The 137,437-nt window shown below is 40.8% G+C and overlaps 2 protein-coding genes and 1 non-coding gene across 4 annotated transcripts; 1 reads left to right on the top strand and 2 right to left on the bottom strand.

Moving 5' to 3' along the window:
- Positions 1-2,796: 2,796 nt before the first annotated feature.
- Positions 2,797-3,802, top strand: LOC116837192 (olfactory receptor 10A4-like). Its single transcript, XM_032801415.1, is given in 2 exon segments — positions 2,797-3,153; positions 3,155-3,802. Coding segments are annotated over 2 exon segments (1,005 nt in total).
- A 20,009-nt stretch (positions 3,803-23,811) lies between these two features.
- On the bottom strand, positions 23,812-130,073 carry MARK1 (microtubule affinity regulating kinase 1). 2 transcript variants are annotated; one of them, XM_032801401.2, is made up of 18 exons: positions 129,961-130,073; positions 83,492-83,695; positions 82,751-82,804; positions 71,435-71,483; positions 70,230-70,295; positions 68,931-69,001; positions 66,687-66,743; positions 60,819-61,055; positions 60,622-60,741; positions 53,977-54,076; positions 53,428-53,540; positions 50,992-51,166; positions 49,189-49,382; positions 42,337-42,437; positions 34,309-34,470; positions 33,376-33,627; positions 27,401-27,445; positions 23,812-24,269 (listed from the first exon to the last, which is right to left on the bottom strand). In XM_032801401.2, the coding sequence occupies exons 1-18, from the start codon at positions 130,009-130,011 to the stop codon at positions 23,915-23,917; spliced, it is 2,406 nt and encodes an 801-aa protein (XP_032657292.1). In that variant the 5' UTR covers positions 130,012-130,073; the 3' UTR covers positions 23,812-23,914. The 2 variants fall into 2 exon arrangements, with proteins under 2 accessions (XP_032657292.1, XP_032657295.1); XM_032801404.2 differs by lacking the exon at positions 27,401-27,445 and having other exon boundaries at positions 51,013-51,166.
- On the bottom strand, positions 48,853-49,039 carry LOC116837201 (U2 spliceosomal RNA). The gene has a single exon (XR_004376643.1). It is a non-coding gene; the product is annotated as a U2 spliceosomal RNA (small nuclear RNA).
- Positions 130,074-137,437: the final 7,364 nt, after the last annotated feature.

Raw genomic sequence — 137,437 nt, 5'->3', positions numbered from 1 at the left:
CAGTGGAGGATCTTTGTCTTATCACCTTGCTATAAAGAATTTTTATGAGAAGAAAGTCCTACGATGTACAAAGAGACAATTTCCACAGATGTTTTTTCTAGGTTATTTGTTGGACAAGGTTTCTAATAAAGGCATGACACGAAATGACAAATTGAAATAAAATGAGCGATAAGAAATATTGTAATTTTCATACCCTTAGCACCTTCAAGTGTAAAGCAGTAAAACCTTTTTATACCCATGAAGCTGTTAAGATTTACACCAGAAAAGGACAACTGGCTAGCCTTATTTTGTAGTTGAGAGAAACAAATATTTGGATGCTGTGATGATTAAAGCAGGAATATTTAAATTGTTCTATATGTAGGGAAGATATAACATTTAATAGTACCATGAAAGGCCAAAATCCCCCATTTTTTCAGCATTTATCATGCTTCTCATTCTTCAAAAGGACTTCAGTCATGTTGGCTCAGCAGCACCCTTTACTCATGTGAGTAGTCCTCACTTATGTTGAATTGGAACTAAGTTGGATATTTTGCTATTGTAAAGAAATCCTGTGATTAAGATTCAATGAGCTCAGAATTTGCTCTCATTTGAGATTTATTTGATAAATGTGTCTGTAGAAAGAAGAAGAAAGAAGAAAGCTTGATCCCCTTTTGATATTCATGTATACAGAAAAGAAAAGTTTTTGAAGAGGAAGAACAGAAACCCCTGTGCTTCGAAACTGATATGCTCCATTGCTGGTATAAACTGATGTAGCTCCTTTAGAGTAAATTTATCAACCCCGTCTGTTGTAAATCAGTTAATTTTTCACTGGTGTCAAGTGGACATTGTGATGGGTGTCCCCCCTCTCCAGGGGCCACCTGAGGTAATGGATAACACTTCATCACTGTCACCAGCCTGGTCCTTTACATGTCCTGCTGAGCCAGGCCTCAACCTCCTCCAGGACACACTCAGGTTGGGCCCACCCAGCTGTGGAATGAACAGACACTGAGTTAGAACTGCATGGGAAGCTTCAGCTAAGGGAATTGCTCATCACCAAGTGCGCCCCCAAAAACTGAAAGAAAACACAGAGAACTGTAAGCATAAGCTCATAGAAATTCACCATCCTCCTCAATGCAGAGGAGATAGCACAACTTTGCTCCCCAGTTATGAATTCCACAAACTAGAAACATCAGAATCAAGTTTATTAACTACAAAAGATTTTAAGTGATTATGAGGGATAGCAAAAGATAAAGCAGATTATTAAGGACTATTTAGAAAAGCTTGCATGCACAGTCCATGAGTCCAATCTAATGCATCTGAGGGTGCTGAGAGGAATGGCTGATGTGATTGCAGACAATTGGCCATTATCTTTGAAAACTTGTGGAGATCGGGGGAGGTCCCAGATGATTGAAAATATATGTGTCCATCTTTAACAAATGGGAAGAAGGAGAATCTGGGAAATACAGACTGGTCAGCCTCACCTCAGCCCTGCAAAATATCATGAAGCAGCTCTAAGGAATCCATTTGAACACTTGGAGGAGAGAAAAGGTGGATCAGGAACAAATCAACTACTTGAAGGGGGTTCCAAGTGATTGACTAGGCTTTCTCAGTGGTGCAGATGACAGAACAGGAGTAATGGCCAAGTTGCAGTGGGGGAGTCTAGCTGGATATTTAGGAAACACTATTTCACTAGGATTGGTGGTGAAGCACAGGAATGGTACCTAGGGAGGTGGTGGAATCTCCATCCTTGATTTTCAAGGCTCAACTTGACAAAGCCCTGGCTGAGATGATCTAGTTGGTGTTGGTCTCTTTTGAGCAGGGGTTGGACTGGATGACTTCCTGAGGTCTCTTCTAATCTTCTATATTCTATGATTAGCCAGCAAATAAAAAAAACACAATATAAGCTTAATATATAAAGAAATGGTTTTACAAGTAGTAATTTCTCACCCTAAATGTTGATTTAGGCAGATTGCAGAGGTTCTTGAAAGCAAGCTGCTCTTGCTTGCAGCTTAAAACTCCAGGTACTTCTTTCACAGGTCAGACACCTTCTCAGCGTCAGCTCAGTCCTTATCTGCCACTTTTTCTTTGTTCCTTAGATGTTTCCAGCAGTCATCCTGGGTGGGGATTCAGTGAAGAATGAACCCCGATTATCTCACTCCTTCCCCTTAAATAAGATTTACATATGGCAGGATCCTTTGTCTTTCAGTGTGATTCCCATACCCCTCAATGGAAAAATACTGGTGTTTTATCATGGAAACCAGTACCATTTAACTTGAGCACATGACCCTGTAGTGTGAAAGCAGCCATAAATTAGAGGCTAGTATCTTCAAAGACCTATTGTTCTTCCTAATGGCCCATTGACTTGTTCCCAGCTAGCCAGCCAGACTGATTGTATTCTTTCTGATGGGCATTCCCCAAATGCAAACATTTTTGTAGTACAGATGTATAGTCACCATTGCTTACTTTAGATAAAACAATGATTCATGCATACTAATAAGCTAATCATATTCAGTAAATCATACCTTTCTAATGATACCCCATATAACCTATTTTAAATAAAATATATTAGGATTATGACACAATCATATCATACTATTACTATGAAAAATATGGGGAGCAGCATCACAGTCATATCAATGCAGCGACACCAGTTTACATTCAATGATGGTTGGGCCCAGTTACATATAGAACTGCAGCAGGTTTTTGTCTGAAGCATCCCAACACATAGGAAACCAGTATGAATTGTATGATTCATATGCACATGTATGGTATTCTTCAGATTCAGCTCCAGCGTCTCTCTCTTTGTCACTCCTGCAGATGACATATTCTGAGAGAGATCCTGATGAGAACCAGACCATTTCTGATGTGTTCATCCTGGTGGGGTTTTCATACCTTACCAGACTCCAAATCCTTCTGTTTCTGGTGTTTCTGGCCACCTACTTGGTCACCCTGGTGGGGAACCTGATCATTATCCTCCTTATAAAGCTAAACCCCTCACTCCACACCCCCATGTATTTCTTCCTGCTGAATCTGTCCTTCTTGGAAGTCTGCTACACCAGCAGTGTGGTCCCTCAGCTGCTGGTTCACCTCCTGGTGGAGCAAAAGACCATTACCGTTGTGGGCTGCGCTGCCCACATGTATGTTTTCACCATCCTGGGCCTCCTAGCAGCTAGGAGCAGAATGCTGCCTCCTAGCAGTCATGGTGTATGACCGCTACATAGCCATATGTAAACCCTTGCACTACAGAACCATCATGAGCGGTCGGGTGTGTGCGCAGCTCGCGGCTGCTTCATGGACCATCGGTATCTCAGTGGAAGTAGCTCAGACCACGTGGATCTTCAGTCTGCCCTTCTGTGGCTCCAACCATATCCACCACTTCTTCTGCGACATCCCACCGGTGGTAAAGATGGCATGCACCAACACATCCAAAAATGAAATTGTGGTCTTGGCTGTGTCAGTGCTGTTCATCATGAGCCCTTTCCTGATGATAATCGTGTCTTACATCTACATTATCTCCACCATCCTTAGGCTGCCATCAGCAGAGGGAAGGCGTAAAGCCTTCTCTACCTGCTCCTCCCACCTCATGGTGGTGACTTTGTTCTATGGAACGGCCCTTTTCACCTACCTGAGGCCCAAGTCTATCTCCACCCCAGAGAGTGATCAAATGATTTCCCTCATGTACACAGTTGTGACCCCAGTGTTGAACCCCATAATATACACACTGAGGAACAAAGAGGTGAAGGGAGCCTTTAGAAAAACAATAGAAAAGAGTATCTTTTCACACAACTGGAGAAATCAGAGAAGGAAAGGTAGAGTTAGTTAAAACAGGGCGAATGAGGGAAATTCATAAATATTTTGTTGAATTTCTTCCGATAACTTTCACTTTTTTTAATTGGAATTTTGACATTTGAAAAACTTTGACCTGTTCTAAATCTGTTTGCAAAATGGGAAGAGAAACTTTTTTTAAAATGAAATAAATAAATAAATAAATAAACTTTTGTCAAACTTTTGATAGTCAGAACCTTTTGACCAGATATACAGATAATTGAAAAATCAAATGAGAATCTTTAGTCGAAGGAAAAAAAAAACAAAAACAAAACCTTAATATAAGAAACATTTCATAATATGTTCACCTTAGTTTGTTGAAATTTAACAGTTTTCACCACGATTTTAATACCTGAATAATTCCAACCAGCTCTACAGAAAAGTCCATTTAGTCTTCCCCATTTCCTGCTCTGGCTGCCCAGTGCAGCATTTTAGGTTTTGGGCTGGGTTGGGGTTCCCTCTGGCCTAATTTTAAATAACATTCCTCAGCACTTATGCAGGCTTCCTATGTAAGACACAGATAGATTTTTCAATGCCTAACCTGATCAGGTCACACAACAACTCTGGGAGATGGCTCTTGACTTCCATGGCATTTTTTACTAGCAGATCAGATTATAAGATTATGGTGTATATCATAGATTCATCGATTTTAAGGTAATAAGGGACCATTTTGATCATCTAGTGTGATATCAGCAATTTCCAGGGAAGTCCAACATTGCCAGTTTAGCCTGGAGCTGGAGCACACTCTGCGGGGTTGGATAGGAGCTCTTAGCCCACAACTCTAAGAAGCATCTATTGAGCATGTGGAAATCGAGATTCTTCCAAATTCTCATAACTTGGCCAAGTCTGGGTGCTGTTTCATGGAACCAGCAAAAGGTGCATCCCTGACACCAGGGTGCCCCCCCCATATTTCATTTTCTGCTTCAGTGCCTACCAGAGCTAGAGTGTCCGAAAAAAAGAATTTTTCCCCTTTGTTAACACAGGGGAACCAATATATTTTCCCATAATCTCTTTCTTGGAAATGACTGAATCTTTTTTTTTTTTTGCAGAACTCTTAAGAAAATTTCCTACTAAGGCAGACACCCAACCATGAAAAAATTCAGCCCAAATGGTTAAAGTTTTAGGAAGTTATACGGAATTAAAAACAGGGTCTTGTCATGCACAGTATTGGGTAACCTCATTTATAGGGTTTTCTCCCATCGGCATTTATAATATATCTTGTCTGTAGTCTATCTAGATTCATAGAATCTAAGGCCAGAAAGAACCACAGTGTTAATCTAGTCTGACCTCCAGTATAACAAAAGCCATAGAACTTCCCCAAAATAATTTCTAGAGCATAACTTTTAGAAAAAAAACATAAGAGTCTTGATTGGATTCACCACATACCTCAGTAATTTTTTCCAAGGGTTAATTAAAAATATACAATTTATTTCTAGCTTCAACTTCCAGCTATTTGGTAGACATGCCCAAATATCTTCAAGTAATATCATCTTCCCTATGTCTTCCATATTTATTTTTTTTGTTCTGTGTTTAATTGAGCTATATATCATAAACTGCCCAGAGAACTATTTCATTCTGTTAAGTTTGCTATAAATTTCCCTGTATGGTTATGGCGCAATAATGTAGAAGAAAGAAAGAAAGAAAGAAAGAAAGAAAGAAAGAAAGAAAGAAAGAAAGAAAGAAAGAAATGTATGTTTGTTTGTTTGTAACTGACAATAAAATAATTCAAGTATTTCTCTCTGTAAGGAAAAAAATTTATCACCCAAAGGCAGTTGAAATATTCTGTAAATAAAAAGTAAATTTATCAAGTACAATTATTTATTGTTTGTCTCTTCAGGACAAAAACAAACTATTTGGTGGTCTAGAAAACAAATTAGCAACATAAGCAAGTAGGATAGCATTTAAGACCAGAAGGGACCATCAAATCATCTAGTCCGACCTCCAGTATATCACTAGCCACTACCACCACCCAGCACCCTCACACCCATCCAGCAACTTAAATTAAACCAAATTATTTTTCCTTTCCTTTGAACCTGAAGATAGAGAGCCTGAGGTTCTAAGAAACTTGTTCAAGTAATATATAGTTTTAAGGATCAAAATGAATATTTTCAAAGCCAGCTAAGGGATTTGAACAATCAAATGGAAACTCAGTGCGCAGGTTGCACCTTGTTGGATTTTCAAAGCACCTAACCAGATCTAGGACCAGATTTTGAAAGGTTTTTAGTGAGGTGGGATTTAGTCACCTGAATGATTATGAAAAATCCCATTAATTGCCTATCTGCATTTTAAATGCCTAAGGGCCCTAATTTTTAAAGGTATGTAGGTGTCAAATGATCACATAGGTGCATAGAGGGATTTTCAACAGTGCCTATCACCTAGCTCTCATTTAATCAAAATAATGTGGTGTCTAACCTCCTTAGGAACCTTTGTAAATCCCATTAGGTGCATATCCTGCATCTGTAGACACCTAAAAACTTTAGAAAAACTGGCCTTTAGGGTCTGACCCAGTACTCACTAAAGTCAATAGAAAGACATCTGTTGAGCATTGAATTTGGCTCTTAAGTGATGCATTGTGGTAGCCATCTGCATTTGGGGGAGTTTTTGCTCAAGGGAGCACAATGGTAAGAGCTCAGCTATGCTGCCATAATGTATTGTGTAGACACTACCTAGGACATACCACAGCAATGGAGAGTGTTTGTCTGTCACTGTTGTAACTCCACCTCCCCGAATAATGGTAGCTAGGTTGATGGAAGAATGTTCCCACCCTTCTCCAACCGCCAGGTTTGCTGCTCTGCATCCTCTACTTCTTCTACTGGGGGAGGGTGGGACTATAGTGGAGTCTTTTCCACTCTTTTGGGTCAATTCCAGGGTTTGCCATGTGGTGTTCCTTCATCCTCCACCCACAGAAACTACATTGTGTGTGTGTGCGGGGAATGGGGGGAAGGGGAGGTGGATAGCTCCACGGATCCACCTCTTTTTTTCATGTTCTCTGTGTACATATATATATATCTTCCTACTGGATTTTCCACTACATGCATCCATTAAAGAAATCTTATGCTCAAATAAATTTGTGAATCTCTAAGGTGCCACAAGTACTCCTTATTCTTTTTGATGATGAATGGGGTTGTTTTAATCGAACCAACATCTAAAAGGTGAGAGGCGGCACCTTGCTACACAGAGGGATTGTACCTCAATACATCAAGACACTTGTTTGTACCTATGTATAAGAATGCATCCCTAAGGGGTTGTCTTTGTCTGGCCTAGGGGGGCAGTGGTAAATCCCACCATTGACTAAGCCAGTCCATTGTCAGGGAGCATATATGTACTAGTAGAATTTTAGACATGTGATCCGAGGAGCTAGAGACTGTTTCATTTGGCAATAAATCTGGCTGGGTGCCTTCATACCTTAGCAGAGTCTGTGGTCATTGGGGTTTCTCTCAGGGTCTGGTGTGCCAGCGATCCTCAGAGCAGGGGAAGCACACAGGGAGAACACACGCGTGCAGCTGACTGATATCAACATTGGATGGAGCAGAGCACCACACTGGTGATGCTTGACAACATAAATCAGTGTAGCTTCCTTGAAACTCATAGGAAAGTTGATGTTAATTAGCACAGCTCCATTGGAGTCAATGAGCCAGTTCCCCAGTAAGTATAAATCAGTGTAGCTTCATTATACTCCATAGGGCCAGATACCCTGCTGGAGTAAATTTGTGCAGCTCTGTTGACACTAATGGGACAGCTCTACCACTGCTGTAGATTAGAATCACTCTGCTGATGATAAAGAATCAGATTCTCAGATGCCATAGATCAATGAGCTAATGTAAATTAGCATAGCTAAATTGTGATCAATGAGACTGATCCCCAGCTGGTGTAAATCAACATCATTCCAGTGTAGTCAATTGGCCAGGTCCTCGGCGGGGCTAAAAAACTACCAGCCAGTGAAGATCTTCTATCTGGTGAGCACAGATGTTATTCCTGGCTGGAATATCATCAGCAACATCACAGACAAAGTTCTTACCAGGGACATCTGAGCCAAAGCCCTGAAGTCAACAGGCATGCACAGGAGTAACTGAGAGCACATTATGAAGTAATGATAGTTCACAGGGTGTGACAGAACAGGGCTTCATAGGGGTTACTAAGAACATGGTGTTAAAGGTACAGAGCTGCACACAGTCCTTTCAGGGTAAATGGTAGAGTAGGATGGGGAAGTGGATGCCCAGGGTTAGTATGTGTTAGGAGTATGTTCTGTGTCTTTAAGAGCAGAGCACTGGACTGGGGCTAGCATTCTAGTGTCACCTTTGCCAGACACACAGCTTGGAGCTCTGGGCTCTCCTTTAGCTTTTGGAACATGTTTTAGTTCTTTAATGTGTTACACTGTAGACTCCAAAATGTTTCTCCTCCTTATAAATTCACAACACATGGTACCAGAGCGAGGTAGAAGAGAGGACAGAGAAAAGAGGACTGTGATGAAGGAATAAAGGAGTCATCATGGAGATGGAGCATCTAAAAGCCCCCAAATTGTTGAAACTCCCAGGTAACGCAGCAGACTCGTGGAAGAGTTTCAAACAGAGAATCTATGTATCTATCTATCTATCTAAAAATATATCATTATGACAAAATGAGTTTGTTAGGATAAGTAATAGGCTTATCTATCTGCCCCACCTCGCAGGGTCCTGGAGCTTAGGCTCCTGACCGAGCCCAGATGCCTACGCTGCAATTAAAAACTTGTTAGCCTGATCCCTGTGAGCTCAAATCAGCTGGCGTGGGCCAGTGGCAGAATTTTAATTGCAGTGCAGACACACTATAAGAGGTAACCAGAGTCAAAGACTGAAAACTAAGGGCCAGATCTTGAGCTTGTGTAAACTGACACAGTTCAACTGATTCCAGAGTAGCTAGGGCTATTTATGCCAACTCAGGATCCAGTTTTTGGATTTCAGTGGAACTACAATGATTTAAATGACCTGGGGATCTGTCCTATTGATTTCCACAGAGCTGTGGCTGATTTACACCTGCTTGGGATCCAGTCCGTTACACAGTTTCAGATCCATACACTTTGCCTGTCATCTGAACCAAAGATGAGTCAAAAATTCTTAACCCATCTGTCCTTCCATGTCTCTTTGTGCCATGGGATTAATTACAAGAGTGGAACTGTTAATGGCTAGGCTGCAGGTGCAATGGTTCATGACATTTTAAAAACATTTAATTCATATGGGCTGTAGTTATCTCAGAGAGACTGAACATCTATAAAGGACCAGAAGCTGGTGTTAACCAGTGTAGCTCCATTGGAGTGAACGGGTCCATACTTCCAGCTGGTATAAAACATCCATAGCTCCACTGGATTAAATTTGTCAGTTCTCCCCCTTTTGTAAATTGTTGCAGTTCCATTGAAATCAATGGGGCCAGATTCCCAGCTGCTGTAAACCAGACATAACCCCATATAGTCAATTATGCCATTTCCAAAGATGAGATGAATTAGTTTAGTGCTATGGAGTTATGGTAATTTACATGAGCTAAATATCCTTCCTGTAATGCCTAATGTTGTCTATCTTTTCATCTGTTATTCTTCTTTCTTAACACCAGTAGCCCATATTAAACCTCATGGAAGATTCCAAGATCATGGTTAATAGACAGAAATCTGAGAGATGTGTAGCCAGCCATTAACAAAATGCTGTAGTGGGGTAGCAGTTTAGTTACATTCTTATGAAATATGATGTTCCTCTGGACAGCGCAGGGTAAGTAAGCAACCCAAATTTGGGGTCAGCTGAGCCAGAGGTTCCGGATATATAAGTCCTAAGAAAATGGCCTTATTTTATTTATTTATTTATTTTTTCGCAGACCTGGGGATCAAAATTGTTGATGTGATGAAGGTAAAAATGGTCTCTGTCTGCCAATTTTTAACCTGGGATAGCGCATGGCACTTACTAAATCTTTGGGAAACCCAAACTGAGAATAGTGTTTAAGAAGTTGTTCTCTTTTACAGTGTGTACATGCCAATACAGAAACACAGATAGATGGTTTCCATGAGCCCCATTTGATATGTTTTAAACCTCAACTCTTTTAAGTGCTCTAAAAATTCAAATGGTTACTTGGTTTGATCTGAAATTCAGTGTGTCTCATTGGGGCACAAGGTCCTGTTAATGTTCCAGATTTGCGTCATGGACCATCCACAGGCACCACTACGGCAGCTCCATGGGAGCTGCCTGCCCCCCACTCCGGCGGCGCCCTGACCCAGGGTTAGAGCACCTCTGCTGCAGCCGGCAGCCGGGGTTTCCCTTTGCCAGGGGACCCCTTGGGCTGCCCGGCTGCGGCGGCGGCTCGTTGACCCCGGGGGGGGGGCGCCCTGGGCTGCCCGGCTGCGGAGGCAGCGCCCTGACCCGGGGACACTTGGGCTGCCGGCGGCAGGGAGCTGCTGCCGCCGGCATCTCAGCCCCTCCAGCAGCAGCGGCTCGACCATGCGGTGACAAGTTACACCCCACCAAAATGGGTTTTGTTCTACTGCCTCATACTGATTTAACTGAGAGTAATAATGACTGAGATCATAGACCTCACTGAGAATCTGGCTCGTGAATTGGAGTATTAAACCTCAATTTCTTTAAGTGCTCTAAAAATTCAAATGGTTACTTGTTTGATCTGAAATTCAGTGTGTCTCTGGCACAAGGTCCTGTTAATGTTCCAGATTTGGTCATGGACCATGGGTTGACAAGTACACCCCACCCAAAATGGCGTTGTTCTGCTGCCTCATACTGTTAAACTGAGAGTTACTAATGACTGGAGGAATCACAGACCTCACTGAGATTGCTGGCTGTGAATTGTGAGTTCTGGGTGGCCTTTCATTTTGGGGGCTGTAATCACACTTGGATTAAAAAAATAGACATGCATCTCTTGCTGGAAGGGGAGAGGTATGGAGGCGAGGATGGGGGAACTGGCAGAAAAGTTGACTACAGTGAGGTGGGTGTTATGGAGAGGGTGACAAAGGAGATGAAGACAGAGAGAGAGTTGGAGTCTGGTGAGGCCGACTGGACACGTTTAGGGGCCCCTGGATATGGGGTTTTTGGGGCCCCTGGGGTTAGGGGCCCCAGGAAATGAGGTTTCGGGGCCCCAGGGGTTAGCGGCCCCTGTGTATGGGGCTTTCGGGCCCCAGGTGTTAGGGGTCCCAGGAAATGTGGTTTTGCGGCCCCAGGGTTTAGGGGCCCCTGGATATTGGGATTTGGGGTCCCTGGAAATGTGGTTTTGGGGCCCCAGGGGTTAGGGACCCCTGGATATGGGTGTTTGGGGCCCCAGGGATTTGGGGCCTCTGTAAATGGTGGTTTTGGGCCTCAGGGGTTAGGCGCCCCAGGGGTTAGGGGCCCTTGGATATGGTGGTTTTGGGCCTCAGGGGTTAGGCACCCCTGGAAATGGGGTTTTTAGGCCCCTAAGGTTTGGGGCCCCAGGGGTTAGGGGTCTCTTGATAGGGGTGTTTGGGGCCCCTGTAAAGGGTTGTTTGGGGCCCCAGGGGTTTAGGGCCCCATGGAAATGGGGGTTTGGGGCCCCTGGGTTTAAAGGCCCCTTGTAAATGGGTTTTGGCTCCCCTGGGGTTAAGGGCCCCTGGATATGGAGGTTAGGGGGCCCTACGGTAAGGGCCTGTTGCTCTGGGGGTTTGGGAGCCCAGGGGTTAGTGGCCCCTGAAAATGGGTTGTTGGGGCCCTTGTGGTTAAGGTTCCTTGGAAATGGGGTTTTGTGGCATAACTTGGTATGAATAAGGCTCTTGCTTTATCCTCTTAACGCAGGAGTTAAGCTCATATCTGCTATGGGTCACTGTAAAGATAGCAACAGAACCGTAGAGTGAAGAGAAATAAAAAGTGAGAAACATCTGCCTCAGTTCTTACTGGAGTCGCAGGTAGAGGGTGCAGAAGTGTATCTGGAGAAAGACTAAATCTTCTCTACTTTCCTCGTTTCAGGAGACAGAGGTAGATACAGAACCCAACAAGACTGTCTCTTCCTCATCATCAAGTTTCTCTCACTCAGATCAGGGGAACACTCAGATGAAGGAAGCTGGGCTTTAGCCACTACTGTTAACAAGCTCTTTGGATCTGAGGCTGGTCCCAAAACAAGAACAGTAAGGAGCCAATGCCACAGGCCTGGGGAGTATCTGATTAGGAGAAACACTCAGCTCTATGATACTGGACTTTGAAATGGAATCTGTAAGAGATTTAGGTTTCAAAGTTGGAATCATAGAGGCCATGTCAGAACTGGATAGATCCAATAAGTCCGATGTGTGGGATCTAGCACTGCTAACAATGACAGTCTTCTCATTCTGCTTCTCTTTAGGAACCCATGCACTCAGAACTGCCATGGCTTTAGGCTCCTTAGTAGACAGACAGCCCTTTTCTTTCAATGGTGCCTTCAAAGCCTTGACAGCTTTAGCTGAAGGATTGGAAGCGGTACCAACAAAGATTCCAATGACTTGGAACCCTTAGACAACTTAGCCTTGCTGATAGAAGCCACTGGAGCCAAAAAACAGGCCTTTTAGTCTTCAGATCCAATGACCCTCTGGAACCAGACAGCTTAGCAACAAGAGGTTCTATGAATAGAAGCACCTGTACTCTTCTGCCTATCCTTGTGTGCTCTATTTTCCAGACTATCACGCCTGGAACACCCAGGAGGAGAGTGACACGTAAAGCTCCTAACATGTTCATCTGACATTAAGACGACAGCTGAGCATGAAGCACATTTCTTAAAGCCATTCTTCTTTTGTGGTCCCACAATCATACACGGATTCTCACAAATTATATTAAACTATCTATACTAAACTAAACAAACTGCTTATACTAAAATGTGTATGAAAGACAACAACTACAAAGTAACAAGGCACTACCACTAGAAAAATCCCAGATCTGAGGGACCGGAGCTGTTCACTTCCATCTGGTGCAGCAGTTGGAAGGAAATGAAGCGGTAGAGGGCCCAGCACCCCCTTATACAGCCTAACCTTTGGAACCTTTGGGAAGACATAGGAGGGAGCTTGTGCTCACTCTAATGGACACTGCTTAGAAAAGAGCCTATCAGCATGCACCACCAGGCAGCACAATACCCGTAAGAGGGAATATGCAGAGCCCCTTGAAGAAGAAACAGTATACGCTGATATCAGTGCAAAAGTTACTTTCCAAGACCTATGACAACAGTGACAAAGAACACAGCACCATTAGGTCAGAGGCAAAGCAAAGCACTTAATTTGTTTTACAGTATGCAGTTGTACCTTGTAGACAGTGCCCTATAGTAAATTGACCAGAGTTATAAAGCTACACTGAGGCTAATCGACAATGCAGCCACGACAATACTTTGAAGTCAGAGTAGAACAAAAAATAATAATAAACACCTACTGAAGCACTCAGTCTCCTTCCTGAGCTGAGTGAGTCATCAGAAGAGGTTCAAAGCACATAGAAACCAAGCACACACAGAATGCGGTAAAGCTTTTGTGAAGGAAAGTAACTGATCAGCCTAGTTGAAAAGATGACAGACCCCGAGCAATTTAAAAAAAGGTGGGGGGGATCTCTCCCCTGAAAGTCAATAATTTGACAATACCTGCATGTAGCATCTTACAAACCCAGTGCACTTTAAAATTTAAGATCGTATAAAGATAGTCAATTGACATAATGCAGCTAGTCCTGGGCTGGGAAGCAGCAGCCATTTACACCTATGCTACACAACAGAGTTTAGTAAGGATATCAAATTCAGCGAACGCTGCAATGAAATTGGGCAATTATATTGTTTACTAAAGCTGCAATTTTGTCTAGAACAAGTTCTAACACCCCAACCCATCTGAAAAGTGTCCTGGGATCTTTATTGACCATCAGCAATCAGGATATCAGTTTTAGTGTCTGTCCTCTGAAAAGAAGAGCAATGCCATCAGTACAACACCTACCAGCGTCATGCTGGGGCATTAGCTGAGTATTGATTCAGAAAGTAGAGTGCCACTGACTGTACTGCCAATACCACTTCCTATAGCACCCTTAAGAACTGATCCACACTAAAAATTTTTTGCCAGTATTATAGCTGGGGCTTGTCTTTGCAACCTTAAATAATGTTCTTTAAACAGCTCTCTGTCTGTCTGTGTGTGTGTGTGTGTGTGTGTGTGTGTGTGTGTGTGTGTGTGTGTGTGTGTGTGTGTGTGTGCGCGCGCGCAAAATAGCAATATCATTTAGGGGAGTGATTACTTTTACCACATTTTTATACGGGCAAAACCCCAACTGTAACTGCAGTTACACTGACACTGACGTGTTTGCCAGTATATTTAGGTCCTAGAACTGGTATAAAAGTCTGTGGCAGAGGTGGGAACAGACCCAGGTCTCCTTATTTTCATTCCACTGGCTTAAGCACAGGAGCATCCTTCCTAACTCGTCTTGATCCATTCCTGCTTAGCTTGTGGGATCTGACAGGAGAACAGAAAGAAGTGGTAGGGCTGCAGACACTCTCAGATTAACAAAGGGAATGGTATTAATGCTGGTCTGAGCAAGAGTTTGTCTAGCTGACAGCAACTCATCTCAGACTTCATTTGTACCATACTATTGTTTTCTTCCTTGCTCCCGTTTCAGTTCCACACTGATTTAGCACATGTGAGAGCTGGATGGCTTCTCTAGGTATCTTGATGATCTTTTCTCAGGTGAAACAGGGCAATAAAATGACTTCTATGAAATATATGCATCAAACAGGGTACAATGGAACTAAGTTCATTGTTAAGTCTTTTTTAAAATATAGGAAGATCACTAGCCAGCTGGAAAATAAATATCTGAATACTTGACTGAAATGACTCAATTGGTGTCGCCTTCAGTGCCTATCACAAAGCATCAGATCCCATTATCATACGCCTTCAGAAGAGACAATGAAAGCTTTGTGTGCAGAAGCCACAACCTATCATAATGAGAAGCAGCCCAAAACTTTCTCATTGCAGCTACCAGAAAATAGGACATAGAACTAGCAAAATTGTCCTTCCCCCAGTCCACCCCCCACTCCCAATGCAAGGTATCTGGGTATTGAGAAGGAGCTGGTTTACCAGGGTCCGTAAAGATGTTTAATGCATGTATAAGAGGTGGGGATTGTGATGCATAGGGGAATGAGTGAATGTATATAATCAAGGTGATCAGACTTTATGATCATAATGGTCCCTTCCGGTCTGAGAAAAGGAAGTCTAATGAGGAGATCTGGATTTTATTCCCAACTCTGCCAACCTGTTACTCTCAATCTCCAGCAAGTGACTTACTATCCTCATTTGACAGAAAAAAATTAGTATAGCAGAGGTGAGTTTTACTCCCTATTGTAAAGAGCTTCGAGATGTATAGGTAAAATGCACTAAGTATTACGCACCACTTATCCAACTTAAACAGGGCAATAACAGCATATACTCACTTTGGAAGCTAATGTTAATCTAAGGAAACCTTGCTTGTTCCCAGTGTCTGTGCTCCAGTATTATCAATACCCACACAGCTCTGGGATTAGTCAATTATTAAACACAGTGTAAGTAACTTTCTATTAAAAACCCCCACTTTTTTTTGACAAAGCAATAAACTGAAATATTTTCTACCTATAAATTTCTCTTCTGCTGTTGGAGTCATGGGGGGAAAAAATCAAATCAAAACGTTCAATCTACTTCTAACTTCTGAAATGAGTGATTACTTTTACCACATTTTTATACAGGCACAACCTCCTCCTCCCTGCAGATCTGCTCTCAGTGTCTCCCTTGCTTCCTGGGCAGGATGTCTCCAGGCCTCATTACCTAGCAAGCTTTTTCCTGCTTGTAATTTTGGTTACTTTCTCTCAAAGGAATAGGTTACCTAGGGAGGTGGTGGAATCTCCATCCTTCAAGGTTTTTAAAGACTGACTTGACAAAGCTCTGGCTGGGATGATTTAGTTGCAGTTGGTCCTGCTTTGAGCAGGGGATTACACTAGATGACCTCCTGAGGTCTCTTCCAACCCTATCTTCTATGATTCTTCTATGAACCCCTATCTCCTGCAGCTTCCTGCTGCGTTTTAACCTAGGATCACTTGATTCCCCTCGGTGCAGCTCATTTATATAATCAGGGCTGTCTTAGCTCCAGGCTCTCCAGCCCAAGGGCAAACTCCTCTTACATTCCTCATCAAGATTATCCATCCCACTAACCAACCTCTGAGCTCCCTTTGAGATGTTCTGTTAAGAGGAAAAAAGTACGTTGCCACTTTGCAAGAGCAATTAAAATAATTGTTAGGTAACACTATTATGAAACTTGAAAACTAATGTTTTATTTCTGTTTTGAATAACACAAATAACTCGAGTGCAAACATTTTCCAACACCTAATGTTGACTATACATCATTCCTTAAAATAAGAACGTAAGGATATTGTAGAACACAATTTAAATTCTAAAACAAAGTTAGGCCTCTAACAAATGGAGGTACAGGGGGCACCAGTGATTTCATTTTCTCCAAGCGAGGAGGTTCATCTTCCAGACTTTTGGGAAACACTACTCTAAACCATGAGTTACTGTTTCTCCATTCGTTAGACTGAGGGAAGCTCAAATAAGTGCCTCATCATTTTTGTGATGACCAATCATTTCTCTAGCTCAGTATGTGTGGGTCTAAAGCTCCTTTTAAGACAAGATAAACTGCCTTGATAAACAGCACAATGCACTATGGGAAAATGTTTCTTTACATATTACTGTCATCTAAGCATCGTAAAGTGACGCCATTCTCACTTGTTCTTGGGCATATTTTCATTCAGAGAAGAAAAAAAATCAAAATTGAGAAAAAATTTTCATCCTCCTGGATGCTTTCAATCAGACTCTGTGAAGAAGGGTTAACTGGGTTTGGAAATGACAGCATATGTTCTTACAGTGGAGATATGCTGGTTCTGAGTTTGACTTTATGCACCTAGAAATGCAGCTAATGGAATCACCATCAAGAATGTAAGACGATCTGAAGACAGACAGACATCTTTGTCACTCCCTGGAGTTGTAGAACTTGATACAGCATTTATCCCTGCATGTCAGATTTTCTCCATGTTTAAGACAGTCAAGCACAAATGAACGTACTGATATTATGGTACATGATACCTTCCCATAGAAAAGTCACATCACGTCTTGGATCAGAACTTTCTTATCCCTCTCCACTCAAATTGCAAGGTGTAGAGCTATAACAGAGCTGCTTTAAAGTGACTATACAATAGGCATTGATGGTTCAATACTCTGTCCTATTAAATTTCCATATGAAGTTTGTTCAGTTTGCACGTACAAATGAATTTTTAAACTGCCAACCCTGCAAGTTCGCTCTGGGATCTTTCTATCTCATGCACCCCTTCCAGTGACAGAAGTTCTGAATGTCATATGACATCCTCAGGTACACTTGTGCTTCCCCACTGTCTCCAGATTATTTCCTCAGCAAGTCCTGCGGTGTCTAGTTGCTGCTGAGAACATAATTTGGTCCACATGACAACTATTAATGGTGACAATGCACAAGATAGAAATAACAAATCCTGACTTGGAAACAAGGATAAGTTTGCTGTGCTGGGAAAGAGAGGAAAGATTTTATTTGAAAGTTAATCAAGTCTGATATACAAATCAGACACACAATGAATATGGAATCCAGTGAAATAAATTGATAACAAATAGTAACTATATAGGACAAAAGTTAACTGTTCAAAACAAAATCTGTGAAAGGTAGGAGAAATATCAGAAGGATTTAATATATTCCATCAACATGACAATGTCATGATTTTATGCAGAATTGTCCAAAAAAGGATAGAATTTTATTTCATTACTAAATTCAAAAATAGTTTCAGACTATTACTATTCGTTCTCATTGTGTATTTTCACATGAAAGAGATCAGTCCAAACAAACGAATAAAAAACAAAATAAAACACACAGCCATCATCTCTCACTATAATAGAGGAGATGTAAGCTTTCCCCTATGGACATATGATGTGAGTTTTGGGCATTTTACAAGGGAGTGCTTCAGGTGAAGGAGCAGCAATCATGTGGCCCCTGGGATGAGTTTGTTGTTTGTTTGTTGTGTGCTTGTTTGGTGTGTGTCTGCTTGATTGAAGTTTATAGTGTGATCTTTTGGGGGGGGGGCTGTGTCCCGAGCCTAGAGTCCTGCTAGGCAAGACTGAGTGCTTCCTAACAAGAATCTAGCCTTCCATCCATAGGCTCCTAATCCCTTTAGGATCCTTTGATAGCTAGTTAGTTTGTGATGAGTGGGAGAACTGCACAACGTATTGTCTGACGGGTGGAAAGACTGCAGACCTCTTAAGACGTCTAGCCAGACTTATATGCAGTGCTGGGGAGAGCTGGTGGTCATGGTACACATAGGTACCAATTACATAGAAAAAGTGGGAGAGGTCCTGGGAGGGAGGGCAAATTTAGGCTGCTAGGTAAGAGATTGAAGTCCAGGACCTTCATGGTAGCATTCTCTGAAATGTTCCCAGTTCCATGTCAGGGCCACCTAGACAGGCAGAACTGCAGGGTCTTAATGCATGGATGAGAGGATGGTATTCAGAGGAGGGGTTTAGGTTTATTAGGAATTGGGGATCTTTTGGGAAGAAAGAGCCTATACAGGAAGGTTAGGCTACACCTAAACCAAATCAAAACCAGATTGCTGGCATGTAAAATTAGAAACGTCATAGAGGATAAAAGCCAGCAGGGGAAATGTGACAAGTGGGGAGGAGCACATGGTTCAGACAGATACATTCCATAGGGGAGGATTTATTAAAGGGGATACTCTATCAACTTATAGCCTCTTCTCTTTATTAGGACATACAGTACAGGTGGGAAGTGAAGAGAAACAGTCAAACAAAAGAGTCCCATTCAATCACATCACATGAAGCCAGATGAGTAAATATTGACAAATTTTAATAAGTGCTTGTATACCAACCCTAGAAGCCTAAATATGGGTGAACTTGAGTGCTTGGTATTAAATGAGGATATTGATATAGCAGGCATCACAGAAACTTGGTGAAATGATGATAGTCAATGGGACAAGGTAATACTAGGGTACAAAATACACAGGAATGACAGAGTAGGTTGTGCTGATAGGGGAGTGGCACTATATGTGAAAGAAAGCATAAAGTCAAACATAGTAACAATCTTAAATGAAGCAAGTTGTACCATAGAATTTCTATGGATAGAAATTTCATGCTTGAATAATAAAGAGTGTAGCAGTAGGAATGGAGTACTGACCACCTGACCAGGACGGTGATGACAATTGTGAAATGTTCAGGGAGTTAGAGAGGGGACAAAAACAGAAAAATACAATAAAGATGTGGGGGGGGTTCAACTATCCCCTCATTGACTGGGAATATGTCACCACAGTATGGGATACAGATAAAATTTCTAGACACCTTTGCTGACTGCTTCTTGGAGCAGGTATTCCTGGAACCCGCAAGTGGAGGTGATTCTTGACTTAGTCCTCAGTGGCACACAGGATCTGGTCCAGGAGGTGAATATAGCTAAACCACTCAGTAAATTTTAATTACATCATGGCCACTATTAACATCCTTGGGGGGGGAAATACAAAAGAAGCCCATCACAGCAGCATTTAACTTTAAAAAGGGAAACTACACAAAAATGAGGAAGCTAGTTAAATGGAAATTAAAAGGAACAATCACAAGAATGAAATGCCTGTGAGCTGCATGGAAACAAATTTAAAAACACCATAATAGAGGTTCAAATGGAATATTTTACCTCTCACCCCTCAAATTAAAAAAAAAGGAACCACAGCAGTAAAAGGAACAAAAAAGGCCACAATAGCTAAACAGAGTAAAAAAGGTGGTTAAAGAAAAAGAGACATCCTTTAAAAACTAATTCAAATCCTATTGAGGAAAATAGAAAGGAGCATAAACTCAGGCAAGCCAAGTGTAAAAGTATGATTAGGCAGGCCAAAATAGAAACTGAAGAGCAACTAGCATAAGACACAAAAACTAGCAGCAAACATTTTTAAGTACAACAGAAGCAGGAATCCTGCCCAACAATCAGTGAAGCCACTGGGTGGTCCAAGGGGCTAAAGAAGCACTCAAGGAAGGCAAGACCATTCTGGAGAAGCTAAATGAATTATGTGATTCAGTCTTCACTTCAGAGGATATGAGGGAGATTCCCACACTTGAGCCATTCTTTTTAGGTGACAAATTTGAGGAACTGTCCCAGACTGAGGTGTCAAGAGAGGAGGTTTTGGAACAACATTATAAAGTTTAACAGTAGTAAGTCACCAGGACCAGATGGCATTCATCCAGGAGTTCTGAAGAAACTCAAATATGAAATGGCAGAACTACTAACTGTGGTATGTAACCTATTGCTTAAAATCAGCCTATCAGATGACTAGTGGATAGCTAAACTGACACTGATTGTTGAAAAAAGGCTCTAGAGGTGATCCCAGCAATTACAGGCCAGTAAGTCTAACGTCAGAACTAGTCAAATTGGTTGAAAGTATATAAAAAAAAGTCAGACTTATCAGACACATAGATGAACACAATATGTTGCGGGAAGAGTCAACATAGTTTTGGTGAGGCATGATTTCCCTTTACAAATCTATTGGAGACAACTTGGGTCAGGTAATATTTTTTATTGGACCAGCTTCCATTGGTGAGAGATGAGCTTACAGAGTTCCCTGACTTGAAGAAGGGCTCTGTGTAAGCTTGTCTCTCTCACCAACAGAAGTTAGTCTAATATAAGATATTACCTTACCCACCTTGTCTAATATTGTGGTACCAACATGGCTACAACATTGTATTCAACAATCTATTAGAATTCTTTGATGGTACAACAAATAAGAGGACAAGGGTTATTCAGTGGATATAGTGTACTTGAACTTTCAGAAAGTCTTTGACAAGGTTGCTCACCAAAGGCTCTTAAGTAAAGTAAGAACTCCTGGGATAAGAGGGAAGATCATTCCATGAATCAGTAAATGGTTGAATAATAGGAAACAAAGGATAGGAATAAATGGTCGATTTTCACAATGGAATGAAGTAAATAGTGAGATCCCACAAGGATCTGTACTGGGATGAGTGCTCTTCAACATATTCAGAAGTGATCTGGGAAAAAGGGGTAAACTGTGAGGTGGCAAAGTTTGCAGATGATACAAAATTACTCATCATAATTAAGTCCAAAGCAAACTGCAAAGAGATATGAAGAGATCTCAGAAAACTGAATGACTTGGCAAGAAAATGGCAGATGAAATTCAATGTTGGTAAGTGCAAAATTATGCACATTGGAAAACAATTCTGACTACACATACAAAATGATGCTTACCACTCAAGAAAGAGATTTTGGAGTCATTGCAGATAGTTCTCTGACAATGTCTGCTCAATGTGCAGCAGCAGTCAAAAAAAATCTAACAGAATGTTAGGAACTATTAGGAAAGGGATAAATATGACAGAAAATACCACAATGCCACTATACAGCTCCATGGTACACCCATGCCTTGAATACTGGGTGCAGTTCTGCTTGTCCCATCTCAAAAAAGTTGCATTAGAAGTGGAAAAAGTCCAGAGAAGGCTAATAAAAATGATTAGGTGTATGGAACAGCTTCCATATCAGAAGAGATTAAAAAGACAGTTCTCTCTTTTCCAAGCTGAACAGAGAGGGGATATGAATGGTGTGGAAAAAGTGAATAAGGAAGTTTTATTTACCCCTTCCCATATCATATGAACCAGGGGTCACCCAATGAAATTAGTAAACTGCAGGGTTAACGCAAATAAAAGGAAGTATTTCTTCACATAACACACAGTCAGTCAGTCAGTCAGTCAATCTGTGGAACTCCTTGTCAGAGGATGCTGTGAAGGCCAAAAGTATAACTGTGTTCAAAGAAATTTTTTTTTAAATAAAGTTCATGAAGTATAGGTCCATCAATGACTATTAGCCAAGGTGGTCAGCGACGAAACCCTGTGCTTTGGTTGTCCCTGTATCTCTAACCGCTAGAAGCTGGGACTGGATGCCAGGGAATGGATCACTCAATAAATTGTCCTGTTCTGTTCACTCTGAAGCATCTGGCATCAGCCACTGTCAGAAGACATGAAACTGGGCTAGATGGACCATTGGTCTGACCCAGTATGGTCGTTCTTATGATTCATGGATAAATTGCACAGAGATCTAAATAATTCCTGAAGCAGACTAGTGGTGAACATATGAAGGAGCTCCTTGGGAAACTAAAAGATTACTTCCAAAAATTGGGATATGGATCTAGATGTGTTCCAGTGACCCAATTCTATGAGATGCAAAGCACCCTGAACCCCCACTCGCACCTTCTAGAAGATGCTCAGCACTTTGATGAGTGGGACCATAAAAATTATGCAGGGACTGATTTTGCACAACACAGAATTTGTAGCCCAAAAGGAACAAATGAAATACATAACTGTAAGAAGAGACCTCTAGGGCTGTTGCATAATAAAAATATCTCCTTGGAATAGATTTTCATTTTGATTAAGGGCAAACAACAAGCACTTTAGTATGAGAACTGTTCAAGTAAGTTTTAATAGAGTGCACCAGTGAAAGTGAATCAAGATGACTTGCATCAAAATTTGTTTGAATAAACACCAGGTAAAAAGGGGCTACAGTTGTTTCTTTCCAAACACCACCCTTTTTCTAAGGCAACAATACACATTCATTTCAGAATATAACTGTTACAGAAAGCTACATCACAGTATAGTACAGCATGTAAAATCCACCTCTGTCAAGAAGCCATTATTGAATGGCACATTAGCTACACTTACAGCCTTCTAATTTAGAGTTACAGAGTTTACCACAGCTTTTAATTTTTTTTTAAAAGTGACAGATTTTCAAAGAACTTTCTATTCTCCACAAGAGTGTGCATATGGGGGGGATATTACAGTAATTACGACATTAAATAACATTGCACAACCAACCTCTATGGTTAATTCAGTACAAAATAACAAGTATTAAAAGGTACCATTACTAGTGGTTTTACATAGTTTATATTACTAATTATGGAAGGCATTTTTTTTTCCATAGGCAAATGCCTAAATTACAAAGCTGCACGTTACAGGCATAATGATGTGGTATAAATACAAGAAATCTAGTAAAATATTAAACACAAACAAGTTACATGGGAACAAATTGTACAACCACATAAGATAAATCAACCATTCTTGTTTAGCAGTAAAGTATCACAAGGAATTGCATGTTGTCTTTGGGGGCAAATATTCCAAAAGCCAGTAAATTCCTGAGGTGGTGGTATTAACTCATACAATTGGTCAACACTTCAAATTATTTTGTGCTATGAAACAGTCCCAACATTAATATATTTCCACATGCTAGAATTTGCAATATATTGAAGGCAGCAAACAAGTGATATTTTACATCATATTATTTAAATGAAATAATTTACTCTGCTCCATTTTGATGCTACATTTTCAAGAGCAGAGTAAGCATTATAATTTGCACACAAAACATTACCTAGAGGTGATTTCTGTTCCCCAGCAGCTCTCAGCTGGCCCAAAGCAAAATAATCTTTTTAAATCTGTAAGTGCCAACACTGTAAACATGTTTGTATTTTTCAGCTAAATACTGTCCAATACCAAGGATAAGAACCAAACATAAGCAGGAACAGTCTTGTATACCACAAAAGCCGATTTATCGACTTCTGGTTCAAATTCACATATGGTTTTTAAATAACTAAAAATGGTCATGCTACAGTTGTGAAAACTATTTTTGTGCATTTTGACTCTGAACACAGTTTTAAAAAATGCATGATAGAAGAATTATTAAAACCACCAAAAATGTAAATAGTGATAGGGAAGAACCTTTTCAACTCAAAGCATCAAACATACACTTTTGTGCAGAAATCTAGACAACTATACAAGATCTGTATTTAAGCAATCATCTTTTTTATTATACAACTATGAACATAAAATGAACAGAATGCTCTATATACTTACCTGTACATGTGAACATAACTTCTTTAGCTACAGTTATTTAGTATAGGTCATACTGAATTTAATTTTACAATTAAGAATAACTATGTATAACCTTATTGCAATAGGGACAATTTCTACATGGGGAGTTTCACAGGCCAATCACACTAGCCGTAACCAGTACATTCAAAACGTAAGTGTAGTTCACGTATGAATTTTCCCTGATCCCATAAATTTAGTTTCTCTTTACAGCTTAAGCTCATTTGCAATTTTGGATGCAATGTTCTTAAATGCAATAGACGTCCCAGATATTCTCTTGAAGCGGACTCCATTGAGTGACAATCGTGGCAATTTGCAGACTTCCATCTCCCATTGAACAAGACTATCCTGTCGTGCATCACCATGAACACAGAAGAGCAAAAACCTCTCTTTTTGTTCATAGTCACAGTTATTAGCATCTAACACTTTTCGAATCTCTCTCATCATATCATTCGGGTCCATGGAGCTAGTGGTCTTCATACTCCATGTGAATCGCAAAGAACGTGGTTTGGAATCTTTGCTATCCTCTTTTTCTCGGTCTTTTGGTTCCCCAGAAGCACTCCTGGAGAGAGAAACATGTTGCATGCTCAAAAGTAAAATCCAGAAAATAGATTTAAGTGCTAGAAGGTAATAAAGTTTAAGAAAATCCTAACAGTAACACAGTACAGCTGTGTTATCCGGCACTTTATCAACTGGAAATCTCTAGAAACTGGCATTTCAGGATGGGGTTAAGGGTGTGGGCTCTGTGAGGGAGTTTGGATGTGGGAGGGAGCTCAGGGCAGAGGGTTGGGGCATGGGAAGTGTCTTGGGATGCCAGATCCAGGTGGCGCTCAAACTGGGAGGCTCTTCGCAAGCGGCAACCTGTCCCTGCTGTTCCTAGGTGGAGGTGTGGCCCTGGGGGGCTCCGTGCATTGTCCCTACCCCATCCTGAGTGCTGGCTCTGCAGCTCACATTGGCCAGGGACTGTGGCCAATGGGAGCTGCGGGGGCGGAACCTGCGGGTGGAGGCAGTGTGCAGAGCCACCTGCCGCTCGCATCCGCCTAGGAGCAGGAGGGACATATTGCCACTTCCAGGAAGCCACCCGAGGTGAGCACTTCCCGGATTTGGCACCCCGAACTCTCTCCTGTGCCCCAACCCCCTGCCCCAAACCCCCTCCTGCACCCAAACTCCCACCCAAAGCCCGTGCCCCAACCCCCAGCCCTGAGCTCCCTCACACACCCAAATTCCCTCCCTCTTAGTTAACTGGAATTTTTGACTTACCGGCTCCCTCCATTCACCCAGTATGCCGGATAACAAAGCTGTATATGCAATGGTAACTACAGAGACACATCCCTTTGCACTGCTGTAGCAGGAGACAGTGGAATCTACATTTTAAAAAGTATCTTTTGATTTCTATTGAGCTCATCATTTGGAGCACAACATACAGCAACAAAAAGGTATTAATTTGTGGGACACATGGTCTGGATGTGTAAACAGCTGTAAAAGCAGCAAAGGAAGGAAACCCACCCTGCATTCTACACAAAAGTTTTTGCTTTCATGCTTGTGCGTGAAGAGAAACTCATTTCCTATATTTACAAATTGGGGAGCATTATGCTCACAATTAACCCAATTTGTTTTTATAGATTCTTCAGGGACTTTTGGCCCCCTCTTTCTCTTCTTTTTTAAAAAGTGACCTTATATTTTGGCAACATCCTATTTTAACTGATGCAGTAGACTTTTATATTACAATTACTCAACTGAGTGGTCAAACAGCTTCTTTGTCTCTCATAACAATACAAAGCCAGAAGACACGTAACAGAATAGTGAGGAAGAGAGAGAAAAATGTCATTTTAGCTGATAAAATTACAGATAAAATCCCAAGTAATTATCTTCTAATGAACACAAAACAGTGGGACTATAAAGCTTCTTTACCCATCAGCTCACTCAGCATAGGTAAGTTTGGAACGCAGTTTTGTAAAATAGTACTCATTTTAAATTTAAGAAGTTCCAGATTCTGCTGTTTCTTTTCCCAGATGCCCAAGAGCTGCTGATCCTACCACCCACTATTGAGGAGGGGGTGTTTCCTTGGCAAGGGCTGTTAAATAAAGAGTGGAGGTCAATTTCAGACCAGATTTTTCTCACCCTCATTTTCCCCATTTCCTCTCTTTGCATCCCTGCTGTTTTCCCTTCATCTCCCACCTCCTGCCCACTTGTACTTCTTGGGCAAGCAACTTAATTCCCAAAACACTACCTCACTCAATCACCCTAAGGCCACCACTGCTGGGCAAGGCCCTCTACGACAGCCGTTACTGGTATTATTTTTACTTAAAATGTGCCAGTTGTTACACAAACACACAGGAGAACAGTCTCTGCCCCTATATTTGAAGTGCTATATTCAACAATGAGGTTCTCCCTCCCCCTCCCCCCCGAAAGATAACCTGCCACTTCATTTAATAAACTTTTCACTATTCAGAGGGAAGAAGAACCACTCTAAATAGCTTTTAAAAAAGTATGCTTTTTAAACAATAAAAAATTGATGGTTTATTTTCATTGCTGCCACCACACCACATCAGTATTAGAAGACGTGGCACAGCAGCACAGTCGAGATTTGGACTCATGTAGCATTTCAGGAAGTGACCTGATGCCCAAAACATACTAGGCTGGAGGATAACCAGGAGGCAGCAGAGAAAGTTAGAGAACAAGAATGAGTGGTGAGATCAGAGCTGAAATCCACTGCTATGATTAATTAAGTTAACAGACTTGACTATACTACAGTGTCAGAAGCACAGCAGCTTAAGGACATAGGGGGAAGAAATGCTGAAACAGGTAATTCAGAAACATACACAGAATATTAGTTATACTAAGGAATGTATATGGTTTAAAGAGCTGCTGCTCTTAAATACAAATGCTTATTAAATGTTCTCTCAGAAATAAGCCATTCTAGAGAATAAGATAATTGCAGTGTGTGTTCATTGTTTATTCATTAGATGCTTCATGAATGTACACGTGCTTTACCAAGCACATTAAAAAGGCAGTCGACATGCTGAGACATGCTAGAAGAGAACATATACTGAAAGGCAAACACACTGAAGAGCATGTTATGGCTTATGTTACAGCTACAGTTTTGTTTGTGTGTGTAGTAGTTGCCACACGAAGTCAGTACTTACAATTACCACCCAACAATATCTGAATACCACTGTTATTTTGAAGTGTAAAGAAACACTGATACCTCAGACATTGCAGGGTGCTCACTGTTGGTGAACAGTGACTTTTAAATATGTGACTATATTAATATTTTTACTGTACATGTACACATTAAGTATTAATCTATATATTCGCTACTTAAACCTATATTATATTAAACAACATTAAACATAAGAAGATGTTTAAAGAAGAGCCCCATGATTTGGTTTAATCTTGTAGCTGGGATTGCTTTCATAGTACTGTGTTAACTTGTCAAGTTTGTTTCTTTACAAAATGTACAACACAAAACACAGTTTTGAACATATATCTACAAGTATTTAAAAATCAAAAAATGAATTTCCAGGGAATTAAGAGGGATGGGCAGGGACCCACAGCAAAACATAACATTTTTTAAAATACATGTTGTTTAGGCACTATTCTATTTTAAATCCTGGTTAAAAATCTTTCAGAAATCACTTAAACTTTTAACACAAAGGACCTAGCAGCGAAGTATTAATTGTGGCTCCTCACCTTGAGGTGTCAGTTCTGCCACTGGCTTCGCCTTCACTTGGATCCCTCAAAACAAAGTTAAGGTTGAGATTCAATGATAAAGACGAAAAATAAAAGTCAAGAGAACCCATATCTATAACAGAGTTAAAGTAATTACTGAGCAAAGATTCAGCATAAAAATGTCATATTTACTAATTTTTGTTAAGTACTATTTTTCACAGCTGCAAGTTTGACTTCCCTTTAGGACACCTCAATTTATTGCAACCCTGATATGTCTTTTTTTTTTTTAAACTCTTGGTAAGTTTAGTGAAAGTTACAGAGTTCTGGCCTACTACAGACTGAAAAATGGCCATATATGATTCCAATAAGTATAGTTATAGCACTTTAGTCAATGAGGACCTGAACCAGAGAGGTGCTATGAGCCCTCAAGTACTACTGAAGCCAAATATAGCCAGCTGCAAGTGGTCAGCTCCTCTCTGGGTCAGGCCCTGGGGCTCGACTCCTGGAAACATTAGGCATCTGCTTAGCTTTAAGCATGGTCACATATTTAGAGCTAAGCATGTGCCCATGAGTTTCTTGGATCAACCCGAGACCCTAATTCAAAAGGTTACATATGCATCTGTTTAACTTTAAGCCAACAAATTATCCCATTGAATTCAACAGCACTACGAATGGGCTTTAAGTTAGGCAGCTGCTTAGGTCCCTTGCTGAACTGGCATCATGATTTGTAAAATAATTACTTAACAATATGCTTTAGTAGCCTCTGGCTGTCTGGGGGAAAAAAAACGTATAATGCATATTATATAAGCCACGGTATCACAATCTGATAAGTGGGTACATTCCCAGTGCTGCAGTACAAGCATTTTAGTAAATATTTTTTAAAAATTATTTAATCCAGCACATAACACCCTTCAAAATTATTCTATATGAACATCTAGTTAACTGACCATCTAGAAAGCATCATTTGGCACAAATTGTTAATACACATTTCAACAAAATGCCTCTACACCCTAAGCAAGATGCATTTTAACTAATGCATAAAAGCATTTACTGTAGAAATATAATATAAATATATATTGTATAAATACCCTACATACTTACCAGAAAAACACATACAACTGCCAGAAATAAAATGAAATAAAAACAATCCTTCTGGACACCTTTGTAAACAATATACATATAAAACTATTGCTCACTAGGGTAACGTTTCATATTATTCAAAGACATTAAGAAATAAATTAACATCAAGACTGAGACAATCCAAACACAGTCAAAACAGTTAATTTAAGATTGGTAGAATACACCTCTACCCTGATATAACGCGACCTGATATAACATGAATTCACATATAACATGGTAAAGCAGCGCTCCAGGGCGTGGGCAGGGCTGTACACTCCAGCAGATCAAAGCAAGTTCAATATAATGCGGTTTCACTTATAATGCAGTAAGATTTTTTTGGCTCCCGAGGACAGCGTTATATCAGGGTAGAGGTGTATAACAAAATATCTTTGAGGCAAGCACCGCCCCCCCGCTCCCCCCCCCAAAAAAATCAATGATCCCAGAGACAGGGAACGTCAAGCTTTTTTTGTTTGATGAAATGATTAACACTACTGGGAAACAATTCTAACCACCTGTTTTTGGAGTGCTCTCTTTTTTTTTTAAAAAAAGGGTTAAAACAGCAAAAAAGTGTCTGAGGTTTGAAATTTAGGACTTGTCATTGACACCAAGACGACACCAGAAGTTAATAATTGGATCTAAAACAAAAACAATCCTTCATCACACATAGAAGTAATTTTTTGTTACAGTTTGATTTAATTAGGAGACAACCCTGTCAGTGTGTCCTATATAAATCTATCATTAATTGCACATGATGAAAAAGTTCAAATCTAAAACTGGCTATAAAAAAAAAAATCACCATTCTTCGCAATGTTACATGCACACCATTTTATTTAATATAGTCTCAGGATGACATTTATAATTACTAACAATTAATGTATCCTCCTGAAATGATTAATTACTTAGTGGAAAATGCACTTCACCCCATTTGGAATTTTGTTGCACAAATGGAATGATAGAGCACTTAGCAGCGGGTTGTAATGTTCAGAAAGGGAACAAAAAACCCGAAAATGTTTCCATTATATATATATGCTCCTAATGCCATTAATGTAGGTTCAAAGTTCTGTATCCCCAAGTCTGGAAGAAATTCTGGCAAAGGTAGATAATACATCTTATTTAGATAATTAACCACACATTGTCAGCATCTTAGATTAATCTTATTTTAAGAGGATCAGACTGATTTTTATTCTGAACCTATCATGCTATTTAATTCCATCTCCTCCTTCACATTTTGTTCATGAGATCAGCGTGTACGTTGCAAGAAACTATTCTTACATTAAAATGGCAATTTTCACTTATGAATGGATTTAAAACTAGAAAGCATATCTGTGGAATTTAATATAGGATATTATGACTCTCCAAAGAAAGCAAAGATCTATGGGATTTAATTCTGTTGTGGAATTGACAGTTGTGCAGTAGAGTGCTATTTGTAACCTCTGTAACTTGCCTACTAGTTCCTGAAAACTGTAGATAAATCCCTGCAGTGGTTTCAAACAAAAATCAATTGATCAGCTACTGCCAGACATAAGTGAAATGTGAAAATTAAATTTTCTTGTAAGAAAGCTTTTAAAGGCAATCACGTAAACAATCACTTAAGATCAAATAATTTATCTATATATCTTCTGTTTTTCTATGGCATCCATCATGGTTATATGTAAACATTGATGTGTTTCCTTGACTTTCAGATTCTTTATGAACTGCTTAAAAATAAGTTTAAATGAAAGAAAAAAGGTTACTTAATGTTCACACAAATAAGAATTCCCAGATGCTAGCAGTTAGCGTACACTTTTACATGTCATTTTTACTGTCCTCAGTGAGAAACTAGAATTCTCTACAATAACCTGTGAATAGGGAAAACACTGATTTTGTTTGAATAGAGAAAGTTCTCTATGATTAATAATCTTGCTATTGTAGGAATGGGCTTTGTAATTAATTACATCTATATCACTTGATTACAATTAATCTTGAAAATGTAGATGTTCTCTGTAATGTTACATGATAATTTGTTTAATGAGAGCACATCAATTTTGCACATGGAGATACTAAATTTTTCATGTATAGATCAAACTACCCTTTCAGTTGCTCAAATCAAACCCCATTTTTATTTTTTTTTCTCATAGTGATATAAATAGGAAAACACTGTAGTTACTGCATGAAATGTGTGACTATTCTGTTTAAGGCTGTTGATTAATCACAGTTAGATCAGGCGATTACCTCAAAACATTAAATTGCAATTAAAGTTAATTGTGATTAACTACACTGTTAAACAACATAATACGAATTGAAATGTATTAAATATTTTTGGATGTTTTTCTACATTTTCAAATGTACTGATTTCTATTACAACACAGAATACAAAGTGTATAGTGCTCACTTTATATCTTTTATTACAAATATTTGCATTGTAAAAATGATTAACAAAAATAGTATTTTTCAATTCACCTCATAAAAGTACAGTAGGGCAATCTCTTAGCGTGAAAGTGTAATTTACAAAAGTAGATGTTTTTTGGTTATATTGTAACTGAACTCAAAAACAAAACAATGTAAAACTTTAGAGCCTACAAGTCCACTCAGTCCTACTTCTTGTTCAGCCAATCATTAAGAGAAACAAGTTTGTTTACATTTACGGGAGGTATCGCTGCCTGCTTCTCATTTACAATATCACCTGAAAGTGAACAGGCATTTGCATGGCACTTTTGTAGTCAGTGTTGCAAGGCATTTATGTGCCAGATAACACTCTGTGCCTTTTCATGCTTTGACCACCATTCTAGAGGACATACATCCATGCTGATGATGCTCGTCAAAAAAATAACGTGTTAATTAAATTTGTGACTGAACTCCTTGGGGGATAATTGTATGTCTCCTGTTCTGTTTTACCCGCATTCTGCCATATATTTTATGTTACAGCAGTCTTGGATGACGCCTCAGCATATGTTCGTTTTAAGAACACTTCCACAGCAGATTTGACAAAACGCAAAGATACCAATGTGAAATTTCTAAAAATAGTTACAGAACTTGACCGAAGGTTTAAGAATCTGAAGTGCTGTCCAAGATCTGAGAGGGATGAGGTGTAAAGTATGCTTTCAGAAGTCTTAGAAGAGCAACACTCCAATGTGGAAACTACAGAACCCGAACCCCAAAAAGAATATCAACCTTCTGCTGGTGGCATCTGACTCTGCTTTGGATTGTTATTGAGCAGAACCAGTCACCAGCATGGACACATGTCCTCTGGAGTAGTGGTTGAAGCATGAAGTGACACATGACTCTTTAGTGCATCTGACATATGAATTTTTGTGACGCCGGCTACAACAGTGCCATGTGAATGCCTGTTCTCACTTTCAGGTGATATTGTAAGCAAAAAGTGGGCAGTGTTATCTCCTGCAAATTTTAATCAAACTTGTTTGTCTGAGCAATTGGCTGAACAAGAAATAGGACTGAATGGACTTGTAGGCTCTAAAGTTTTACATTGTGTGACAGGGCAAGGCCAGATGGCTATAGAAAAGTAGTGGGAGACAGATATATTAGCCCCAGGTTAAACAAATCCCTGGTACCAGGATAAGTAAAATGGTAGCTGCTCCAGGTCAATTAAGATACCTGGGGCCAATTAAGATCTTTCCAGAGGCAGTGGAGATTGCTAGGTTGATTGGGACACCTGAAGCCAATCAGGGGCGGGCTGAAACTAGTTAAAAAACCTCTCACAGTTAGTCAGGTGGGTGCACATGCAAGGAGCTGGGAGCAAGAGGTGCAAGGAGCTGAGAGTGAGGGGGTGTGCTGCTGGAGGACTTAGGAGTACAAGTGTTATCAGAAACCAGGAGGAAGGTCCTCTGGTGAGGATAAAGAAGTTGTTTGGAGGAGGCCATGGGGAAGTAGCCCAGTGAGTTGTAGCTGTCATGCAGCTGTTACAGGAAGCACTATAGACAGCTGCAATCCACAGGGCCCTGGGCTGGAACCCAGAGTAAAGGGTGGGCCCGGGTTCCCCCCCGAAACCTCCCAACTCCTGATCAGACACAGAAGGAGTTGACCCAGACTGTGGGTTCCACCAGGGGGAAAGATCTCTGAGGCAAGCAAATCCGTCAATAAGCGCAAGATACACCAAGGTAGGTCACAACTGTTTTACTTTTGAACGCAGTTTTTTTGGGGTTTTTTTTGGTACACAATTCTACATTTGAGAGTTCAACTTTCATGATAGAGACTGTACTCCAGTACTTCTGTTAGGTGAACTGAAAAATTTCTATTTCTTTTGTTTTTTTACAGTGAAAATACTTGTAAATAAAATATATATATATAAGTGAGCATTGCACACTTTGTATTCTGTCAAGTATCAGAGGGGTAGCCATGTCAGTCTGGATCTGTAAAAAGTAACAATAAATCCTGTGGCACCTTAAGACTAACAGATGTATTAGAGCATAAGCTTTCGTAGATGAATACCCACTTCGTCAGACACATGACAAATTTTCAAATATATTGATTTCAATTACAACATGTATTCTGTGTTGTAACTGAAATCAATATATTTGAAAATCTAGAAAACATCCAAAAATATTTAAATGGTATTCTATGATGGTTTAATCGTGCAATTTAAATGTTTTAATCTCTTGATAGCCCTAATTTTCATTCTTTTAAGATAAAGAAGCAAGAGAATGGCTGGCCAAATCTGGATCGATATAATACAGAGAAAAGCAAAGCAAGGTGGGTTCTGAAAGGGCAAAACAAAGCAAAAAGATAATCCTGTTCTAATTAAGTTTACATTTATGCTAGATTGTCATATTGGCAATCCTCTAAAAGAATTAGAAAAATAAATCTCATTTATTATCTGAGAAGAAGTGAAAACTATCCAGGAAATAAAGCAAACACAAAATTCACAGAAGTCTGGTACTAACCTGCGAACAAACTTGGAAGTTATCTTGCTAATAATACCAGTAGAAGTGCCCCTTCTAGCGTGTGCAAATGCACCAGTTTCATGTGAAGGTGAGGCAGGTGGTCCATTGTAAGTGGCATTACGCCGCTCCCGTAGCTGCTCACCATGGAAAGTGCTTCGACTTGAACTCCCGCGAGGAAAGCGGGTTCGGTCTGGAGTAGTCGTGCTAATACTATGAGCTGACGGGGACGCAGCAGGCACTCTCTGAGTTGCACTGCCGGGAAAACAGAAGAACGCTTAACACAAGACAACCTCCCATATATCTAAATAAAAGTAACATTTGGGAGACTGTTCATGCCTCCTATGGAAAAAAAATGCTGACTGATTTCAAACTCTGATACACACAAGTCAGGTGGTCTGAGCTGAAATCTTTCCAGCATTCTCCTTGAGGAACACAGTTCAAAAAAAGCCACATACACCCCCCACCCTCCAAATATATATATGATATTGTGATACCGGTTTTAAGCTCTTGACACTGAACGAGGACATTGTATAGTTCTCTTTCTGACACCAATAGGCGCAAAGTAATCTTCAGTGCTAACAGGTATAAAATGTATAATTCAGTTTAAATGCATCAGCATATATATTCTATGGATTGAGTCTGCATCAGATAAACATGTAGCTATTGCTGTTTTCCAGGAATTATCTGATGACTGAGATCTAGTTCAGAGACATGTTTATTGTGTGATATGAGCAAAATATGATGTGTCCTAGACAAAACTGAATCTAAACCATATGTAGCACTGTTACTCGAATGAATTTTAAAACTATACTGGAGTACTGTATGACGTAATACATTAAGACTATATACACTATATTAATATAATTTATGTTAATAGTTTGTACAAAAGTTTGAAGATGTAAAACACTATGCAAACGCGAAGTATTATATTACCTTGGTCGATAAGCTTCAGTGCCATCTTTGATGGTTGGTAGCGTAACTTTTATAGGATGACCAGAAGCAGACATAGATTTCTGGTGTCGAGGTCGTGTTGATACAGCAGAAGCAACAGCAGAGCCTGCAGAAGATGTGCTACTCGCAGACATTTCTGTTAGGCTTTTATCACAAGAAAGGAAGGAGGGCCACAACAATAAGAAAACACACATTAGATGTGCTTAAAAGTCAATTCCAACAAACAGAAAAGTTCATGTCAAACCCTGAAACTAGATAAAAACTCTGCAATAAAATTTAAAAAAAAAAGAACAACAAAAAAAACAACAACAGACTTACAATGATTAGTCCCAAAAATATTATTCTTGGTAAAAATACACATTTTTATAATCAGTTTTCATGGAAAAAAAATCTCATTCAAGGATACTGCAGGATGGCTTTTTATTGCGTACATTCATATAGATAAGACTATTTTCCTTTAAATATACAAGAAGCTAAACAATAACTTTTTTTTTCAGTAAGATTGCCAGCATATTTTCCATTATAACTTTGCCTAATTTTAATTGTTTGGGCTTAAATTTTCCATGATAGGTATCTGCCTCAGCCTGATTTTTTTGTGGGGAAAACTTCAGCCAAAATAGTTTGGTTGTTTCTCAGAATGACACTAGGGAAAAATACCATCTCTACTTTAGAAACAGTCTGCCACCACTTGAAAAAAAAAAAAAAAAAATTAAAAAAAAATTAAAACTTTAGTGCTCTCACGCTTTCCAGCAGGGACTTGAAATTAGTCAGAGATGTGCCTTCTACAGTTCTTGTGAAAATCTGCCCAAATTTGGCCAAGTTAATAGCCTTTGAAATATCTCAGTTCATATACAGTCATTAGAGACTTGTTAAAGTTTAGCATCTGAAATCTCCAAAGATAGTATGTGATCATGTAATTAAAGACTATATCATAATACATGTGTACAGAGGGGCCAAATTAAGGCTGAACAGACAACCTTAATTGTGGCACTGTCCAACTTTTCAGAGCTTGATGTTGCATCTTATATGGTCTTTTAATGCAGTTTTTCTTCAGTATCTCTGTCTCTCACATACACAATATTTCCATCAGAAGTTAATCATCCTCAGAATGTGCCCCATGCATCACATTACTGCCTCAACCTTGCATCTCTGGAGCCATAGGCTCAAATAGTTATTGTATTTTTAGTCACTAGTGGACATTTGTCCACCTGTCAAAGTGATCACACAATTTTTCATAATTCATAGCCTCTGCTTAATTTATCACAGGACTGAAATAAGCAAAACCTCTGCAAGTTAGGACTGGAGTACGGGATATTGGGCAGAGGTGTACGGAGAAGTACTGTACTGCCTACTACAGTTACTAAAGATAACTAACTTCAGGATTGACTCACTTTCATGCACCCAATTGAAACACCAAATACTGTGGCAAACCCAGGACAAATAGCTACCAAAGGAGGGGCAGTAATTAGTCCCAGAGGGGTTAAGAGGCTTCTCCCCATCTATTGAGGACAGAGAGCCATGGAGAAATAAGGTTCAGCTGGAACAGGGGTTACCAGGGAACTAATTAGGTCCAGCTGACCCCAATTGCTGGAGACCTTTTTAAACCTTCCCTGGCAGGGAAGTTTGGGATGGAGGCAGGCAGCAGGTCTGAACCCCCTTGCCTATGATGAAGCAGGGAGAGAAGTTGCCAGCGAGTAAGTGCAGCAAGACTCTGAACTCTTCCAGCAAAGAAGACTGCACTCTGTCCCCAGAAGGGGAGAAAACCAGCGCAAGAGACTGACTGAGGAAAGGATCAGCCAAACCTTGCGCGACCTGGAAGAACTTTGCTTTGCCCAAGTCTGTGTCCTTGAGGCAAAAAGGGACTGAGCCAGCTGAGGAGAAGCAGGTACTTTGCCAGAATACAAACTGAACATCAAATATGTGTAGCTAATAATTGCTATTTCCCTAAATCAACCACTTCTTACGAGCACTGACAATCTACATTAACAGTTAATAAATACTCACTTTTTATATTGCAGGTTCCTAAATTAATGGATGGTAACCAACACATAAAAAGACTCTGATTTTAACAAAAGCACAAGTATTTTAGCTTTTGGATCAGATAATTTCTCCTGCAAAGAAGCTCATAGGAGTAGAATGCAGTAAGTTAAAAACACCATTGAGTTCTCGAAGTTTTTAGGAAATCTCCCTGTAGTGGGGCAGCTCCCCCACTCCAGCAGAAAAAGGGAGAAGGTTGCTGCTAAGCTGGGCCCCGCCCCAATCAGGTCACAGCTGACCTGTATAGAAAGGCTGTGAGCCAGAGGCCCAAGAGGAGTTTCTTTCCAGGCTAGGGGAGAGCAGGGCCTGGCTACCTGCAGAAAGGGTACTGGGAGTGAAGCAGGGCTTGGGAGAGCCAGAGGAGCCAGGGAGCTCCAGACTGGCAACTCCCCAGGCTATAGGGCCTGGTCCAAGGCCCATAGTCGTACTGGGAGGCAGAGGAAGGCAGCAGGTCTGAACCCCCTTGCCTATGATGAGTGGCTTTTACACTGCAGTCTGCCTCAGGGAGTGGGGGTTTGGTGATAACTGGCAGTAGCCCAGACTGAGGCAAGGTGAGGATTAGAGGATTGGGGGTTTCCCAGAGTGGAGACCCATAGGAACTGGTGGAGGTATTGCCAGGGGACAACCCCAGGGTAAACTCTTTTGGGGAAAGCTCCATGGAACATCAGCAGAGGGATTCCTTGGAAGGGCAAAAGGGTAATTGTACAAAGGAAGCACCCTTGTGCATACTTGGAGAGTGGCAGGGCCGGCTCTAGCTTTTTTGCTGCCCCAAGCGGTGAAGAGAAGGGGAAAAAAAAGTTGTGATCAGCAAAACTTCGGCGGCTGCTCTCCCGCGCCGCTTCATTCTTCAGCAGCAATTTGGCGGCCGGTCCTTCCCCCCGAGAGGGACCGAGGGACCCACTGCCAGATTGCTGCTGAAGACCTGGATGTGCCACCCCCTTCCATGGGCCGCCCCAAGCACCAGCTTGCTGCGCTGGTGCCTGGAGCCGGCCCTGGAGAGTGGGGATCTTATGAGTCTCTCTCTACTGGCATAAACCGAGTGGATAGTCCAGGCTTAGTCCTCAATAAATATAACTGAGGAAACTAAATTATAAAATGTGGGGGCGGGGGGAAGGGGAGGTTAGACACTTCAGAGGTGGAATATACTGATGTACGATCACTAATCAAGCATGCTGATTCAAAAACTTAAAATATTAAGTAAATCCTTCTCCAATTATTTTGAATTGTAGAAAAAAGAGCAATGAGTCAAGGTGATCTAGAGAAAATCAACTACTGTCAAACTCACACAGCAAATATTTAGCAAGTGGAGACTTCCCAATTTCTATATTTTCCCCAGATTTAAATTTCTGTATTTAAGTATTTTAACAATATTGTGTCCCTTCTTGCTGCCTCTGAGTTTGAATGTTTCACACTGATGTAGTGCATATTCTGCAATATAGCAAACAATTATTCCCAAGAAAATGAAGATAGCTACTGCATTTAGAAGTACACCGCTACCTCGATATAATGCTCTTTTTGGGAGCCAAAAAAACCTTACTGTTTTATAGGTGAAGCCACATTATACCAAACTTTTTTGATCCACCGGAGTGCACAGCCCTGCCCCTCCCGGAGCACTGCTTTACCGCATTATATCAGAATGCGTGTTATATCGAGGTAGAGGTGTAATTTACTTCAATTTGTTTGCTTGCTAAGTTTGACAGTGTTACATATTTGCTATTAAATACCTTCACAGTGATCAATCTTCCAAAAAGAGATCAAATGTTAAACACAGCTTGGAATTCTGACAGATGTGGAAGAAAGCTGACTACTTAAATACTTTGCTTATTCAAAAAAAGGTGATGACAATAACACTTTAAAAGCTAGTTAAGATAGATTGCAACAAGTGCTATTTATGGACTCACTATTTCACAGATAACCAAAGGACTAGTGGACTCAGTACGGAGTAGTAGAGAAAACTTAGTTCTCTAGTCCCTGTTGTACTTTGATAATTACAACCATGTCACCAATACTACTCCACAAGCTTATTGTTTAGTAATTTTTACTACATAAATGGGTTTCTTCCATGCTTTGAGATCTAGACCCTATACAAATTATACAGGCTCCAACTGCTCAAGAAAGACTTCCAGTAAAAAAAAAAGCTGTTCTTTGACAGAAAATAAAGATTTGAGGGAAAGTGTTTGCTTTTTGCAGAAAATTTAGAATTGTCATAAGAAAAAAAATACCTAAATATTGCCTTGATGGTGATATAATTAGACCAAGGAGCCTGGTTTGTAGAGAAGGGGAATTTAAGGCACCCATATTACAACTTCAGTGAGGTAATGCAACAGCATTTCAAAACTGAAATGTTTCTGTATTTGGACAAAATTGGTTGGTATTCAAATTTCCACTAAAAATCAAAATTTTCTACAGTAAGAAGAAACATTTTTGACTACTTCTAATTAAATTTTCCAAATGTCAACTATTTAGCTGTGTTACATAAAAGAAATAAAAGTTAAATCCACCCGAAAGCAGAAATGAAAATTGCAAGACATAAGTAGTCTTATGATGTTTACCATATTTTGGATTTGAATTTTGGGGTATTTCTAAGGCAACTATTACAATGTTGTCTAAGTGCTCTACAAATTACTTCAACCTTCTTGCTATACAATGCTTTACTGTAACCCTTAACCACCACAAAGTAATACATTAGTTCTTTAAAAGAACCCATTTTCACTATGGAAAGCATACGACAATAAGGCAGAAAGCACTGTAGTTTTAAGAGGCATTCTATTGCTTGAAAAATACCAAGGCATCAGAACTCCAGGAGATGAAGTCCCTGTAGGAAAATTTTACAACTTAAGAAAAAATATTTGAATATACAAATTTTCAAATGAGCTTTGAAACTGAAAAAAAGCTCTAAGACCTATAAAAGCAAGCCAGGGGGAGATACTTCTCAGACAGTAGTCTAATATCACACTCAGGGTTTCAAAGTTTTCACATGAACCCTACAAGAACCCATGTCCTGTCCCATGAGGCCACAGTACTTAAAATGATGACACTGTACATTCAACAAGAGAACATTCTTTCCTGAACTTCCTTGAACAGATAGTGGTGGTTTTGCCCTTAGGACAGCTGTGGCATCACACCATTCCTTTTTTTCCTTTTTCTTTTTTTTTAAATTAGAGAAATAAGTTTCCTTTACTTCTCTTCCATACATCATTCATAGCTGTTCAATTAAACATGCCCCTTCATGATATATTCATGCATGGGAATCTGTGCTAGTGCTTTAGTGCCTTCTGTACAATAAGCAGACTGAAGCAGCAGCAGCAGGACTTCACTGAATTGTCTGTCAGTCACATTGAAGAGCACAAGGAGTCACTGATAAAACTCTATTTATGTGCACCTAATGTAACTTATAATGTTTCCTCAAAAATTTAGGCTCAGGGGTATCTCTGGATGGAGAACTATGGTGTTATGAATTTTGTAAACCAAATTCAAGTTGTCAAAACTGAACTACTACTTTGTGTCCAAGAATATTTAGACCCTTCACGTAAAATGTTTAGCTTCAAAAAGCATGAATGAAATCCATCAAAAATGCAGTAGAAACAATAGTCCCAAAGCTAAATTACACCAGAATAGAAATTGTTATAATAATGTGTTGTAGAAAAGCCAAAAAACAAAACACACGAAAGGTGAGAGGAAAAAAATCTTGTTCAGCCACAGTTTCAAAATGCAGTTTCTGAAGAAACCAAGCACATGACAAAAAACCAGCCTTCTCTTAAAAAGAAAATCACAGAAAGTGAATAATAAACTGTAAAAAAGTAAGTCACCCAGGGTGGTCTGCCTACCAAACGGATTCCCTGTACAGGGAAGTAATGTGGATGCTGGGGAAGCAAACACTCCCAGTGGCAAACTTGCTGCACTTGGAGGTGGGGAAGCCAAGAGAGAATTGATTCAAGTAGTTTGAGAAGTTACTTCTGAAATCGTTCCTGCAGCACTACAAGGCTTACAAGATAATGGGTCACCCAGATCCAGGATATTTGAATGAACAGACAGCAGGACACGAGAGCAATGCAGCTGGCAGGGACAAGTGTGACCATAGCTGTGAGAGTTCTATAAATTATGTGCAATTTCAGGAGCAGGGGGGGCTGTCACCAATATGGCCCGGTATGGAGGAACAGTTGCTGCAGTATACGGTGCTGCTAGCGACTGAGCAACTGACATTATCAACCATTTCCACTCATCTGTTGGCCCTTACGTTTGTCAATATGCTGAATAGTTACCAAGATCCTTATAGCAGGTTTTTATTTGGAGGTTTCTAGCAGGGTGGTCTCAAAGCACTGGCTGTAGGGAGGATACACATTGTCCCATCACTGTTAATACACTTAGGGATCTGGTGCAGATCCTAGAGCCCATGCATCAATTTGGACAAGAGGCAGCCTCATTCAGGGCAGCATTTCTGGTAGCATTTCTGCGACTTTTAGGATCAGCGAACTAATACCTGGGTCCTGCAACAACTCTTGTAGAAGAGCTCTGGCATTAAGGGATATACACGGGGAGGGGGAGTCTGGGATTTTACCTTTGAAAAGGTCAAAAATGGATCAAAGAGACCAACGTAAATCCACTATCTATTCAAAATCATGGGCAATTAAGAATAATAAATTGTAAAAAATAATAAGTTGCCTATGTACTGTACTGTATATAGTTAAAACTATTTAAAAGAAAACATCAATATTTTGTGCAGTCAGAAAGTTATGATCTATTAGATATTTTAAACTTAAAACTATTTTACCCGATTTTTAACTACCACCTCAGTTCTAATATGCAGCAAAGAAGCCCATCAGTAACCAAAATATAATTCTTACCATGGAAATAATGGCTGTCTAGTCCTCTATAGATTCAGATGGAAATGTGGATCAACTGGTTACACTATTATACCCCAAGAGTTCAAAAATGTATTTCTAACCCATTCTTCTGGGTTGCTGTGTTAACTATATAGTAGTGTTAAAATGTTCTAAGTGTCAAAACAATATTTTTTAAAAAATCACTTCCCCCCCCCCCGCCACTTTCATACGTTACATGGTCCTTTATATATGAAAATTAACAACCCTATCCTTTGGGAATTCAGAGAAAAATACTGCTTGTGCAGTAAAACTAATCGTTATGAAACTTCCAACACTATTGATACCATAAGAGTGGATAATGGAAACATAGTTAGTTTACTGGCTTTACTATGATGGGGCTTTTTTACTCTTTACAACTTTACGGTTGCAGTACTCATACCCATGTAGGTAAGTGTTTAAAAATACAGAATTTGTATGCTCCTTCAAACCAATCTCCATATAAATTTTATAGATATACTTTGCACTTAAGTCAGACACTGCAAATTACAACTTCTATTTTGTGAATTTTTTTAAGCTAAAGGTAATTTTAATGGTCTGTGTCCATTAATGTGCAAGATGTTGTTAAAAAAATAATTTAATACACAGTAATCACCCCTAACTACCAAATACAGTAAAAGGGCAGAGTCAGTTACAGAAATATTTGGGACAAATGAGATAAGCAAGACTCATAAAGCTCTTTTATGCCAATTAAATAGTTACATCTTACACACACACACACAGCTATACTGTAAAAAAGAGCCATCCTCTGGATCATCCAGAATATTTTATGTCTGAATTGTTTTGTCTATTTCGATTGCAAACTCTTCCGTCTTTCTCTTGTACTCTTTGTACAATGATGGAGGCAACTCCTGACAATATTATTGCATGGAGATGGTTAAAGGCAGAATCACAGTATTTGTCTAATTTTGTCATAATCTAATTGTGACGAATATTCAGGCACAAACTTTTCTGCAAGACAAAACAAACGTGTAAAGTTTATCTTGCTCCACACCACAGCATTTTTCATAAGCATATTGGCTAAATGTTTGTTTTAACTCCTGTGTCATACCTCAGCATAACCTTCAGATTTTTGGCTAAGCCAACTGAGTACCTGTTATCTTTTCCATTCTGTATTGCAGAATAGTGATCTGAAGAGCGCTCACAAACATAAGTGTTCCTTCTGGTCATTCCACCAACAGGATATATGTTGTTCTAGGAGGAGAATAAAAATGAGCGAAAACAGATACAGTTAATTAACACAGACACATTTTAAATGAAGTTATCCAGAAAAACACAAATCAGCATATAAGAATATTTGATTTAAAAATGTGGCATCTAAATTCCAGACCAGTGGTTTTCAACCTTTTTGTCATTTGCAGATCCCTAAAAGATTTTGAATGGTGGTATGGTTCCCTTTGGAAATCTTAGGCATAGTCTGTGGACCCCCACAGGTCCACAGACGACAGGTTGAAAACCACTGTTCTAGACTCCGTGAGAGAAGACCTTAAATGTACAGAACAACTTAATTAAACCTGTTGACAAAGTACTTATTCGAGCATCTATCCATTTCTAATGTTCCCATCACCATGCTGTGTAGGCTCCACTGAAATTCACTGAATAAAAGCAAGGAAAGTGTAGTTAAGGGGAAAACTGGCTTTATTAACATCCAATTTCTGCACACAGTAAAGAAGTCCTATAGGCCCTGATCATCCAGTGCAACTGGGACACCCACACAGAAGTCATACTGAAGTCAACAGGACTCCATGCAAGTTTAAGGGCTTCCCTGTGTAGATTTAGTTGCCCTCAGCACTTCAATCCTACAATTTGTTGTCCTTTGTTGATGATAACAAATCTTTCAATCTGCACTGCAGTATTCAATGTCAGTATTCAGCTGAAGTCAGGCATTAACAAGAACTAAGGAGGCTTTTGTCCTCACCCACCATAGTGACAGGTGCCAAATAAATGTGTAATATTAATAGTAAGAAAAAAATTCTCTTTTTTTTTTTTGCTAGTTAGATGTGCTTCCCCTACCTAAAATCTATTTTTAAAACGTTTCTGACAGCTAATTATCTCTTTAGAGCCAATTACAGCAAACAAATTTCAAGTAAATTTCTCTTATAAAGTGTTTTGGAAAATATACTACACTAATACAGATCATTATATTTCAGCATGGCCAATTAAAACACTCCACAATCTATGTAAATGCAAGAAAGCATGTGGAATAGGCTGTGGTCATAAGACAGACAGTTACTTCAGCAAGGACAAGGCACACGAACACTTGGATCCAAACTTTCATCCATTCTAAAATTACAAAAAATCTTTTGTACACGATGGGAAATTTGGGATAGCTGCTGTGAATTTTAAATACGTGTATAGTAGAATCAGAGTCGTAGAACTGGAAGGGACCTTGAGAGGTCTTCTAGCCCAGTCCCCTGCACTCAGGGCAGGACTAAGTATTATGACCATCCATGACAGGTATTTGTCCAACCTGCTCTTAAAAATCTTCAAGTACTACTGTTATGCTTATGTGTCCATATGTTAAAGGCACAAAAACAGGCATTTGTGTACAGTGCCCTGGCATGCATAGTTTTTACAGCCAAGAAGAGGTTCTTCTTTCTTGAAAGTTTCATAGGTTTTGCTTATTCTTTTAAAAATGCTTTCAGGCTTACATATTTTTTACTCTTTTAATGATACATTTGAAGTGTGCTTTTTTCCCCCCCCTCCAAATTTACAAACAAGGGGGCCTTTGGACCCAGATAATCCTGAAGTATAGATTGTTGTACAGGAGTTTACATTTTCAAGTGAATGGTTTTTGATGCTCTTTTAAAAGTAAGCTGAGGCTGCTCTTGAAAGAAACTGAAGTTATGCTGTTTTGAATACAGTACATCCATCTCCTTTATCCCCCCCCCTCACACTATAGAACAAAAACTCCAAAGAATTACTGAGTAATCTTTACGGTTTCCTCATCTAATGTTATTTTATAATATAGATTAACCAACTGCAACACTTGGTTTTAAACTAAACTGTTACATAATGGGAATCAATGTGTGTAAGGGACAATAAACATTTTCTAACAAATCTAGTCTTTCCCACCACCATGTTAGCTTTAAAATATGATTCAAAATAATTTTTTTTCACCCCACCCCTCTTTGGCAAATTAAAGTTAAATTATTTACCAACAAGTTATATAGAAAGAGGGAAATTATGAAGGAAATGGTTGTTCAACCTTAACTGTAATATCAGATGCCACTACATCTTAATCTCGCTCATGAAACCTCTTTCACAAGTGCTCTAAAATAGTAACAGATTTACAATGAACAATCACTGTCCTGCTTATTAGCAAGTAAATCAATTTCTCACTCTACCACTAAGATACTTCATTTAATTAGTTCACTGTAAGCAAATGTTTTTGACATATCAGCTTACAACACACATCAGCATAATCAGTTTTTGAGAAAACATGGAAGATTTACAATCCAGTGAAATCTAATCTCACAGGACAAAAAGTTCCAGTACGTATTCCACACAGCCACCACTTCAAGTCCCCCCAGGGAGAGATTTGTAAACAAAATGAAGGGTTAAAAGCAGTTGTGTGACGTATTGCAGACACTGTCTGTGAGAGAAAGGAATCCTTATAATTTAGCAGATTTAAAAGTTGATTTTATCTGAAGACAGAATTCCTTTAGCAGCGGCATGGATTCCATGGAATCCAACATGGAGGTCACAGCGTACTAAATCCCAACGGAAAAAGCAAATTCTTACAGTCTATCACATGGATACTTTTTGCCTGACCGCACTGTACAAACACTACTATCTTGATACTTAACCAGTTTTTGTCTTCTCTTGAAAAAGATAGCACAGGTTTGATTCGCGTTACAAAAAAGACGGTTACTCACCTTTGTAACTGTTCTTCGAGATGTGTTGCTCATATCCATTCCAGTTAGGTGTGTGTGCGCTGCGTGCACGTTCGTCGGAGAAACTTTTACCCTAGCAACGCTCGGTGGGCCGGCAGGTCGCCCCCTGGAGTGGCGCCGGTATGGCGCCTATTATATACCCCTGCCGGCCCGCCCGCTCCTCAGTTCCTTCTTGCCGGCTAGACCGGCTCTCGACAGCGGGGAAGGAGGGCGGTGTGGAATGGATAGAGCAACACATCTCGAAGAACAACAGTTTGACAAGGTTTGCAGGTAACCGTCCTTTTTTCTTCGGAGTGCTTGCTCATACTTCCAGTTGGTGATTCCAAGCCTTACCTAGGCGTGGGGTCGGAGAGAGACGTAGCGGCATGCAAGACCGGCCGCGCCGAAGGCGTCGTCGTCTCTGGTTGTTGGGACAATGCGTCATGGTTCGCAAGAGATGTGGACGAGCCAGGTGGCTGACGGCAGATTTCCTGCACAGGAACATGCGCAAGAAGGCAGCAGACGAGGCCTGAGCTCACGTTAGAGTGGGCGTTTGAGGTGCCTGCTGGACCTGAGCCAGTCACTAGCAAGCTCGGATACAGGACGTGACCCAAGATGCGACCGCTCTGAGAGGAGATTGCCCTGCCTCTCATACGCTCCGCCACTGCTACAAAGAGTTGCGGATGAAAGACGGAGGGCTTGGTCCGCTCGATGTAGAGCGCTGAGAGCCTCCGGACGCTTGTGCGGGGTATTTTGGGAAGAACCTGGCGAAAAAGATTCCTGGTTCACGTGGGAAGGCGGGAGACGACTATTGGGGAGGAAACGGCCGGGTGAGGCCGCAGCTGTACTTTGTCCTTATGGAAGACAGTATAGGAGATCCACAGTCACGTGCGTGGAGTTCCGAGGACACTCCAGCCAAGGTAATGGCGACTAGGAAAGCCGTTCTTCCAGGACAGGTCAGCAGCGAACATGTGGCCAAAGGCTCGACGGGGGCCCCATGAGGCCTGATTGTAGAACCAGGAGTTAACGGTCCCAAGGTAGGGGTAGGGCTTGACGCTGAGGGTATAATCCGTTCCAGCCCTTTGAGGACCTGGAGGACATCGGGTGAGAGAAACATGGTATTCAGCTTCCCCGGATGGAAGGTGATATGGCGGCGAGGTGGACTCGCAGTGGTAGAGATAGCCACCGCCCTTGCTCCTTGAGGGACCACAATAATCCAGGATTGGTGGAGTTGAACCGAGCATGGGGAGTGACCGATGCTGAGCCACCGAAGCCGCAGGAAGCGCACTTCCATTTGTAGCGAGGTATGTTGAGCGCCGTGGAGGCTTCCTGCTACCAAGCAATACCTGTTGCACTGCAGCGGAACAGCTCAGCATCCAACTGGTTTTAAACCAGCTAGGAACCATTGCTGTCAGGTGGAGTTGCTGCAGGGTCCGGGTGGAGAAGCCTGCCGAAGTCTTGTAGTGATTCGTTCCGGCCCACAGAGGTAGTGGGCTTCGGGTCGCGACAGGGGACAAGTCGAGCGCGCTGGTGTACCAGTTGCTAGTCCTCGGCCAATCCGGCGCGATTAGAGGATAACGCGGGCTTTGTCCCTCCGGACCTTGTGCAATACTTCCTTGTGGACGAGGGGAAACGGCGGAAAGGCTAACAAGGCGACCTGACCACGGGATCAATTAAAGGCGGTCGACGAGGGAGCCCGTGAGAGCGACCTTGCAGGAGAACAGACCACCTGGCACTTCTGTTACTTTGGACGCAAAACAGGTCGATCTGGGGAGCTCCACCTCCGGAAGATTGAGTGAGCGGACGTCCGGACGGAGGGACCCATTCGTGTGTTGAGGAAGGAACTTGCCTCAGGTGATCTGGAGGGTGTTCCGGAACCCCCGGGAGGAAAGGAGGTACCAGGTCTATGGAGTGGCTACACAGAATTCCCACAAGTTGGATCGCTTCCCGACACAGGGGAGATGACCTTGTGGCCTCCCTGCTTGTGACATAAATCATAGCCGTTTCATGTTCGTCGTAAATACCTGCAACAAACGGCCGTGCAGGAGGCTGAGGAACGCCTTGGCAGGCCAGGCGTACTGCCCTGAGCTCTCGCACTTGCTATGTAGAGTCAGCTCTTGGGGTGTGACAAGGCCTTGGGTGCGCCGGTTTGCCCCAGGTGTGCGGCCCCAGGCCCAGCGCAGATGGCGTCCGTCGTTAGGGACACGAGAGGGCTGAGGAGCGTGGAAGGCGGCCGCACACACAGCGGTGAACTCTTTCACCAGTCGAGGGAGCTGAGGACTCCCGGCGGGATCGTTACATCATATCTAAGGCATCCCTGTTCGGGCGGCGTCTAGACCGAAGCCAGCCAGGCTTGCGCGGGCGCATCCGTAGTCTGGCGTTACTTTTGTAAACGTAGACACAGTGCCAGCCATATATGTCCTAGGAGGGTCAGGAAATTACGGGCGGAGGCAGTGGGAAAACCTGCAGGCTCCGCGACCAGGGGAACTTATGGCTCTGGAATCGGTGCGGGGCAAGCTGTGCTGTCGCGAAAGGACGGAGTCAAGGCACTGCCGATGAATTCTCCCGTTGTGTGGGCACCAGTGTGACTTGTCCAGTCATTGACGATCAGTCCCGCTTTTGCGATAGTTTTCATTGGTGTCGACCTGGCTGGTGCTTGAGCCCTTGAGGTTCCCCTGATATGCCTGGTCGCGATGGTTAAGGGAAACGTTGAAGTGCGACGATTGGCGGAGGGAAGCGGCGAACAACCGCAACATTCGTGGAAGACCCGAGGGCCGACGAAAGACCAAAAGGGTGCGGACGTGAATTCGGTGAATGAACTCGCTTACCACAAACGGCAAGGTACCTCCTATGGGAGGGTAAATTGCATATGAAAATTATGGCGTCCCATATGTCGAGAAGCGGCGTTACAGATCGCCGGATCCAGGGAGGATGATGGTCCGCCAGGCACACCATGCGGAAATTGAATTCGATGTATGTGTTCAGCTTGGTGGAGTGTCTCTAGGGTTGGGCGAAGACCCTCCTTTTTGCCTTGGGGAGGAAATAGCGGAATAGAACCTTTGCCCATGAGCACGCTCCCGGTACCTCCTGTATTAGCTCCGTTGAGAGAAGTTGTGGACCTCCTGAGGAGGAGTGCTCGTGACGGGTCCCTGAAGATGGGACGGGAGGAGGGGAGGCGGGAGGGAGGTGGAGAACGAGAACTGGAGACAGTATCATGTGTCCATGTCGTACGCAGACCCACGATCCGTATTTAGCTGTGTGCCACGTGCCGCATGACGATGGGTGGTGATGCGCGTTTGATAAAACTGATTATCCTATATATTTTGTTCTCGGGCCGGCAGGGGTATATAATAGGCGCCATACCGGCGCCACTCCAGGGGGCGACCTGCCGGCCCACCGAGTGTTGCTAGGGTAAAAGTTTCTCCGACGAACGTGCACGCGGCGCGCGCACACCTAACTGGAATGGATATGAGCAAGCACTCGAAGAAGAAGTCTCAGATTTTGTACTACAAGTAAATTTTCTTATTATGAGTTCCTGCTTTTAAATGAAGTATCCTACATTCCTGTAAAGGTAACAAGCAAAAAATTTTGACTGTATGCCCTGAAGACCCATGATACTGCACAAGCCTGCCAACATTTTTAGGTTAAAATATTAAAGTAGAAGAAAAAAATGCTTCCCATAACTAGTCCAACAGCTGTCTGGAACCTTTTTTTTTTTTTGTATTCTCCCCAAAAGGAAATGCTCCATTTCTGGAGACACCACAATATCAGGTCGATGCCTGGGGTGGACAGAGCAAGCTTCTATTCCATCCTCCTGTTTCAAAAATCAATTTAATATACAGTTGTCAAATAAAGGACATATCAGATATTAAACTGATAAGAACAGATATAACAGAAGATAATATTTTATTTTTAAAAAAACATATACAACATAGCTTCTTATTGGTACACAGGAATAAACTACCAAAATACACAGTTAACAAATAGTCTGTTAACTAATATAAGGCTAATGCCTATATGAGATGCCAAGTATACAGCAGATATTGCCCTGCTGATTTAAAAACACTCACACTTGGAACTGCAGATGCTCTCTTTCTTTCTGGACCTACAAGTGGACTTGCTGCCATTTCTCCTTTGGATCCAACTGTAGTGCTGCTAAGTTTACGTGACACATCTTTGTCCCATTCCTCTTTCTGTTCACTTTCCACACTATTTGCCTGAGCCCTTTTTGTGTATGATACAGCAGGAGGAATCGATGGACCAACTGTCAGATAAAAACAAAGTTATACTATCTAAAAACAATCATTGCTTCTCCCTCAGTCAGTATACTCTGAGGTATGATTCTCTATATGTGGGGAAAAAACCTCTGGAATGTCTAGGACTGCAAGGTTGGTGTATATGCTACCTGTAAAATGCGATCGTTACAGACATTAAATTATCTTTAACTAAATTTGAACCACCTGTCTCCATTACAAGTTTGAAGACGTGTACATTCAGTACTTCCTGTTTCATGTTAGTATTGATTTATACGTTTCTACTTATATTTTAGTTTTAATTTTAACTGATTTTTAACCATCAATTTGCTAAAAACAAAGCAAAGAAAATGCGATGGGCAAAATGATAAAAGGGAAACTGTTCCAAATTATTAAAACAAATTTTTTTAAAACCTTTCCCTACTCTAGGGTGACCACTAATGCATCTCCTGAATACTGGACAATCCAATACTTTTGGGAATGGCATGGGCCCATTCCCGCCTGTGTGACCTCATCTCCATCAACGTGACCTTGCAATCACCATCTGTGCGAGGTCATACTGCATGCAGGATCCCTGTATGCACCTGGACAAAAGGGGTGGGGCCACACACAGGTAAGACCAGAGCAGCACGCTCTTCAAAATGGTGTCCTCCATGTGAGAGACTGGATAACGCCACATCTGGTTTTACATTAGTGTCAGACTGGACAAAAGCAGGACTGCTTTGCTTAAAACTGGACATATGGCCTGCCTACCCTATCCTCACTCTCCTCAACCCATGAGTAAAGCTTTTGTCCACAGAATAAATTAAAACTATTTTATTTACTTTATGCTTATGTAGGGAGAATCACAGCTCTCCCCTCACAGTTCTTTCTGAGCAGATCCTCAGCTGGTGTAAAATATACCACTCCATTTATTTCAACGGAGTTTGATAGCTTGCACTAGCTGAGGATCTGCCCCCAATGTATTATTTACTTCTGTGGAAAAAAACACCACTACTGATCTGTATAGGGGGAACAGGACTGGTGAGATGTGGAAGTCGAAGTAGGAGGAGGAAAGGGTCAAGAGTTTTTCAGTAAAAAAAAGTTTTTAGCACTTGAGTGCCTTTTTTTTGTTTGTTTTTAAACTTTTCTTATTTAAAATGTGAATATTTACTCCATTTTGTATTCCTACCACCACCACCTGAAGATGCTTCCCAATAACTCTGTAACGTGATTATCCCTGGCTAACCCGACAATTTGGCCTTCAGTCTCAGAATGCATAAAACACAATAGCCTGCAGTCTTGGAGTTTATTCAGATCAGGAGTTAATGATCTCTCCCATGAACTATGAATTTGCAATATAGTGTTTTTAAAAACACTGAACTTCTAATTTTCTGTTATATTCAAAACTATAACTGGTATTTAATTCCACACAGAATTTAAAAGGTGATAGCTACACCAAAGTAAACTCCAAAAGGGTCAATTCTATTAAGCTGGCCCACATTTATCACAGAAGCGCTCGTACGGATAAGAAGCATCATGGTGTGGTGAGATGAGGCACACAAGAAATGCACAGAGAGGTGGAGTGCCAGGCTCACAAAACACTGCACACTCAGATTTAAATTGTGTATGTTACTTTACTTGTTTGAATGTCATCCCCACCATGATCACTGAACCGCCGTTGTTTCTGATTGGTCGATATACTCCGCTGGACTTTCAGGTGAGCAGGAGACTGCATGGAGCTGTTGTTGAGGTCACTGCTGGGTCGAGACCTTTGACTCAGGTTACTACTGGACAGGGATTCACTTCCTTCAAACTACAAGCATAAGAAAGTATTTTTGAAATGTAGACAAATTAACATCATCAGCACTACCATATCATTATATAGTGAAGGATTCCTATATAAAGCACTTAATTTGATCGTTAAGGCTTTCTAATTAAATAGGCTAAAATAGAAAATTGCCTATTTTAAAATGTAATTTTCTTCAAGACTTCATAACTTCAGTTATCATTGTTTAAGCTAATCCTGCCCATTCAGAAATATGAAAAATCAACAACATCTCTACAAATGTGCTCAAATTACATCTGCCTAAACATGAATGAACTTGTTTCAAAATGTACAATTAGAGCTCAGAACAATGAGCATTATTTAAAAGAAAAACCATGAGAACCTCAATAATAAGATAATTTTTTATCTAGTTTTAAGACTTTTTTTTTCTGTTGATAACATTTTTAATATCTCAACAATTTCAAAACATTTTCAAACAAACTTGGAATAGTAAGTCCAGAAATTAGGTCAGGAAAGCAAGTAGTAATGACTTAAGGGGATGTTTCAGTGCCTTCAACACATTCTTTGGGCCTGGTAATCCAGCCTTCGCCTTCACAGTCTCTAACATGCACTATAAAGAAAACTGTTAGTAATAGCAGTATGATTGTCTAAATTTAAATGCTAACAGATTTCTTAGATGGAAAGATGCGTCAGATTCCTCCTCTGTACCTACATACAGGAGTTCGGGGATGGGCAGTGACTAGTGAGAGAATGCACTGGAGGATGAGTATATCGAAGCCATGCTGTCAAAGTGGAGAAGCGCTAGGAGGCAGTGTGGAAACAAAGTTCCTCCATGAGCAAGGTCCCAGCCTGTGGCTGGATCTATGAGATCACTGAAGAGCTCAAGTTATCTTCAGATTTCTGCTTGTTCCACAAGAGTTAGACAGAGTTTCCAGTCCCAGTACAGGGTTAACTCACAAAATTATGAAGAGGCTCATTATTCTTTAAGAATAAAATAAATAATGAACCCTTGTTCAGTAAAACTAGTTAACAAAATAGTGTACCCAAACACAGTATTTTGTAAGAATTACTGCTATCGTGAAATACTATATTTTCTAGTTTTTAGTTGTATTTCACAGTTAATATTTATTGCACTCAAGTTTAAATGTTATTTTCCTGTCACTTCACACCATTTCTGCATAATAAAAGTAGTAGTTTATAAACAATACATTTACAGAGACAAATTCAAACCTCAGACCATCTAGCCTTGCATGTGTCAATGAATGAGATACCGTAATAATTTAATCCTTAGAACAACGTACTTGTCATTTAGAATTCTACACTGAGGGACAACAGCAGACTGTGTGGGAATATTAATTGTGATTTAAGTTCCTCCTAAAATGTCCAAGTCAAATCACACACCCAGTAACTAGAAATTCTTCCTGCTCCCTGACGTAGCGCTCCTCAGTGGCATCACAAACTGCTAAGAAACAGCCAGATCCCAATGTGTTCATCATGTGTGATTAGCCAGCTTCTCAAGGTCTGAATAATCATCTGATGTCCATTAATTCTTGGTGTGGCTGAGGCAGTGCTGCAGAAGAGTTTTATTCAGCCTTTTTCATCCTACATTGCTCTTAGGAGGCCAAGAGAAGCCAAGGGTAGATGATGCTGATTTACAATTAAACAGGTTGCACAGGATTCATCACTTTGCCCAGTGAATATTATTGGTAATGATTTTTTTAAACTGATGTTTGTTATTTCCATAGAACACTTAGGACCAGATCCAAAGCCCACTGAAGTCTACAGAAAGACTTTTGGGAACTTAATGGGTTTTGGATCAGGACCTCGGTAAGTCTCTTCACTTTGAGTAGCGGATTTCTCACCTCTCTCCAATTCCATAATTTTAATGGACACAACAGACAACAGTGAATAGAGCTAAATTTCCAAGTGCTGTGTCATTTTCCATATATACCACCACCCCTGCCAATGGAACTCAATCCTAATAATTAACGTCACAGCTGTTACATTCTTGGACCTCTCGTGAATACCATCAAATCACATACAATGGCTAACTGTCTAGTAATGTGGAAAATTGCAGACAATTACATTTTATTTGTTAGTTAAAACACACTTAATCCAAGTCTGCAAAGCAAAGTTAGAGCATAAATGAACTGTCACCCAACCCAAGCTAAACTAATTTCTGAAAGTCTTATACAAGGTGAATATAAAATAAAAAACCCAAATATAACGTGTTCAGTACAACTAGATTTAGAACTCAAACTGGCAGATACAAGTCAGATAAAACTTACTTCAGGTGCTTTTCTGCCTAGAAGCAGGTAAGTAGCCATGACTTCATCATACTTTTGCTTTACTAAAGACTCATGGATCTCCTCTCTTGAAAAACCCATAGTGACCATGATGTCTAAAAATAAAAAGCAGAGTTTATTCCTGGCAGGACAGGTGCCCTAGAGATTCCTGGCAATGTATACACACTGAAAATGGAAAACACACAAAATCTGAAGATAACTGATGATTCTACAATCCAAATGAGTCTACACTGTATTTATTGTTCAGTAATGAAAAGACTACAGCTCTATTGTTCTCATTGTTACTACTTTCTTGAAAACTTTGTGCCTATGCTATTTAAAATGAATAAACTAAACTATGCCTAACCTGGCAAAGCACAAAGTAGCTCTGGAAAGGGCACCATGACTAAGTTAAAGTTTCTCATTTAAACAAACAGCAAATACATTTTACTTTTGTAATAAACCAATTCCCTTTGTGGCACTTTCTATCAAATTGTTTTATTTGCAATAAAACATTTATCATCTATTTCCACATAATATGAAAATCCTTACCTATTCTTTTGGTGTCATTAAAATCTGGTTCTGGCTCAGTATATGGCTTTAATTCTTCCTCTTCATGGCCAACATTCATCCACCGATCCTTCATAATTTGCTAAGAAATTAAACAAATCTCAGCGGAAGCATTACATTGTTTATTCAATTAGGACTTTAAAGTAAATCGAAAGCCTCCTATTGATTTTAAAGGGAATTGAATCAGCCCCTGTAAGCTCCAGTTTAGAAAACAAGATGTTTCTTAGTTCCAGCATCAACCGATACATATTTATGTGAACAACAACAACAACAACAACACTACTGCTTGGCCAATTAACTAACCAGGAATAGGACCTTTATAAAAGGAGATCTTGTATCACAGCAGTGCTCAAAAGCTACCAGTATCTGCATGGTGAAAAGACAGACATAAATTGCCCTTTTATGTAGTTACCATAATAACAAACCACAGTGATTGCTATTAGGACAGATGTTTAAGGAAATTTTTAGGGAATTATCTGCAACTTATAACTTAAGATGGTGCCCAGCCAGCTTAATAGGTTCTTTCTATCTCTAAATTTTTCTACAAGGCTTTTCAAAATAAAAAATGAAACTAATATGCTCTGTCATTATCTCATAAGAATATTCTATTACTGTACATCTTTACACACACAGGTTACACAGGCTGACTTGCATGTCGTATTTGTCTAAAGCAAAAACGGTCAAGCAGCATCTAAACAAGGCTCAGTGGCTGCCATCACCCTGCTCAGGAGCAAAGAAAGGCTCCCTTAAGTGTGTGTAGCTGGAGCTGCACTAATGTATCTCTGGTGACGTCAGACTGATGTTTACGGTTTAGACTTTGGGCATTATATTGTTTTCTGATGAGCTGTTTATTCTGACCTCCTCCCACTCTCTTCTTAACTCCTTGTGCCCTCAGTACTCCACTATATCCTTCGCTTCCCCATCTCTTCTTCCATGTCCTCGTCTTCCGCACTCCTTTGTTCCAATTCATTCATCCCCTCCTTACTTTCTCCCTCACCCCTTAAAATATTTAATATGAATTTAAAATAAAAATCACCCCACAAAAAAATCAGATTAAAAAAAAACAACAAACAGTACATTTCTCAAATCAGCGTTATGATGGAAGGTCAGTCCCTGTCTCTGCCTCCCCTATCTGTCTCTCTCACACTCTCTGCTTGGACATTACCTAGTACAACAGGACCCTGAGTTTGGTTGAGACTTCTATGTGCTACTGAAAAACAATTAGGGCAATAATCACTAGCTATGACCATTCATCTTTTCCTGTGGATTGTCTCTCTTCAAAACATATTCACAGTTCATCTCAAGAATTTGCATTTAACTATTTCCATGCCATGCAACCATCTTTAATATTATAGACTATATCTATGCATTTTTGGAAGATTTCTTCCTGATTCACCTTGCCATTCCTGAACAATTATTCAGAGGGAATCTCAAAACTCCACCAAATTTGCTCCTTAAACACATACCTACCTCCTGCTGAATGGCTAGAAACAATACTTATCCTTCAGCTACCATGACAGGTAGCAAAGCCTTTTTGGAGATTGACACAAATGCCGCTCACCAGGTTGCCAAAAGAGAGATGTGACCACCTATCTATCATCCCCCCACAGATTCCAAAAATGTCACCTTCAGAAACCACTTCAGTTGAATCCCTTAAGAGGGAAAAGCTCAATTTTCCTAGGATGTAACATGGCTGCCAAACTAAAGACCCATATCTGTCTTACTGCTGTTAATAGTACAAAGAATAAAATCTTAAACAGCTATTCAGATATGTCAGTTCGCTTATTAGCCAACTAATGTTTTGCTGACAGTAAGATCACCAGATATACCATTAAAATTCTGCCTCAGAAATAATCTTCGTAATTATTTTTGCTAATGGACACAAACTGCTGCTGTCTTCTGGCCACAGACTCAGCTGACAGTTGACTGTGATTATTTACAAGAAGTCTTACCACATGATCATCGCCAGGACTATTACTATCCAGCTGCAAGGTTCACAACAGACATGATGTTGGAATCCTTCAGTTCATTAGTAGTACTCTCAGCAAATAGAGCAGGAATGCAAAACTATTTGTACAATGATATTTTTGGCAAGAGAAACTACCCTTCTAAGAAGCATCCCATTCCTCCTCTCCATCTCCACTAGATCTTCCAGCAACATGACAGGACCAAACCATTTTTGATGCAGTGCTATTAGTTTTGTTAGTCTCCTTGCTATTCGATCTATGGTTCAAAGCTTCTGTAATCTAATCCTCCATCTTTTAAAGATGAGTATCTTTTTAAGCTAAAATTCACTAATTTTTGTCAATTAAAGTACATTAACTGAGATGTATTATCTAGTTATTGTTCAATATCCAAAAAAGCCCACTTGCAGTAAAGCACTTTTAAAGCGTATGGAGATGATCTAGCCTCAGAAGGATCAGTATTACATTTTTAGGGAGTTCAGTCTGGCTTTTGGTCAGCTAATTGTACAGCAACAGCTTTGGTCAGGATATTTTAAAATCTGATCATCAACCCAAACTACATTTCAACTGACTAGATGCTGTGCAATGCACTTTGCTTGAAGTCTTAGGGAAGACGAACTAGTAACGTTCTGGCTTGGTTTGAGACTTATTAGTCTTAAAAACATTCATTTTGTTATTCCTCATAACTATAGATCTGCCCTGTTGCAATTTCCCTACTTCTCATTTCTTTTGAGCTTGAAATCTTGTCAATTTAAAGAACTCCCAAGTAGTTTCTGGTACTGTACCTGCCCCTAAATCAGGGGTTCTCAGGACAATTTTTTTGGTGGCCTCAGAGTGCGGCCACCAACTCTTGCTGGTGGTCACTCTCACACTTTTCCCTAAAATACTTGATTAGCTTTAGGAAAACTAAATAAATATGCACATATACATGTCCAAATCATTGTAATTTATTTATTGCTAGCTAGTATGTTAATATCATTTTTCACAACAGACAAACATACAAGTATCACTGTTCACAGCAGACTTACTCAGCTGGCAAATTAAGCCCTGGATGCAGGGTTCGGGGGAGGCAGTTGGGGTCAGGGGAAATGGGGAGGCAGTGGGGGGGCTAGAGCCTAAAGCCCTGTTGTAAGAGCCTGAAGCCCCACAACTGGAGCCCAGGGACAGAGCCTGAAGCCATGTGGCCAGAACCTGCAGCCCATCCACCCCAGGGCTGAAGCCCAAAGCCTGAGCCCCACCACCCCTGGGTAGGTGGGGAACTCACTGACTGCCTGCTTCTCCAGCGTTGTGCCCCAGGTGTCTCCAGAGGGGGGCAGGGCTCAACCCTTGCTGCTGGCCCCAGCATCCAGGAGCAACAGAGAGGGCGAGAGGACTCTACTTTGTCCTCCCCGCATCACAGCCCACGAGGCTATGGCTGCAAGAAAAGCCCCTGGTGGCCAAATTTGAGAAACACTGCCCTATATATCCCATTAACAACGTGTGAATGTAAAACATTTTCCTACTTTTAAAATATGTTTCCCTGTTTGTAGGGAAAAGGCCTACACAAACAAGGTTTATAATATTTACATAACACATACCAGCCCAAGAGCTAAGCCTACTACTTAAGGCGCTGTTTCTTCAGTTCCAATTTTGCTGCTGCTGTTCCTGGTAAACACCCTCTTGGGGGGAAAAAACCACACACTGGATCTCTTACCAGAGCAGCATGTAAGTGTCATGCTAGTGCATGGCTCAGAAACAACAAATGACCAGTAACAAAAAAGAGAGAAGCTGACTAAGCAAAATACTGTCAAAACACACAAACTAAAAAGAGAAAAATATTGTCAAATCTTTTCCAGTTACAATTAATATATATGGTTATTGGAACAACAACAAGGGCAGCATTTTCTGATGGAAAATGTGAATTTTAAGTTGATTTTGTCCCTTCAGCTAACATGCTGAAAAGGACTAGAAGCAGCACGGAGGCAGATATATAAACAATTTATTTCCAAGCCATGTACCCTAAACTTTTCACCCCAAATAATACTTCATATCTCATTAATAAAATGCATTTTTGTGATGGTGCTCTACTTCAAATTAGAGGATGGATTCTTGCCCAATGTTTTATTTCAAGAGTGCCTCAGACTCTGTTTATTCACTCCCTTTTTGCAGATATTTGGCAGTAACCCATTTTCTGCCCTAGAAAAGCAGGCTCCTGTATGGCTGCCATCAGAAACACTCTACAGGGACAATGATGGGTTTCAAAGAATAAGAGTATATGGGCTTGGCTACACTTGCAAGTTGCAGCGCTGGTGAGGGGGTTACAGCGCTGCAACTTACCAGGTGTCCACACTTACAGAGCTCAGCCAGCGACAACTCCCTTCCTGTAGCGCTGGCTATACAGCTGGTCCGCTACGGGTGTAGCGAATCCAGCGCTGCTAATGCAGCGCTGCTCATCAGGTGTGGACACTCACCAGCGCTGTTATTGGCCTCCAGGGTATTAAGAGGTATCCCAGAATTCCTGTCTACAACAAACCGGAAGGTACTCCCCGGAGCTACCAAACACAGCTGCTCTTTGCTCCAGCGAGCGAGCCGAGCCGAGGCTTTGGAATGTTCACAGCTGTTTGCTTGAGGAGACAAACAGCACGGCGGGGGCGGGGGGGGAGGGAGTCCGTCGGAGAAGCTGCTTATCTGGTCTGAAGCCTTTTTACATTTAAGAGTGATTGAGAGAGGGGTGGGGGAAATGGCCAGAATTTGCAAGGCAGGGAGCTCACAGTGTCTGCTCCAAAAATCCGCTCTCTCTGTCTCCCCGACGCTCCCTGTCACATTCCACCCCACCCCCCTCTTTTGAACTTGCAAGGCAGGGAGCTGTCACAGTGTCTGCTCCAAAAATCCACTCTCTCTGTCTCCCGCACGCTCCCTGTCACACTCCACCCCACCCCCCTCTTTTGAAAAGCACGTTGCAGCCACTTGAACGCTGGGATAGCTGCCCACAATGCACCACTCCCAACAGCGCTGCAAATGCTGCAAATGTGGCCACACTACAGCGCTGGTCGCTGTCAGTGTGGACACACTGCAGCGCTGGCCCTACACAGCTGTACGACCACAGCTGTAACTACCAGTGCTGCAAAAATGTAAGTGTAGCCATGCCCATATGATTGTTATACTCAAATACTGAGGAGCCAAGTTATGCCTCCAGGGTTTCCAAGAATCTTTAGTCTCAAGTGCTAGACCTGAATCTCTTTACAAGAAGAAACTTATAAATGGAAGGCTGAAAGAAGCCGTTCATTCTGAAGTCAGTCTTTCAGCTTCTTGCATCTTATCAATGTATTCTCTAGGCAGGAATATAATGTAATTTATTACAATCTACCAATCAGAAAACGCCATTACCCAGCTTCCATCCAACTGTTGAACACAGCAGTTATTCGGAAATGAAAAATATTTGTGACAAATCACAAAGTAAGCCCAGCTTGAAAGAAAAAGCTGTACACAAGCACAGTTCGCTATGAATATGCTTCCTAGCCAGGCATGCAAAAAAGCTCAAATTACTACACTGGAAAGAAAAAACTGCTTAAATGGGATGAATGCTCTGGAACAGCATCCCCTGCTAGGAAAGCCAAACACATGAAGATAAAATAAAGGTCACTAGTGACTAATGCACCTCAAACATTTTATCATCCATTGTACTTTTATTTCGGATACTGGATGGGCATTATCAAATAATAAATCTTTCTTTGCCACAGATCTCCAAAAGCAATATAAAACGGTAATTGGATTTGTGATCTAAATCTATACACAAAAAATATTTGGTGTAATATACTCCATCATCTCTGGAGCCAATCAGCAAACATGCTGTTGCAGCATTTTACATTAAACTACTTGACTAAATTGTACATTTTGAAGCACCTTACAAAACTGTTAAATAACTGCTTAAAACCAGATTTCCCCACTCCTGGTAAATCTGGCATACATTTTTACAGACAAAACAGCATGACTCAATTCTGTGTGAATTCTCATCAAATAGATTTTTAGCTGAAGGTCAGGACATAACTAGTAATATTATTTCTTGGTTACCAAAAAATAAAATTATTAATGCTCAGGAAATTAGGAGAGACAACAAGATTAAGCAAAACTAGCTAACAACTATCAAGTTTACCATTGTAACAGCTTTCAATATTTGTGTTTATGATACCAGACAAATGAAAACTCATTTCCCATTCTAGTCAGAGCTATTCATCTTGCCTCCACCCTCTAGGCAGTAGGCTGGCAATTTTAAGTCATGGCAAAAACTCTTGGGGCATTCCTTCGCACTGTTTTTTGTTTTACCTCAACCAAAAAAATGTTCCCCAGAATAGCCATCTACAACTCTATTCTGCTTTCCACATTTTTTTGAACTAGCTTCAAGTTTAATCATTTGCAAGAAATCAACTGGAAGCAGTTTGCACTTTGTAATGCTCTTAAAGTGACGGTCCTTTGATAGGCCAAAAGTTAAGAAAAGGAAAAGACTCATGGCCTTTTCTCATATTCAAACTGCACTGCCATCTGCAATGCTTCCTGACAATCCTAGGAACTGCAGGCCTCTACAACAGAAATAAAGTGGGATCTTTCTTTCAAAAACAATGTCCTGTTTGGTTATTGGAGTAAGTAGTTCATTCTTGCTGTGAAGATAATTTCAGAAATTACTTACTTCTAAGCTCCCTCGTTTTATTGGATTCAGTACCAATAGTTTTTTCAGTAGATTTTCACAGTCTGTGGACATATAGAATGGAATACGGTACTTTCCCCGTAATACTCGCTCCCTCAGTTCCTAAATAGAAAAGAATATATATTCTTGATGCTGAAAAGTTAGCAAATTGAAATTGAGAGGTCAAATTTTAACTGTACCTTTAAATTCTGACCATCAAATGGCAGGGAGCCACTGACTAGTGTGTAAAGAATAACTCCAAGACTCCATACATCCACCTCTGGGCCATCATATTTCTTTCCTTGAAAAAGTTCAGGAGCAGCATAGGGTGGGCTTCCACAAAAAGTGTCTAGTTTGTTACCCATTGTAAATTCATTACTAAAACCAAAATCTGCAATTTTAATGTTCATGTCTGCATCAAGTAGAAGGTTTTCTGCCTAAGAGCAAAATATTGAAAGAAAAATGACCAAATGTATACATCACAATAAAGATCAACATATAAGTGTGCATCGCTGTTGAGAAGAAAAGTTACATTTTCCAAAATATTCAGTTTGACATTAGAAAACAAAGGAAACAAACCCTGTGAATTCACTACTTAGAATATTCCTATTAAAATATCTGGAGTCCAATTTTGGAGGTGCAAATAAAGTTAAATTCAAAGGATTTATTGTTCAGACAATAATTTACAGTGTATAAGCTAGACTGCAGTTAAAACTAGTTGACTGTAGATTCAAGAGCAATCTAGTGTTTCTAAATTGAAAGCTTTGGCTTAGAAGGCTTAACCAGTTTGCTTCCAAAGGATATAAACTGAGTCCCAGGCATGTTGCCATGTGTATGGGCATACCGGAACGGCTTCTCCAGGTGGCAATTTAAAGGACCTGGGGCGCTCAGTAGCAGCTGGAGCCCCAGGTCCTTTAAATTGCTGCCAGAGCCCCAGGGTAGCGGAGGTGGCCAGGACCCCTGGGGCTCCGGCGGTGATTTAAAGGGGCCGGCACTCCGCTGCGTTAGCTGTGGCTGGGAGCCCTTGGCCCTTTAAATCACCGCAGGAGCCTTGCTGCTGCTACCCCAAGGCTCCGGGAGCAGGGCTCAGGTGGCGACTTAAAGGGCCCGGGGCGGTAGCGGCAGCGGAGCCCTGGGCCCTTTAAATCACTGCCTGAACCCCACTGCTGGAGCCCTGGGGTAGCAGCAGCAGGGCTCGAGTGGCAATTTAAAGGGCCCACGGCTCCGCTGCAGTAGTGGTGGCCAGAGCCCCTGGCTTTTTAAATGGCCCCCGAGTGCTGGGGCTCTGAGCCGCCTCTGCAGCTGGTAGCTCCGACAGTAACTTAAAGGGCCCGGGGCTATCAGCCACTGCTACCACAGCCCAGGGCCCTCTAAATCGCAATTTAAGGACTCGGGGCTCTAAAGGCCTACCCCTTCCGGCTAGAGGCCCCACTCCTCCAGTCGAGGCCCCACCCCCTGCTCAGGACTCCAGAGTAAGCCCTTTAAATTACTTTCATCCCTATGTGCCAGTTCTGGAAGTGTGATTTGCCTAATTACTGTATTGTTATTTCTCAATGAACCGGTTGTTTGATGTTTTTCGTGTTAATCCCACCCCTTTGACTCATTCTCCAGGACCTCAGTATCGCTTGCCCTGAACCCCATGGAGTTCTTTCAAAATCAAAGTGAACCAAGATTGGCCTTCCTCATCATTCCTTCCAACTACAGTCCAGCAAGGCTCTTGGCACACAATCGGTGTCTATTTGCCTTTACATTATTCACACTGGGAGAATCTCTGACTCTCCCTTCTAATTTGTTTTGAAACCATTTAAAAATAATACTGAGTTATTCTGGAGAGATGAACCTTTGCTAACCTGTAGGAAGTAATTAGATGAATTGAAGAAAGATGATGAAAAGTGGCAGTGGGGGAAGCAAATACACGAGAGAAAAAAAATCTTGCTTATGTTAACTTTTTAAAGACTATCTTTAAACAAGTTGATAGACCATTTTTGTAGCCTTAAACCTGGACTTATCAAACAATTTCATTATAACTAGATGCTTCCTGTTAACTTTAACCAACATATCCTCAGTTATAAACAGTTCAGCCTTTGTCTGTTCACCTCAGGCTATATGTTAAAAAGGAAATAGTCTCAAGTTATAACAAACTCCTCTCTCTCTTTATTGGCTAATCCTTTACTGCCGATTCTTTTAGTTGTTTGTTTTGTTTTTTGCACAAGCAAGAGACACTGCTATAACCAATGACAAACACATTGTGGTCCTACACTGCAGCATACTGCCATCGTGACTATCCATGTTCACATACGTGGAGATGATGTGTAGCAGATTTATTACTTAGTTCAAAGCTTCTCTTTCTTCCCCCTTCAACAGCTCTTGGTAAATATAGAAATAACTAGAGAGGAGGGCATGTCTCAGGATGTTTTTTTCCTCTGGCTTGTAAAGTTTTAATTCCGATGTCATGGAAGTACAGTACCATTTGCAATAGGAATCAAGTTTCAGGAAGGAAAAAAAAAAAAAAAAAAACACATTCAAACTACAAATCCATCATAAATTGTAGTCCAATATTACATCCAAGAGAGAGGATGATTTCGCTCTTTCTTAACACAGAGTTACCATCTGAAAAGCATGGCTGATTTACTCATACTGTAGCTGGATGCACCCTAAGGAACCTGTTTTGTAACAAAGGACTGTTATAGTCTGTTTTTCATTCCTCTGACTTTTATTGTTTCAGCAGAATCACGTACTCCTAATAAAAAGCCAATATATTGCTACTTGCTTTCCTCTGCTTAGTTCCACTATGCAAAGCAATAATATGCTTTACATAGCAGTTAAAAGCAAAGAAAAAAGTTTCCGGAAATGCTTCAGGAAACCACAATATAGAAATACACTGATATTTGCTGTTCTTCTACTAGGCCAAAAACTGTAGTTTGTTGATCAATAATCAGAAAGGAAACGTATCACAAAGTATCATAAGACAAGGAGGGACATTAGAGAGAGATCAGACACTTAGAGACCCTGGATCAAGACCTCCTCTCAAGCAGAAGTTTTGACATTTCTTGTGCAACATTGCTAACAGATCTGTAGACTGTTGATTCCAATTGATACATAGTTCTTGAATGTGAAGTCCTTCACAGACTATTCAAGACTGCTTGCAGGTTCTCTCCTAAGGCAATGGGAAAGCACATTCTGTAGACCTAAGGGTGGAGCACCACTAAAGTTATGTTGCAAGCATAAATTCCCAAAGACCTTAGCATTGCATGAGAATATTTTCAAAGATTAAGGCCTCATCAGTCTTTGTATTCAACTCACATCCTTCAAAAGGCTAGTCTTCTCTGGTAACCTGTACCTCCTTAGGAATGCCAGACACTTATAGCTAGGATGACTATCCATGTCAGCTGAGGTTGCCATAGACTTAGCTCCCACATCCAAAGCATCAAGCTCTGCTTGGAGGGAAGTGCATGTAACATGCTTTCCTTCAGTAATCAGCTATTTACATTCCTCTCTGCAGTCCTGCAGGATCTTGCCAGTGAATGCTGCAATGTTTTCATAATTCAGAAAGTCATTTTGCCAACAACAATTGATACTTGGGGATTCTCATCTGCAAGCTTGCCGATGAGTAGCTTTTGCATTCAAAAATATTAATTTTCTGGGCTCCTGTCCCAGGGGATAGTTTTCAAAGGGCTCTTGTGTTCATCTTTTGTAGACTGCAGATATTCAAGTTCTACTCTACGATCCCTTGTGGTAAAGCAGCTCAAATCCAGAAGACAGGACCTGGTATCAATGCTCTGCACTTTTTCATGCAGGAACTCTCAAGGCTAGTGTTTGCCAGAGCAGTTTGGCAGGATCCAAAAGGCCTTCAATTAAAGGCATTCGTTAGACAAGTTGGCATAAGGGTGTGCAGGATGCCCAGGAGCTTATGAGACCTGGACCACTTCTACCAGTACCTCCAGCATGTTTGTCTCCATTCAGTGCAGTTCTTGGAAGGATCTGTAGTCATCAAGTTTGAAGATGATTATGACAGAACCACCTCATCAGGAGGTTGTACATTAAGATCTACAGTCTGAAGCTCTACATCAGAGCTACGATCCAGATGCTCACCAGTAATGAAGATTCTTGAATAGTTTTGGGTGCCACTCTCTGTAACAGCAAAGATGGAGCTTTAGACCTGCCCAGGATGCAAATGCTGCTTCCCTTGAGACTGAAAATCCCATCCGTCCAGTACTACCCAAAGGTGCTGGTAAGCATAAGGACTGGGGAGCCATGGTGGATTTCCTTTCAAAGATGTAAGGCATTGACCATGACTCTAAGGAATGAGAAGGCTCTTTGCTATCATCAGAAGCTGAGGGTTGCTGCTCCTGAAGTAGTGGAGCTGAAGCAAGATTCCTAGTAGGCACACTCTAATCACCTGTTCTAGTCAGTACCAGTCTGTGAAGTACGTGGTACCAGAGGCGGCAAACCTTAGTATTAGCTAACAGTGGTGAGTTGGTACAGATGAGACAGATCTCCCAGTACCATATAATTCCTTGGTACTGAGAACTCGGGTACCAAGAAGAGGTGAATCGATGACACTGGTTCCAAGGTGGCTGATACCAAAGATGCCAATACTGTGTGCTTCAATGCTGCACAAGTAGTTTCTCATGAAGTTTTTCAGTCTGAGGAGACCAATAGTGGGGCTCAGTGACCAGAGTCCAAATGGGTCACAAAGGGACTTTGCAGACAAATGCAGAAGATTTATGCTTCTTAGAGCTAGTTTCCAGTATAGGAGAACTAGATCACCCCTTTAACATCAGAATGCTCCTCTGCCCCTATATCATTAGAGGTGTTTCCAGCTGAGAAGGAAGACTGTTCACATCAAAGGAGTAGGCTGATGAGGAGGTGACAGCAGCACTTTCAGATGACAACTGATCAGGATTTTCTGCTCCAGGAGGTCTTAGGAGAGATACATGCATTTTTCCATTAAGAACATTTTTAGATATGCATCACTAGCTTTCTGCATCCTCATTGAGAATGATTTACAAATTGATCACCTGTCAATAACATGTCCTTCCCCAAACACGAAATACATTTGGTGTGTCCAAAGTTAAGAAGCATTACTGCCTCGTTGGAGGGACAGTTCTGAAACACTGGCAATTTCTACTTCACCATAGCAGGCTGATGCTGTGCTGGGTAGAAAATAAAGAGGGAGGACAAAAAGAGGAAACACTCCCCTAATCACCAACCTAACTATCCTCACTGACAATAACTATTTACAAAAGAGCAATAAAGGCTGCACAGTGAGTGAAAGCAGTCAGATGCTGCAGGGCTCCAACTCTGAATCACCAAATACTTAGAGTGGAGAAGAACAGATGAGAAAACCCACATTGCTTTCAGATTTTTAAAAGACATGATCAGTTTAAGCATTTTACTATAAATTGTCTTAATCTTGAAACCATGATAGCTGGCAGCATTTATGAATACTATACATATGAATTAAAATGAGAGTTTTCATTTTCAATTTGCAGATATTTGTATATCATTGGTAAGGTTACGATTCTGTCACAGGTATTTTGAGTAAAAATCCCTGACTTTTACTAAAAATGCCTAAGAAAGGGGAGGACAAGCAGAATGCTGCTGGGGCTTGCAGCCGCTCCTGCCCTGCCACTGCTCCTGCAGCTGAGGCTGACATAACCCTGGCCAGCTGCTGCTTTGGCAGTCCCGAGGCTGCTAGTTACAGAGGTCCCGGAAAGTCCTCCATGACAGAATCCTATCCTTAATCATTGGCTATAATTTTTGTTCTTGTGGTTAAGGGACTAAACAGGGACTCTGGAGAGCTAGGTTCTTTTCGTGTTTCTGTCAGAGACTTCCTTGTAATGTTGGGCAAGCCACTTAATTTCTATGTGCCCCGATTCCTCTAGTATGGAATGAATACAATAGTACTTCCCAACTCCGAGGGGTGTTCTGAAGCTAAATTCATTCACGTGTTTGAAGCACTCATACTACAGCAATGACAGTAGCATGGAAAGAGAGGTAGGTGAACCTGCTCTAATACTGTTAATTAGTTATGTTAAAAAAATTAAAAAAAGGGAGCACCCTACCTTGAGATCACGATGAACAATGCACTTCTGATGACAGTATTGCACAGCAGATACAATCTGAAACAACATTTTCAATAAGAATATAATTAGGGTTTTTCATAGCTTATACTTAATTTTGCCTCCTAGTATGCATTAGTGGAGAATGAAGTATTCTTACACACAGGGAGTGTAAAAATCCTTACAGCAACTGATAGTCTCTCGGGTGTTTGTGCATCCCCAGTGCCAGAGATTGGGACTTTTTTTGATTAGCAGTGCTTACCAGCCTGAGCCTGTGCTCCAGCACCTTCGTGCCCCTCTTCAAGTTTATAAAAAAAGAGTTATAAATGATGGAGTCTTCTAATCCCTCTGATGTTTTTGGAGCTACAGAACTTAAATACACAGAAACACCCAGGGCTCTTTTTAGTAGAGAAGGAGGTCTGCTCACAAAGAGAAGGATTCTGGGAGCCCAGATCTGAGGCTGGCCTCAAGCATTTATGGGGAAAGTACATTTTCAGTCTGGCCTCTCTGAACTTTTGTATTCACTTTGAAAAAGAACAGCAAATTGAACATTTGCTAAATATATGCCCTTCTCTTAAGCAAAATAAACATTTGGTAGTAGGATGGCAATACCACATAAAGGGAAATATTTGAAACCAAGTGATTTTGGCTTAGCAACGAAGACTGAGAACCCAGTATTAGGCAGTCAAGAAATTAAGAACAAAGCTACCCAAATGAAACCTATACTAAATATAATTCCTAAATTATACATAAATATTTACTAACTAATCCTATGCAAAACAAACACACAAACAAAATGGATAGCGCTAGTCATTTCATCTCAGCCTACGCCACAGTTAGAAGTCACTGAGAGGTGGCTGGCCCACACTGAACTATTTCTGCCCTCAGGCAGGGGTTGGCACAAGTGCTCTGAGCTGCAAGCACAAGCCAACAAGTACTGCTAGTCCAAAAAGGTCCAAATCTCCTGTGTTGGGGGCGCACAAACACCTTAAAATGGAATACTTAAAGATAATCACTCGAAGAAATATCCATTTAAAAATTTTTCCACTATGTTCTTATTTTAGTGAACGATATGCCATAACTTTTATATCCTATGTTATCAGCTAGTAAATTATAAATTACTAATTTGTTGATATTAATCTTTTAACCCAGAGGAGACACTCCATAAACAGTGAAAGGTATTTTTATGTTATTTATCCTTCTAAGGTTAAGCATCCAAAACTTCAGGGCAAAAGATTTCATTACAGAACACAGTCCTCAAAGTAACAGAAATCAACATATGAAGGGAATCACTTTAAATTAATTTAGCCCATTGAATGCGGCATCATTCTAGTTGAATTACTTTATTCAATACAGTACTAGCAAATGCTGTTTGAATGACTGTCTATCATAGACGGATGTAATGACAGATTTTTAAAATCTTAAAAAAATATAGACATTCTCCCTTTCAGACTCTCTCCTCATGCACTCTCCTGTTACTCAAATGACTGAATGGACTTTGCTCAGTTTCCCAAAAATATTACTTCTAGGAAGAGAGAAAGCATACAGTTTCAGCCCAAATGGAGAATTTTAGAGGAAGTTGTGAACATGTGACAAAAAATAAGGCTAAAACATAACTACGTTTAATTTTCTCTATTACAGAAACGATAATGAAATGGAGATTGGTATGAGGAGACTTCAACGAGTAAGTTAATTTGGTATTAAGTTTGTTTCTTTATATGGTTATTTTGCATCTTAATTTTGAAAAAATGAAACATCTAGCTTATTATATCTAAATAAACAAACGTGCACAAGTAAAACCTTCCCCTAATCCTCTGGACAGTAACCATACATGAAGATTAGTACTCAGGAAAGAAGTGAGGATGTTAGAGTATTTTAAAGTGTACCCCTAATAAAATACATGATATATTATAAATGAGTAAACTAAATGTTTATATAACCATATAACAACCTCACTGAAGAACATCTGTTTATTTCAGGAGACTCAACGAGTTAATAAAATCTGAAGTGAGTCATAGTGAAAGAAATTTGGTTTCTCGAGAATATCTATCTATTAACAAGAGCTTAAACAGTCTGTTTCTATTTTTAAATTATGCTCAGGATCCAGGTATCTTCCTCTTGAGGGATTTTTCCATTCTAGCTTTAATACATATCACTACAACTATGAACTTTTTACTTTTCTTTTTAAAAAAAAAGTCAAATTTTTTAGTTCAAGTTCATTAAAAATACAGTAAACAAATTTCATACCTGCCTAAATTTTGCACGTGCCTCCTTTTCTTTCATTCTTCCATGTGCAACTAAGTAGTCAAACACCTCTCCTGAACCAGAAAAAGATGAAGCATAACTTATCTTACTCAGGTTTTACTATTTATACCAGACTATCAAGAAGAAAAAATATCCATATACCATGAATTTGGGCCAGATGCTCAGCTAGTGTTAACAGTTGTAGCTCCATCAACTTCAACAGAGGATCTGATCCTCTATGTACAAAAAAACCTCAACGTATATATGTGTAAAAATCCACCCACGCAAGTTATTGACTGGGCTTATCAAGGAAAAACACTGTCTGCAGACTTCAGAAAACTGACTAGTCTGTTTATTAAAATCGTTTCAAATATGCCCACAGTCTGGAGAGGGAAGCAGTCAGGAAAGATTCCTTTTTACTGCTTGTATTTGTGTTCACTGTTCAGACAACATAGTTACTGCAGACCTACAAGAACAGATTCCTTCCTAGTAAGACTTCAGTTTTTTTAAATTTTTATATTAAAATGGGCATTAAAATGAAAGACCAATTTAAAGTGCAGTTAGGGTAATAAAGAATAACTATGTAAAAGGGATAAGGTTCTAGGTGTAAGTGGTGGCACCTTCTTAGACACCAGATTTGCACTGCATGTCTTCACATCAGCTTTATTTCGTGAGAAGTTTAAGGCCAAAAAGCTCTTCAACAAATGGCTCTCAGTTTCTCATTGCTAGTGGTCTCTCTCCCCCCATGGTCTTCCAGCCACCTACAGTTGGTGGAAACTCCACTCCCTTCCAAACAGCCATTTCCCCATCTAAATGGGTACCAACTGTGTTCCCACATTTCACCTGGCTTTCTTTTCAATCTGCCTGGCCAGCTGTCCCATGTTCTTATCCCCAACTCCCAGACCTTCTTGCCTCTGTTGCACTGCTCTGACACAAGGTCAAGATGAGAGGCAGGTGCTCTCTCTATTGCTGATGTAAGTATAAGGATGGGAGACACACAAGGCCTGAGCCTCTGCTAGAATGAAAGTCAGATTATCTCCTGGTATATCATCAAAAACAACTACACAAACATTTGCAGAGTAAAGTAATCTACTGTGCATAACACTGTTAATTGACAGCAGAACTGTACTTTAAAGTTCTGGTTAGGGACTCCATGAGGCAGAAAGCCAATATGCAATTTGCAAACACAAGACATAACACAACCCCAGATTTCAAAGATGGTTTCAGTTGCGCATCTCTGCATGAAGCTTTACTTTCCACTTGTCAGTTTATCTACAAAACTGGAGTTCAACAACTACTTACCCCCACTGGCATATTCCATTACCAAATACAGTGTTTTTTCTGTTTCAATAACTTCAAATAATTTAACTGAAAGAAAAAGGAATGAAAGATTGCATCACGCAGCAAAAATTCATCAAAATTTTAAAAACACAGCCCAAACACTTATTCTTTAAATTAATATAATTTATTAACCAGTGATACCACCAAGCCAGAAGATTTAAACGGCTTTGAAAAAAGGAGAATTAAGTTGTAAGAACATCATGGCTACATAAAACGTTCTACAACTTCCTCCGGAGTCTCTCACAAACACTATACAAAAATGAAATCCATGCTGAAATTAGTGTTTAGTTCCACACAGGAATTCTTACCAAAAAAACATACAAAAATCCCAAGCAAATTACTTCTCTATTACAAACGCTCCAGGTTAAAGAAACTGTGGAGTTTTGATGAACTTAAAAAGACCCAAAGTTTAGGTGCCAAACAGAGATATTCTAACTGTTACAATCTGAAAGCCTTTCCCAATCAGAATATAACACTAATAAAACTACCACTGTCACAGGTGTGACGGAGGGGGACCAGTAGGAGCTTAGAATGCTGGAAATGCAGCACACTCAGCTCTTAGAATGGAGACGAGGGAGTACCTAGTATGTAATAACTTGTATACCTTGTATGCAACAAGCCCTCTGGCCGATTCAGGAACATTAACTGTCTCTGGAACAAGACTGTCCAGCCCTCCTCAGCCAGAAGAATTGTCATCACAAAGTAGGGCTCTGAAGGTGGGGGGAAACTAAAGCAGAAAGGGAAAATTACATACTTTGTAACTTGGTTTCTCTGAAGATAGCACTTTGCAGGTTTCTCGATCCTAGGTCCTAGTTTCTTAGTGAGAGTGGCAGAACTCATTAGCTCTAAGGCTTCTTAACCCATTTGAGCAACAGTAAGAGTATGAGCCAGATCCCCTAATGGCCATCAGATACCGTCTCCTTGCTGAGTGTTAGCCATTTCCTCTGATTGAGCAAGTTATCCTCTACGAACCAAATTTCTGCTTGCCTTACTCATGGAAATAGTCCCACTGAAGTAAACAGGACAAGAGTGGGATTTGGCTCTGAGTGTTCATCCATCTTAAAGATTTAATGGGTAAATAAAGACAAATATCTGAAATATATTCAAACAAAACAGATAAGAGTATAATATTAAAAAGTCACCAGAAAAACAAATCCAACTCCTACCTATACTGGGATGATTCAATATCTTCATTATTCGTACTTCTCGAAACAACTGTTAAGAAAACAAAACAGCTTTATTCAAACTGTGCTTACTAGGAAAGAGCTACTTCAGACATGCTGCTTTATACACGGAATAGAAGGTGAAAGGCAATTTAAGAAGATATTAACATAGCCTTTTATGTTATAATCCAATACTAGACACAATTACATTATTCACTGTCCTAGATAGACATCAAACTCATTTTGTGGACAACACTATATTACATTTTTATTATAATGTTTGGCTGGGTCTAAAAACCTAGGGTCATTTACTACCTTCAATGCACAACAAAACTGCACTTGTTTCAAAACAAGGTATGCAAAAAGATATGTAGACTCTTGTATAGTAACAGCTTTTAGAGTTTCCATTGGCTTGAAACAACAGAGGGCATTTGCAGGACCTATTACTATTTCTGCCCTTTTGTTTATTTGGCAATTTGCATATGCAATTAATTACCCAGTCTGTGTACATAACTTGGTGTGTGTGCGCAACTTTGGTTCTGGTGTTGGGGGAAAAAACTGGACTGGGAAGCATAATTAGGCTTCAGGGGTCAGGACCGGCTTTAACAACTGCGGTGCCCGATTTGAATACCCAGTGGCGGTCCGGGACTTCGGAGACACTTTGGTGGCAGGTTGTCCACTCTGGGTCTTCCATGGCACCGAAGGACCCCCTGCTGCCAAAATACCACCAAAGACCCCCCAGAACGGACCCCCCACTGCCGAAATGCCGAAGACCCCCCAGAGCGGACTCCCTGCCGCTGAAATGCCGCAGAAGACCCCGGAGCGGACTGCTGCCAAGTGAATAAAAAAAAAATTAAAATAAGGCGCCTAAGGCGCAGGGCCCAATTCTGGGGAATCGGGCGAATCGGCCTAAAGCCAGCCCTGTCAGGGGTAACACAACATGAAGATGAATGGAGTCTATTCACACATACACAGCTGAACAATACCTACATCACGTCACATCTGAAAGGATATACATCCATAAGGGCTACACAATTTTTTAGTTTTAAGAACATATAAAGTGTGGCAGGCGTGCAACAGTGGTAACAACTCTGATGATTCTCCCCCCTCCCCACTTTACTGAAATTGAGAGATGTCGTAAGAATGTATGTGAGAGTGTCTGGGGAGCGGGGAGAAGAACCAAATGAAAGGCAACATCCTACAGTTTACATTACTTAATCTGGATCTAAAAATACGGCTGTTTGGTAAATAATAATATTGTGAAAATCTAGCACTCATGGTTGCAGAGAAAAGCTTGAAAAAGTGAAGTGAGCATACCCTAAAGGCTCATAAACTAGAAGGTAAATTAAAAGGAACTCCAGATTTACTTTTTTTTCAGTCATGATTTTTTAATGTTTGCATTTGGCAATACTGATAACACCTGAGCTTTCCTTCACTGAACAATGAACATACTTCTGTTATTTGCTGTGTTTGACGCTCTCCAGCCTTATGCTTAGGATGGACGTGTTGCAGAAGTCCTGTGTTGAGATACAAGAAAGCCTCACACAGCTTTGGTAAACTGTCCGACTATCTCAGCGACTATGAATGCTATATCCTGTCCCTTCTTTGAGAAAAGCTGGCTAAATCCACAAGTGAGGTTCAAGAGCAAAGACAGCAGTAACCCCTGGACACCTCTGGGGACTTGGGACTAAGGGAAATTTCCAAAAGAAAGGGAACTGCTGACCGACAGGAATACTGCTAACTCTCCCAAAAAGATTAACTGCCCTTTCTGTACTCTGCAACTAGCACAAACTAAAAATAGAAAGAATCACAATTATTTTCCTTAGACTAGATTGAACATTTTCTACTCAGTGCACATCCTTGTTCCCCTCTTCTTAACTACATTTAATATGATTTTGAAAATTAAGCTTTTGATCAAGCAAAAGTCTCACGAGTAGATATTTTCACTGGTTAAATGTTTCTAGCAGGACGCCATCCTTTTTCCTTATATAAAGGTTCAACAACTGCCTTCAAAAGGAGAAAAAAAGAATGTACGTGAGAGTGTCTGGGGAGCGGAGAGAAGAATCAAATGAAAGGTAACATCCTACAGTTTACATCAGTTAATCTGGATCTAAAAATACGGCTGTCTGGTAAATAATAATATTGTGCTAGTATGTATGTTAAAGTGTTTTTGCTTTTCCATGAACTCAATTATTCCATTACAAATTTGTCAGGTAGACTGTTTTGCGTTTTGGTATTTTGATTTTGTATATTACATCTGAATTGCTCACAATTATGAAAAGCAATCCAATTAAACAAATTTGTCTGAAATGACTGGACACAAGATAACAAATCTAAAGCAGTAACCTGTACAGCATGAAAATTTCTGAAGAACTTCTAGGCAGACATCTGAAAAACTGCAATATTGACAGGAAGACAACAAATACAGGCTGCACAACGTAACAGTATTAGTGTCTAAATATAAATTACTTTTAATGAACTCATGTCTGCCAAAGCAGGATTAAAACATTACACTTCTATAAATAAAAGGATTTAGAATCTGGAAGAAAAATCCTAAAGAAACACAATTTTACATTTAATCTGGAGCATGTAGTAATTGCCAATATTATTATTCTGTTCAAAGATTCCAAAGGGGATTAAAAGTTTACTAAATAGTTTAAGACTCAAATGGATTTCACAGTGACTGACAATCATATACAAATATACAACAAGAAAAAGGCAAATTAAAAAGCAGAACAAAAAATCTGCTTTCCTAAAGTCAGGTCATGAGGGACTAAAGCAGGGGCAAGCAAACTTTTTGGCATAAGGTCCATATTGGGTTTCTGAAATTGTATGGAGGGCTGGTTTAGGGAGGCTGTGCCTCCCTAAACAGCCAGGCGTGGCCTGGCCCCGCCCCCTATCCGAGCCCCCCTGCTTCTCACCCCGATGGCCCCACTGGGACTCCTGCGGGGGAGGGGGGAACACTGGGGAGGGGCTGAGGGCTAGCCTCCCGGGCCAGGAGCTCAGGGGCCGGGCAGGAGGGTCCCGCGGGCCGAATGTGGCCTGCGGGCTGTAATTTGCCCACTAGACTGGACTAGAGCCATAAAGGGATTTAGGCACCTAACTGCTGCTTTAGAAACATAAATCCAAAACTGAAATCCTCAAAAACCCTGCAGCCATGTATATTCCCTAGACACCTAAATTTGAGCCAGAGGTGATGCATAAAACTGCCTCAATCCTGATGCCTGGCCCGTAGTTCATACCTCAGCCCTAGCAGGATCCTGCAGCTATGCCTTCTTCTGCCTCTCTCACCTGTGAGCTTGAGCTGGAGGGCCTGTTATGATGAGTACACAGCAGCAGCAGGTGATAGTGATAATTCCCCTTTTTACCCTATAGCCCAGTAGTCAGGGCACTCACCCAGAACGTGGGAGACTTGGGTTCAAATCCCTGTTCTGCCGAATGCGGGGCAGGAATTTGAAGCCATGTCTCCCAAATCCCAGCTGAGTTCCTTATCCACTGGTGTGTATAATATATAATATAGTGTATTCTAGCGTGGATCTCTCAATCTGTCCTGCTAAAGCTGTTCCACTTCCTATGAAATACTCAGTCATTGGAGCAGGGACTGGAACCTAGGTCTTCCGAGTGCATGCCCTAACCAGAGAACTTTAGTCATTTTCACTCTCTCTGACCCACTGACTAAATATTTGATACAAAGTGGAACAGCTTCAACAGAAACAATTGAGAGATCCACTCCACAATATCCTAGAACCCAGTGATTAGGAGACTCACCTGGGATATAGGATACCTGGGTTCAAATCCCCTGCTCTGCCTGATGTGGAGAAGGAAACAGAAAACAAGCGTAGACCCCAATGTTAATCAAGAGTGATGGGGCAGTACACTGCATACAGCAAACAGCTGAAGCTGCATACTATTTTTTATTACAGAAACTTTTCAAACACCAAGTTCCAAACTCTAAAATCTGGAGCTACACATTAATTAGATGTCTTGGCCTCGGCAACATTGTTTCTTCCCTAAAAAACTTCTCTCCTTACAACTGCCTGGTCACTACTGAAACTACCCAGTATAGGACCAACCTGTTATAGAAACCTTCCTAGGCATACTTTTCTGATAACTTGTAAGCCTGCAGCTACTTGTCTCTGCCACATTTCAAGTGGCCTTTTAGCTGTCAGCTTGCTCCATCCCAGCCTGTAGGCATTCCTAGTATGTTTTCTCTTAGGTTTGAAACTGAATTTCCATAGTAACTCACAACAGTTAAGTTATATAGACACACCAGGCATACGTACTAAAATTTTGTTATGATGGGGACTGGGCAATCACACCATCTCATTGACGCTACTGGGCTTGACCATTTGCCTTCCATTCTGGCTAAATAAGGGAACAATTAAAGGCCTCTTTGTTTAATGGTAGCTGAAACAATGGAAAGTCAGTGCCCAAGGAATAGACAGCATGCAAAAATGGGGCATGGCTGGGCCATGCGGTCCTAGGAAGTTCTCAGGGGTTTGACAACAAATGCAGGAGATTGATCTGATTGCATGAGAGAAGAAGAAATAGAAAGGCCAAAGGAGCACACAAGAAAGGCAGCTAGGAAGACCACCAGACAGCCACAGAAACACTTGTTGACCCTGAGAAAAAGCTAAGAGAGCTTTTGAGTAGCACTCTGGCTGGAAAGAGGCTTGGAACTGTGAGCAAACAAGCTATCTCCTGCTGTTTGGTTCTACTGTGTTCAGGGGAACAACACTATGTACATTCTTTGTAAATAAACAGGCTTGCATCAAATAATTTGATCATTATTTCATCATTAACTTCTCTCCCCATCAGACGCAATCCATATGACCCTGAATATTGGCTAACAATATTAAGACATTGTGAACAAGTTAAAAGAAGGAATGCAAGGTGCATTTTTCATCCTGTAGAACAATTCAATAAAACAGAATGCCAGAGAGAGACTATGTCTACACTACAAGCTAAGGGTGCGATTCCCATGCTTGTGTGCACATACACATAGGAACATAAATAGCAGTACAGCCACAGTAGCAGCAGCAGAGGCACTGCTGAGCTGTGTTGGGTACATGCCCACCAGTTTCAGGCAGGTTTGTACCCTGCACGGCTCAGTCCTGCCTCCACTGCCGTTAGCTGTGCTACTGCAGCGGCACTGCTACTTACACTCACCCGAGCTCAGGGAGAGCTAACATGAATGTGTGTCCACAAGGAGGGGAATCACATCCCTCATTCACACTGTAGACACAGCCTGAGAGAGAGAGGGAGAACATATGTAGGGTTAATGGCCAAGACATCTGCTATGTAATTGTATAATTTATGCCACAGGTATCAATATCAAAAAGGTATATGTAAGCTACAACCACTCGAATCTATCATGTAACTCTTGGGCACACTACCATATATAAATTTTTGAGAGACATATTTAAATCAACAGATCATATTTAGTTTCTTTCAAAAAGCAAATTAACCAAGTTGAAATTTGGCCAGAATATTGAGGTTAATACCCCTTTTCTTGTAAGAAAGGCTATAAAATCTCTAAGAATCACTGGCTCAGAATCTGAGTTTTAAATTTTGTCCTCCATTCCCTCCCCCTCACAATGGCACCTTCAGCATCACAGTATCACTATATTGTTCTCAGACATTTGGTTCACAACTGACCCAAAGGGAAAAGAACTCCCTACTGAATCCCCAACACCACTTCCTGCAGTGCTCAACATTGCTTATTGTAGCTTGAGAGACCTGATGAGATCACGACATAGTATGTTTGCAAGCTACTGGTGGCACATAGAGAACATATTATAGGTTATACAAAACCAGTAATTAAAGCAAACGTTATTCAATACTATTTACATGAATATTAGTAATGGCATTTACAGCAGAAAAAAGGTTCTCTAATTATCAGACTATTCCACAGTGTTCTTAAAAGTGCAAAGGAAGTGGGGAAAGAATCTGATCAGCTACCCAAAGATCAGGTCTCTAAGCCTCATGATTTCAAGCGTTCAGATCATATCACACCAAGTAGTTCTGGCCAAGGAGTTCCTGTAAAGGTAAAACTACTGAGTCACTTTGGTGAGTTTCTAACAAAAAAGTTCCCGAGCCAATACGATTTAAACCTAAGAGAAAAATATTTTAAGTATTAACATTATTATAACCTAATTCATAAATTCTATTTAGGAAAATTTATTTAAACTACACCAGGTTGTCATAACCAAAACAAATAGTGTATTTCTCTCTTCTCTTTTGGCATCAAAACAATATAGAAGGTAAATGACTTCTTAAAGATAGAAAGCATTCACTTACATTTAACTACGAGCAGTCACTTTTGATGACCTAATTCAAAACTATCTGAGCTAACAAACAAAATAATTATTTTAACAACAGTCTCTCTGCCTTCCACGCTGCCCTCTCCAATCTACCCAAAAAACACAGTGCTCCAAGGTCATCCGTCTCAAACATCAGTATGACAGCATCATTCATCTTTAAATCCTACGTTGGAACCCCCACCTTTAACATACCAAATTCAAGCTTCCTGTCATTTGTTCAAGGCCTTGCATAAAACATAGACCGCCCTTACTTATCTGCCCTTATCCGTTTTCACACTGCGCCTTCTCCCATCACTTCTACTCCAAAAATCAGGCCATTATTGCCTGCTTGTTTATCCGATTCTCACATAAACATTTTCCATACCAACCCTAATGTGTAGTATGCTATTCTTAGCTTATTTGGTAGGCCACTGCTCCCTCTAAATTTAAATGCCCCGTGGAATTCTCACTTGTGTTGTGACTCCACTAAGAAGCTAGCAGATTACACTAAGGAGGAGCTAGATACTTGGAGATATTTTAGGCAGAGCTGGTAGTGCCAGTATCCTTAAGGTTGGCCAAGACACTTCCCAATAAAAAGCCCTGGTTAGCTGTTTTTAAGAATGAGAGAGATTATATACACCTCTACCTCGATAATATGCTGTCCTTGGGAGCCAAAAACCTTACAGCATTATAGGTGAAACCGCGTTATATTGAATTTGCTTTGATCCACCACAGTGAGCAGTTCTGCCCTCCCAGAGTGCTGCTTTACCGCATTATATCTGAATTTCTGTTATATTGGGTCATGTTATATCGGGGTAGAGGTGTATTTAAGCAAAACAATGCCTTTCCCCTTTGTTCTTGGAAACACTGGAACTGATTTAGTCAAAATTGCATTCAGTTAGTAATTGCATTCAAGTAGGTCACTAATTATGCAAAGTGGGGGCCATTAATGGTGGTTTAGAATCTTGATGGCTCCGATAAACTAGGACAATTGATTGTAAATGGCTCTGTTTACTTGCAAGCCTTCTTGTGAGTCAGGCCAGGAAGAGTGAAGGCTTGGGGTTCTCCCAAAAAATGTGACCATGTAACCTGGTACTGGAATCCATCTTAAACTTGGTGCTTTTCCGTTTAGGAGGAGGGGTGGGGACGCACAGAGACAAAAGATTCCTGCCGTGTGCCAAACCTATATAAGAGGGTGGAACAGAACAAAAGGCTGCAGTCATGAGAAATCCCCTAGCTACCATCTAAGCTGGAACAAGGGCTGTACCAGTGACAGTGCAGCTTTCTTGTCAGTTTCATGGCTCCAGCACAGAGCCATGAAATTGACAAGAACGATAGCAACAATGGATGCAAGTGTGATGTGGTGTCTATATAGACACCGTGTCACATTAACTACACCGACATAAGCCCTACGCCTCTTGTGGAGGTGAAGTTATAATGTCAGTGTAGTATGGCACTTACATCAGTGGGAGCAAGGCTATAGTGTGTATGCTACCATAATGAGGTCGACTGAAGCTGCCGTATCACAATCTAACTTTGTAGTCAAGTATCAGGGGGTAGCTTTGTTAGTCTGTATCCACAAAACCAACAAGGAGTCTGGTGGCACCTTAAAGACTAACAGATTTATTTGGGCATAAGCTTTCATGTTTGTTTGTTTTTTACTCACGAAAGCTTATGCCCAAATAAATCTGTTAGTCTTTAAGGTTCCACCAGACTCCCTGTTTTAACTTTGTAGTGCAGACCAACCTTTAGTCTCTTCCATGTGGGATCAAGAATGGGATTTTTTTTTAGGATGGACCACCCCACTTCCCTTTTCATCTTGAATTTCATTGACTGTGCTGCCTAAAACTGCTATCTGAATTTTCTCCAAGACAATTCCATCCTAGACTCTCTCCAAACCATCTTCCATTCTTGTGCTCTAGCTATCAAAGTATTTAACAACTTCTTCCCAGCCAAAACCCAGAACAAGTACTCTATTTGCATCTTCCTTGACCTATTCGCTGCATCTGATGTCAATCACTATATTGTAACTCTGCTTTAGTTACAGTCCTCTCCTGCCAACATACATCACTTAAAACTTTAGTGTGTCATTTGGAGCGGGTCCTGCTCACTACCCCCTCCAACTCTGTGGGGATCTCACAGGGCTCCATCCCTGGTCTCCTCCTCTTCTTCTACATATTATCTCTGGGCAATCTAATCCACAAACACAAAATTCAGCTTTCATGTCTATACTGACTGGTAAATCTAATTCTCCACTCCGGACCTGTCTCTGCCTGTCCCAACTAAAAATCTCAGCCTTTCTGACACCTCCTCATGGATGTCCTGCTGTCAGTTTAAAGTAATCCTGACTAAAACAGAGTTCTTAAGTTCTTAATGTTTTCTCCATAAGCCCTTCCCCATCCTTCCTTTCTCAGTCACTGTGGACATCACCAAACTTCCCTGTCACTCAGACCTATAACCTAGGTTTCCCTCAACTCAGCCCTTTCTAGCTCTTCACATTCAGGTACTGTATAAATCGTACCACTTTGTCCTGCATAATATCTTGAAGACCAAGTGTTTTCTCTGTTCACACAGCTAAAATCCACAAGCTACAACAGTCTAACCACCATTTTTCAGCAAGCACCTTTGCATATTCTTTGATGCTGCCCCAGTGAATATCCATGTAGCCACCTCACGGTTCTCCTTCAAATCCTTCCTTTAAACTCTTCTTGATGTGGTAACTTAAAAAAAAATTCTCAAAAATGCATAGGTAGCTGGTTTGCTGAGACCACTGTTTCATTCTGACCAATATCATTTCATTGTTTCCTTGTGCTTCTCTGGTCTATTTTATTTACCTGCTGTCTGCAGTCTTACACTTAGATTGTGATCTCTTCAGAGCATGTACTATCTGTTTTATCGTTTTACTGTGACTAGCAAAATGGGGCCCTACCCTCTAGGCACTAGCATAATGGAAAAACAATTGTGGCAACAACAATTATGCAGTACAAAAACAATTGTGGCAACGATCAACAGTTTCAAATTAAAACATCACCTTCTCTCACACCAGTTAGAGGTCAACCTCAGGTAGATAAACTGCATATATTTTCATTATTTGGGTGCATGTCTCATCTATGTTAATATTAACATTAGATAGATTATTTACAGTTCATCATTACCTCTAGAAACCAAATAGCAGTTCCTGGAGTTTTTCAGCTGTAGCGTTAGATAAAATATTTGTTCACCAAGTATTTTGCAGGTCAAGAGCCGCAAAACAGCCCTGTGAGTCTGACTATGGAATTACGAAGGCAAGGATTACCACCCTGATCTTGAGGGAACTCAATGTCCTCATTCACTGCTTCAAGTTCAGGTGCCATCGCCCTTTTTTTCCAAAAATTTTTGGCCATATGAACAGAAAGTACAGTCTTGAAAAGCAGAACTAAAGTGAAGAACACAAATGTTTCCTCCAAAATGATTGTTCAACAATTGTTTTAGTCAAAAAGAGTACTTAATTTTTTTTTTTTTGTTAAAACCTTGTGCAAATGCTGTCATTTCAGAATGTAACAACTAACAAGCTATTGGGCAAATTTTCACATGCCTCAGCCACAAATTCTATCTAAAATGACAGGAAGAGAAGACAACTAGAAAAGATTTTGAGTAGGCTGGCATTTTTACAAAACACTAGCTAATCAGCATGAGTGTTTTCAAAGTGCATCTCTTGCTTTCTACTCATTTTTTATCCCCTCTTCTCACAAAATGCATCCATCCCAACACAAAGGCTAAACAACTAAGCTTTCTATGAGGAACTGAACAAGGATGAGAGAGGTGAATTCAGCCCAACAACAGGCAGTGAGGCACATCCCAAATGGTCCCCTCTTAGCTAGCCTAAGTGGCATTAGCATGAAGATTACCTTTGTGGGGTATAGAAGCTCCCCATATGGCTGTTCCAATCTACTATGGAACTTAATTAGGAAGGATAGAGGGCTTTTGTATGGATTTTCCATATTTGAGTGAACTTAAACCTTAAAGTATCAGAGGGGTAGCCGTGTTAGTCTGGATCTGTAAAAGCAGCAAAGAGTCCTGTGGCACCTTATAGACTAACAGACGTATTGAAGCACGAGCTTTTGTGGGTGAATGCCCACTTTGTCGAATGTGGGTATTCACCCACGAAAGCTCGTGCTCCAATACATCTGTTAGTCGGTAAGGTCCCACAGGACTCTTTGCTGCTTTTAAACCTTAAAGAAACACTGGAAAATGGCCAAAATTTAGGACAAATGATGTGTCATGCACATACTTAAAATAAATCAATCGACTCTTCACTGAAAACCAGAAGCTCTGAGTTGGCCCATCATGGGCCAATATGGTTATCACAATAATATGGATGGCCTATAAAGGGGTTTATGAGTAGTTTGTACTAACCAGAGAAACAGGAAGCCAAACAAACCAGCAGTTTCTGTAACCACTTAAGTAATTTCTGTGAGATTATATATAAGCAAAGTAATTAACAAGAATCCCTTGAACAACAAATATTTTTAATAAAAATTGAAATATACACAAACAGAGCTTCAAGTCAATTAAGCCTTACTAACTTTGACTCTTCAAAATGTGTTTCATTATTATGGAAAATCCAACAGGACAAGTTAAATTAGGGAAACTACTGTTCTAGATTTTAAGTGAGGAGAGAGACATTTTTATATAGAATGAACCTAAATTTGATTGGCAGCAAAACTTCAAATGACAGTTTTCAGACCCAGCAAAACAAAACCTGCTGGGGAAGAGAAATAGGGTGGGGGGAGAAGAGGGAGATGAGGGGAGTAGTGAGCAACTAAGAACCACGTTCAAAAACCATTGTCAGCACAATTGGGAATCCAGATACAGCTAAGATAGCAGGACACCACTTTATGCCTCAGCACCATACACGCAATAGTCAGCACAACCAAAGATTTCTGATTTTTGATATAAAGGGGTCAAAAAAATCATCTTTACTTTCCTTGGCAGCACAGTTCAATTGTTTACAAAATTACAAAAGTTCAATTCTTACCTTTTGTAGACTGGTGGGATTTAGCTGGGTTTTATCTATTATTTTCACAGCAACCTAGGGGAAAAACAGGTATTACTAAACTTGTGAAAAGCTCTGACAGAAATGTGCATGTTAGTAGCTAAACACATTGCATATCTAACGTGCATAAACATAGCTATAAAAGTGTGCATATAATGGGCACATTTGCCAATCTATCTTCCACTCCATCTAGCAGAATTTCTTAATAAGAATCCAACTGTGCTTTATCACTTTCCATTGCAGCTTCAGTAGCAGAGTCAGTTTTACACTCCTGCCAGCACTGTGGAAAATGTAACATTGCACAGAAACACAGATGAGATCCCAACAAAATATTTTCATTTTCTTTTGGAGGTGTCTGAATTTTTTTCCGGGGGGAAGATGAGAGGGGAGAGGCTAAAAGGGAGGAGGGAAGAGAAAAGGATAGAAATTATTTATTTGTTCCTTTCAGGAAAAAAATAAATAATAGACAACCTAATATCTGACTTAAACTATACAGCCTCTCCAAAAAAGAAAGTTTTCAGAAAAGAATTTTCCGTACAAAAATGAAAATTCTATCTTCACACATACTGCAACTGGTTCTATTTTCATTGCATTATATTTTGCAATATTAAACAAGTCTCAATAATCAAGGATGCAGTTGGAAACAATGTTCCGAACATTTATTAGAAGACCACACATGAAGGCAATACAAAATACTTCATTAGCCATACTCAAAAAGCTTACTTCTCTTCCAGTAAGAACATGTCTTGCCAGCTTCACTTTGGCAAAATTTCCTTTTCCTATTGTTTTTAGTAAGCGATAATTTCCAATGTGAGGGTGTTCTTCATTTGTAGATGTAATTGAGTTTCTACATTGGGGGATGTTTTGTCTGCTACTCGATTTGGTGGGTTGGACATGTGGTTCAGCGTATCCATCCACAGAGGTATGCTATAAGGAAACAAAACAAAACCACACAGGTTTTAAACAGTTACAAAATACTTTAAGAGTAAAAATCTGAGTCCCCAATTTTAAACAAACTTGGTCAATAAAACTTTCAACTGTAGCTTAAGCAGATTTGTTGCCACTAGGTGAAGTTTGATTTATACATCAAGAAAGAAATTCAGAGGCACACTAGAGCTGCTTCTAAATGTAAGCAAGGGCGATATTTAGACTCATCAACAATTAAAGCATACACAGTTTTTTCTTCAAATATGAAAGTGTGCTATTAAAACAGAACAAATTGTGTTAATTATCAAATCTTGACGTAAACATCTTTGAGCCCTTAAAAAATATAAAAATACTTTCATCTTTAAACAATCACCCTTATTTTTCTGGAAGTTATGAATAAAGACTATATTTTTGCAAATTGCAAGAAAGATGGATTTATCATTTGTCTGAAAATGTTTCCAGTAAAACTGTACTTGAGATGGAGAATAAAAATCTGAAAAGCCAACTTTGCTCCAAAGAAGATTTTTACTTTCATAACTTTTACTTCCACACTTTCTCTAGAAAAAAAATTCTGAAGTTATTAGCACCCTAGTTTTAATAAAATAGACTGTTTTCTATCAAAAAAAATATTCCCACATCTATCCCGTCCATTGCTAATATAAGTCACCAAAACAAAGAAATAAAAAGACTGTGCTGACCACCAGTAACAGTTTCACAGTTCTACTGTAAAAGTCAGTAGCGCGATCCTACAGTGTCTCCATATCTCAGCCTTCAAATGACTACCTACCTGCTTCCTGGTGTTGCACGCACGACATCACATGTATATACATCACTTCCTCCCACCTCAAAGCGCAACAAACTGTCCCCCACAAAAAAACAAAACAAAACATGCAAGTGTTTATATCTGCACAAATTATGTCTGTGCTGAGGAGGTCCCAGCTTGAAAATATCCCTTGTATTCCCTTCTTGTGTTATAAGCCAGAGTATTAGCAAGCACTCAACTGGCATTTTACATAGAGGTATATAAAATGCATAGTACTTGTATAATTTTACTTTTTCCTTCCAAATCAGTTATTGTTAAACTCTTCCCACCTCCACCCACACCCAAATTGTCCAACATCAATGGCAGCTGTACATATGTACTGGAAGGCAGAGTTCTGCCTTTAGTCATTACCTTCACATTGTAGGGAAGCACCTGCTTCCTTCAAGAGCATCCAAATTTACATTTGTAAAATTTAAGATGTGGACAAAGCTGAATGCAGTGTTCAAGGTAAGGAACACCATTACATTATTTCTACAGTCTCTGCCCATGTAGTAAGTTTAGCCCAGAATGTGGGCCTGCATTCTGTACAGCAGAGACTGGAGAGGACCTACAGGTCCTGGTTGATAACCAACTGAAAGAAGTTCCCACTGTGACAGGTGACTAAACAGGGACAACAAGATCCTTGGATGTATGTGGGACAGATGTGAGACCTTGGAAGCATGGAAACTTAAAATGACAGCTACACTGAGATGCACAAGACAATATGGTCCATAGGCTTATTCATCAAACTTGCGCAACTGTAAATGTTATATGTTTACATTTGTGAGCTGGGGATTGTATTCTAGCTATACAGGGGAGGATTACCAAGCTCCCTCCTGAGCCCAAATCAGTGGGAATGGTAAACGACTGCAGAGAAGTACCACCTCCTGGGCAGAATTGCATATAATGATTTCAAACAGGTGCAAGATGCCCAACAGACAAAGAAAGGGCTTTTGGTATAAAAAGAGTCAAACGTAAACAGATGCAGATTCTGCATTGTGATCCAAAAACAGACATGAAATTGTAACCAAAAGGGCAAAACCCTGCTGGAAGGATCTGAAGGACTGGAAACTGCCAGGATCTCCATATGGAAGATGGGTGACACTTGGTAAGTATAACCGGCATGCAAACTGTTTTATTATGTTTTCTCTGTAACCATTTTGTCCTCAACATGTACTATGTTTTGTGAAAGCTGGTTGGTCACCAGTAAACAGTGTCAATTGTCCTTCAAGAGAGCACAAGCTGCAGATGCAGGACTAAGGTCAGAGAGAGTCAAAAAAGTACTGAAGGGAGACTCCAAGACTACATCCATCAGTATGGAGGGAGAGGGATCTGGGTCTTTGCCCCTACCCTGGTAGTGAAGACAAGCTCGAAGTCGACCTAAGTTACACTACAGAGCTTAGGTCAACTTACCCCAGTGTCTTCACTGCACTGCGTCAACGGGAGATGTTTTCTAGTCAACTTGCCTGGAGTACTGAATAGTGTGACCAGACAGCAACTGTGGAAAAACTGGGATGGAGGTAGGGGGTAATAGGAGCCTATATAAGAAAAAGAGCCCCAAATCAGGACGGTCCCTATAATATCTGGACATCTAGTCACCCTAGTACTGTAGCTGAGCGGAGACTGCTCTGCTGTCTATTTAGCAGGTAACCACTAGACTTGCTAAAATCAACACCTGCTGCATGGATTGCAATAGCACCGATCTCCTGGGTAGTGAAGATAAGCCCTTAGAGAGGTTCCAGCTGGAGGTCTCAGACCTAAATGAGCACTCTTGGGGAGGATAACAGAGGGGGCAGCGGTGCTGTTAATCCCAGAGATGACAAGTCTGAACAAGGGAGCACTAAGTGAAAGTAGGGAGTTAATATTATCTCTGTATACTGCATTAGTGAGACTACTAGTGGAAACCTGTGTCCAGTTCTGCTGTCCACACTTTAAAATGGACTTTGAAAAATCTGAAATGACTAAAAAAAGTCTACAAAAATCAATCAAATTTTGGAAAAGATGCCTTACAATGAGGGACTTTTAAGAAACTCAGTCTGTGATTTGATCACAGTCTAAGTCCCTACACAGGGAGAAAGGTATCTGATAGCAGTGGGCTCTTTAATCTAGCAAACAAAAGCATATCAAAAGCCAGTGTCTGGAAGCTGACAAATTCCAAGTGAAAACAATGTGCACATTTTTAACAGTAAGAGTAATTAACCATGGAACAATTCACCAAGGAAAGCAGTGGATCATGAAGTCTAAATCAAGACTCAATATGTAAGAAACGCGCCTTAGTTTCAACCAGAAGCCACTGTGCTTGATGTAAAAATTAAAGCAAGACGTTCTAAGGTGTATAATAGGCAGGAGCACAAAGCATATCATAACATTCCCTTCTGGCCTTAAAATCTATGAAGGGGGAAAGGGCTGCAAAATTTGGATTTTTGAGTAGTACTTCAAGCCCTTCATTAGTATAAGTAAACTGCAACAAGAAAAATAACTTAGGTCACTACCACCATCATAAATTATTAAAAATGACTGAGGGTGTAGCTTTAGAAGTATATCATTTAATTTTTGCCCTAACTTGTATAGTAAAAGTACACTAATTTCTTTCGCTTTGTTTATACTCAATATTACTTTCAAGTTCTCATACGCTAACACAATTCTGTAATGTCTAGGTTGCATATACAAGACAGAAAATGTTCATTTGACTAATAAAACGATAGCATGTTATGTGTACTTTAAAAATATGTAATTAAATAAAAATGTTTCCATTAGACTTGGAAATAGACTCTCACACTAGGCCAAAAACTTAAAAAGTTTCTTCTAGCACATGAAGGTAAGCAGGTCTTACTTAACTGTATGTAAAAACATCAAGGAAGAGCCTAAGTAAAAATTTTGCACACATCATGAAAAAGGCTGCAGAAAGAGGATTTTAAGATTTTTCCTTATTATATTACAGTTGTACCCAAGTGCGAGATGCTATACAAGCAAATTTTTGAATTTCTTGGCTGGAATCATCTCTTACTAACTCAAGACAAGATGCAAGTATAAACAGACTGGGGGAGAAAGGGAGAGAGAGTGATTTGAATGTACGGTTACATTCTACATTTACCATCTACAACTAGACAGTGTCAGATCAAGTTTGTTATAGCTGCAATGTATAATCAGCTGTCAGAAATACGAGTGGCATCCAACTAGACTTTATGAGTTAATTTCCATAGGCATAATGGGATAAGTGCACCTTGAGTAGGGATTTAAAGACACCTGCTGGAGTAGTAGATGAACAGAAAATACGCAGGAGTGGAGATTTCTTCATGAGACCTGTCATTTCATCCAGATTTTGCAGAGAAAACAGTTATTAATCTTACATCAGCATCATACAAATGATGTAGGACCACAGTCTAAAACAGACAACACGTCACCCAATAAGGGTGATTCTAGGAACTTTCAAGGTATGAAAGACAGATAGTGTTTGGTTTGGGGTTTTTTGTTTGGTTGGTTTTTTGGGTGGTTGTTGTTGAATCTGGTTATTAGGGTTTCCATATTTAAATAAATCAGACTACCTTCCCGGATTACAGCTGTTTCATTCTCTCTTTTGCTTTCCTTTGTTGGAGACTTTGCAGCAAAGTTTGAACAAGAAACCTGACGTATTCACCAGCCTCCTCTAAACAAACAGTATTAAACAATGTGCAGATAAGAATAAAATCAGGATATGCCTAAAAAGTTAAATCAGTCAAATTAGATCCAAGTAAATGCTTAGACAGTGTAAGCATTGTATATGCATTACTTGGAATTACTGCATCTAACTCTGAATTTGGTATTCTGCAGGAGTTTGTCGTCTCTGTGCTTGTTATTTATGGTTCACTGTACATCAACTAGTTGTGTGATAATTAAAAAGTGCCATTTCAGGGGCACTAAATATATTTGCAAGCTCTAAATTCTAAAAGCTTAGTCAACCAATCAGGAAAGAAAAAAAAAAGTGGCAAGAAGTTACTTTGAGGACATTTCAAAACCTTCCAGCAGTTTAACAGCATAATTTGTTGATTTTTAGAAACCACGTGATTCTCTTCCCTGCACCCCCGCCAAAGCATCACTATGCGGCAGAGTTAAGGTTGTCAGGAGACTTATTTGCATTTCTTACATGTTTGGATTTCTTTTGAAGTGTAACTTAACTCTTAAGTTTCCTGGGTTTATATTGCTTGTTTGCAGCTAATTGCAACAGCCTCAAATGTTTTTTAACATTTAATGTTACTGATATATACTCCCAATCTTTACTATATTTTAATGTTGCTTTGTTTCTGGGAATTTCCTTACTTTTTAAAAAGTGTGTACAATGTCATACACAAATACTAAAGACATCAAAAGAGAATGCTACTATGCAATATACCTAATGATTTGAAGATAGGCACTGTATTAACATTAATGCTAGTCAGATCTTATGAAAAGAAAGATTTGATATGCAAAGCTTATTAATGGATTCAGCAGGCAATGCACATTACAGGCACTAGAAAGGAAAGCTGATGGCAGAAGAACAAGAAGCAGAAAAAGGAGCTCTTGGATGAATACAATACAATACCTTGGGTCCATTAGAAGGATTGTTTATTCACAAAGTGATTATCAGGGAATTGTACAAACCTCTAGTAATGGAGATGCTACATAAGAAGAATGTACTGCGTTTTTAAAATGAATTAAGGTTACCTTTTAAGGGCAGACAGAAAGGTTACTTGCATTACAGTAACCGGAGTTCTCTGAGACGTGTGGGACCTATGTGCATTTCACCATGTGCTCCATGTGCCCAGAACTGGAAATTTTTTTTACTAGCAGTGTCTGTTGGTCCATGACTGCTCCCTGTGCCTCCTCATGCACTCAACCAAGGGCATAAGTGGAAGCGCAGCTTGACCACCTCTGCAGTTCGTTCTCTACTGCAAATCACGTTAGGAAAAGATCTGAAGCAGGTAGTGAAATACATATACAGACTGCATATCTCAAAGAACTCCAATTACTAAGTAACCTCTCTTTCTTTTTCGAGTGATGGTCCCTATGTATATTTCCACTGTAGTCCTAATCAGTATTCATTGAGCAAGAGGGTGCAGTGAACCAATCTGCACCACCAACTGTAGGATCACTGTGTCAATGGATACTTCTGCTAAAGAAGCTTGAACTAGGGTGTAATGCTTAGTAAAGATATGCATAGAGCCCCAATATTACCACTCTACAGAACTCCAGGCAGTGGAATACCCTGAAAAGAAGCCAAAAGAAGCTGGGCTCTGGTCAAGTGGGCCCTCATACTTTGAAATGAGAGAGTCTCCAAGATTTCACAGTGAAGTATAACGCAACCTGAAATCCATTCAGAAAGTCTGTGAGGAGCCTGCTTGATTCCCTTTTCCTCTGTTCACCAATAGAAGTTAAGTCTCAGAGAACTCCTGAAGGGTCTCATCCTTTTCGGATAGAAAGCTATGGCCTGACAGACATTCATAGAATGGAGGCTCCTGTCTTCTCTGGTGGCATGAGGTTTTGGGTAGGTGTATGACATGATTTAGGTGGAATTCAGAGGAAACCGTCGAAATTAAATTTGGAGTATAACCTCAAAGAAACCTTCTCTGAAAGCCATGTAGCGAGGGTCTAGCAAAAGGGTCCTGAGTTCAATTAGTCTTCTAGCAAAGGTGACAACAACAGTCAGCAAAGTCACCTTCATAGACAAATGAAGAAAGAAGCAGGGGGTCAAGAGTTAAAAAGGAGGATTCATGAGCACTGACAAAACTAGATCTGAGTCCCAAGTTGGTGTTGGTTTCCGTTCCAAGGAAAAAGGTTCCGGCAGGGCCTTTCAGAAACCTTATAGTCTCAGGGTGAGTGACGACTGAACAGTTCTCTACTGGAAGAAGAAAAGTGCTGGGTCACTGCCAAATGCACACACAGTGAACTGAGAAATGGCTTGACTTCTTTAGGGAGAGAAGTTAGAAAATCTCTGAGATTTTCCTAAATGGAAGAGATTTTCTAATATTATTGAAGATGAATATGACCTCTGAATATGACCTCTCTAAGCTCATCATCCATCCAAATACCAGAATGTCAGATGGTAGAGTGCTGAGTTGCGATGTTTAGTCTTGCCTTTGTCCTATGTCAACAGGTTCAGAAATTGTAGCATTCGTATGCATGGTTGTGCGGACATCTGTAGGAAGCTAGGAAACCAAAACTGCCTTGGCTAGCAGAAAGCCACTAAAATAACAGACACACTGTCCTGCTTGATTTTTCTCAGGACTTACGGTAAAAGATGGATGGGTGGGAAGGCATACATCACCAGCTCCTGCCACTGAACTAGGACTGCATCCCCATTGGAATCATGACTCCAAGCTGCTCAGGAACAGTAGACTGGCATAATTTGTTGCCTTAGGACACAAAAGTCCCACAATGGGAAACCGCTAGAAAATGTTCTGTATCATTGAGTTACAGAGTTCCCACTTGTGGTCTCTGTCGAAGTGCCTTCTGAGGCTGTCTGACAAGGTGTTCATTACTCCCAGGCAGTGCAATGCCAAGAGGGGGAATCTGGTGACAGATGCACCAATTCCAGAGCTTGATAGGTCTCCCTCCTCTTTGTGCAGAAGCTATCTGTGACACAGAGACCCTTAGCAAAGAGCTCTCACCTTGGACTGGACAAACTCATTACACTAAATACAAATCTCACAGGATATTTATCGATGGGTGAGGTCCTAGAGGACTGGAGAAGGGCAGACATAGTACCTATCTTCAAAAAGGGGAACAAAGAATACCTAGGAAATTATAGATCAGTCAGCCTAACGTCAATTCCTGGAAAGATACTGGAACAAATTATTTAAGAAGCAATTCATAAGCACCTAGAGGATAATAGGATTCTAAGGAATAGCCAGCACCGATTTGTCATGAACAAATCATGTCAAACCAACCCAATTTCTTTCTTCAACAAGGATTACCAGATCAGTGGATAGGGAGGAAGCTATAGATGTGAAACATTTTAGTAAGACTTTCGACAACGTCCCACATGACAGTCTCCTAAGAAAATGAGCTAAATACAATCTAGATGAATTTACTACAAGGCATGAGCAAAACTACTTGAAAGATAGTACTCAAAGAGTAGTTATCAATAGTTCATTGTCAAACTGTGAGGGTGTATCTACTGAGTTCCTGCAGGGGCTAGTCCTGGGTCCAACACTATTCAGTATCTTCAATAAAGGATTTAGATAATGGAGTTGAGAGTATACTTATAAAATTTGCAGATGACACCAAGCTGGGATGGGCTACAAAAATTTTGGAGGACAGGATTACAATTCAAAAGGACTGTGACAAATTAGAGCATTGGTCTGAATTCAACAAGATGCATTTCAATAAAAGACAAATGCGAAGTACTTCACTTATGAAGGAAAAATCAAATGCACAACTACAAAGTGGGAATAATTGGTAGCAGTACTGCTGAAAAGAATGTGGTGGTATTCACAAATTGAATATGAGTCAACAACGTGATGCAGCTGTGAAAATGGCTATCATTCTGGGGTGTACTAATACGAGCGTTATATGTAAGACAAAGGAGGCACTTGTCCTGCTCTCCTTGGCACTGGTGAGGCCTCAGCTGCAGTACTGTGTCCAATTCTGGGCACCACACTTCAGGAATGATGTGGACAAATTGGAGGGAGTCCAGAGGAAAGCAACAAAAATGAAATATGGCTTAGAAAACCTAACCTGTGAGGAAATGTTGGGGAGGGGGGTCAGAAAGAAGACTGAGGGGGGGACCTGATAACAGTCATCGTATATGTCAAAGGCTGTTCCAAAAAGGACTGATCAACTGCTCTCTATATCCACTGATGGCAGGACAAGTAGTAATGAATTAATCTGCAGCAAGGGACATTTAGGTTTGTTATTTGGAAAAGCTTTCTAACTACGAGGATAGTTAAGCTCTGGAACAGACTTCCAAGGGACGCTGTGGAACTCACATCACTGGAAGTTTTACAGAACAGGTTGGCCTGTGATGGTCTAGGTTCACCTGCTCCCCCTCAGCATAGAGGGGTGGATCTGATGACTTCTTGAGGTCCCTTCATTTCTATGATTCATGTAGAGTGTCTACAGACAGCTTGTAACTTGTCAAGACTCAATCACTGCAAGATGTTTGCACTGGTAACATTTAAGGAACAATATATTTATATTGAACATATGCTTTATGGACTTGGAGTAAAAAGTAAAGATTAGTCACCAGGATATTTCAGTAAATGTCCCATTAGGGTATGAGGAAGTTACCACCACACCCCTTCTAGCCAGTGACGCAATGCAAGGCTAAATTGTTTAGTCTTGCAAACTAGTAAGAATTAGAATGAAGAACAAGCAGAGGCCACGACAGAGTCAAAGCCACTCAAACACAAAAAGGAAACTTTACAACAAGACAGGGGTTCACCTTGTCTGTGAACAGAAACAAGAGAGATTGTTTTTTAGTATGACTGAGTGTGTGGAAAGACACTCTGCATCAATTTACTGAGGAAACTCCTTAAGGAGCAGGCTGGGCATTCAAGAACCCTTGGATCCTGATTTGTCTGCAACCAGCCAGTTCTGCAAAAAACTGAACTTGTGGGGGAAAATCTACTTTATAATATAGTAAAGGTTATTATTAATAAGTTTAGACCCACATTTTATGTTTTTTGTATTGTAACCACTTGTTTCCACCACTCTCTCATCTCCAGTTACATCTTTATTCTTAGTTACCTACTTTTATTTTATCATAAGTGCTCACATAAGTGCTTTTATCATAAGTGCTCACAAGTGCTATGTGGTTTCCAGGAGTGGTAGTTTATGGTAAAACTGATAAACTGGGGTACTCTGCACCTTTGGGTGCAGAGGATCTGGAAATTCTGTGAGTAGGCAGTGTCAGGGGCTAGATATGGTAAGAGAGTGATTCAAGTATGCTTAGGGATTGGGGTGCAGCAACTGGCATAGTGAGAGGAGAGTGCCTGCATGGTTGAAAGGCTGGTGGTGCTAGGGAGCTGACACCCAGCTACCACAAGAAAGACTCCCTCTTGCTGATGCAGAGAGCTAATAGGGTGACTCAGAGTTTGGGGGACCCAAGAACCATCACACTTACTCTTCTCGATTTATATAATGAAGTGTAGTCATGTTGTCTAACATGCCCAGAACGTTATGCAAACGAATGAAGATCAGAATTATTTTGCAAGCTTTGTGAACTGCAGTTTGAGGAGGTTGGTGCATAGCTTGTACTCATGTTAGGACCGTGAGGTTTGATCCACATGATCATCCAGATGTGCTCCCCAACCCAGTAGGGAGGGACACTTGTGAGGCCAGGGCAGCTCAATATTTCCTCAACTCGCTTCTTCATGGATGAGTAGGTGGAAGAATGAAGGGAACCACCATACATATGGGGTCTTTGTTTTTCCACCAGATATATGAAGCCAGGACATGGGGCAGGATCAAGACTCATTTGTCCAGTTTGTTTCTGCTAAGAGCATAGGCTGTCTATAGCCATGCCTGGAGGCACCTGAAATGAAGTTTTGAAAGAAGTAGCAAGTTGGATCGAACTGTCATTTGAGGGCTCATTTTGACCGGAGGTCCCTCAGAACATGGAATCCGTCCTCATGTAGATATGTACTACTTGAAATTACATTTGTAGTCACTCCAAAAAAGTCTATAATTTGCACTGGTACTAAAGTGCACTTTTCTAGGTTCACTTAAGTCCTATGGCTTGAAGGAGGCTGTGAATTATACCGTGAGCAGCCAGTCATAGAGGTGAGAAAATACTGGGCTCTCCTGGCAACACAGGTATGTCGCTACCAACGACAGCAGCTTTGTGAAAGCTCTGGAGGCCACTGATAGACCAAAGGGAATAACTCTGTATTGATAATGATCTAGGTCCACCATAAAGCACAGGAGTCTCCTGTGGGCTGGATGAATGTCTCTATGGAAAACAGGCATCCAATCAAGAGCTACAAACCAGTCACTTTCATTTAGGAAGAAAATCAAAGGCTAGGGTGGTCATCCTAAATCTCAAATGCTGTGTGAAGACATTTAGTTGTCTGAGATCAAAGATGGGTCTTACAAAACCCCCTTCTTTTTGGGAATGAGGAAATACCTTGAGTAAAAACCCTTCATCTTTGTTGAGGTGGCATACCATTGGTTTGGAGCACGAGGCAGCACAGATGCAGACCAACAGATATCACTAGCAAAAATTCTCCATTTTCAGGTGCTTGGAACACATGTGCACCCATACTGGAAGAAACATCACCTGAAGAAGAATCACTGATACCCCAAAATATCAGACTAACATCAGCCCAAGCATACTATCTAGATCAGTTAAGATTGCAGCTGCCTTGTATTACCAAAGTGACACAAAACAACCTAAGTGTGCTGGTGAATCTGGACTTTAATTTGCAATTGACCTATTAAATTTAGAGGCCTGAGTTAGTTACTATGACATGAGAAAGGGAAAGGAGAAAGCAGAGTCTCCGAGTCTCAACTTATTTGTGTGTTAAGGGCTTCCCTGCACTCCTACTTCAATTCTATTGACAATGCTGCCTCAGTACATATGTAACAAAAGCTGTTATGCCATGGGGAGCCTTTCAAGCACTGATGCCAAAGCCAGCATGCAGCCACTTAATCTGTAATTAGCAGTGACAGTTGAGCCAAGTAATTTACCAATGAGAATTTGACATGTGTCTAGTCTCTGGTATGCTAGTGAATCATTACAACCAACAGATGTGATGCATGCAAATTAGCTGGAGAGAGAAGTTGGTGATTGGTTGATTTATTTCTGATGTCACAGTAACCCCGCTTGTGATTTACTGAACTGTTAATCTGAGCCTTGAAATTTAATCATAATTAAATATAAGAATTATTAATAACCGATTAATTGTAATCTATTTACTTCAATTATAGCCTACATACAAGATTTCAATTTAAACTATATGTAAAGTTTAACGCATCTGTTATTCCATTAAGACAATTCAGGACAAGAAAAAGTTCTACGTTTCTTAAAGGAAATAATTTTTAATTAATTTTAACTCAAACTAACTGGTTTTATTGTGAATTCTTATAAAATGTATTCTGTATTCAAAAGAGTAAGTGCTGTAAGTTTGGGGATGATAAACTGTATAGTTCCAAAAAATAAAGAGGTTGAAATCTTGTTTTAAATTAAGAAAGTTGAGTTCTGTTATAGAGTCGTAACTAGTGCCTCCATAACAGAGAAAACAGCAATCGACATTGTTCTATGCAGGGGACCTAAATTCTGGAATTTGCTTTTAGCTCTGATACACCAGAGCTCATATTTGTTAACCTTCCATGAACACTGCAAAGACTTCCTTTTTGCATGCACTCAGAGAGACCGAGGTTCATAGGAAGAGAGGCTGAAGGAGAACAAAAATAATGGCAGGTGGGAAGAGAAGAATTCTGTTTAGGGTTTTTTTTTGGTATGTACAAATTATTAACCAACCTATTGGAAATACTGAAGAACGAACATTTTGTATCGAAGAGTTTTGGTTTGTAATTGGGTATTTAAAATTTTAGGCGGTGTGTAGTCTACTGGATATGTGCCAGAATATTAAACGGGGTTGATATGGCAGGTGGGTAAAGAGGATGACTATACTCATACAAGGATCCTCCTGATTTGCTGAAACAATTCACACATTTGGGAAGGTTTCTCAAGCTGAATGGTTACAATCCCCCCTACACCAGCCACAAACTGCCACCTTCATGCTACACTAAGCATTGGTCACCTTGAAGGTGTGTCCTAATCCCAGCTCTTTTTGGAGGCAAGAGTGAGTCACAAGCAACTGGTACTTCTAACTAAAACATTCACTGACTTATTCAGTGGAGGAACTTCCCTTTCCTTCTTCAGAACACAGAACAACGTGACCAACCTTGAAGAAATGTACACTAGATGCATAGAATCTAGCCAGTTACTGCTCAGTTTCAAACTGTTCATTTCTGACCTAGCTTATAGAAGCTAGCCAAAGGATACCTACAAGCTCATTTAGTCAAAGCCAATAATCCTAGATTCAGCACAATTTGATTTTAAGCCAAAACATGTAATGGAAACACCATTAGTAGTCCTACTGGATCATCACCCCGCTGTTCTTTGAGGGAGGCGACATCCATTCTCACTCCGCTGGTTCTCTCTACAGCCTTTGACAGTCTATCATGAGCTACAGTAGCACAGAACACGGCTGCACATCCCCTCAGCAACATGGACTACAGTGAGCACATTCAGCCTGTCCTCCATTCACTATGCTGGCTTTCCGTATAATTTTATTTAAAAATTTTTCATCATAGTCCTTATCTTCAAAGTGCTCAATAGTCTGAAAGATACTACTCAGAGGCTACATTTACACCACACTTCTTGCGGCAGTGTGCAGTTTCTGTGTAGCTACATACTGCAGCGTCCACATGTCAGTGAAGAGTTACGCATGTCAGTGAAAGACTTTGGCAGAGGGAAGGGCAGCAGGGAAAGGCTCCAGCAGAGCTGGACAGTAGGAAACGACTTAGCAGTGTAGACGGGAAGGTGCTGCTTGGTTGTGTAGAGAGATGTATAGATAGGGCCCTACCAATTCCAGGGCTGTGAAAAACATGTCACAGTCCAGGAAATAAGCCCTTCCCTGCGAAATCTGATCTCCCCTTGCTGCTGGGAATGCCTCAGCCAGGGGGCTCCTAGCTGCAAGTCTCTGCTTGGCTGTGAAGGGAAAGGACTTGTCCTTCCCCTGCATAGCCGCTCTTGCTCTCAGGGGGAGAGCAGACCCACCCACGAATGCCCCTGCTGCAGGAAGCACTGGGAGGTTCCTGCAGCTGAAGGAGACTTGTGGAGGTGGGTCCAATCTCCTCCTGCTCCTGGAAGTGACCCAGCCAGGGGGCTCCTAGCTGCAAGACCCTGCTAGGCTGGGGAGGAACAGGACTTATCCTTCCATTGCATGGAAGCTCCTGGGGGAGAGGAGACCCACTTCGGACACCTTTTGGTTTGGGACCCCTACGGTTACAATACCATGAAATTTCAGATGTAAACAGCTGAAAACATGAAACTGACCAATAAAAAAACCTAGTGGCTGTGAAACTGATCAAAATGGACCAGGGTCCTAGCCTGTCCTTATTCACCATCTACTACACTTTATTTATACCGATGCTAGGGCGGCCTGTGATGTATATACTCTACATGCCACCAAGAGAGGCATGCAACATAGCTGCACGTGGAGAAAGAATGAACCCACGCGCAAGAGAAATTAAATCATGTACCTTAATGCACTTCTGGGAAGCACTGTAAGCTGAACAGAATTTAAACTACTGAAATCAATCATAATATTACAGAAAGGCTAAGAAGATATGATAACATAAGAATAGGTGAACGTGTATATAACCGTTCCTAGTTTCTCTGCTTTGATGTGACTAAAACATTGCAAATTTGTTAATTTAGCTTTGGTCTTCCTTTCATCTTTAAACCTTATCTTGTGACAGTTAATTAAGAAATTTGACTGTGCAGTACATATATTTGCATAGCTTGCACAAAGCACTACCTTGAAATGCTAATAGGTTCAGTTTGTCTGATGGGCTACATGGACAATAGTTAATGTGGTCCACTTACGGCTATTAGGATATGTCATGTAAACTATGCTTTAAACCAAAAAAGCGGGTTTTTAACAAAACATTCTATGAAGATACGTATAATTTATGGATATTTAAAGATGAAACATTTCTGATAAACCACGTACTTCTCCTTGAACACAATTCAGGAAACAGAAATTATTTTGCCTGCTGCTTATTTCTTTCATATACTGTATTTTAAAATAGAGTTATCTTCATTTTCCAGTTCCTTCTCAGCAAGAAAAGAATGGGTTATAAGATCAAAAAAATTCTTATTCTGGGGTTTCATACCATAAACTGTACTAAGGTGTTACTAACGAACTCTGATTTCCATTGTAGCTGTTGACAAAAGGGTGAGATTTAATTGAGTATTACTGTCTCTTATCCTACAAATGTCAGTATTCATATTTATATATAACTTGACACAAAATAAGCAGCAAAGATGATTTAGTATAAGGTGTTTTATAACGAGAAAGGAAATAGGTTATATTTGTCATAAAGGATTGTGGTTTGTTTTTATCATCAATGGTAGCATCCTGGGTGTCTTGTTCTTTGTTCTCCTATTTTAGTATATTTTGTATAACTGTTTCTTTGGTGCTAGTGACGTTACTGATTTCAGAGTGCTAGCCCTGTTAGTCTGTATTAGCAAAAAGAATAAAGAGTACTTGTGGCACCTCAGAGATTAACAAATTTATTTGAGCATAAGCTTTTGTGAACTAAAATCCACTTCATCGGATGCATGCAGTGGAAAATGCAGTAGGAAGATATATACACAAAGAGGACATGAAAAAATGAGGGTTGCTATACCAACTCTAACGAGACAAATCAAGGTGGGCTATTATCAGCAAGAGGGGGAAAAACTTTTACAGTGATCATCAGGATGGCCCATTTCCAGCTGTCAACTGTTTTTTTTTCTCTCTCCCGCTGATAATAGTCCACTTTACTTAATTACTCTCTTATAGTTAGTATGGCAACACCCATTTTTTCATGTCCTCTTTGTGTGTATATACACATATATATCTTACTACTGTTTTTTCCACTACATGCATCCAATGAAGTGGGTTTTAGCTCATGAAAACTTATGTTCAAATAAATGTTAGCCTCTAAGGTGCCATAAGTACTCCTGTTCTTTTTAGTGAAGTTACTGTCAGCCATACAAGCAAAGATTTTTCTTTCACCAAGCTAAAAATAAAACTGAAGCTAACAGAGTCAAAGTTTAGAAGGGTCTTCACGATGCTCAGTTGAGAGATCAACAGCTGTGCCAATACAACTCCATGAATCATCCACCTGGAGATACCTGGTGCTCAAAGCCAACATGTGCTTCAAATGTCAGTACTCCTCCATGACACCAAATGCAAACCCCAGTCCTTTCTTACTACTTGTATACTGTACCATTTACACTGGGCCACATCAGACTTCAGTGAAAGCAAAGCAGTGGTCATTTCCCTCCTCTTCCCCCCTATTTTTCACCTTCACACTTACACTTTTATTTGTAGGACTTTTTAATACAGTACTTCTGGGACTGATATTTTAAAAAATGTCTGGTGCCTGATTCTTTTCATAAGTCTTAGATTATAGCTAACTGTTTACAGGAAACTGAATCTCAACACTATTAAAGACTCAAATATTATTTTAATTAGTTTCCTTATTCATAACAACCAATGTACTCAACTAAGTTTGATCGAAATGCTGAACTCAGTTCTCAAAAGCAACAAAAGGACTAGCACATCTTAAATATGACACCATACTGACTAGGTCTAGGGTATTCTCAAATACTGAAGATTTTCATTTCCAGTTGGACTACAGATTTAGGATTGTTGAAGTAACTGTTTTCTAGAAGTCGGTCAGTCATATAGGTATAAGCTTTATGTTGACAACAGATTTACATAATATGTAAGCACTTCAAGCTCCATCAAAAGATCATGATTTGAATTATCAGCAACAAAAATTATTCTAAGAACAGCAAATTTGATACATGACTGAAAATACAAGAAGGGACTACATCATTAACTGATGCTTAAGCATTTAAAAAGCATAATTTATTAACTACAGAAGGATGAAGGAAAATTTAAATACTGAGTCCATATATATTGGCAAGCTGGAGATTAACAAGTAACTCTTCTACCTAACCCCCTTTGTACAGCTCTCTTTCCCTTTCATGACGGGTATAAGATTCTATTATACATGATGTTTCTGAAGAAAAACACATTTCTGCTTCTAGATACAGTACAATCCATTTCTTATATATTATACAATACAATTATTCAATAATTATTCCCTAGAAGAATACATACGTGTTGTAGATAAGTTTTTATCCTGCACTTGTTAATATGGTATCTAAGCTCCTCAAATTTCTAACATTTGTCATACTTTTCACAGGGCAAATGCCCAGCATTTCCAGATCCCTGCAATTAACAGAACTGCTTTTCTAATCACAAGCTGTTCAAGATAAGACATGTTTACAACTCTGTCCAAGGCACTCTGAGACAGAAGGCTGAAGGCATCTTGTATACATAAATTATATTACAATATCAGGTCACCTGAACTGCAGTAAAGCATTTATACATTTGAAACACAAAAACGAAAGTTACTTAGGACTGTGATTTTCATTTAAAATATTAACGTAAGAATGAGAGCCTTTTAATTTACATTTTAAGTTATGCTCAACTTCTTTTATTCTGACTGAATGGGATAACACTTGACCTTGCCATTCCACACCCTGACTTTTCATTGATTCAAAAGGAATTGACACACAGGACTAAAGGATCAGTGCCTACAAGATTTTGGCTTTGCAACATCAACAAACACATGACAGAAACCCAGTATGGATTAGCACTGTTAAACAACACTGTTTTTCTTTCTTAGAGTTCGAAAAAAAAGGATAAACTGCTCTTACTACAGCATCACTGAAACATTTAAAAAATCCTTCCCCTGAAGAATTGTGGGTGGGTTGGTTGATAGATATTTTTTTGTTTGTTTTTTTAAATACTCCATACCAACAATTGTTCATCTCTTCTCTGTTAGTTAGCAATTAAACTCAGTGAGTTTTGTCTGAATTAGTTTAATTTAAGAGAACTTTAAACATGTAAATACAGAGTACCAAGTTGAACACTAAGAGATGAACACAGTAAGACTACCTGAGATGCTGAGTTCTTGCAAACATGATTTGCAATTGCTATGCAATCAAAATTTGCATAAGTTCTGAATGAAACCAACATTTCAGGATGAGAAGTGGTGTGATGGTTTCATTACTGGAGATGAAAAAGGATTCTGGACAGCACACTTCTCCTCTGGTCTGATGAAATGGTGGAGGATGGAAGGGACAAAAAGAAAATTAAGCAGCCGCCTTTACAAACTACTGAAAAGATCCACACATCTGACATGATCCTGAACCAGGAGTGCAAAACTCAGAAATTCTAATTCTTAGACTTCAACGAGGGAGGGGGGGAAGTCAGAACTGTACCTTTACTGTAAGGTAAGACTTAAAGTTTTTATTTTAAAAGGACTGATGTTATAACTTGACTGGAGACCAACATATGGAAAAGTTAGGCTTGCCTCTATGGAATAAAGATGGCAACGAAAAAGACGACTTACTCACAGAATGAGTGCCTTGCTGGTGAAAGGACTTCATTCCAATCTTAAGATTTTGGAGATAAAGAATATCCCCTCAAACAAACAGTCTCAGGTTCCTGAAAGGGCAGGATAAGGAGCATGAGGAGTTTTGATGATATGTAGGGGCTTACCAAATTCATGGTCCATGCAGGTCAATTTCACAGTCAAAGGATTTTAAAAATTGTAAATGTCATAATTTCAGCTATTTACATCTGAAATTTCAGTGTTATAACTATGAGAGTCCTGACCCAAATGAGGGTTGTGTATGTAGGGGGTGTGGGGGAGCAGCGTCAGAAGGCTATTGTAGGAGGTTGTGGTATTGCCACCCTTACTTCTGCACTGCTGCTGACAACGGCACTGACTTCAGGGCTAAGCAGCCAGAGAGTACCGGGCAGCACAGATGTGAAGATTAGATAGTATGAGGGAGGAGGGAGAGTCATTACTTTTGGGGAGGGAAGGGCCAGCCTTACAGGTGGATGACCACCCAGGGCCCTGTGGTTAGAAGGGTGCTTTGGTTCCCCTGCACACATACACAGCCAGCCCAAGGCCCCTTTTACCTCCCAAGTGCTGGGCCCAGAGCCAGGGATCGTCAGGGCTGAGGGCCAAGGGCACAGGAACTTTTGTATAAGGGAGAAACCACTGGTGCCAGAACCAGGGGTGCTGGGGGTTATGCCCCTCACCTTTTTAACATGGGCATTGACACCCCCACCCCCCAAACTGCAAGTCTCCGCAGCTACTCCCTGTGCACAGACCCCTCTCCCCATGCTGGGAAGGAATGGGGGCAGGAAGTAGGCAGGGGTGCAGCGCTTCCTGTAGCCAGAGGAGGTTCTCAGGAGGTGGGAATGACCCAGCCCCGGGAGCGGCCTTGCCTCAGCCCTCCCAGGAGGAGCAGCTGGACCTGGGCACATAGTAGGAGCCCGAGCTGGGCGCCCCCAGCCCAGCCCTCTTAGGCTGATTTCATAGTCCAGGGTGCATTTCTCATGGTGAATTTGGTAGGGCCCTAATTATGTGTCTTCTCCCAAAAGGACAAATCCAAAGGGCATGGTGACTAGACCCAAAAAAATTACCTGAATGTTGGCTTCTAGACAAACCAAATCCTAGTTTATATCATTTATGCTGTGCACTTCCAGGAGACAACTGGAAAGACACATACATATCAGTTTTAGGAGTCTGGCACAGAGAGTCCTGTCTGAGGTTCAGTTAGCCATTGTGTGCCTATTCTAAGAGAATGTGTAGATGGCTATAGCTGAATATTCATTAGTTGAAAGATCCACATTACAGCGCCCTCCATCTTCCAGTCAATGGCGACAACATTTCAGGAAAGGCCAGATTGTTTCTGGTGACTTATTTAATGTACTTTTGATTGTCACAGTTACAGATCTTGGAAAGCAACAATGAGTTTTTAGATTCTCTACAGAATTTTGTGTAATGCAGATGTGTATGGAAAGGAGCAGATCACCTGCAGCTTCCTAAAGACAGATAATAGGAATAAACACCAAGGAGCCCCCTTGCATTTTATAAAAAAAAGGGAGCCCTTATATCCTTTTCTGGGCTTCCTGCTAAATTATAAACTTAAGGGTCCCAGATACATGAAACCAAATGGACACAGCTCCTCAGGGGCAGTCTTCTCGGGTTTTCTACATAGCACATATATACCAGGGAAGGAGAACATATGGCTGTTATCAGAGAAGACTAAGAACCCATTCCCTCTTCCTTGTGAATCTATGAAGTGGAACTTTCTTTTTGCATGCCAGAGAGCCAACAAGACAACACAGATGACAATTGACCCTGCACTTAGACCACTTTTTGAGGAATCCAGAGGCAAAGGGAGCAAACAGCAAAACCCCAATCACCAGACACTTGCTTCCTTTCTGTAAGACAGGAAACAACTGTGGAGCAAAGCCAGGAGGACCGGGCTCCAAATTTCTACCTTATCCAAATTGGCTACCTGGCTGAATGACAAAAGGAGAAGGAATATGCAATGTATGTACAGGAAGAAGCTACATACAACTGAGGACAGTTGGCAGTTTTTCAAAGGGACACTATTAAGGGCACAAAAGCAAGCTATTCCAATGGGTAGGAAAGATAGAAAATGTGGCAAAAGACCACCTTGGCTTAATCACGAGATCTTGCATGACCTACAAAATAAAAAGAAGGAGTCATATAAAAAATGGAAACTAGGTCAGATTACAAAGGATGAATATAGGCAAACAACACAGGAATCCAGGGGCAAGATTAGAAAGGCAAAGGCACAAAATGAGCTCAAACTAGCTATGAGAATAAAGGGAAACAAGAAGACTTTTTATCAATACATTAGAAGCAAGAGGAAGACCAAACAGGGTAGGCCCACTGCTCAGTGAGGAGGAGAAACAGTAACAGGAAACTTGGAAATGGCAGAGATGCTTAATGACTTCTTTGTTTCGGTCTTCACTGAGAAGTCTGAAGGAATGTCTAACATAGTGAATGCTTATGGGAAGGGGGTAGGTTTAGAAGATAAAATAAAAAAAGAGCAAGTTAAAAATCACTTAGAAAAGTTAGATGCCTGCAAGTCACCAGGGCCTGATGAAATGCATCCTAGAATACTCAAGGAGTTAATAGAGGAGGTATCTGAGCCTCTAGCTATTATCTTTGGAAAGTCATGGGAGACGGGAGAGATTCCAGAAGACTGGAAAAGGGCAAATATAGTGCCCATCTATAAAAAGGGAAATAAAAACAACCCAGGAAACTACAGACCAGTTAGTTTAACTTCTGTGCCAGGGAAGATAATGGAGCAAGTAATTAAAGAAATCATCTGCAAACACTTGGAAGGTGGTAAGGTGATAGGGAATAGCCAGCATGGATTTGTAAAGAACAAATCATGTCAAACCAATCTGATAGCTTTCTTTGATAGGATAACGAGTCTTGTGGATAAGGGAGAAGCGGTGGATGTGGTATACCTAGACTTTAGTAAGGCATTTGATACGGTCTCGCATGATATCCTTATCGATAAACTAGGCAAATACAATTTAGATGGGGCTACTATAAGGTGGGTGCATAACTGGCTGGATTTCAAGGAAGAAGAGAGAAAGAAGAAACGAGAGAGCAGAGATAGAAAAAGAGACTCTCTAGGAAGGAGTATGGCAGAAAGATCTTTTATAGGGGTCTAGTGGACACAAGCTAAATATGAGCAACAGTGTGATACTGTTGCAAAAAAAGGCAAACGTTGATCTTCTTTTTTTTTTTTAGGATGCATTAACAGATGTGTTGTAAACAAGACACAAGAAGTCATCTCTTCCGCTCTATTCTGCCGCTGGTTCAGGGCCTCAACTTGGAGGTATTGTGTCATTCTGGCACCGCATTTCAAGAAAGCTGTGGAGAATTGGAGAAGATACACAAGAGAGAAGACAAAACAAGAATGAGTAATAAAGGTCTTGAGGAACACGACCTCATGAAGGAAGGCTGAAGAATTGGGTTTATTTAGTGGGAAAAGAAAGACTTGAAAGGGAACATGATAGCGTTTTCAGTATCTTAAAAAAGGGTGTCATCAGGAGAGAGGAGAAAACTTGTTTACCTTAGGCTTCTAATGTAGAACAAGAAGCAATGCGGCTTAAAGTGCCGCAAGGGAGATTTAGGTTGGCTTAGGGAAAAAAAGTTCCTAAATTGTCAGGGTAGTTGAACACTGGATAATTTTGCCTAGGGAGGTTTGTAGAACTCTTCCATCTCTGGAGATATTTAAGAGTAGGTTAGATAAATGTCTATCAGGGATGGTCTAGACAGTATTTGGTCCTGCCATGAGGGCAGGGGACTGGACTCGATGACCTCTCGAGGTCCCTTACAGTCCTAGAGTCTATGAATCTATGAATCTCAGAAATGTATTACATGAACAAACAATTGTCTCTCAGCCATTAGCAACAACCCTGCAAAGGATAATTCAGTTATTCTAACAGGCAAACTGGAAAGATTGCTGAAAGTCTTTTCAAGACTAAGGGATGAATCCCCATTTAAGTTTGCATATATTACTGCGCATCAAGATTTGATTACACTCTGAAATATTCAACATATGAAAAAACTGTGCAAAAAACCCTGAAACTTATTAAACGAGACTACAGAGTAAGAGGTCTACCTATAGTGTATATCTATTTTTAACTCAAACATGCACTTTAATTACTAAGAAACAGCATATTTCTTAACAGGTCAAATATTTCAATTTGTTTAGCAGGTCAAAAATTTCAATTCATAAACATTATATAACGAAACAGCAGTAGGGGTTAACTGAAGAAATATCCTCTAGCAGAGGACAGCGTTCCCTTTACTGGAGACAAACTAAAGGCCAAGAACTGGTTAGAGTCTCATGTCAGGACAGGCCTTAACTATTTGTTTTCTATCTTCTTATTGGGAAAAAGTATAACGCAGACATCTGGATTGGTATAGATCTATTTGCACAATCAGGTCTTTTAATCTTAACAATGAATTAGTGTAAAATGTATGTGTCATGGAGAAAAGGATCAATAAAAAACAGCAGTATTCCCTCATTTAAGAGTTGTTCTGTCCCTTTGACATATACATAAAGTTATTATAAATTGAATTTAAAAGATTACAAGGTACTGAATGTTAAAATTGAGTCATTTTGATCTAATTTCTCATCTTTATTGCCCAAAATAAAATGAAGTTATTTAAGACAAAGTTAAACTATCTCCATTATTTTCAAAACTCAATTTATATCAAAACCTTCAACAGCATCTACAGTACTTTGATGGGTTAAGGTATCCTGACCCAATTAAAAAAAAACGTATTCCATAATCATAACCATTGTGAAGCTGCATGACATGCAAGGTTTGTAGGCTAAGGCCTTGTCTACACTTGCAAGTTGCAGCACTGGTGAGGGGGTTACAGCGCTGCAACTTAGCAGGTGTCTACACTTAAAAGCTCAGCCAGCGCTGCAACTCCCTGTTTGCAGCGCTGGCTGTACACCTGTGTCTGCTTCCGGTGTAGCGAGACCAGCGCTGGTCATCAGGTATGGACACTCACCAGCGTTTTTATTGGCCTCCAGGGTATTAGGACTTATCCCAGCATTCCTTTTCAGCCTCTCTGGTCACCACTTAGCACTCCACTGCCCTGGGCTCAGGTGATCCGTCCTTTCAATCCTTTAATGCCCCCGGGAATTTTAAAAATCCCTTCCTGTTTGCTCAGCGCGGCGTGAAGTTGCAAATCAAATCATCATCGCAACATGCCTCCCGCCCCAAACGTTCCCAGCATGGAGCAGTGCCGAGCTGCAGTATCTAATCAGTTTTGTTCTGGCAGAGAAGAGACAGTTCAGTCCCAGGCTGCGATCAAGCGCGAAATTATCGAAATTATGATATCTACGCCAGATATCACAGTCAACGCAAATACAGGGCTATGACCGAGATGTGTTCCAGTGTCAGGTTAAAGTGAAGGAGTTGAGGGTGCCGTTACACAAAGCCCGTGATGGAAAACCGTCGCTCTGGTGCTGCCCCCACTACCTGCCGGTTTTACAAGCAGCTGGATGCGATACTGGGATGTACCCCACTTGCCAATCCTGGCATCATATCGAGGACAGTTCCACAGCCTGGAGACCAGGCGTGAAGGGTACCACACAGAGGGTGATGTCCCTGCAGACTGCAGGCCAGGAGTCCCCTGCAGGACTTCTACCCAGGAAGAAGCAAGCCAGTCGCTGGTGCTATATTTGAGGATGATCAGAAGGAGTCTGTTCCAGGTAAGAAGCTTTTATTACCAAGATGCAATGTTTTGGGAGCAGGGGGCTATGCCTACCTGATGGCATAGCCATTGATTTGAATCTATCACGTCTGGTAATCTTGCCTCTGTATCTCTTCAAAAGTTTCAGCCAGAGCCGTGTGCAATGCGCCTTCAACAGTTTATGGGGAGAGACTGTGTTCCTTGTCCCAGCCAGGCTAACCGAGTCCGCGCCATTGTGCCCTGAGGGTGGGGGATCATGGCTACACACAGGGAGCTGCGTAGGGGACAGGGCGGAATCCACATGCTGGTTCTACCGCTCCTCGCAGATGACCCTGCCTATCTCGGTAAGGTTCCAATTCTGTTGAACTGCAGGGGATAACTTGTTAAGTGCTATTTTCCCTGCACCTGATCTTTGCATAAACCCATGGCTCACAGGGAAGAGAGAGGCAGCCTGAAACCCCCACCCTGCCCCTTTGAAGCCGTGTCTGCAGATGCCTTTCTCTGCTTTCCCTGTACCTGATCTGCATAAACCCGTTGGCTAACAGGGAAAAAGAAAGGCAGCCTTCAAAACCACCACACCCCGCCCCCGACCGTGAGCCACCTTCCTTCCCTGGTGTTGCTGCATGGTGTTATTTCCCCTGTAGGAACAATCAGGACCCACCTTTTCCAGTGATTCAAATGGCTTTAAACCTGTCACCATGTGCATTCGATCTGCTTGCCCAGTGTCCAGAGGTGGTATGTTCACACTGTCTGAGAAATGATTGGTACAAATAATCTTAAAAACAAAGCTTCCTCTGTATTACATTTAAACTCTTTTTTTTTTTAAGTGGACCTTGACTACATCTGGAGCAAACAGATTAGTTTTGAAAGGTCTAGAACTTAAGAAAGAAGCCTAGGAAATTCGAGGAACGGCTTGTGAAGCAGTCATGAATATGTTTTCCGCAGAACAGAAAAAGTACAGCCTTGGCGGGAAAACATAGCATTAGAAGGACTCAGGCAGCAAAGAGAACCACAGATCGGCTGCTAAGCCTCCATGGAACGCCACACAGACCTCATGCGTCAATGGTAGACTGCAGCAGGCATACCGTGCTGCCTCACCCCATCCCAACAATCCGCACATTGTGCCCCACTGTCCTCAAAAACACCCCATTTCCAGCATCCTGGTGCTTAACCCACCACCAACTGCCCCCAACACAATACGTTTCACTCACACCACGATAACGCACCTTACCCAATGCACTCAACCCCATCACATGCGCACTTTAATCTCAAGTGCACGCATGCAGTTGCCCTTCAAGGAAGACCATTTCAAACCTGTGAGTGTAATGCTCCTAACCGTACCCCCCTTCCTGTTGTATGTACTGATTATTTTTCATAAGGATTTCTTGTCTTTTCAAGTAGTTTTTTATTATTACAAAAAAAGTGTACATACTGTACCACAAGTGAAAATAGGAAATTGCACACTCACAACAGCGCTGCAACTGGTGCAAGTGTGGACACACTGCAGCGCTGGTCGCTGTCAGTGTGGACACACTGCAGCGCTGGCCGTACACAGCTGTACAACCACAGCTGTAACGGCCAGCGCTGCAAAACTGTAAGTGTAGACAAAGCCTGAAACTTGTCTCTAACTGCCCCATGTACGACTGAGGAAACCCCAACACTGACACTATTCCACCACAATGGCCCATTGCAGCAGAACAATCAAAAGGATTTAAAAGCATTTTACTTGTGCTCGAAGTTATAACCATCAGCTTTTATCAATTATCCAAACTTCCCATAAATTTCAGTGTCTAAGTATAAGTGAAATACTATGAATTTAAAAGAAACAAGACAGCTGAGAAACATAATTAGGACTTAAGAACATATGGTAACAAAGTAAAGACTTAAAACAGATCATTTGCCATAGCAATGAACAATTAAGTCCTAGAACGCCTTATTTTGTTGTGGATGAGAGAATAGGAGAATAAAAACACTTAGACTTTCCTAATTTGGTAAAACCTATGACTCAGAAGTTTTCATTGTATAAACTCCAATTGCGATTGCCAATTTCCCATCACACTAACATAAGACAAAATGTTTTTCCTGCATTCTTTATTTATAGAAGTTCCATATATTAAAGGGGGAGGGAGAAAGGAGTATTAAATGGGATCTCCCATTCATCAAGGATAAAAATACCAAAATTATGGGAGAATGTCATCTGAAGAAAACACGTATATTTGTATTAATTTTCATATTAAAGTTCACTGTTTGCATATTGAGTAACTGCTAACTAAAATCAAAGTAGGCATAGAGCAGGAACAGAAGCAGTCAGCACGAGATCTCATCAAGGTTTTAAAGACTGTTTGAGGTTCCCTTGTTTCTTGCTTAAAGACTTAGTGCTTATTAAATTTCCTCTCTCTCTCCAACCAGGACCCACTGCAAAAACTTTAGTCTTAAAATGATGCCTGACTTTGCAGGATTAAAATGGTCTTTAACTAAAACACAAAAACTGTTTATTTGTCACGAATAAATGAGTGCTTTGGCTGACTATTTTATCTAGCATACTTTTAACTATTACTAACTTATTTTTGCTGTACCTGTTAGACTAGTCTCTAAAGGCTTCAAAGTGCATAAAAACATTGTGTCTGTCAAGCTGAACAAGTACCATAAAACATCAGTTTATACTGTAACATTTTAGTACTGACCTACAGTAGTTCATAGCTATAAACCATGGTTTTCTGGGGTTACACAATATGCATGATAGAGCAAGTTTCTTGTAGCTCTAGCTCCAATTCTCCCTCCCAAATAATTTGTTTTTGCTTGGCATTAGAGTGCACAATTCTCTCTTTTTAAACCTTTTGCTGATGAAGTAACTGGTCAGTGCCCAATATTTGGACCAACAGTAGTAGTACAATGCAGAAGACTCCAAAAGAAATGAAATAAGGTTTGTAAAAGAAGCAAAATATCCTGTGGCACCTTATAGACTAACAGACGTTTTGGGGCATGAGCTTTCATGGGTGAATACCCACTTCGTCAGATGCATGGTTTAACACATAAATTGTGCCAAAAGGCTCAGATGCTGCTGGAGATTAACTGCTTAATGTACAGAAGGTCAGGGGAACTACAGCAGAAGTCATTAATCTTACAAACAGTTATAGAGTCAAAATTTACCAAAAGGTAGAGAGAGAGTGGGAAGGAATACACATCCCAGACCCAGAACAAAATTACAGTCTATTCCAGAGATACCAGGTCCTATAGTGCCCTTCCTGAGAGACAGTAGTTGAAAGAAGTAAAGCAGCAACTCTTAAAGGAATAGGAGTGCACTTTCAGAGCCCCCTGGACAATGATGATATCAGACTGACTTCTTCAGTTCTAACTCTGGACATTACATTCTGCTTGCTGATGTTTATTTGTGCCAAGCTCTCTCTCACTTATCATCAAGTGCATTGGTCTTCAGATGCAACAGAATGTTTACAGGACACTTTCTATCAAGCAGAATAGTATGGAGATCTAAACCAAATAAGGATTTATAGGATCCAGTGCCTCCTAGACCTCTCTCTAAAAGATATAGATATTAAGATTCTGACTTAAAAACAGTACAGGTATCCAGATAAGAGACAATAATGCCTAAATTAGTACTATATAACCAAACAGGCTTTATAAAAAGGAAGAAGCCCTTAAGTAATATGAAAAAACCTCTACATGTCATACAACACTCAAAGAGCTCTGGATGCAGAAAAGGCTTTTGATTTGGCAGAATGCCAATTTTTATCCATGGGGGGATACCTTTAGAAGTGGATCAAAATAATCCATAAAAATCCTGCATCATGTATCTAGGGAAGAAATCCGACTAGTTAGTGGAATGAGTCTCTATTGGAGAGAATCCATCATGCATACAGACACAACCGAATCTGGCAAGACAGTCACATTACAAAATTGTGTGCTAGACACATATTCCAAAATTCTGGCATCTATAAAACATCCTGTTACTTAAACGTGCTCCTAACTGAACATATGAGAGGCACTTGATCAAGCAAAAAGAGCAGATTGTGGTGATATATGAAATAAATAATGATGCTTTCACACTTTGGCTGAATAAGAATATATTCACATGTTGGGGCAAGATATAACTGGAAAAAAATTCAGGGATGGACAACTCAAAACAAATTGATGAAGGCAAAATATTAAAGAAAAAGCACAATGAGTTTATAAAGATTGTTTGGGTCTTTTCTTTTATGGAAGTTTTTTTTAATAAAGTAAGCAAAGCTATCTGAATTAGAAATTTTCATACAAGGGTTTGAAGTTTCAGCAATCAAGATTGTCTAGAATGTATAATTTCATTACTATGATTTAAAAAGACAAACTAGATTAAGCTATTAAGTTACAGAGTACAGACTGTAAATATTATGCAACAACAAAAGAATAGAATACAGACAATTATTGGGTTGTAATGCTAATCAGATAGTACTACACATGCATTATGTGGTTCACAGAATGTATGTTTCTCTACCTCTATCTATAATATGTAATATTGTCCCACATGACAGTATAGAAATGTAAGACAGCCAGATCCTCTTTCATATACATGATATGGAAACACTGGACAGTAAAAATATTTTGGAAATCTAGTCTGAAATAAAAAAAAAAGAAAAACAGAGATAGAACTCAAACAAGACCTAAAGACATGTATTAGGAATTGGTCTACAAAAAGGATTTAAAGAGGGAACAAGGAAGCTACGCTTTTTCTTGCCCTTTACAGCAAAAGAAGAAACCCTATATCCATGGATCCAAGGCAACAGGTCATACTGTAGCTCACAGGAGTAAACCATTAGCAGAATATCTACTAATGAAAAATTTACTATGAGAACAGGGAGAGACAAGCTCACAAAAGATGGATAAAAGTAATTTTACAACTTTCACAAAAAACAGAAATTGAAGTCATTGAGACACTTCAATATGGACACAATCTTGTGCTTACAGTACGGGTAGTCAAGGAGAGCCTACACAAACAACAATCAAATTACATCCCTTCTTCCTTTAACTTTCTGTACTTACTTTCTGAGCCTCTCTCCCCCACCCTAGAAAACCATCAGCTTCCCAATAAAAGACTTGTTTAAAAGTTGATATCTGTATATTTAACTATTCATATTAAAGTATGGTTCTGTTTAAATAATTTTTAAAAAGGAAAAGGCTAATGAAATAACAAATGTACAATTAAATACTGTTAATTTTGTAACAAGATAGGTGCTTATGTGTCATAGCACCAACTGAAATGTTTTATTGTAAACTACCTGAAATTATCAATGAAATGTTCTTCCTTTAGTTTATTATCCTCTGCCCCTCTCCATCTCAGTCCTCCTCTCCACCCCATAGTGTTTCAAGCCTCATACTCCTTTGTCCTGCTTGTTTCTTTTTCTCTCTTCACTCATTTTCACATTTTTCTCCCCCCCTCCCCAACTTCCAACTTGACAGAAACAGCAAGAGTACAAGAGGTCATAGCTGGATAGCCTCTCTCTCCTCTTCACCCCCCCACCGCCCAAGTCAAAAAATGAAACAGACATTGTTCGGGGAATACCATCTGACCATATAGGGGAACATCACTCTACCATGTCTCCCCACTCCCAACCAATGAACACATAGGGCTGCAGCTAGTGCCCTGAGAGCATGGGGGGCGGGGGGGACTAAACCAATAAAAGGAGGCAAGAGGTAGCAGCAGTGGGAATGCATGCATGCATGCAGTGCCTCAGGAACGCCAATAACATCACCAACCGCTAACTACATGTCTTTTTTCTGACTGAGTGGGCCTGACAATTAACTTCAGATAAAATGATATCAACTGGGCATGGGCAGGGTCATATTGTTATTTCGATTGTGGGGTTTTGTTTTTTCATTTGAAAACTAATAAAAACTCTCTTTTCCTTATTATGTTTTGGAAAGATTAATATTAAATCTCTATTTCTATTTCAACCCAGGATAACAAGACATTTGGAAAAGCAGAGAGTTTAAGCACCGGCAGAGAATAAATATTTAAAATATTTGTATATAAATAAAATTAAACTTGTCTTGTCTTAAAATTAAGACTGTAAACTTTTTAGGTCAGGTCCATGTCTTACTATATATCTGTAAAATACCTAGCACAAGGGAGCCCCAATCCTCACAGAGCATTTAGACTTCACTGTACTATACTGTAAACAATATCAACATAATGGAGATGAGCATTACAAGGGCAGAAATATAGGAAGCTGTTTCAGAAATGGAAGGACAAAATTGTTTGGGGAAGGATATGAAAGTATCCTTAAATTCCTCTGTTAATTGTGGTGTGGGATCTTCTGAGAGTTCTATATAGTAGATCGGGGTGGGCAACCTAAGGCACAGGTGCCAAAGGCGGCACATGAGCTGATTTTCAGTGGCACTCACACTGCCCGAGTCCTGGCCACTGGTCCAGGGGCCTCTGCATTTTAAATTTAGTTAAATGAAGTTCCTTAAACATTTTAAAAAACCTTATTTACTTTACATACAAACAATAGTTTCGTTATATATTATAGACTTATTGAAAGAGATCTTCTAAAAATGTTAAAATGTATTACTGACAAGCGAAACCTTAAATTAGAGTGAATAAATGAAGACTCGGCACACCACTTCTGAAAGGCTGCTGACCCCTGTAGTAGATGGTGTTGGAGAGTCGACTGTTGGCCTCATTGATGTAGTCATCACAATTAAGGACTATGATAGCACCCCCTTTGTCTGCTGGTTGGATCTCAGGACTGTATAGATATCGTCTCAGTGGCAGAGAGATTGTGGTGGACGTAATGTTTATTGAGGATTTCAGTTAATTTTTTTGCTGACGCAATCAACGTAATGATCTACTGTATGGTTTTGGTCTCCGAGGGGTGTCCAGGCAGATTATTATTTCTTATGACAGTCAGTGGGGACACTGGGGTTGGTGTAGTCTTTGTTGTGAAAGAATTCCTTAATGAAGAGTTGGAGGAATTCTTCTAGTTCATGTTAGTATGTTATCATATTCTATGGTGGGGCAGAAGTCCACTCCACTGGAGAATACAGAAACCTACATTCTGATCAGAAGAGTTTTTGATGATAGTGGGATATTGTGTAGTGTCCATGTGGTGGGTCATCTGTCTTGGTTTCTTCTGGAGGTTGTGTTCCATTTGTTGTGAAATTGTTGTACTTTGTTGCATGTTTTGTTTTGCGTTGGATGGTTATCAAACTGTTTTCTTTCCCTTGGGGGCGGGGGTGGGTTGGGTTTTCTGCATGATCTTCTAGGTAGGACTCCCAATGCGTTTCTGCAAACAACTTGTTAAAATTCAACAATTTTTATGTCGAGAAGTTTTCCAGCTCTAAATATTTTTCTAAGTTCCTTATGAACCATTATTATTAGCAGCATGAACCTTTTAATAACTCATGTAAAACATAGGTTTTCTTAAAAGAAACATCATTTATGAAATTATACAGAGTGCTCTATGAAACAAAGGTTTATCCTGGTTAGTTAGAATTTCTGCATCTTAATCAAATATTTTATGTCACAAATGGTTAATAATTAGACATGCACATCTCTCTCAAACAAACAGTCATTTGACTGACAGTCTGAAGAATGCAGTTTTATTGAGAACATCACATGTAATTATTTGGATAAAAATGTATACAGGCTAAAAGTGAACTTCTAAATACCAAATAAGAACATGATCAATAGGAAGTGTGTGGAAAAACCACTTTATGGTTCTTAACCTGGGCTCAGGATTTACTTTACATAGAGACTAGTCTTGCTACAGTAAGGGTGGAACTAGCTTTTTGTTATAAACCCAAATGTGGCAACCTTTTCCTGTTCAACACTTTATAAGTAAGGGTAAGTGTAAGATACAGTCACCAATGAAACCACCACTATAGTTGGGGACTCAGTGACAACACAATTCCCTGATTATGTTTAATAGTTTGGTCTTACCAGAGGAATGAACTGCATTTTAACTGTCACTTGCTGAAGTAAAAGGGGGTATTGCACTGTTCATGAACACTGTTACAATGTAGTCTGGTCCTTTTTAATCTTGCAAAAGAAAACTGTGTTTTAACTGTGAGACAGGATAACTATGTTGTATCCAACTAGTCAGATGTAGCAGTACTTACAGTGTCGTTCTGAGCTAAAAGAAAAGACATCTTCACATATGGAAAACAATCTTTCCTTCTTCCAATAAGAGTGCACTCTGTCCTGATTTTTAATACAGTTTTTTTAAATAAGAGATTAAGTAGCATGCAATCAGTTGAGACTACCCTAACTCCTTAGGAACAATTCATCTGCAGTCAAAAATGGTACATTGCTTTACGATTTAGCAAACATGGCCTCAATCCCACAAAGATTTATGGAGGTCCTTAACTTTATGCCCTCTGAGCACTTACAGGGCACCAAGTTTAGCATGTGCCCCTGTAAGTAGTCCATGTGCCACGTCTTTCCAAGATCAGAGCTTTAGTTACAAATATCCTATGGTATTGCATTCCTGAGTTGATGATCTCACCTAATTTAATTTTTGAGCTTTAATTTTCTCGCCATCCACGAGCTCAGACTATCCTGAGTTTAACACTAAAATATTTGAGACTCTGAAAGTTAAACCTTTCTAACACTAAACCTTTCAGTCACGAGCAGTGTTAACCAACTGAGAAATATATGATACACATTAAAAGTCTTTAAATGATCAGAGGGGACTCATTCATTGATAACGGCTTTTTTGATACTGCCATTCATATTGAAGTATATTGCACAAAGTTTCACAGACATTTAAAGTCAAACTATGTACAGGAAGCTATGGCAACTATATTCTTGTAACAGAGTTAAAGTGAAGAGAAGTGCCAAGGCCAAGGAATAAGAATTAACAAATATAAGCAGCAGAACTGGATTATTTATTAGCAAGAGAAGATCAGAAAGTAAGCCTCAGTGACACAGAAAAAATATTAAAGATAGGTGACAGTGGGAATAGGACCTACTGTCCACGAAAGTGAGAAAGGAGGGTTGGGGGGAATCTTGAGAAAATTAAAGATGAAATTGAGGTTGAAAAGGAGAAGTAAAGAAATTACAGTTACAGGTGAGGAAAGGTCAAAACAAAATGAAACATATTCAAAGATACAAAATTGCCATTACTCTCTCTCTAGTTCTTGGAGGGCTGGGATAAAGACAACTTCCAACCTGCAGCCTTCTAACTACAGTCCCATCCAGCAAACTGTCAAGGTGGTTCACTAGATGTGCCTCTCAGTATCAAACTACAGATGTTTCACTGACTCCAAACTTATGGGGACAGTGAACGCATGAGGGGGAAGCATTTTTTGAGCACTACAGAAGAAGCTAATTTCAAGGCACAGATCATTCCCCTGACCTTCCCTGTGTTTGTGGGGATCTAGGGGGGTGGGGAGAGAATGGATAAGATAAATCAATATTGATACAAAGTGCAGAAATGTGCCTCTATCCCTTTCCCCTTACAATATTCACTAAAAACTCAAGTAGAAGCAGGGCCCTGACTGATGGTAGTGTCACCAACTCCATGGCTGAGTCTCTCCACTGACAAAGAGTAGGATCTTGGCAAAGGGAGGAACAGGCTCAGCTTCACACTAGCATCTACATCAACAAATCCACCTCTGTCAAGCATACCTTGATGCAGACGTGAACTAAACACGTCATAATGCTTCCTTTGCAATATGCTTCTACTAATTCTATATCTAATTAAAAATGAAGTTAGATATTAAACAGATAAGTGAAATTTTAGTGTTTTCATGTGAAACTGGTATTTTCTTTCACATCTGTTTAGCGTTTTCATATCCTATACTCCTCACAACCCTCTCAATTTATTAAGTGCTGCAAAAAAGTTAAGAATATTCTCTCAAAGATAAAACAGAAAAGACGTAGCCTATAATGTATATTTCCATTCTTCAACTTTTGAAACAACAATTATTTTTTCTAATATGCTTTCACTTTTCTGGAGTAAACTTCTCAGATGTTTTTGGGTGTCCGTTTTCCCCAAATTGTTAGAATCCACTTAATCACCACTTTGAAGTGTAAGTGAATCTGCCAATCATGAACTGTTCCTGAAGAATAAAGATTATTTTAAATAGAATGGAGGAAATTCAAAGGATGACTTCATCATCTTGTGCAGAATTTCCTCTAGAGTACCTGGAGAATTGCTAATTATGAAAGGAATATATGTACTTTAAAATTTGTAATCCTTTGTAAATTGAAGAGCTCTATGCTCTCTTCTGGGGAATCCTGTTTTATTCAGTAACTCAGTGAAGAGTTTTTATCCTGAAATTTCTGATGAAATCTTACTTTCACATTTATTATCCATGGACATAGGTGGCAAATGCAGTTTCCAGAAAGTACCTATCCTGTAGCAAGTCTCAGAACTAATAGGTGAGAAACAACTTAAGATGCTAAAGGTCAAGTGTGTATCCTTTATAGACGAGTTTTTGAAAAAAACCTCACTAGTTCACCTATTTTTTTTCTTAGAGCCATACATGTAGCTGTAATAAATATGCTAAAATCTTCTGTTGCTTCAAAATTCTTCCTCAAGATATTATCCACCTATCAGATAACTCTTTATATCAGGTTTCAGAGTGGTAGCCGTGTTAGTCTGTATCAGCAAAAACAACTAGGAGTCCTTGTGGCACCTTGGAGACTTAACAAATTTATTTGGGCATAAGCTTTCATGGGCTAGAACCCACTTCATTAGATGCATGAAGTGAAAAATAGAGGAGCAGGTATAAATACATGAGAAGATGGGGGTTGCTTTACCAAGTGTGAGGTCAGTCTAAGGAGAAATCAGACGTTCCCTCTATGAAGATACTTTTAGCTAAGAAAGTTACAGTTAATATACTGCTTTATAGTAACAAAACAATATGCTCCTTGTCAACAGACAACTTCGGAAAATGTTTAATCTCACTTCATACAGAGGAATTCTCATTACGTATTTATTATATCACCCAGTACAGAACAAAATGTGATAACTTACTTGGGGGGGAAAAACCACTGATTAAGGAAAAAACACTCTTGTAATCTGGCTGAGCATTTAAAATTGTAATAGTCTACAGTCTAATAGTCCCTTTTCACCAATAGGTTCAAAACATTCTGCAAAGTGTTTCTTTGGTCTCTTCATCAGAGCTTTCTGAGTCAGACTATTTCCCTCTTAAAATACTATTTAGGATGCACACACACAGCTATCACTTGCCTGACAAAGAAAAGATAACTAAGTAACATTGGTAAAGACACTGAGTATTATGTACAATTTGGTTCACATAGTTAACAAACAAAAAAATTGGAGATAGTAGAGGGGAGGATGGGAAACATAAGGAAGTTAAGACAGATGACCAAAGAGGAGACAAAGATTTTAGAAAGTACAGTTTGAAGACACACACACAGACAAAAATAGTGTATTACTTAACGATTTGCAGGACTAGCATTTGGAAGAGGACATCGACGCTGGAGCACCCAAGGGGAAAAATTAGTGGGTGCTCTGCACCCACCAGCAGCCAAGCTCCTCCCGCCCCCAGGTGCCCCACCTCCTCCTCCGCCTCCTGCCCAGAGCGTACCACATCCCCGCTCCTTTACCTACCTTCCAGCACTTCCTGCCTTGCCGCTGCCAAAAAGCTGTTTGGTAGTGTGCTTGGAAGGAGGAGCAGGAACGTGGCACGCTCAGGGTAGGAGGTGGGGATTTGGGGAAGGAGTCAGAATAGGGGCAGAGTTGGTATCGGGACTTTGGGGAAGGGGTTGGAACGGGGGTGGTCAAGCACCCACTGGTGGGAGCAGAAGTCGGCACCTATGGAAGAGGGAAACTTGTAGTAGCACCATAATGAGCGGAAGTAGTGTGTGTCTCAAGATGATAGATATTAGAAAGGATGTAATAATAAATTTATTTGAATGAATCAGTTGAGGTGGTGGTTGAGATCCTATTACCATGTTTCAAATAGATTAAATAAGCAAGGCCTGCTTAGTTTACCATTCAGTAAAACCACAGTTGCCTTGTTTCCTCTCTTATTCCATTGTAAAATGGTTTTTCCTCTCATCTGTCTATAATCAGCCATCTTTAGCAGAGGCACACTGCTAACTTCACAGTAAATATTACAAAATGACTTCTTCTAGGATTTTACAGTGAAATAATCCTAATGTGCAAGTTCTCTCTGCTTTCTGTTGTTTGTTCAGTAAATAACAAAATCTCCTACAGTGAGAGAAGACCTTAGTATGAAGATCTGCGCACACACGCTTCTGGCACCATGATGAGGTGGTTCTAAGAGTACTACTTCTCCCTCTATCATTCATCTGAGAAGGAGACAAGATCAAAGAGCATGGCAGAGCACCTGAGCCTCATGTAGAGAGCACTTCCCAAAGAGACTACTGTCAAACAGACTAAAGCATGCATAATCACATTTTGAACATCCTACTGTGAATGCTGGTTCATTATAGCTTTTCAACTGGTTGGATTTGATATGAATGCAGAGCAGACTGATTTAAATCAAAGCAATATTCTCTCTATGCCTGCAGAAGAGGCTACTGCTGTCAAAGCCTGGCTTAGCACTTCAACAAACTCTGGTTCCAGGCACTCGGTCAACAGTTCAGTGGCTTAACGTTCTTTAAAACTTTACAACAAACATATACTGCTTAGATTAATTAATTAGAAAAATTAATGTTTTTCATTTAAATTAATAGATTACAGTAAGTTTAGGCCTTAACACAAGTGTCATCCTTTGAAAAAAATTTTAAATAGATTTTTAAAACAAAATCTTTAAGAAAATCGATTTTAAATACAATTTTTTTTTATTTTTAAAATATCATTAGTTTTTATCCCCTCTGCTTGGGAATACCACATTTGTTTTATTTGTTTTCCCCCTTTCCCTGAAGTTACATAATGAATATTGAACCTTAGACCACTAGCAGTTTAGAGCTCAATACCTCAGAGGCTAGAAACAGGAGATTGTTATTTTTGGACTGGATTCAGCTCTTGCCCTTAACAGGTCCAGAGACATTGGATCTTACAAGTCCAACCTTAAATATGGAAAAAATATTTTGTATTATTAAAGTCTAAAATTAGTTATCTTTTCTCCCGCTAAGCCGTGAAAACTGGACTTCCTGGAACAAAGGCAGCATCATTTTATATGGGGGAAATGTAACATGCTGTAATACCAACAGAAGTGTTTAAAGACAAGAACATTTAAAAAAAAACAAAACTGTTTCTCTATATGATATACAGAGAATACACAATGTGTTGTGAGGTATAAAATTTTTATTGGTGGGTGAGTAACAATGTCACCTAAACTCAAGCCAATAAAACCACAATATTCACTGCCATGCAGTCATTATATTTTGTACGCACAAATACATAACTGTGTGCTTTTCATTCACTACTGACTTGCAGTCACTGTTGGGGGAGGAATAATGGAAGCGGTTCAAACAATGCAAGGACATACGAAATAACAGTTTATACGAAATAACAGTTTAAGTCACAAAATTAAGAACTTGAGATAATTCAATCAGAAATTTAGGCTTACAGAATGTAATTACTCAACAGTAATTTTAGTGTATTCATCGGGGTTACAAAGAAGTAAACCGTTATTTTGCTATTAAAATACATCTATTTCTTCAAATCTTCTGACATTTCTTATGCTATCTTCAAGTTTTAAGTTATTATTTTCAATTATGGGGGTTTTTTGGTAGTTAAAATATTGGACGGGAACTCAAGAGATCTGGGTTTAAATTTCCAGCTCTGCCACAGACTTCTTCTGTGACCTTGAACAAGTCACAAACCCTCTATAGATGCGTTCCCTCTCAGTTGCTTGTATGTTGTATCCTTTTTTCACCCTTTTTACCCCTGCTCTGTTTACATCTTGATCTGGCAAACACTTGTGCATGATCTTAACTCTAAGCATGAGTAGTCCCAATTAATTAAATGGGGCTGCTCATGTGCTTAGAGTTCAGCTGTGTTAAATGTTTACAGGACTGGTGCTTAAACTGTAAGCTCTTCAGGACAGGGACATTATCACTATGTTTTCGTATGGTGCTTCACAGAATGGCCCAGTCTCTGTTGGGCTTCTATGCACTACTGTAATAATAAATAAGAATTTGTCACCACTAATAACATCTCTTACTCCTGCAAAACAGAACCACAAGATCTTAGGTGGCCACAGATGTTCCACTATAAGTACTGCGTAAATTCTTAGTACCAGAGTTGAAATGAGGTCCTTTCTTATAACACTAGTTTCATATCTACTGTCTTACTGGTTTAAAAGACCGATGTAGAAAGAAATATTATTTTAGGTTCATTTCTATGGATTAACTGGAACATATTACATTATTTTAACATGTTATTTTACGTTTGAATGCTACTTTCTCTTTTCATTAACACCTTTCATTTTGTAACTCTCACATATAGCACACGAAGCAAGTACAAAACAGAAGTGGATTCTGCAATACCATTCAACCACCTAAGCATAAAATGCTGTTGACAGTTCTATATTGATCAGTCTTGGTATTTGTCTGCACTTATGAGTAAATTAAATATGCTTGTGTAGTAAGCTTTCTACAGTATTTCAGTCAACATTATCAATCTTAAGATTTCCCATCTGAAGTACTATGAAATCATTATTCATTCATTTAGTGGGTTAAATAGATACCTGAAGATTTTCAGAGAGACTTTCCATACTATTCAGGCAGATTTTTTTTCAGTTCAAATTATCTCATAACTTATACTACTTGCTTTTTGAAGAAGTTTGTTTAGGTTTTGTATACATCTTTACTGAAGACAGTGAAAATAACTAGAAATTTACCACAACAGAAGTGAAACTTTTTGGTCCTCACACATTACCACAGCACTGCAAAGCTGGAGTTCTAAACAGTGCAGAAAACACTTGGATACAAACATAAATGTTTCCACTTTCAAATCAATTTTATTAAGTATTTATAAAATAACTCAAATCTAAACCATTTCTCACAAAAGGGCTTTGTTCCTGATTAGTACTGAGAAATTACCAATCCTGTTGATTTCAGCAGGAGTTTAGAGTGGTCAATACTCTGAAAGTTTTCAAACTGAACAAGAGCAAGCCATAACACTTGAAAGCTGGTAAAGAAAATGTATTTACTTCAACAAAAATATAAATCTGTTCTATTATCTACGGCTTCTCACAATCACAATGATACAGGTGCACATCAAAGTGAAGGCAAATCACCTGTCTTGATAGGACAAATAATTTTAGAACAATGCATATCACTGTAGGATTTACAAGCTGATGCACAGAAAGTCTACTCAATATTTTACATGTAAACAGCCTTCTATTGATTTGCCACTACAGTATACACCATGCCATTCCTACTTGATTGTGTCTGGTTCATTGCCTTAAAGGTTAATTGTAGCCCAGCTAAATTTAACTGGGCAGAAGCCTATTACAATGAATGTGACCATGTGTCCTTTGACAAAAGTAAATATTTGATTTTAAAGTTTGCACACAAAAAACCTTAAGATTCATCTAAAAAAAAAAAATTCCTCATCTGTCTTCTCAGCTTCACAAGGATGCAAAATTAACCTACACATGGCATATGCCTTTCAATGAAGCAACCTTAGACTTATTATACAGCTATAATTATTGCATGCATTTGGTCACATTTATGTAAATTAAGTTGAAAATAGGACAGGAAACCTGACTTGCAAAAAGTACTATTTTAACAATTTGCAATTTCTTACTTTGGTTTCCCTGGGATACCTGCCAAAATTCTGCCTAATCTGCAATATCTTATCCCATTACAAAACTCAAAACTGACCTTGAGACAATCTCAGTATCTAGAAGACCTTTTTGCTAATTATCTAGCCTGAGAAGACATCACACAGTATTATTCTTCACAGCATTTAATTACAGGAAAACCACCTACAGTTAAAATTGAAAGTTTTACTTTAATATTGGACTGAGAGACTATCAAAAAAGTTCACTTACAAACTGGGGAAGTGAAAATAATGCTATAAATTAACTGTAAATTAAACTTTTGGGGGGAGAAGGAAAATATGAAGAAAAGAATCAAAACTGATTCTGTAGTAAAAATTGAAGAAAAACTATTAAGCTATTTATAGCATGTACTTCAAACTTCCACTATAGTGAAGGTTATAGACTAGTTTCCATTTTAAACTTCTTGTTTTCACATGCCCATAATATTCCAAAACATTTACCTTTTGTTCTGAATCTTTTCATGCTTTACCACTGCCCAAAGGTGTATATTATATAGGGCAGAAGACACCAGAGCAATTTTAAGAGAGATTTAGCAAAATCCCTCCAGTGATTCTGAAATCTTGGAGAGAAGAAAAACAAAAATCTGTACTGTTAAATTATAGCCACACATTTAAAAAATGGTTAAAGGATAAGGGCCAGAGTTTGAAACTTGGCATTGGCTACATTGAGGAGCAGTGTTTTTTGGCGAAGGGAGGTGGAGGAAATACATGTATGAATTGAAAGATCATTTCTGAACATTGCCGAACAAACCACACTCTCTTTGGGACATCATGGTACATTCTACCTGCTTGCCCTGATCACCAAACTGATACTCTGTCCCAGCAGTAACTTAAATCTGCATGAAGGGTATTTTGGGGCTTTGTTTGCATTTGGAAAATTGGAGGGGAGAGAGAGGAATTGTGCTTGCACCAGTGAAACTCCTTCAGTATTACCAGTGGGGGAAACTGTAGTGAAAACAAGGCTTACACATTTTCACTCTAATTGCAGAGAGGTCGGTAGTAAAATCGCTTTTGCCCTGTTCACACAATAGCTTCTGACTGCAGACTTCAACCAGTGCAAAACATAAAAAACAAAAAACAAACAAACAAAAAATAAACACTTGTAACTTATTGCAGCATAAACACTCCCTTAAGTTTTACTGAAACTTCAAACTGTTCAAAAAAGTCAACTTCCTTAACTTCGGGGCCAGGAAAAAAATCATAAATGCAAATACAAACAGCAGATCAGTTTAATTTTGCCAGATTTCACAGTATTTTACAAACGCTGTATTTTCATTTAAAGGGAACGTTAAAAGTTCAATCTTTTCTGTTGTTCTATAGAAAACTGACTCCATCCAAACAGCAGCAGCACAGGGAGGAACTTAACCTATTCACAATGAAGTGTTAACTTCTAATAATTTAATCATTTTAAGGCTCCCAATTTATTCTTTGAAAAGGCAAATTAGTTTTCTCCTTTTTAAAAAAAGACAAAGTATTAAATTCAAAAAGTTGCATTCATGCAAATTAGGTCTGCAGAATTAAAATCACAATGTAAGAAAAAGTGAAGATCTCAACAGCAATGATAATTTGGCAACATTGCACATATTCAGTGTTTTTCTGGTTAAATGTGTAACCAATTAGGATTGCTTGTAACGTCAAAGTTTTCAGGATGTGGAACACAAGCAAATTAATGTTACTGTTACATATGAACCTTAAAACCCACAGAGTCAGGAAATAAAGTTAAAGTCATGTGTGGAGATTTTTTTCAACTTGCTTTGCTGTAAACATTTTCTTCTACTTAATAAGAAATCAAAATATTGTTTGACAGCAGAATTGCCTGAAAAAACATGAACTCAAGAACAGAATTATGAGATGAATTCCTTTAACAGAGAGGCTAAAAATTAATTTTTTTATCCATATGTCCCATTAATTTTTCATTTTAAATGTATATGGCTACTAAACTCAAACTGGTTGACATAGTTTTGTAAAAAAACAAAGATGCTGACCTACATTTAAAAAGGTATAACACATTTCATCTATATTGTTCTACAATACTATGTCTGGACAACTGTTTTTTCCCCAGAGCATTGAAACCCACTCTGTGGATGCAATAATACTGTACAACTTTGACAAAAGCAAAAATCATCTCCAACAGAAAGATGCGACAACATTTTATGTTCTCACCACCTAAGCCATGTACAACCTAGTGGCACACTTACGTACAGAGAAAAATAATCTGACATGGAGATGATATGGCCAATATTCACACCACTCCATCAAATTGCATAGAAAAAAAAGATACAGTGTACTTTTGAACCCGCAAGGCTCAGAAACCAGGCCATGCTGTTGCTTAAGGCACTGAAAGAAAGAATTCTTGTCAGGATATTTTCTTCCACACCCCCTTCACCTCAAACCAAAACCATATGGTCTTATCATGTAAAGCGAATGCAGGCAATAAAAATATTCTAACTATAGCATAGTTAACTACCCCAATTAACCCATCCCATGCTGTCCCTTTATCTCTCTCACTCCCATTTTCACAGTTTAATCCTTCTCCTCAGGAGAATTTCACTTCCTTTCACTTCCTTGCCTGCACAGAGGCTGGAGATCACTGTGCAGCTCTCCCCCCGCCCCCGCCCCCCAGGACATGAACTCAGCGGTGAGGCTGCACCCAACCCTCACACAGTGCAAGGACTCGGCCTGCCCCAGAAACACCCCACGGTCCTGCCCCTCTGTCCGGGCAGGCAGGCTCAGCAAGGCAGGATCCAACTTTGGAGGGGCTTAATGTGGGGAGATCCAGGTGTGCGTTGAGAGGGTTCTGGGTGTAGGTGGCTCACTGGGGGATCTGGATATGGGGCGGATTCACAGGGGCTTTTGGGGTAGTTCTGGGTGCAATGGTAATGGAATGCTGCAGGGAGGTCCAGGTTAAGGTGTTTGGGGCTCAGCAGCGGGGCAGGGGTTAGGTGTGGGAGGACAGAGCTTGGCCAGGGGGGTCTGATTGTGGGGACCTCGGGGGGGGGTTCAGATGCTGGGGGAGTGGGGCTCAGTGGGGTAGAGCCATAAATGATGGCTGGGGCTCAGTGGGGTGGGGATCCAGGCGCATGAGGCTCATTAGGGTGGTGCAGGGGGAGTGAGATTCATCAAGGGGGAGGTTCTAAGTAGAGGAGTGAGGCTCAGCAGGAGGGTCTGAATGCACGGAGGTTGGGCAGATGGGGGAGCAGCTCCCTGTACAGGAATCCCTCTCCCTGCAGCTGAGAACCAATGAGTGCAGGAAGCGGAGGAGGAGTGGTTTGCAGAGCTTCCTGCCACCAGCAAAGAAATCTGGAGGTAGGACTGACCTGGCCCTGGATGCTGTGCAGGGGAAGAGGAAGTCCCATCTTTCCCAGTCCAGCAGGGAATAGCAGCTGACCCCAGCGCAGGGAAGGAGCCAACAGCCAGGTCTTCCCCAGTCCTGCCTCTTGCCCCACAGTGATTTACCTCTCTGTCAGCTACTCGGGGAACCTGAAACATACTGCTGGGGAGGTCACATGATTGTTCTTGTGGCTTCCCTTTGCTTTCCAGTCAGAAAGTCATTTTTCTACAGGAAAGCAAAGAAATATGCAGGGGACATAAATTCTGTGCATGTGCAGTGGCACAGCATTCCCCCAGGAGTAATAGTCAAGCCTTCATTGTCATCAAAAAGGCATCCCACCTGCCTCTCCAACTATCATGTTCTCTCATTCAACCACCAAGCTTTAGGGGAATCTCTCAAAATTCATAAAGCTACCTTCTTCTCCTCTATATCCCTTCTTAAAACACCTCTCTGCAATCAACCAACCATTAGGTCTGCAATTTTCTCTACCTGGCATTAGTTAGACAAGGGGCAAGCTGCACCTTCTATTTTTCTTCTCAATTCTGTTCATTTTCTTATCTCATCCTTCCACTCCACCCTACCCCCACGTGATTTTATGCACTTGTTATATGCTGCTTGACACCTACAATGCAAGCCTTTCAGGGCAGGGACTGATATCTTTGTTATTTGTCTCTTCAGTACACTGCACAATGGGGCCCTGATCCTTGGCTGCATTTCCTAGGTGCTACCATAACACAAAAAACACTAAAAATATCCAAAAAGTTCAGCTGAAGTTGACTATGGAATTCCAAAGAGTTTCCAGACTGGGAGGCTAAGTGGCCTTTGTGTCAGTAAGATGGCTAAAGCCATTACTAGCTTTACCAAAGCAAGCAAGAAAAGGCCAACCTCCACCATCACCCCACATTTTGTCTTCTGCAGGACAAAAAGAACCTACAGACCTGGAACTTTAAAATAAATAAGGAATGGTATTTATAATTACAAAACTTATTTCTCCTCTTTTGCCTTTACCTCAACTAAACCATTTTTCAACTATACCATGTGATGTGACATGATATGAAGGGGCTCACTTTTCTTTGACATCTGTTACAGATCGGTTGTTCAACAGTAAGGAATAGATTAATTATATTAATGTATATTTTTACACTTGGGCTACAGCTAGTATGGTTTGTTATGCCAGTTAAGTTTCACTGAATTGTATACATTAAAAAATTCAGATACAGAATTAAATTATACTAATTTATGTAACCACATGATCTTATTCCTGTTACCTTTGTCCTGCCTTCCCTACTACCTGTCTCTTATTTCATATTAGACTGTGAACTCTTTGGAATAGGTACTATATTTGCCTATATGTTTATACTCTGTGAAGCACAATGAGGCCCAAATCTTAGTTAGGGACTTTGTATACTATTGCAATATAAATAAAAATGTATCTTGCTCCCACTCACATCTCCTCCAGTTTCCTAATAACCATATCTGCCCAACAGAAACAGTATGTGTAGACATAAGGCCAGATCTTGTATATTGTCTCCATTCTTCCTTCTACCCCTTCTATTACTTTCCTAATAGCTATTAATGATAGATACTTTCTAGACTATTTGTTTTAGGTTTGCATCCCTCTATTCCATACCCCAACAAAAAAAGTTTCACATCACATTTACCTCCACTATGTAGATCTATAAAACGTCACCACTGGAAAGGAACATAAGATATTTATATACATAAAGTCAAATCTTTTAAAACCTCTCATTTACCCTGCCCTCCCACATAACAAGCTTAATATTGGAAATATCCACCCTCTTTATGGTGGCCAGTATTATTTTAGGTCTCTGCTCTGTAAGCAAGATTCTACCAAATCCAGTCCATTATGGTCAATTTCACAGCCCTAGGATTTGAAAATTGGTGAATTTCACATTTCAGCTGTTTAATTTCAGTGTTGTAACTCTGGGGGTCCTAACCCAAAAGGGGATTGTGGGGAGGGTCGCAAACCTGGGGGGGGGGGTCCACAGGATTGCCACCCTCACTTCTGTGCTGCCTTCAGAGTCCAGCTCTGTATAGCTTCCTGCAGCCACAGGAAGTTCCTGGAGGTGGGTCTGAGCTCTCTCCCCACCCCACCGCACCCCACCCCACTCCCAAAGCAGCTATGCAGGGGTGAACAAGTCCTGTCCCTCCCCAGCCCAGCCGGAGCTAGGAGCCCCCTGGCTGGGGCACTCCTAGCAACAGAAGGAAATTAGACTTCTCGGGGAAGGGCTTATTTCAGTCCGTGATGCATTTTTCACAGTTGTGAAATTGGTAGGGCCTTATTTATAAGGCAGCACTTCGGTGGTGGAGCAAGGAGACAAAGATCATGGGATGTTTAAGAAGAACACAAATGGAGATGCAGCTAAGTAGCCCAGTGGAGTACTAGTCAAAGGGGTACAGCCTCTCTCAGAGGAACAACATGCATCAGAGGAAGTACAGTAAGGGGAATGCAAAGAATAACCCATCCCCAAAGGGCTACAGAGTGAGAGCAGCTCAACCTAAGGAACGCAAGATGGAGTAGCATGCCCAACCCAGGCAGAAAGAGCATAAAAGGTTTCCTGCCTGTGGTGTATGGAGGGGCTGGAGAATAGATAAAGGGTGCAAATCAGCCTCTTGAGAAGAAACCGTGCAGCTAGGCCAAGCCTGAGGGCTGGTCTACACTAGAAGCCCTACATCAGTGCAGCTGTGCCAATGTAGCGTGTCTGGTGAAGACGCTCTATGCCCACAGGAGAGCACTCTTCTGTCAGCATAAATTAGTCCACCTTCCTAAGAGACGGAAGCTATGTTGGCAGGAGAGCGTCTCCCACCAACACAATGGCGGTGAAGACAGCACTTCAGTCGCTGTAACTTGCGTCACTGGGGGGGCGGGGGGGGGGAGGGTTCTTCTCCACATCCCAGAGCTACCTAAATTACATTGACCTAGCACAGACCTGCCCTCAATGAAGGGCATAACCAAACCTGACTGCTGGTGTGGGGAGATGCAGACTCTACCCAACTCTCCTTATGCACAAGGACAGTCCAAACCAACCTGAACAAGACAGCCAATGCACAAGAGTAACTGTCCAGCTTGGGTATGTCAGAGGTGGTTGTCTAGCCTAATGGGTCGAAGAGAGGGGCTCAGTGTGGCGGGCAGGGGGAGGAAAGGGGCACATGGGGGGTGCCTGGCTCACGCAGAGACTGTGGGAGGGAGGAAGGAAGAAGTGCAGGACAAGGCTGGTGCCTGGCCTAGGGACGAGGGGAGCCGGAGGACTAGGCGATCCGGGCCAGCACGGCCCTAGGAGGAAGGGCTGAAGGGTGCCTGGCCCGCCCGGAGCCGCCATACGGGGGAGCGGCCCAGTTGGGCTTGGAGGGAGGGAGGCGGCGGCGGCCTAACCGGGCGCTGGTACCTGGGCTGGGTGAGCCCGCAGAAGGAAGCCGGGGCGGGGTGCAAGGCGGGGGCAGCGCGGGAGCTGGAGGGAGAGCGCAGCGCAGCGCGCCGAGGGCCCGGCCCGCCCGGACTCACGTTCTCGGTGTCCCGCTCGTTCACGGTGGGCAGCGGCGTCCGCGTGGACATCTTGCGGGCGGGCAGGCCCTGCGCCGAGATCGGGCCGCCCGGGAGTCCTAGGCCGCGGCGATGCAGGGGCTGCGGGGAGCCCGGCTTCCCCAGCGGGCGGGGACCAGGGGACGTGCCGCGGCGCCGGCCCCGCTAGGTTCCCGGGGCCATGGCCTCCTCCGCGCCGGGCGGGGATCGGAGCAGCCCGACCGGCTGCGCCTCCTCCTGCTGCCGCTGCCCGCCCAGGTGAGTGGCCGGCAGCGCAGGGGAGCCGGAGCTGCTTCCTCACAGCATCCGGCGGCGACGCCGGCTCCTCCCCCCGCAGCTCTGCCCCTCCCAGCCCACGCCGCGGGGCCCGGCCCAGGGAACCGGCTCTCTGGATCCGGCCACAGCTGCTTTGGCGGGGGAGAGAAGCCAGTGGCTGCTTCCAGCGCGAGCGGGCGCAGCAAACAGGGGCGCCTCAGCAGCGCCGGGTGGGTGGGCGCAGAGCAGCGCTGACGGCGGGGCGGGGGCCGCGCTCCCCCATTCTTTGCAGGGCCCCTTCCCGTGGCGGCCGCTCGGGGTCGTGCCTGGGCCGAGCCGTGGCAGCGCTTCTGTGGAGGGGCCTTGCGCTCCCGGGCCGGCTGGGGGAGTTCAGGGTTGGGCGCGGAGAGGTTAATCCCCCCCCCGCCCCGATCCTAAGGGGGCAGTTCACAGCCGGGGGCAGAGGCAAGATTCGGGTGCTGGGGGAGCTGGCAAGGCCCGGGGGGGCGGATAAGCGGGGTTGACAGTGACTTAGGGCCCGCACGGATAATCAGGGGTTCGGATAACCGGGGGGGGGGGGACTTTTAAGAGGGTAAACTGTGCCCTAGGGCACGACTGAGGACGGGTAAATAGGGCTTGGGGGAGCGATTTATGCCCGGGGTACAGACACTGATGTGGATAAACCGAGGTTCGGGTACCCCCTTCTGTGGGGGACATAACCAAGAAGGAATCTGCACTCTTGGATTGGCTTCCCCGCTGTTACGAGTCCACACTAACGTGGCTAGGTGAGGAAGGTTTCCCTGAGACATAAGCACATGTGGAAAGAAAGAATTTTGAATTTAAGGGATCCAAATGAAACCCTTTTACTGCAGACTCATTAATGTTTCCCCAGGCAAGACTTACAGCATAAGAGGGTTGCAGTGCTTATTTAAGGTCCTGGTTCTTTGGGAATGATAGCATACTTAAAGTTAAGCATGCACAGATATTTTTACCTTAATTTTTACCAACACTCATTATTGGCATTGAAGAGCAGGCAGATTTCCCTGTTTCTTATGGAGTTTATACAGCTTGCACACTCAGACTTTATGAAGACTGGGAAACCCTGGATCAGCATCCTTACAAATTAGGCTATTTATTTATGACCCAAATATACCAGTCTAATTTAGGCACCTAAACAGAAGTCACTGAGACGCTGCGCAGGCACAGATGCTGCCTTGCAGCACACATTGCTGGACAGAGGCCAGCTGTGTGGATTTTGAACCTGAAAGTGACAATTAATTTCATGTTGTTGAAGTTAGAAACATTGTATTTTGTTCTTTGAGAAATTATCAGCTTCTGTGCATCCAAAGAAGTGAGCTGTAGCCCACGAAAGCTTATGCTGAAATAAATTTGTTTAAGATGCCACAAGTACTCCTGTTCGTTTTGCGGATACAGACTAACACGGCTGCTACTCTGATACATAACATCAGTTTTTGATACAAAACCAAACCTTGTGGATCCAGTCTTCCTCCCTCCGCAAATTCTAAAAATGAACATTCTAAACTAAGGGGGGAAAAAACCACCTTCACTTCCAGGAAACATAAAAATTAAAAAAAAGAAACCACAAAAAACTTACCCAGTATTCTATTACATTTCACTAGATTTTAAACCTGATATTTAATAAATAAGATCTCTAAATACTGTTCTTCCTCCAAAGCAGCCTCCTGATGAGCAAAGTTTGTGCTTCTGAAATGTGCCAGATAGACTATGTATGTGAGTGCCCTTCTCCTAGGTTTCCTCACAAAGCAGTCCTCATGCACTGTGATGCAATTAGTGGGTTCACAGGTAGTACCTTTTTGGTACTTGTCACTTGTAAGTAGATGATACAGGAAGTATTGGATGCATGCTCACCGCCTGCTAGCTACTCACATAACTGTCATTCCCAAATGCCCTGGAATCTGCTGGGTGGGTCCTGTGTCTCTAAAAACAAAAGAATCTAACACAGGGGAAACAACTGTGATCTAACCACTATGCAGACTAAGTTTGTGGCCTGCCTGGGTTGTTAACCCATTTTAGTTGCTCAGCTCATATCAAAATGCATTGTTTTATTCCAAATAAGAACCTTGATATAAACCCAGATATCTGCATAGGGCCCTTACTTAGGCAAAACTCCCACTGACTGCAAGATCAGGCCCATCACAGGATGGATTTGTTCATGGATTTGTGGTCACACAGCAGAAAGCAGCCTAAACTAAAATGTGTATAAATGTATTCAGTGTCACCAGTGAGTCAGGATAGCCTGTCTGACTTCCTGTAATAGCATTTGAGCATGAGCCAGCTAATAATACAGAAGAGTCTTTGCCAGATAAATGTATAATACTGCCTTACAATTTGTGTCATTGAAAGTGCCATTTTGCATTTGTCTCATCCGTGCTTGTTACCTATTGTTTTAGTAGCTGAAATATATTTCGTTATTAATTAATACGGACACCTCTGCTGCCCCATGCCAAGTGACATAGAGAGGCGCAATATCACAGAGAAAGCAACTGATGGGCTATGTGGAGCAGGAAAATGATTACAGTGATGCTGCCCTGTTCCCCCACAAAATGGCCATGGGCAATGAGTTGTGCAAAAAAAGGGCAGGGCCAGGATGGAGGGAGGAACTGCACCAAGCTGTATGCTCCTCCCTCCCTCCCGGAACTATCAAAGATCTGCAGTAAAATATGTGGAAAGTTATTGCTGCTTCATAGAGTATTAACTCCCACCTTGTGCTCTGTAAGAGTCCCAGAGCACAACCAGATCTCAGAAGCGCAGTGGCTACTTGCTCTGCTGTAGCTGGGCAGGACTTGGAGAACAGCATACAGCGAGAATAGTGGTTGGATTTTGGGTCCTTTAAATTCCTATCTCTGACTAATCTTGAAGGCCAGTAGAGGGGATGCAGAGTACTAGGCTACAGCCATGACATTTTTTTTTTACATTTTTGTTCCCTCTCCATTTTTGCCAGAAATGTCACACATGTATTTGTTGTTGGCAATGTTATTGTAGCCCTGTTGGTCCCAGGATATGGGAGAAACAAGGCTGATGAGGTAATATCTTTTATTGGCCCCAACTTCGGTTATTTCTGTGGAAATAATAAGCTTTTGAGCTTCCCAGAGCTCTTCCTCAGGTCTGGAGAAGGTAACCAGAGTGTCCAAGCTAAATATAAGGTGGGACATATTGTTAAGCATAAGGGGTTCACACATGCTGTAGGAGGCCACTTAAAATAAAGAGGGCAATTAAGGGTGAGCAGGTAGTAGGGTGTGTTGCAAATTGTTGCACTGAGCCATAAAGCCAGTGTCTCTTTTAAGACCATGGTTTTTAGTCTCCAGCAGAGTTTGCCCACACTGATAGGGTATTTTTCTCTTTTATTATTTTTCTGAGTGAGTTCATTGAAGAGTGTAGTGATTATCTGGTTTCACCCACATAATTGTTGTTGGGGCATTTGGTGCACTGAATGAGGTACAACACATAGTAGGATATGCATGCATAGGACCCATGGATCTTGTATTTGTTAACAGACACCACAATACCCTGTTCAATGAAGAAACTACGGGCTCAGTTGTGCCTTGTAGGCACTGGCCCCTCTGTCCAAGGGAAGCTCCAGGAGTGATTCTGCTTTAGCTTCTAGGCATGCAGGCAAAGTGGATTCACTGTTGTGCCTCTTGCGGGTCCAGGACACTCTCTCGTGTACATAAAGCGAGCTGGCTGGTGCCTAGGCAGAGCCAGGGGCTCTACTCTTTCCCTTCCCACTTGGAGGTGCACTAGACAGAAGCAATCTCTGCAGTCAGGAGCAATGGGACTGCAATTGTGTCCAGTCTCTGCATCGGGACTGCTTCTTGCAGCTACCTCTCCCTTTACACATATCTGGAGTAACGAGGCACATTCTAATTTTAATTAAAGGATCAGTTTTACCTTCAGTGACAGAAGGGTTGATAGTCCATTATTTTAATAGTGATCTACAAGTTAAACAGGTCCAGTGACAAATTTCAAATGCTAACCTGAATGAAATCTCTTCCACAGTTTTCAAATTTAATTCACAATAATGTAATAGTGGCAGACACTAAGATTGCACAGAAAATATGATCATTTAAATGTGACCAAAGTATAGGGTGAAATCCTAGTCCCACTGGAGTCAAAGTCAAAACTATTGACTTCAGTCAGGCCACAATTTCACCCTTATTGTGGAAAATTAAATTTGAACTGTGTCGCAGCTGGCAGAAATGTAAGGAATAATGTATCTCCAGCTGTACATAATAAGACTGCAATACCATTAGGGGGTTCTCTGGGGCCATCATAAACCACAGAGAAAGGGCTTAATTGGTTATTTAATTTCATCAAGAGTCCCAATTATAATTATAGCTCTGAATTTATGTAGACTTTAGAAGTATACTATTGGCTACAACGAAGGTTATGATTCTGATATGGCAACAATTAGGAAATGTGGTCAAGGTGAAGTGATCAAAAGGAAAAGATTAAACTAAACATGTCAAAGGGAGTTGTTTTGTGCCCCAAATAACTTTTACTTTTTAATAGGAACCATGCATTGTTTGAGGAAATAGTGATCAAGTTTGGAGCATAAGTTTGCATGTGTGTAACAGAGGCCAGAATTTGTCCCAATGTCTCCTTTACCAAAGTGTAGCTAACATGTTTCTCCAAATTTCCCAGATTACTGGACATTCTCACAGCACGAAGGAACATTGTATAGGATAGTAAAGAAGAATAACCATTTTTCAGTGGTCAATCTGGATCCCTAAAAGGAGTGTAAAAATGTATTTAATAAAAATACTTTATTATATAAACGCTTATGTAGCTTTCTTTTCATTAGCAGCTCTACGAAGGTGGTAAATATCATTGTACTCATTTATAAAAATAGGGCTAGGTTTTGTGCTGCACCTTTCCGGAGTGACCCCAAAGACTCCTCTAAATGATGCTGGTTGCCAATGGCTCCAAGAAGCTGATATAGTAGCTAGAGATCACAAGGGATCTCTCTCTCCCTGGCTATACCACTTGTTTCAAACCAGGACGAACAATGATGTAGGAGTTACTATGCACTTCTCCAGCACAGGAGGATCCCCCTGTTGGCCATTATGTAATTCATAGCTAAAAATAACCAGTTTCAATTGACATTTCCCAGTCTTTACTTTGATATCTGGTCCTCCTTTCCTTCTGCTTCCTCTCTTCACAGCCATGTCGTCCTTCTCCCCACTTCTAAGCATTTCAAGAAGGAAACTGACAAGGCACCAGAGGGCTGTGGTGGAGCCATACTGAAACTGGGGCAGTGATAATAGCATGCATTTTAGCACCTGGTTTCCTTTGTTGCTGTCTGTGTTTGGGCTGCTGTGGCTTTCAGCAGTGGTTTCTTACCTGCATCTTGAAAGTTTCATTTTTACAATTCTTTCTTGTACATAATATAACTTGTACTGTTTCAAAGTACGTAATATAACTTGAATTTACATTGATTATATTTCTGCAGTATGTAAAATTCAATATCACTTTCATGCACTGACATTGCTGAAGAGGAGCTGTTTATTCTAGAAGCATAATCAACTTTATAAAACATGGTACATATCAGAAATTAATGGAAATAAATTTTATGTTTAATACAGAGAGTTTGTAAAGTTTTGAGATGTTTATGCATCAGTGATGTGTTTGTTTGGGGACATTGTTGTGGTTTTTGGTGGTTGTCTCTTTTATTTAAGAATATTCATTGCGGTCGCTGAGCTGCAAACAACAAATTGATACTAAAATGATACAAGTTTAATACCTGATGAGGGCCCCTGATGTGGGACAAGGTTGTGGGAAAAGTAGGGGTGCTGACAAGAAAAGGGGAGTGCCAAAGGTAGCTAGGGAGAGGATTCACTGATTTGGCACATCCCCTCATCAGCATCTGTTGCTGTGGCTTCTGCAGAGAAGCTTCATACACTAACTCAAGCGATGTCTACTCTACAAACTTTGGCCCTGTCTGCACTGGCAAATTTCTGCACAGTAAAGCAGCTTTCTGCGCTGTAACTCCCCAGGAGTACACACTGCCAAGCCACTTAGTGCACAGAAACTGCGCTGTTGTAGAGCTTTAAAAAAAGCGCCTCAATGAGAGGTGTACAGTTTTCTGCACCAGGGCTACAGCGCTGCAGTGCCAGTGTAGACATCAGGGTGATTACAGTGCTTTGATTGGCCTCCAGGAGCTGTCCCACAATGCCTGTTCTCACCTCTCTGATCATTGGTTTGAACTCTACTGCCCTGCCCTCAGGTGACCAACTGTCATACCCACCCCGTAAATTCATTTAGAAATTTGAAAGTCCCCTTCCTGTTTGCTCAGTGATGTGTGCAGTGGTCTCAGTGCATCTTTCCAGGTGGCCATGACTGCTCCATGCACAAAGCAATCCCCCGCTTGGAGCAATGCCAAGCTGCTGGACCTCATCTGCATCTTCGTAGAGGAGGATGTCCAGTCCCAGCTGTGCTCCAGACGTAGGAATTATGATACCTACAGACAGATTTCACGATGCATTGTAACAGAAAGGGACCATGACCAGGACCCATTGCAGTACAGGATCAAAGTGAAGGAGCTGCGGAACACCTACCGCAGGGCGCGAGAGGCAAACTGTTGCTCCTGTGCTGCGTTCACGAGCTGCCAGTTCTACAAAGAGCTGGATGCGATACTCGGCGGCGACCCCCACCTCCACTGTGAAGACCACTGTGGATACTTCGGTGGCTTGCATGCCAGTTGAAAGTGGACCGAGCCAGGAAGAGGAGCTCTTGGACAAGGAGGAGGACCCAGAGACAGAGGATGACTCAGAGACCAAAGATGCATGCAGCCAGGAGCTCTTTTCTACCCTGGAGGAGGCTAGCCAGTCACAGCAGTCGAATCGTGGTGAAACACAAACAGGAGAGGAGGCCTCTGGTAAGTGGATCTGATTTTGGAAATCGCTGAAGCAAGTTGTTGGGGGCAGGAGGGTTGCGGAAAGCAGGCTTGTCTCCCTCCGCATGCCTAGTCTGAGTGGCGGAACAGGCTGTTGATCGACTCCCTCACTTCATGGAAATCTCCGTCAGATCTCCAGGAAACTCTTGTGGCAATACTGGGCAATCCTGTGTCACAGGTTCTTCAGCAAAACTGCTTTGTTTCTTACCCCATTAACAGTAACTTCCCCGCACCACTATGCTATCGTGGGGGTTTGGTGGGGGGACCATT

Source organism: Chelonoidis abingdonii, chromosome 3 (genome assembly GCF_003597395.2).
Source record: "Chelonoidis abingdonii isolate Lonesome George chromosome 3, CheloAbing_2.0, whole genome shotgun sequence".
Lineage (NCBI taxonomy): Eukaryota > Metazoa > Chordata > Testudines > Testudinidae > Chelonoidis > Chelonoidis abingdonii.
This window is presented reverse-complemented; position numbering and strand designations above follow the sequence as displayed.

What these genes read in the sequence shown, in the direction of transcription:
- MARK1 (XM_032801401.2), bottom strand. Translation starts at nt 130,011, where the DNA reads ATGTCCACGCGGACGCCGCTGCCCACCGTGAACGAGCGGGACACCGAG. An exon ending in TAGGCAGAAAAGCACCTGAA is followed by an intron (nt 51,167 to 53,427) that starts GTAAGTTTTATC and finishes TTATGCTTGTAG; the next exon opens with TTTGAAGGAAGTGAATCCCT. An exon ending in CAGAATGGAAAAGATAACAG is followed by an intron (nt 34,471 to 42,336) that starts GTACTCAGTTGG and finishes TTGTGATAAAAG; the next exon opens with CCTAACAGAAATGTCTGCGA.